At 45.2% G+C, this 143,598-nt stretch overlaps 2 protein-coding genes and 1 non-coding gene across 4 annotated transcripts; all 3 read left to right on the top strand.

Moving 5' to 3' along the window:
• The first annotated feature begins 22,899 nt into the window (after positions 1-22,899).
• HTR1D (5-hydroxytryptamine receptor 1D) lies at positions 22,900-24,658 on the top strand. Its single transcript, XM_021683538.1, has one exon. It carries the CDS (start codon positions 23,335-23,337, stop codon positions 24,532-24,534), a length of 1,200 nt encoding a protein of 399 aa, XP_021539213.1. The 5' UTR covers positions 22,900-23,334; the 3' UTR covers positions 24,535-24,658.
• Positions 24,659-46,817: 22,159 nt separating this feature from the next.
• On the top strand, positions 46,818-142,740 carry LUZP1 (leucine zipper protein 1). 2 transcript variants are annotated; one of them, XM_044914418.1, is made up of 5 exons: positions 46,818-46,894; positions 110,092-110,197; positions 130,637-130,718; positions 135,954-139,141; positions 140,706-142,740. In XM_044914418.1, exons 4-5 carry the CDS (start codon positions 136,073-136,075, stop codon positions 140,859-140,861), a joined length of 3,225 nt encoding a protein of 1,074 aa, XP_044770353.1. In that variant the 5' UTR covers positions 46,818-46,894; positions 110,092-110,197; positions 130,637-130,718; positions 135,954-136,072; the 3' UTR covers positions 140,862-142,740. The 2 variants fall into 2 exon arrangements, with proteins under 2 accessions (XP_044770353.1, XP_021539785.1); XM_021684110.2 differs by lacking the exon at positions 130,637-130,718.
• Positions 102,012-102,084, top strand: TRNAK-CUU. Its single transcript has one exon. It is a non-coding gene; the product is annotated as a tRNA-Lys (tRNA).
• Positions 142,741-143,598: the final 858 nt, after the last annotated feature.

Raw genomic sequence — 143,598 nt, 5'->3', positions numbered from 1 at the left:
ATTGAGCCACCCAGGCGCCTCGAATATTGCTTTTTTTTTTTTAAGTTTGTTTATTTATTTTTAAGATTTTATTTATTTATTTGACAGAGAGAGACACAGCGAGAGCAGGAACACGAGCAGGGGCAGTGGGAGAGGGAGAAGCAGCCTGCCTGCTGAGCAGAGAGCCCAAAGTGGGGCTCGATCCCAGGACCCTGGGATTATGACCTGAGCCGAAGGCAGACGCTTAACGACTGAGCCACTCAGGTGCCCTAAAGTTTATTTATTTTTAAGTAAGCTCTGCATCCAACATGGGGCTCAAACTCACCACCCCATGATCAAGAGTTGCACGCTCTACCGATTGAGCCAGGCAGGTGCCCCCCCACCTCCTTTTTTTTTTTTTTTAAAGATTTTATTTATTCATTTGAGACACAGAGATACAGAGAGAGAGAGAGAAAGCATGAGCAGGGAGAGAGGCAGAGGGAGAGAGAGACGCAGGCTCCTCTCTGGGCCAGGAGCCCGATGTGAGGCTTGATCCCAGGACCCTGGGATCATGACCTGAGCTGAAGGCAGACGCTTAACCATCTGAGCCACCCAGGTGCCCCTCCTTTTTTTTTTTTTTTTAAACAGAACTGATGAGTGGATTTTGTGAGGGTGACTCATCTGGTGCCAGCCCCAGTCTAGGTCGGCCTGCGGAGTAAAGTGTGTCCTCCTCTTCACAAATGACTAACTCTCCTGCCCCACCCCTCCATGTCTCAGAGAGCAGAGGGGTAGGAATTTATGCCAGAGCACAGACAATCCCTCCTCAGAAGCTCCTTCCCCCCGTGAAAGATCCCAGGAATCTGGTGGTGACAGAGGGGGTGAGGGCTGTTCACATTCAGTGAACACAGTGCAAGGCATTTCCATCTCTTGAGTCATTCCATCCTCATCATGATGCAGTCTGGACACTAACATCCCCATTTTACAGACAGGAAGACTGTGGCTCAGAGAACAGCCCCACCTGCCCAGGTTCGCCGGCCAGGGAGCAGCAGAGCTAGAATGTTCTCCTAGGCCTAACCCCAAGCCCATGCCCTTTTCTCCCTAACACATTGTCTCCCTTCTATTTTCCACACCCGGTCTCTTTTATTCCTGCCCTCGACTCTGCAAGAAAGATATTCTTCTCATTTTATAGGTGGACAGTGTGAAGGAGTTAGTGGAGTTGTCCCTATTCTACAGATGAGGATTCTGAGGCTCAGGGAAGTAAAGTGTCAGAATTTGAACCCAGGCCCACGGGCTTGCTCCTAATCCCCAGCAGGGCCAGGAAGAACAGTGGGAGTGGTTACAAGTGGGAGCCTTCCAGAATATCACACTTTGCCTATTTCCTTGGCTGGTTTAAACTTCTGTCCATTTGTGCCGCAGAATCTACAATTTCTCCAGTGCCGAGAGGGAAAGATTCTTGCCTTGGGGTCAGACCAGAAGTCCCCTGTGAGCTGAACTTCTCTGCTGCAGCTTAAACCCTTCACAGAGCTGAGTCAAGGGAGGTGCCTCTCTTCCTTCCTGGTGGCCACCAGCCTCAGCCCTGCTGTCCCCTTGGATTTCTATTCCCTGGGTGAAGCCATCGAGTTCTTAATTAAATTCTCTGGTTAGAAGTCAAGCCCGAGGAAAATAAACAGAGAAACCTCTCCTGTGGGACCTGTCTTCTCCCTGTTCGGAGGTTTGATGTTGGAGATGGTATCAGGGCTGCCCTTGGGACATCCATTCCTCACTGCTCCGGGGAATTTCCTGTTGGCTGCTTCCAGAGGAAATTGCAATGGGAGGTACGGGGATGTTATCAGGAGTCTCAGTGCTGTGTTCCAGTTAGGAGTAAGGGGCGACGGTGGGGGTGGGAAGGCAGCAAAGACAGGGAGGAAGAGTGGTGGGAGGCACTGAGATACGGGCTCAGGGACATCTGGACACTTGTCGCCAAGGACAGCAGACACCTGATCACATGTATCCCCCTTCCTAGGTAACTCCCATTCTCCCCTAACCACACTCTAATGGACACAAGGAAGCACGGGGAGCTGGAAAGAGCAGTGAACTGTGAGTCAGGAAGTGCAAGGTCTAGTCCAGATCTGTTGCTAACTCATTGTGTGACGAGTTAATCATAATCAGAGCAAAATGTGTTGTGGGGTTACGTGTTAAGTGTTATGCTAAACCCCACTCAAGAATGATCTTACTTATTTTTGCAATTTTACCCCCCTTTCTCAAAGAAACTGAAGCACAGAGAGGTTAAGTGACCGACCCAAAGTCACACAGCTGGTGTGAGCTGAGATTCAAACCAAGTGGCCTGCCTCCAGAGCCCAAAGCTCCTGACCATACTCTCCAGTTAGTTCCTCCTTGTTGGTCTCATCTGTAAATTGACAGGATCAATATACTTGAACTTCAAAGGCCCTTCCAGCTCTGACAATCCATGCTGTAGTCAACATTCACTACATTGCCAGGCACTGAGCCGGGAATACAAAGACAGCTTGTGGAGGGCGGCAGGGAATGAGAGTAGAAATCACAACTGAATTATCCTTGCTGTCCCCGAACCACTTACCACAGTACTGTGCAAAGAGCAGGTGCTCAAAATATTCGTTCACTAGACTCATGATTCATGGTGAGAAGCCTGGGCTTGCGGAGTTGGATATAACTGAAGTCCCACCCTGTCACTACGCTTGCAAGAGAAAGTCACTTAACTTCTGTATGTGTTTCTTCATCAGGTGGCAAGACAGTAGTTCTTTCCTCCCAGGATTATGGAGAGGACAATGCATGTTAAGCATTCAGCATAGTGATTGGCACGTAAAAATTACTCAGTAAATATTGGTTCCTTTCCTTGGTGGATTCGCCATCCTTCCCTTTGCCCTGTCACTACCTGGTGAAGGGCCCTCTCTGTTGTCCCCAGGTCAAAACTGTCAACTAATTTCCACTGCTGAGAGCAGGCAGCAAACTAGCTCAGCAAACTTGGGAGCAGAGAGGAAGGAAGAAAGGAGGGAGAAGGCTGGGCTTCCGGTTCCCTGAAAAGCCCTCGCCTGGATTCTGATTCCCATGCAGTCCCTGGTGCAGATGTCCCCTCTGTCTAGACAGATCTCTCCTGAAGAAATTACAAACCACAGACTGATGACAAAGCTTGCCCTGGACATCAGTCCCCTGACACAGGATTCATTCAACCCTGTTCAGAAAAGGACAAGCCTGGCTGCCACCTCTTAAGCAGAGGAGACTCAATGGGAGCTGGTTGGCTTCTTTCATGAATTTGTCCGTCCATCCATCCATCCATCCATCCATCCATCAATCCATCCGTCTTTGGTTGAAAGCCACAGTGTGCCGGACCTGGTGCTAGGCACGGGGCATACTGAGGTGAATAACCCCTCCCCTTCCAAAACTCAATGTTGGGGGAGATGGACACAAAGTAATTCTGAAAGGTACGGCATCCCAACTACAATTATAGTGACAGGAAACACTCGTGGAGGGCTTATTATGTGCCAGGCACTACACTATGTACTTTAGGGGCTTGGTTTTAACGGTCATCATCATAACCCCATGAAGTGAGTACTATTATTGTGATCATTTTCCACATGAGCCAACTGAGGCTTCTGGAATTGAGGTAACTTGTCCAGGGTTGCCCGACCACTGAGCAGTGAAATCAGGAGATAAAACTCAGTCTGATCACTGAGTCGACCCTTTTAACCCCCACTCTACCATCAGACCTGCAAGGAGGGAACCACCACTTCCGTTCAGGAGGAATGGGACGGGCCCTGCAGAGAAGTGGATCTCAGAGCGGGGCCTTGAGGGGATGAGTCATGGTAAGTCAAGGAGTTATGAAAGATTCTGGAAACGAGAGGGATTCACGGAAATGGGGATGAGAACTTTGCAAATGGAAGGAAAAGCATGAGCCAGGTTATAGAAGGCAGAACATACAGAGTGGGACATGACGGGGAAGAGTTTGGAATGCCAGGGCGGGGAGCTGGGACCTCTTCAGGAGCGGTGGCAGGTGCTGGAGATGTCCGGGCCAGGAATCCGTGTGTTTCAGGAAGCCTGTTCTAGGGAAGCATGGAGGATGGTTTGGAGGGGTTGGGAAGCTCTTAGGGAATTGCCGCAGGTTTTCTCAGCATGGGAGCAGTGATGGGGACTATGATAGAGTTGTCGATGATGCCCATGTGGGTATCAGGGTTCAGGGTACAGAGACTGCCCACCTACCACTGTCCAATCATGCCATTTTCTTAGTTGGAGCCCTTCCCTGGCTCCCGTGGCTCTCAGGATAAAACCTGGGGTCCTTCACCTGCCATTCAAGGCTCTTCATGAGCTGGCTCCTTCCCGCCCCTCCAGCCACATCCTGACCTCTTCTCCCTACTCTAGCAGTATATGCAATATATGCAATTCCCCTAACTAAATTCCTTTTTAAAAAAATTTTTTTAAAGGTTTTATTTATTCATCTGAGACAGAGAGATACAGAGAGAGAGAGAGAGCACGTGCATGAACAGGGAGAGAGGCAAAGGGAGAGGGAGAAGCAGGCCCCCCGCTGAGCGGGGAGCCCAACATGGGGCTTGATCCCAGAACCCGGAGACCATGACCTGAGCGGAAGGCAGCCGCTTAACCATCTGGGCCACCCAGGCGCACCCACCCCCCCAACCAAGTTCTTTTCTTAGTGTCTATGCTTTTGCACATGCTGTTCTTTCTACTGGGAAACACCTTTGCTCTCCTTCCCCCTTTGCTCAGATGCCTGCTACTCACCCTTCCGGGCTCAAAGCAGGGTGACCTTCCCCATCAAGCGGGGTGACCTTCCCCATCGAACCTCTCTCCTTTCCCCCACACCACGCAGTGCTTAACTGCATGTGGGTTTTTTCTCCTGGACTGTAAGCTTTCTGCGAGTGGAGAATGTGCTTACTTAACACAGAGGGTGAGGGCTGAGAGGCTGAAGTGACCTTCTCCAGTAGATCCAGCCTTTTCCTTAGACCAGCTGTTGTTAAATGCTGTCACTTGGTTAGAGAACGCTGAGATGTCACACAAGGTTTGCCCCTCTCTCTTCCCTGTTTCTCATCCCTGGTCAGGACAGCTTCTGGGGCTGTCCGGGTCTTTTCACTGAGGACACCCTCCAGGTGTATTTACTCCGTGTGGGTTTCCCGACTCTAGGACCTCAGGCCGGGACCCTGGTGGTAGTGCAATTGCTTCTGCTGTCTAGACATGTTCCCTTCCTCCTCCAGGACTGTTCTACTTGGGGCAGGCACAGCAGCAGCACCTATTTTGGGAAATGCCTACATATGGCATTGTTCCATCTTCCTATTTCCTATTCGGGAAAAGAGCCCAGGACCTGAGTAGAGTGAAGGAGGCTGAGGTGTGGCTGCCCATAACTCCTGTCTATTTGCCAGTGATTTACTTGCCTGGGGTTTGCACTAAGACAAAAAGAACTTTTGCATTATTGATGATCATTGATCACAGCCTTCCAAAAAAGAGAGAGAGATTGAGAGAGATGGAGGTCCCTGGCCAATGATCCAACGGTAAACCAGGAGGGTGAGGTGTGGAGAAAGGAGGGGAGGGCCAGGTGGGTAGGGAATTTGTGGAGACAAAAGGACACAGAAGGACACTAACAAGAAAGTCTGGAGGAGGTGTTGAGGGTTGGTGGGCCAGCTTTCAAACAGTCGTGTGGGCCGTAAATAAACCAGCCACCCGAGTGCTGGCCTCTCCCTACACCCAGCTAAAGGAGACTTCACAACAAAAACGGTTGCCTGGGACAGAGTCACTTCATAAGGATAAAAGGGTCAATTCATCAAGAAGACATAGCCATCCTAATGCTGGATGGACCTAATAACAAGGCTTCAAAATGCATGAAGAGCAAGTAGACAAAAAGCCCATAGGGATATGGAAGGCCAGCTCCACCTGACCCATGTGAAGCCTGGACACAGGACGCGCCCAGCGCTGTGCCTCGTCAATGGGCGGTTCTCGATGTTTGCTTTGTGCTCAAGTCTTCTCAGCCCTGGTTCTCTGGGACGGGGCAGATTCATGACAGCACAGGAGGCGGGAAGTGCCTCTCTGACCTCAACTCCTGCTATTCACTTAGCCCCCAACCGACCGGCAGCCTGGGGGGTGGGGGTGGGGGCCCTCACTGGGAATACCGGTTCCCCACGCTTCTGCAGGGCCCACTCCCCACCTCCTGCCTCCGCTCAGGCGCCACTTTCCCAGTGAGGCCACCTCATCTCTCTTTCCTTTTCCCTACTTTATTTTCTTCCATACCATTTACCTCTACAAACATTTTATATGTTTTACTTCTCACATTCATGTAAGCTCCCTTGGGTCCACATCTGTTTAGTGCACCATGTCCCCAGTGTCTAGAACATGCCTGACACACAGATCAACAGTTATTTGTTAAACGAAGAAAAAAAAAATCCAACTAGGGATGAACACACGAGACGGGCACCGAAGGACAGATGCGGGAGGCTAGGCTTTCACCCCGGGGCTCTGGGCGTGGCCGCCCCCCCAACTGCGGACCCAGCCCACCGGCTCTCCTACAGGTGCGGCGCGTGGAGCCCGGGGCTGGGCTGGGGCGGCGGCGGGGGCTCCGAGCTCCCCGCGCGGCCGGGACCGGAGAGGGCCGAGCCTGCGGGCCGCGGGCGGGGGGCCGAGAGGGGAGAGAGCCTCGCGGGGGAGGAGCTGGGGGAGGGGAGCGAGGAGGAGCGGCGGGCGCGGGAAGGGGAGCGCCGAGCGGGAGCCGCAGGGCGCCGGCCCCGGAGGAGGGAGGTGGGGGTCGCGAGGGCGCGGGCCGGGCAGAGCCCCCGGGACGGCGGGGCGGGCGGCGCCCGGAGCTCGGCGGGGGTCGCGGCGAGATGCGGTGGCCGCCGGCGGAGAGACGCGGCGCTGCGCGAGGAAGCAGGACCCGGACCGGCGAGCCCGGGGTCCGCACCTGCGTGGCGGGGAGCGGGTAAGCTCTCGGAGCCGAGTGCCGCCCAGGGAGGGCGCGCCGGGGCCCTCGGGGCTGGGAGTCCGGCCGTGACGGCCGTCCCGAGGGCGCTGGGGCGGGGAAGGGGCGCCGCGGCTTGGGGCCTCGGTGACCCGGCGCGATCCCCTTCTCGGCGCCTTCGGACGCGAGGTGCGCGCGCGCGGGACAGAAGGTCCCGGAGGACCAGTCCAACCCGCGGGGAGCGTCCGGGGGACGCCGTCCGGAGCCCCGGGACGGAGTGGGGGCCGACGCAGCGCCGGGAGACGGGTACGGGGTCCCAGGCGCGCCTTCGGGGCGCCCCGCGCCGCGGCGACATCTGGCCGGGCGGGGGCCGCGCGCCTGGGTCGGGGGCTGTGACGCCCCCACGTGGCGCCGGGAGGCGGAGGGAAGCGGGGCGCTGCCCCCTGCCGGCCAGGTCGGGGTGCGGCGCAGGGCGGGGCCGGCCCTTTCCGGAGGGGAGTTGAAGGAGCGTCTAGTGTGGAGCCTCTGTTTCCAGACCCGAAGCCCAGCGGGCCCGGACTTGCTTTGTGACCTTGGGCAGGTCACTGCATCTCTTCGAACTTCAGTTTGCTCATCTGTCAAATGGAGGGGATACTTCTCCGACCCTGCAAGATCCGTGGGAATAAATGAGATGCTGTAAGGATGCCTTTTTCTAAATTTTTTTTTTTTAAGATTTTATTTATTTGTTTGACAGAGACACAGCGAGAGAGGGAACACAAGCAGGCGGAGAGTGAGAGGGAGAAGCAGGCTTCCCACAGAGCAGGGAGCCCGATGTGGGGCTCGATCCCAGGACCCTGGGATCATGACCCGAGCTGAAGGCAGACGCTTAAGGACTGAGCCACCCAGGCGCCCCAGGATGCCTTTTTCTAAACTGTAAAGTTCTGTACAAATCCTAGCTAATCACATAACGTCAGAACTGGAAGGGCACTAAGAAATCTGCTTTGCTGCAGGTGGGGAGAGTGGAGACTAAATCTTGCCCAAGGTCGCATTGCTTGTAAGAGGATCTAAGACTTAGCCCCCTGCCTCACCAGCTCTGGGGAAGTTCAAAAAATTAAGAGCTGGTGCTCTCCATCAGATTGTCTGCATTAGCAAACCGGGCTTGGCTATTTACTAGCTGCATGACCTTGTGAAAGCCCTTAACCTCTCTGCGCTGTGGTTTTCTCCCATGTGAAATGGGTTAAGAATGCTGCCTTACAAGCTTGCCGTGCACATCAAATGTGGTCATTGCTCGGCACAGCACCTGGCCACACAACAGCTCAGTCATTAGTGGAAATCATTGCTCTGGTTAGTGGGAATCACCTCTCAATCTCTTCCTTGGAATTGGCCTCAAGTGTTTTCTGATTGAGCACACGTCTCAGGTCTGTGCTCTCCTCTGGACTGCACAGCCACTGGTCAGGGTCTTAGCCTTCCTCACAGGGACAAGGAGGGACTCTTTACCGACAGCAGTGAGCAAGGCTGCTTGGACAGCTGGGCCTTCTGCAGGCTTTGGTCCTGTCCAACGAGTGGGGAAAAATGGGTGGTCTTTATTGTGGAGGCATCCTGGAAGCCAGGACGTAGAGGGTGGCCTAGGAGGAAGGGGCCGGCCAGCTGGATGTGACTGGTAGGGCCTAGGGCCTCCTCCTCCCCACGGTGCCTAGTACAGGCCCAGAAATACAAAGGTGCTTTCTCAGAATTGGTCAGTTGCATGACAGATAATGAGGGTGAACGGACAGGGTCATCCTTACTCTCCTAGGCCGCAGATGGATGACAGTTCTTGGCAAAGTGATGTGACTATGAGCAGAAATACATTCTTAGAGCTGGGAGTTCCAGGGACCTGAGAGGTCCCTCTCATTGCAGATGGTGCAGGGTCTGGAGTCAGGCAGAGGAACAGGGATCTGCCAAGGTTACCAGTGTTCTCCAGCAAGCTGAATTCCACGGACATCATTCAGTCTTGAACTTCCTCTCTCAGCAGCAGATGACACGGCTGACCACTCCTTTCCTCAGGATGCACTCTCTTCTGGCTCCTACAATGTAACACTGTCGTGTTTTCCCTTCTTCATCTCTTGTTTTTGCAAGTTTATCCTTCTTTCTACAGCCATTACCGGCTCTGTTCCCCCAGGCCCTCCGCTCCGCTCGTACTAGACATTCTCTCTGGGTGAGCTCATCCACCCTGTTGGCTTTAGTAACCACCTCTGTGCATGTGACTCATAAAGGTTTGTCTCCAGCTCAGATCTCTTCTCAGGCTGTAGACCCACCTAGGTATTGCCAGCCCCGCATTATTCTAGACGCTGGGGATATAGCGATGGGCTCGACAGAAGGTGAGTTTTAGGAGGGGGTGGGGTGAGACAAGCAAAGATGAGCAGAAAACATCAGATAGGGTTAAGTGTTAAAATGAGCATTGAGCAGGGTGATAGGATAGAGAATGAGGGCTACTTTATTATATTGGCTAGTCAAAGCTGTGCCCAAGAGGTGATATTTAAGGGTGGGGTCGGCAGCTGGTAAGAGATGAAGTCAAGGAGGTGTCTTGGGCATCAGACAGCGTAGGGCCTTGTGGCCGTGGTGAGGATTTCGGATTTTGTTCTGATATGGGAGCGGTTGGAGAGTTTCAGACCGGAGGGAGCAAATGCTATTATTTCTCCAGGGCTCACTGGAGCCTTACAAAGGAGTTCTTCTGTACTGATTGCCAGCCTACCGTGCCGCGGTCACTGGAGTGCGGAGGGAATAGGGAGCTCTTCAAAGAGCTTCCAGGCACAGGCAGTGAGAGGCACCAACAGACCCAGAGTCAGGAGAGGGCTTAAAGGAGCAAGGTTTTGCCACCAGAAAAGGCTTCCTGGAGGAAGCGGCTTTTGAGAAGGGCTTCAGAGAACAGAGAGCAGATGACATCAGGTATGCATGAAGGGGAGTGGGAAAGATCGTTCTTCCAGGCAGAGGGGAGTCAGCCTGAACCAGCATGTGAATTCCCCAAATGTGTGTGAAGTCAGGGGAGAGGAGACAGGACTTGTAGGGAATTAGAGGTCAGGCTAGGGAGGAAGTCTGAGCCGTTCAGAGCAAGACCCTGGGTCTGGCCACGTATGCGCTGTCTGACCTTGAGCAGATTGCATGACCTTTCTGAGCCTCAACCTGCTCATACATAAAAGGGAAGTAACTGGTTAATTGCCAGGGAGAATAAGGGAGGGGGAGGATGCCAAATGCTAGGGACAGGTGAATGGGAACAGGATCGTGCCTGCCAAGGAGGAAACAGGAGGGGCTGGTGTGGGTGAGGAAGATGGTGGCTGTACTGAGTTTGGAGTGGACAAGTTTCAGCAAAGAGGCGACAGTTGAATTTGATCCTGGGAGTGAAGTTGCAGTTGGATGAGTAGATGAAGGCTACCCACACAGAGGTCTCTGGACTTCATGGCACAGGTATACCACTCCCCCCTTCCAGAAATCAAGTCCAACAGGGAGACAGGCAGTAAGCAAGTAAGCCCGGTGGAGTGGGGAGGAGGGAGTAATCAGTTCCATCTCTTGGGTCCAGAGAAACCTCCAGAGAAGGTGGATCCAGAGATGAGAGGAGGGGTATTTTGGGTAGAGGGAATACCCTGTGCAAAGGCTCAGAGGAGTGAGAGAACCATGGTGTTTTTGCAGAAGGAGGCCTCAGCCATGCTGGAGGTGGGGTCTTCTGCGAGTGCAGGTGAAGGGGAGAGGAAAGGGCTGGACTGTGCAGCCTCTGGATAGGTAAGCCACAGGAAGTGAAGAGAAAGGATTCAGGGCACATGAAGGGAGAAGTTCTCCAAGGATTCTTCAGTCTGTGGAATAGGTGTTCTCGGCCCCAACTCCTCTCCCCTGGCTGACTGCATTTGTTCTCCAGCGCTCCGCTTCAGGGCTACTTTCAGAAGGGGTCTCGGGGTCACAGCAGGTTATCTGTCTCTCCTACATTCCCACGGCTCCCTTCATGCTCCGATGTCATCCTCAGTCATGTCTGTGGACCCAGGTTCCGGGAGCGTATCCCCGGGGCCGCCAGAAGTCTTCCCAGGAACAGGGTCCACATGTGTGTTGCTTACGGCAACACGGGGTAAGGCTTTAAGCGAATAGCTATCGAATGGCTGAGGAAATAGGCTCAGAGAAGTCGAGAAACTTGCCCAAAGTCACAGAGCTAGTAAGTGGCATAGCGGGAAAGCAAATTCAGTCTACCTGACTCTAAAGCTTGTGCTTGTAACACAGCTGGATTATGCCTCCCAGCAGGGCGAGCAGATGGTGAATAGTAGGTTTGGATCCCGTAAGCCCTAACAAATTCAGTGTTCCATTTCTAGGAAATGAATTCCTGTTGTTCGTACCTTGTTTATCCAGTCTGGAGAAGACAGCCTCTCGCTTGCCCTAAAAGTGGTTTCACTCCATCATCTCAAGTGCTCTCTGGGGACCCAGATGTGCAGCACGGGGAGGGGGGCGCAGCAGAGTGAGCTCCAGGACCTGGGGATGCAGCCCTGGAGGCTTCTGGCCGAGTGTGGTCTGCCCTGCCAGTCTGTTCTGAGAATTACTCCCCTAGTATGGAAACTCCGACAGAGATGACTGGGAGATTTGAAAATGCCAAAAATGTATGGTGTGAAATGGGCACAAGAGCCGGTGGATACTGCTGTCCTTAGTCTCAAGTTCCTGCTGCTGCAAACGGGAGGCAGGGGAAGGAGCAATGATGGGAGTCTGAAGACTTGGTCTCCGCCTATAACTCACTGTGTGCCCGTGGGCAAGTGTCCTGCCCTCTCTGGGCCTCTTTCCCCGTCAGCACCATGAGGGAGTTGGACCACACTATTCCTGAGTCCTTCCCGCTCTGACACTCACATCCTTCTGAAGCCTTAGCCCTGACATTGTGATTATCCCTGGCACCATTCATTGCTGCGCATGGAGCAGCCCCATCACCTGGGAGCTGGTCAGCAATGCCGAATCTCAGGTCCTGCTCTCCTCCCACGGAATCAGCACCTGCCCGTTTCCTAAGACCCCTGGGTAGCCCGTGGGCTCATTCCAGTGTGAGATGGGCTGCGGTGAGCGGCTGTTTCTACCCTCGCTCTGGGCTGTTCGGAGAAGGCGAGCGGAGGATCGCGTGCTGCCGGCTGAAGGAACAGCTCCTGCGTGCTCCCCGGGGCCGGGGCCCGCTAGGGTGGGAGTGACGGAGCTTGGCATAGAACAGGTCCCCAGGTCCCCAGCGAAGAGTCTGGGAGTGTGTGCAGGCTTGTGTGGGCTATTCGTGCAGCGGAGGAGGGAGTGGAGCTGACTCACTCACCTTGCCTGAGCGGTGGAGCAGGGAGGCGAGCAAGCCGGGCTCCTAGCCTGGATCTGCAGGGCCTCCGACAAGCCATTTCCCTGAGTGGCAGTTCTCTGCCCTGGGCAATGGGAATAATACCAATGGGACTGACTTCAGACAGTGGGAGGATCCGCCTTAACTGAGTTGATAAAGGAGAAGCGCTGAAAACATTGCCTGGCACCTAGTAAGCTCTTAAGAGCGCGTCGGGTTACTTTGCTGCTACTGGGCTTCCAGCCCCTGCGCGCGCAGCACCCCGGGCCGTCCCAACCCCGCCCCTGGATTGCGGGAGTTCCCTGAGGACAGAGTCCCAAAATGACCCCTAGGGGGCGATATCACCCCCGTTGAGAACCACTGGTTCTAGAGCACAGCTATGCAATTAAAAACAGAAAGCAAGCCACGGAGGTAATTTTAGATTTAGAAAATTTAGAGGTAGCTGTGTTAAAAAAAAAAAAAGAAAGAAAAAACCACTTATGTTTTATTTACTCAATATGACCAAAATATGATCAACTGATAAAAAATTATTCGTGAGATATTTTACATTCTTTTTGAAACTCAGCGCGTTTTACACTCCAACACATCTCAGTGGCCACGTTTCAAGCCCTCAATGACCACGTGTGGCCAGCAGTGGCTATTCTGGAGTTTTTCAGCGCTGGCTCTCAATCCTGTGTCACATATTACCTGTGTGGCCTTGGGCTAGTCATTTAACCTCTCTGGACCTCAGTTTTGTCATCTGTAAGGTGGGGGTACTAACTCTGCTTCCAAGCGGTAGTATTAGAGGCAGATGGTGAGTTTAAAACCCCTTTGCCCACTTTCCCACAAGCATGGGAGGAAATCCAGTGAGTGGTCAGCCATAAAGCCTTTGGGCAACACATTTAGTCGTTCAAGGTGGTCCCTTCCCTACTGAAGGCTGGTAATAACTCAGTGCAAAGCTGTAAGGAAAAAGGGGTTGCATTCTCTGACTTCCCTAGCTGTTGCAAAGGTCTGGAAAACAGGTTTCACCTGTCTTGGATTTCTTGTTTTTATTTTTTCTTCCCAGCTGACCAGGGACCCCCACTTGGGGCTCAATCCCAGGATCCCAGGATCATGACTGGAGCCGAAGGCAGACACTTAACCAACTGAGCCAGCCAGGTGCCCCAAACCCTTGCATTTTCAAGATGAAGAAACTGAGGCCCAGAACAGGAACTGACTTATCTGAGGCCACAGAGAGGTTATGGCAGAACCAAGCAAAAGATCAGGGCTCCCCCCTCTCAGGCCAAGCTCTGTTCTCAGAGCCTATTCCTCACCAGTTCAGGGAGACTATCATAAACAGGTACTGAGCTCTTGCTTTGGGCCAGGTGTCAGGGCTCTAGGGGTTAAGTAAGACATGGTCCCTGCACTCAAAGTCCAGTGATGGAGACAGTCCAGCATGGTAAGAGCTATGGTGTTAGGCATCCAGAGTGGGGTATCTAACCCAAGCTGGGCTGGGGGGAGGTTAGGGAAGGCTTCCTGGGGAGATGCCAGAGCTTAGTCCTGAAGGGTGACTAGGATTAGGCAACCAGAGGGCTGAGCAGGGGATACTTTCCAGGCAGAGGACACAATGGGGACAGAGGTTCCGAACTGAAAGCAGTGCTGGGGCTCATGGCAGCGGGGTGCTGGCAGGAAGACTAGCAGATCTGTGTCACTGGAGTGCAAACGTCACAGCCAGCTGATTCAGGAGATGATGCTGGAAATGTAAATAAAGACCAGTTCATGAAGGGTCTCTTAGACCAAGTTGGGACTGAATCCCAGGGGCCTTGGGAGCCACTGGAGGATTATAAAGGACTGACATGGTCAGACTTTTAGTTAAAAGGAAGATTCTGGGACACCTGGGTGGCTCAGTCAGTTAAGCATCTGCCTTGGGCTAAGGTCATGATCCCAGCGTCCCGGGATCAAGTCCTACGTCGGGCTCCCTGCTCAGTGGGGAGTCTGCTTCTCCCTCCCCATTTGCCCCTCCCCACCATTCATGCGCTCTCACTCTCTTTCTCTCTCTCTCTCTCAAATAAATAAATAAAATCTGTAAACAATTAAAAAATTAAGGAAAATTCTGGGTGTGATGTGGTAAGAGAATGAAGAGGGGGCAGGAGTGGCAGCAGAGAGAAACAGGAGAGTGATAGCAAGGGCTAGATGGGAGGAAAGAGCCAAGGCAGAGTTAGGTTTATGCAGTAGAATTGACAGAATTTAGTAATTCGGCAAACGAGGAGACTATATCAGTCAGCTATTGCTGTGTAACAAACCACCCCCAAACTCAGTGGATTAAGATGACATTTATTACTATGAGTCCCGCATCTAGAGACTGGCTGATTTAATCAGAGATTGGCTGGGCATTTCTGCTGGTTTAGCTGGGCTCACACATGCATCTGTTGGTCAGCTGAGGAGCTCTGTTCTAGGCTGGCTTTGGCTGGGGGCAGTTGACTGGCGTGGCTGTGCTCCATGCGTCTTCACCTCCTCTAGGGACCAGTGGGCTCGCCCACACGTGTGCTCGTGGCAGAGTGCAAACAGAAATGTGCACAGCCTCTTGAGGACTAAATTTGGAACTGGCTCCCTGTGGCTTCTGCTTCATTCTGTTGACCACAGCTAGTCCATGCTTAACCCAGACTTGAGGGACAAGGGAGTAGAAGCACAGAGCTGAGCTGAGAAGGGTGTGAAACTTCGCTGTGTGGTCTTAGACAAGACACCTGCCTCTCTGGGCATCAGCAGTCTCAGCTGATTAGATTGGATTGCATCATTTAAGGTATTCCTTCGAAATCAGGTTTGCCAGGGAGGGGCTGTTAATTATAACTAATTGATGGAGTGTTTACTATATGGCTGGGCTTTCTGTTCAGCTCACTCAAACATAACAGCAATTTGAGGTTGGTGTTGTTATTGTCCGTGTTTTCTTTCTTTCTTACTTTAAGATTTTATTTTACTTTATTTTTTAAAAAATTTATTTATTTGAGAGCAGGGGGAGGGGCAGAGGGACAAGCAGACTCCTGGCTGAGCAGGGAGCCCAACAGGAGGCTTGATCCCAGGACCCTGAGATCAGGACCTGAGCTGAAATCAGATGCTTAACCAACTGAGCCACCAAGGTGCCCCAGATTTTATTTTTAAGTAATCTCTACACCCAATGTGGGGCTTGAACTCACAACCCTGAGATTAAGAGTTGCACATTCCACCGACTGACCCAGCCGGGCATCCCTCATCCCCGTTTTCCATATGGAAGAAACAGCTCGAAGAGGTTAAGTGGACAAGCCCAGGGTCTCCCTTTGACCCTAGCCTGACTTCCATTAGTGTAGGTCAGTTTTGCCTGTTCTTGAACTTTATGACGTTTGAATCACACGTGGTGTGTCATAATGTTCAGCTTCTTGGGCTCAACATTATTTCTGCTTTTTCCTTGTGGTGGTGTGTAGCGGGGAGCTGGTGTTCCTTCTCACTGATGTATAATATTCCACTGCGTGACTTTGCTCATTTCTCCATCCTACTGTTGATGTCTGTTGGGATAGCTTTCAGTTTGTGGTTGTTAAACCGTGCCTGTATGAACAATTCTTGCACAAGTGGTTTGGCGGACATAAATGCAGGTTTTTGTTGGTTATATAGCTGGGAGTAGAAGGTTTTGGCCAGAGGTTTGGCATTTTTTATTTTCTACATTTTCCAGATTTTTATAATTAGAGAAACAGGTGAAAGATGGACTTGCTTGAGATACTAATTAGAAGTCAAGCCCTGTGCTCAGATATAGACAGACAGACACACACCCATGTTAACACTTCTCTAGTTTTCTGAACATATATTATTTCATGCTCACAACACCCTCAGGAGATAAACTTGATGCCCTGATTTTACAGAGCAGGAAACTGAGGCTGAGGGAGATCCTGTGCCCTACAGAGAAGGAGATGGTCACAGCTGTGGATGCACTTTGTAAAATATAAAGCACTCTTCAGATTTGTGGAGAATGATTTCCCCATCCAGGGCTCACTCAGCCGTACCACACAGCTTCCAGAGAAAGAACAGACAGGAATTTCTCTGGGGGGTATTTATCCTACGGCAACAAATCTTCATCACAGAGCCCTGGGTTTTTTTCTTCCAAAAGGATGAGACTGGTTTCTGAGGATACATTAAACCCATAAATTCTCTTGTTTTCTGACAAGGTTTTATGACTGTTAAAATAAAGATCTTTCAGAAAGGGGAGGTGACTGATCTTTCTGCAAACTGAATGAGTCCTGGGTAGGAAGCCCTTGTTAAGAGGGCTACAAAGAGCCCCTGCTGTGGACCAGGCATGCATCCTTCCCACTGAATCCCCGGAGCAGTTCTGGGAGAAAGGTGCTATTACCCCAATTTACAGATGAAGAAGAAAAGCCCAGGAGGTGAAATGACTTGCCTCCACTGCACAGTAGGGATTGTTTGGGGGAAAGGAACTGGAAATCCTCTGTCTTATTACCGCTTCTCAGGGCCTGTTGGACTGTTTCTCCGTTCATTTGAACTGGCTCAACTGGGAAAAGTAGGAGCTGGTTAACAATGAGGTTTCCTGGATACAGAGGTCGCTCATGGACATCCAAGAATAGGAAAGAGTGCCATTGGATCTGGAAGGTTCCTTCCTCTTCCTCTCTTGGGGCAGGTGGTTCTCCTGTTTCTCTGCTCTCTTCTCTGTCCTCTCCCTTCTCCTGCCTCTCTCTGCAGACCTCTTTCCTTATTTACCTGTGGCTTTTCTGCTGCCCCTAAACTTGCCCTGGCCTTGGTCTCCGGGGGTGGCCAGACTTCAGCCTCAGGGTCCTTGGCTTGCAGGTTGCTCCTCCTCCATTGTCAATCCACCCAGCTGTTCACAGTCTCCTTGCTAAATTCCCAGGAGAGAATCTGGTTGGCTCATTTGGGGTCACGTGTCCACTGGTCCAATCGGCTATGCTCAGAAGTGGTCTGTGGAACAAGTTGAGATTGAGACTCTGCTTTTGCCCCTCCATCCCGCCGCAGAGATGCTAGAGCTGGGAGTGTATGGAGTGGCTGGGGTCTATGTGGTCTGGACTCTGGGGGAGACACTGCTGGGCTAAGGGGAGTCCTTGCTGCTGCCGCAGCGGTTCCCGGGGGTGCGGTGGGCGAGGGAGAAGCTCCCTGGTATGGCTGGTAGTTCTGACAGTGGCAGGCATCACTCACTAAAATGGACAGGGATGGCTTGTTGGACAGTAGACGGAAGAGGCCTCATTGCCTGCAGACCTGAATTTGGTTGGACACATCATAGAGAAGCCAGAGAAGTCGTCATTCGCTATGTCGGGCATTTGGATCCATGATTTTACCAGTTCTCCCCAAGCTCCTGTGAGGTCTGGGTTATCGGCTCCATCACGGAAGCTGTGCAGGCGCAGAGAACTTACATGACTTGCCCAGTGGCCATAGCAAGAAAGTGGAGCAACAGGAATTGGACCCTGATCCTACCTGACTTAAAATGTATGCTTTTAAGGGGCACTTGGCTGGTTCAATCGGTTAAGTGTCTGGCTCTTGATTTTGGCTCAGGTCATGATCTCAGGGTCCTGGCATTGGGCTCCATGCTCAGTGGGGAGTATGCTTGAGTATTCTATCTCCCTCTTCCTCTGCCCCTCCCCCCTCATGCTTTCTCTCTCTCTCTTTCTCAAATAAATATGTATATTTTTAAATGTATGCTTTTAGCCACTGCCTGCCATCTTTGTACCCTCATTACATTTGTCCAAGTTTCTATAGTTAGTGCACATCACACACATCTTTTTTTTGAAGATTTTATTTATTTATTTGTGAGAGAGAGAGAGCGAGCACAAGCAGGGGGAGCGGCAGAGGGAGAGGGAGAAGCAGGCTCCCCGCTGAGCAGGGAGCCCAATGCGGGACTCAACCCCAGGACCCTGGGATCATGACCTGAGCTGAAGGAAGTCACTTAACTGACTGAGCCACCCAGCCGCCTCACATACATGATCTTATTGGAAGTACTAAACATCCTTTGGAGCAGCATAGCCATGCTTATATTCCCATTTTACCCAGGAAGAAACTGGAGGTTCAAGAGAAGTCATGACTTATCCTTGGTTACCTGCTGGCCCGTGGCAGAGCTGGGACCAGAACCCACATCTTCCGGATTCAAATGTATCAGCAGGTATTACTGTATCAAGCTGTATCCGTGTCATTGCTGGTAGGATGGCTGCCTTTTTTTCTCAAATGTACAAAATTGATTGTCTAAGAGAAATAATTATAAATATATCATTCCCTACAAAAGAGTACATATTATAATATACATACAGTTCAAAGAATAATCATCAACATCCAAGTACCTACCACCACCTTAAAAAACACATCATCAGGGGTGCCTGGGTGGCTCAGTCGTTAAGCGTCTGCCTTCAGCTCAGGTCATGATCCCAGGGTCCTGGGATCGAGCCCCATATCAGGCTCCCTGCTCTGCGGGAAGCCTGCTTCTCCCTCTCCCACTCTCCCTGCTTGTATTCCCTCTCTTGCTGTGTCTCTCTCTGTCAAATAAATAAATAAAATCTTTAAAAAAACCCCAAACACGTCATCACTGATACTTTTAAAACCCCTACACAATCTCATTCCTGCATTCTTTCCTCTCCAGGGGTGACCACAATCCTGGATTTTATATTTAACGTTTCCTTGCTTTATGGCTTTGCCAACATATATTTATATCTCTAAACACTTTGTTTCTTTGTGCGTGTTTTTGACTTCGGCACTAAGTGTTGTTTGTGAGAAGCACCCATAGGATGCAGCTTTGGTTTACTCAGGTTTGCTTCTCCATGATGCTCTGGCATAGGAATACACCACATTCTACCACTCTGCTGTGGATGGACGTTTGGGTGGTTTCTAGTTGTTTGTTTCTAGCCCATGCCACCGTGACCATTCTTGTTCCTCTCTGCTGATGAACACAGAGAAGAGTTTCCCTGCGATGTATACCTGGGAGCAAAATTACTGGGCCATGAGGTAATCATTGCACCTTTAGCTTTATGAGATAATATCAGATTGTTTGCTAACGAGGTTCCTCGTCTTTCCACTCTGCTAGTGGTAGGTGACAATTCCTGTTGGTCCACGCCTTTACGGATGATGTGGCATGATCAGACTTAAAATGTTGTACTTGTCTGCCGGGTGAATATGCTATCTCACTGTTGTTTTAATTTGTATTTTTTGTTTTATTATTTGAAGTGTGATAGGAGAGGCAGTTGCTTATGGAGCTACAGTCTTTATCTCCAAAGGCAGCTGGATTATGGGAAATTCCCCCAACTTTGTTGAGGGTGGGGAAGGACAGCAGGCGGGAGAGGAGGGAGATAGCTTCAGAAGCACTTGGCTTCCCTCAAAATTCCAGCTCAGCATTCCTGACCAAGGCAAGCCACGCTGTCCTTCCCAAGATGTCACCCACCAGCCTCCCAGGCCTTTCTGAGCCCACGCCTTTCACTGAGTGAGGTCACTGGAATGCCTGGAACCCAAAGGGCGGCCACATGGGTTTGTGGGGCAGGCATACAGCCCTCCATGAGAAATGACTGCACCTAGTCTGTCTGGAAGGAAGAACATTCCAAACAGTCCAACCCAACTTCACATTTTCCATGTGAACCAAAGTGGGAGGAAAACTTCAGCCAGAGGCTTTTGAGGTGGAGCACGGGGTGAGAGGGTCAGGAGAGGGCATCGTTTTCACCTATCACCGTGAGGCCCCAAACCAGTTTCACTGCTGGAAGCACATGCGCCTTAAGGCTTTTCTTCCTGATCCAGGCAGTGTGGAGAAGAATGGAAATCTCAAGAGCTGCTCTGGGCCCAGTTTTTCCACTTTTAGCTGGGTGACCTTTGGCAGGTGACGTCACCTCTCTGCTCACTTGTAAGGTGGGGGCCATATTGCCCACGTCACAGTGGGTGACTCTTGGCCCCAGGGCTAGCTCAGTGCCTGGAACATAGCAAGAGCTGTATGAAAGACATAATAATAATAGTATCTTTTAAACTTTAGGAATGTTCTTGAGCAGGTTAGGATTAAGTTTGGTTTTCTTAGGGCACCTGGGTGGCTCAGTCAGCTAGGCATCTGACTCTTTTTTTCTTTTTTTTAGAGATTTTATTTATTTATTTGGCAGAGAGAGACACAGCGAGAGAGGGAACACAAGCAGGGGGAGTGGGAGAGGGAGAAGCAGGCTTCCCGCAGAGCAGGGAGCCCGATATGGGGCTCGATCCCAGGACCCAAGATCATGACCTGAGCCGAAGGCAGACGCCCAACAACTGAGCCACCCAGGCACCCCAAGCATCTGACTCTTGATCTCAGCTCAGGTCTCAGTCTCAGGGTTGTGAGCTCAAGCCCTGTGTTGGGCTCCACGCTGGAGTGGAGCTTACATTAAAGTAAACCAACAGATTTGTTTTCTTAAATTGAGGATGTTTCCCCTCTTCTAGGAAGATACATATTTTTAAAGATTTTATTTATTTATTTGAGAGAGAGAGCACAAGCAGGGGAAGGGCAGAGGGAGAAGCAGGCTCCTCACTGAGCAGGGAATCGACGCAGGGACTCTGGGATCGTGACCTGAGCCGAAGGCAGATGCCTGACCGACTGAGTCACCCAGGTGCCCAGAAGATATTTTTTTCAAAGATAAAGTCCCCACAGTTTGAGGAGTGCAAGAGAAACTATTGCATTGCAGTAGTCTAGGTTCTTAATGGTTTAAAAACCAGTCAATCAACAGACACAGACTGAAACTTCCCAACAAATCCCAGAGCCAAGCTGTAGGGACCGGCAGTCAGACTGGCAATGAGTCTTGACTTTGCTCAGTGTTTACTGGGTTTCAGAGGCTGGCCTTGCCAGGAGCAATGGAAGATCCACCACAGCCCAGGGAGGCAGGTAGGGTGGCCACTTTTTTGAAGACGAAATCTGAGACTCAGAAAGGGGTAAGGGACTTGCTCAAGGTCATACAGGAGGGTGGGGAGAGAAGAGGGATTGGTGTCCAGACTGTCCCACCCAAGCCAAGCTCTCCCCTGCACCCAGCTGCCTCCCACCTCTGGCGCCAGCCCCCTCCTGAGCCTTCTCTGCTACTGCACCCCTGCTCTCTCTGCTCCAGCCAGTTGGGCTCTTTGCCAGGCCTTGCATTTGCTGACCTCTGGCCCTTTGCTCTTGCCTTTCCAGCCACCAGGAATGCCATCCCTCCTGATCTTGACTATTGAAACCTTCTTCTTAATGTAGCCATCCATTGGAGCAATATACGGCCCTTAAGCATGATGTTATGGGAATGACTGATGGAACAGAGTTCAAAACACATTAAGGTGAAAAACATACAAACTATGAAACAAATTCATACATAATAATAATACTTTTTTTTTTAAAAGATTTTATTTATTTGTTTGACAGAGAGAGACACAGCGAGAGAGGGAATACAAGCAGGGGGAGTGGGAGAGGGAGAAGCAGGCTTCCCGCCGAGCAGGGAGCCCGATGCGGGGCTCGATCCCAGGATCCTGGGATCATGACCTGAGCCGAAGGCAGACGCTTAACGACTGAGCCACCCAGGTGCCCCCATAATAATAATTCTTAAAAGTGTGTATATATAAATCTGCCTGGCCAGCTCCGTCCCAGGGTCCTTGAAGCTATATGTCTACACCCCGTGCCAGGCTTTGAACACTCTTAGGATGGGACCTGGAAGAAATCAAATGAATCATAGGGATTCCTGGTGGAGTTTTAGCATTCCATATAAGGCAGGGGAAGAGGTAGTAGGGGTGTGGATGGGGCTAAGGGGTCTTGGTACTCTTCTTGTCAACCCCATACATCAGGGGCTACCTGCAGGCCCCACAGACTTTAGCTGGGGTCATGCAAGAGATGGGCCTTACACAGAGTGCCCTGTGCTTTACCTTACCCCAATCATCTATATCAGGGGCCCCAAGCTCCAAGAACCCCTTGGCTTGCCCATGTCCCAAATACTGGAACCCAGATTCAAGGCCAGAGGCACACAGAGGAGAAAATGAGTCTTCGAGGGTTTTTTTGTGATGACATTCCCAGTTTCCATTTAGAAAGCTGAATATATTTTCTGGAGCTGAACTTTCACCATGAAAAATGCTCAGGGTTTTAATTTTTGCAATTAATTTTCTCTGCTAACCAAAAGGTGTTTCTGTTTTTGCTTTTGTGTTTGTTTTAAGAATCATGCGTGCTCACTCTAGGAAATTGGAAAATTTTTTAGGAATAAAAGAAAGGTCACCTCCCCCTCCCCAATTCCTAGAGAAATACATTGTAAAAATTTGGTATCTTTCCTGTTGACCTTTTTTTTTTTTTTTTTTTCCTGTGCACGAGTTATTTTGTTTAGTTTTCATTGTTGCTGAGCAAATAGAATGATGGTTTCTGATTCATAATTTACAAAGCTGATTTCATGTATTTATAACAAGCCTGTGATGCTTCCAGCGGCTCTGCCCCCTCTGGGAATTGTGGGGGTGGGACCCATTGCCCTCCCCTGTGTTCTGCTGGCACTTTTGACAAGCTAGGTTCACCGTGCCACCGCCAACATTAACCAGTATGCTTTTAAACTTATAGTTAGTCTCGAGTGTCTCAATGTCCTTCTAGAACCTAACTCTTGCCTTCTTTTCTTTTTTAAGCCCCAGAGCTCTGGACATGTGCCCTTCTCGATGAACCCACAGTGATCGGTTTGTTTTGCCTTCTCCCAGCTCATGCATACTTCAGGTCTTGGTAACCAGAATGTTTTGTCTGTTCAGGCTCAAAGTGATCAGTGGGACAGGAACCCCCAAGTTCAGTGCCTCATGATGTGTCAAGATGAACTTAGGAAAACGGTGAGCTGTTGACTGGACTGCTTCTCAGAATCTGCTGGTACTTCTGTTTGTCTCTGGTTTTAAAAGCCCCCCAGAGGCAACCTGAAACCCAGACTCTTCTCAGAATAGGGTGGGGGAAATTCCGAAGTTCTTATTAAACACATTTATCCCTCAAGCTTTGGAAGGAGCCAAAATGCCAAAAGCAAGAATCCCAAAGTACTGCCCACACTGGTGTGATATCCTGATAAATGTCTAACAAATCCAACATGTGTCCCCTGGGCTTGAATATTTGCTGGGCAAAGTTCCAGAATAGTGAGACATCTTGGGATTCATCCGGGTTAGGAAAGACCTTTAACTACCAGCTGTCACCTCACTGTTCTTCAAATAGTCAAGTCTTGAGGTCTTTTCACTGTGCGCTGTTCTGATGGAGGGCCCCCACCAGCATGAAGCAGAAGGATGACCTTGTCCCATGGGCAGGACAACTGTGAAGGGAGCTGTGTGTGTCCAAGTCTGTGGGAAGAGAGAGCCACCTAGAATGTCCCCGCCAAACCAGTCACTGGAAGGCCTTCTCCAGGAGGCCTCCAACAGATCCCTGAATGCTACAGAAACCCCAGAGGCTTGGGGTCCAGGGACACTCCAGGCCCTCAAAATCTCTCTTGCTCTGCTCCTTTCCATCATCACAATGGCCACAGCCCTCTCCAACGCCTTTGTGCTCACCACCATCTTCCTCACCAGGAAGCTCCACACCCCAGCAAACTATCTCATCGGCTCCCTGGCCATGACTGACCTCTTAGTCTCCATCTTGGTCATGCCCATCAGCATTGTCTATACCACCACCCACACCTGGAGCTTTGGCCAAATCCTGTGTGACATCTGGCTGTCTTCTGACATCACATGCTGCACAGCCTCCATCCTGCATCTCTGTGTCATTGCTCTGGACAGGTACTGGGCCATCACAGACGCCCTGGAGTATAGTAAACGCCGCACAGCGGGCCGGGCGGCTGCCATGATTGCCACTGTCTGGGTCATCTCGATCTGCATCTCCATCCCGCCACTCTTCTGGCGGCAGGCCAAAGCTCACGAAGAGATGTCGGACTGCCTGGTGAACACGTCTCAGATCTCCTACACCATCTACTCCACCTGCGGGGCCTTCTACATCCCCTCTGTGCTGCTCATCATCCTCTATGGCCGCATCTACATGGCTGCCCGGAATCGCATCCTGAATCCGCCTTCGCTCTACGGGAAGCGCTTCACCACGGCCCACCTCATCACGGGCTCTGCGGGGTCCTCGCTCTGCTCGCTCAGCCCCAGCCTCCATGAGGGGCACTCCCATACTGCCGGCTCCGCTCTCTTTTTCAGCCACGTGAAAATCAAGCTGGCCGATAGTGTCCTGGAGCGCAAGAGGATTTCCGCGGCTCGAGAAAGGAAAGCCACGAAAACGCTGGGGATCATCCTAGGGGCCTTTATCATCTGCTGGTTGCCCTTCTTTGTCGCCTCTCTGGTCCTCCCCATCTGCCGGGACTCCTGCTGGCTCCACCCAGCCCTCTTTGACTTCTTCACCTGGCTTGGCTATCTCAACTCCCTCATCAATCCAATAATATATACTGTGTTTAACGAAGAGTTTCGACAAGCGTTTCAGAAAGTTGTCCATTTTCGGAAAGCCTCCTAGTCTTATTTGCTGATGACTCTTGTTATCTGTTGTGTCCTGTAACCCAACTGGAATTGTCTTGTTTATTTTTCCTGAGATTTGGGTCAATCCTGATATGTTGGGTTTTGGTTCGACGAATAGAATTGTTCAGCGTTCTTCTTCCTGTTGTCTTCTTGACTTTTGTGCCACCCAAAGTGGGGCAGCTTTGTGAAGGGTGACAAGACCGAAGATTCCACTTAGCATATTTTCACGGCTCATCCATGTTGGGAGAAATGTGATCCACAGGATTCCCTGTTGATTCGGTTCAGATGGGAAGCTGTCCAACTCTACAGAGAGACCCTAGGTTCAAATGGGAGGCTTTCTGGTCTACGTAAGTTTTGTATGGAGCTCAGAGGAGGAGGGTACGTGAGGTTAATGACCTGAGCTGAAAGAGAATTGGAGTCAGGTTGGAAGCTCTCCATTCCATGTGGCACCTTGATTAGAAAATAACACGCAGATCAACTACCCGCTACCCTTCCTCCTTCCCCGGTATCTCTGCCTCACCTTAATATTCTGAAGTTAAAACCCACAATTACCCTCAATGACAGATTGACAGGCTTTGGACCCACCAAGCTTTGAGTGGGACACCATTCTGAATTTTGTTTCATGAACTATTTTTTTTATATCCTGTTCTCATCAGAGATCTTAAGATGTTGAGTCTTGTCAAATAAAAAGCATGAGACGTCATGGTCAGTGAGGTCTTCGGGTAATGTCCCCCCACTCCCTGGATGAACCTTTCAATCCACTTCAGTCTCCAGCATTTACTGAGCACCCACCACAGGCCCGGTGCTGTACCGGAGCCCTGGCATCTCGTCTCTCACTGGAGCCTTATGAAAGCCAGTCTTGTGATGGTTAAAGCTGAGCAATGATGCCTCAGTTCAAATTCAAGTACTACCAACTTCTAGCTGGGTGGTCTGGGGCAAGTTTTTGAAGCCTTCTTTGCCTCACTCTCTTCAACTGTAAAATGGGGATAATGATAGGTATGTTATTGTATAAAAACAATAGCCACTGTTTATGGGGTGCCTACAATGTTCCTTGTGCACATTTTCTTGTTTGCTCTTCATCCCCATTTTATCGATGCTGTAGAGCAATGTTCCTATTGTTAGGGAAGATTTCATAAAGAGGGGACAGACTCCCAAAAGCTGAACCTTTGTGGGATGGGAGACTAAGGAAGGGGAGAGGGGATGAGGCCTCTTGGGGGAGATGGAGCGAAGCAAAGGAAGGTCATACCAGGTGGAACAAAGAGCAGGAACAAAGACTGGGAGGTCTGTAATGCTCATTGGGGTCTCTGGGCACAGAGAGAAGAATGATAGCCAGGAATCTGGGATATCAGGAAGGGAAGGAAAAGAGGGATGCCAAAATGGGGGGTGGGCAGGGGCAGACAGAGAAGTCTTGTGTTGACCTTGAAGCTCCTGCTGGACATTTCACACTGTGCTCCCTGGGCCATCTGCATTAGATCCAGGGAGCTTGTTAACATTAGATTCCTGGTCCCCAACTCAGACCCATCAAATCAGACCTCTGGCAGTGAGGCCTGGGAGTCTGCATTTTAAATAAGCCTCTCTCTGACTTCTTGCAGTAGATGATTTCTATCTCTCTAAAGTTTGGGAACCTCTATGTTAGTGTCTTGCCCCCCCTGGGAGATCCCTCCCTGAGCCCGGAGACACCTCTCAGCATGCTCATTGCTCTCCCTTGCACCTGGCATGCCCTTTCCTAACTTCCTTTAAGGCTGTGCTCTCTTTCCCATCTCCTCTGTCTTAATTTTTTTTTAAAGATTTTATTTATTGGGGCGCCTGGGTGGCTCAGTTGGTTGGGCGACTGCCTTCAGCTCAGGTCATGATCCTGGAGTCCCAGGATCGAGTCCCGCATCGGGCTCCCTGCTCAGCGGGGAGTCTGCTTCTCCCTCTGACCCTCCCCCCTCTCATGTGCTCTCTCTCTATTTCATTCTCTCTCTCAAATAAATAAAGTCTTTAAAAAATTTTTATTCATTTATTTGACAGAGAGAGACACAGCGAGAAAGGGAACACAAGCAGGGGAGTGGGAGAGGGAGAAGCAGGCTTCCTCCCGAGCAGGGAGCCTGATGCGGGGCTCGATCCCAGGACCCTGGGATCATGACTTGAGCCGAAGGCAGATGCTTAATGACTGAGCCACCCAGGCGCCCCTCCTCCATCTTAATTTGGGCCATCTTCCTGATCTGGGAAACATTAGGAATTCAGAGACTGGACAGGGAAGTGTAGCTCAGTGGTTAACTCAGCGGACATAGGCTTTGAAGTCAGAAACAGCTAGAATTGAATTCTAGTTCTGCCATTTATCAGCTGTGTGACCTAGGGCAAGTCACCTATCCTCTTTGTGCTCCAATTTCTTCATCTGTTAAATGGGATTGTCAGTATCTAAGCCATAGGATTTTTGTGGGGATTCAATGAGGTGGTAATTATAAAACGCTTTGCACGTGTCTGGCACATAAGTGCTCAGTAAAATGTCATGTTACTGTTTGAGAGCTTTGAGCCAATTACAAAGGAAGCTCAAAAGTCACCTCCTCAGAGGCCTTCCTTGACCATCTAAAACAAAAGTCGATAAACCTTCTAAAAGATGGCTTTACAGGGACGCCAGGGTGGCTCCCTTCAGCTCAGGTCATGATCCCAGGGTCCTGGGATCGAGTCCCACATTGGGCTCCTTGCTCAGTGGGAGCCTGCTTCTCCCTCTACCTACTGCTCCCCCTGCTTGTGCTCTCTCTCTGACAAATAAATAAATAAAATCTTTAAAAAAAAAACAAACATGGCTTTATTGAGACATAAGTCATATACCAAATAATTCACCCACTGAAAGTATACAATTCAAAACCTTTTAGTATATTCACAGAGTTGTGTAACCTTCACCACAATCAATTCATCACCCCAAAATGAAATCCTGCACCCTTAGCCAACACTCCCCAGCCTCCCTGGCCCTAGGCATCACTAATCTATTGTCTGTCTCTATAGATTGCCTATTCTGTACATGTCACATGAATGGAATCATATAATCTGCTCTTTTGTGGCTGCCTTCTTTCATTTAGCCTAGTGTTTTCACAGCTCATCCATGTTATTTATTTTAGATTTTATTTATTTGAGAGAGAGAGAGCACAAACCAGGGGGGGCGGCAGGCAGAGGGAGAAGCAGACTCCCCACTGAGCAAGGAGCCCAGTGCGGGGCTCAATCCCAAGACTCTGGGATCATGACCTGAGCCGAAGGCAGATGCTTAACTATCTGAGCCACTCAGGCGCCCATCCACTTTTTTCCATTATAAATAATGCTGCTATGAACATTCTTGTACAAATTTTTGTGTGGACACATGTTTTTATTTCTCTTGGGCACACACCCGCGGATGGGATTTCTGGGTCATATGGTAACTCTATGTTTACCCTCTGAGGAACTGCCAGACTATTCTCCAAAATGGCTGCTCCATTTTACGTTCCGATTAGCAGTGCATGAGGGCTCCAATGTGTCCACATCCTCACTGGTATTTGTTTTTTGATGATAACCATTCTAGTGGGTGTGAAATGGTATCTCATTGGGAAGGCAAACTTTTTTTTAAGGGCCAGATAGTAGGTATTTTCATCTTTGTAGATTCTATCATTTCTGTTCCGATTACTCATCTCTGCCCTTGTGGCATGAACGCAACCATAGATAATATGTAAGTAAACGAGCTTTGCTGTATTCCAATAAAATTTTATTTACTAATATAGGTGCCAGCTCACAGGCGTGTAGTTGTAGACCCCTGATCTAAAAAAAAAAAAAAAAAGCAAGCACCTCTCCCCGCATCTACCTAGTCATTCTCTATCCCCTTCTCTGGCTTTATTTTTTTATTGTACTTATTACTAATGATGGTGTGTACGTGTTAGTTTTGCTTCTTGTCTGCTTCCAGAGTGTCAGCTTCTTCAGGGTGGAGGTCTTACTTGTCATGTTCACTGTTTGATACCCCATACACCAGAGTGCCTGGCACATAGTACATACTCAATAAATATTTGTTTGAATGAATGAATTAATTAATGGAACACCATTTCCAGGTTTACAAATGACTTCTTCTCAATGTCTTCATCTTTAAAATTTTAAGAGAAGGTGACAGGCCCTGGAGCTGGAACCTCACAAATCATGAGATCTGATGTCAGGTAGACCTAGGTCAGACTCAACAGTTCTGTTCTGAGTGTAGCTGATGCAAGAAGTGAGTGAGGGGGATGGGTGACCCCAGTGTCTCCATGGAGCCAGGGCTGGGCTGACCTCTTAGCCTGCACTCAGCCCAGCCCTTCTGTCCTTTTGTTCAGATGACCCCCTCCTCCCTAGTCTCTACAAACTGACAGTCAAAGGATAGACCAGCTTAGGAGAGAGACCAGATGTTTTCTGATCTTTGTTATTATTGCCTGAAAGCTGCCCTTTGGGGTATCATGCCTGGAGAACTGCACACTAATTAGGCCACATGAAGGTCAAATTAAAAATAAACTTGTTTCCCATGACCACAGAAGAAGCCTGTATTTGAGGCCTTTCTCCTCCACGCCCCCCTCCCCCAACATCCTTGTCATGCTCTTAATTCTTTCACACTTAGTCACAAACACACAGCGTGATAGTGGTGATGCTGGGGGAGAGCAGAGCCTTGGCTGGGAGGGGATTCAGCTCATTTCTGATTGAAGCAAGTGTAGTGGACACGGCAGGGTGCCCACCTAACAGCCAATCCTGCTTCCTTGCCCACAGAACCCCAGACCAGTTCCAATGGCAACGCGCCCAGCCCCCCAGGAGGTGAATCCTCATTGGTTTAAACCAGTTGGTGGTATTTCCACGCCCTTTGCTAGGGATTGGTCAAGGGATAGACATGTGAGCCAGCCCTGGCCTGTGGGATGCAAGTAGGGAGACCAACCAGACAGATATTTGCCCACGACTAAGGGGGTTCCCATGACCTGCAAAGTTCAGTATAAGCCAGAAAAGTACCAGGCAAACCAGAACAAGTTGGTCATGTGGAATATAAGGGGAAGCCGGCAGGGGGCTTTGGGAAAGATACTTCTTGCAGGAAAAGAGCAACAGGAAAGGAAAAAAAAGTTCTTCCTGCTTGGGAGAAGTCCCATGAGGAGGGGAAGCTTGGGCAGCCTTGCCGTGATTCTGTAGGAAAACATCACGGACGCCCTGAGGATGGCGGAGGGCAAAGAACAAGCCCCAGTTCCTTGACCACATCACTGAGGCACTGAAGCACCCGGGAGCTACCTGTCTCCGATTTCTTGTTAACTGAGCAGTAATAATCCTTATGGTTGAAACCCAGTTAGCTGGATTTTTCTGTTACTTGCTACTGAACACATCCCGACAGATAGGGCAGGGTCTTCCTTTCTCTTGCTACCTTGCCCTTCCGTAGGCTGGATGGCAGCAAGCCTGCGCGCCATGAGGCACTCTCGGGTTGGCACAGGCTTGACGCCTTGGGCAGGGAAGTAGAGACAGCCAGAGGATGTTCAGGGTGAGCCAGCAAGTGCGATAAACAGCTTATGTGCGTTGGCTGCTTTGAGAGGTGACCCAGGGACCCAGGGATTTCCAGTGTGGTGCAAGCGCTCCATGGGGCCCATGGGACCATGTGGCAGCAGAGGAAATGAAGGCTCAGAGAGGGTGATTCATCTAAGGCCACACCAGTTAGTTTGAATCTCTGTCTGTCCCATCCAAAGTGCATGCTCTTTCTCTTCACAGCACTGTCTTGGTTACAACACCAAGAAGGGATACTTACTGGAACATTCCTGGTGATGCGGAGATCAGTTTCCATGAGACACCCAGCCCATCACTGGTCAGCACTGACTGTTCTTCCCAATGGGGCCAAATCTGATTTGTTTAAAGATTTATTTATTTTAGAGAGGGGGGCAGGCAGAGGGAGAGAGAGAATCTCAAGCAGACTCCCTGCTGAGCACAGAGCCCAACACGGGGCTCGATCTCATGACCCTGAAATCATGACCTGAGCCAAAATCAAGAGTCCCACACTTAACTGACTGAGCCACCCGGGTGCCCCCCAAATCTTATTTCTAGTAACTTCTACATACATGGCTTGATTCTGCTCTTCTGAAACCTGGAGGCCAGGACTGTTCCTCCCCAGGCTGATCAGCCTCATCTCAGCCTTTCTTCTTCTCATAACTGAGGAAGGAATTGGCCCATATTGCACTTGCAGTCAAACTAAGAGCACTAAATCTTTTCTTTTTTCCAAGTAGGCTCCATGCCCAATTTGGGGCTTGAACCCATGACCCTGAGATCAAGAATCGCATGCTCTACCGACTGAGCCAGCCAGGCACCCCTAAAAGCATAAATCTTGTACCCACCTAGTGCTTTTTTTTTTTTTCAAAGATTTTATTTATTTATTTGAGACAGAGAGAATGAGAGAGAGAGAGAGCACATGAGAGGGGGGAGGGTCAGAGGGAGAAGCAGACTCCCTGCTGAGCAGGGAGCCCGATGCGGGACTCGATCCCGGGACTCCAGGATCATGACCTGAGCCGAAAGCAGTAGCTTAACCAACTGAGCCACCCAGGCGCCCCCCACCTAGTGCTTTTAAGATGGCTGCACTCTTCCGCCCCTGGCCCCTGATTCAACACCTGTGTAATTGAACCCAAGGGCAGGATTTCTCGGTGATCCACACTACATTTCTCCTTGTAGATTCCTACATATTACTCAGTAGATTAAGCAGTTTAAAAAAAAAGATTTTATTTATATTTTTATTCGACAGAGAGGGAGCAAGAGAGAAAGCGAGTGAGTGAGAGGAGGGGCAGAGGGAGAAGCAGACTCCCTGGTGAGCAGGGCCCCCCCCCCCGCCGACGCGGTGCTCAATCTTGGGACCCCGAGATCATGACCTGAGTTGAAGGCAGACGCTTAACTGACTGAGCTACCTGGGTGCCCCAGATTAAGCAGTTTTTGAATCCTGATTCTGTCAGCCTCGCTATGTGTTGTCTCTCCCAGTTTTGTGGGATCCTCATAGGAAATGCATCCCAATCATTAAAGAACTGTTACATCCACTGGGAACAGGGGCAGAGCCCTTGGACCACTTCCTCCAACCTAGCATCGCCAAACATGATAAGGATGCCTGCTCTAGGGGCGCCTGGGTGGCTCAGCTGGTTAAGCGACTGCCTTCGGCTCAGGTCATGATCCTGGAGTCCCGGGATCGAGTCCCGCATCGGGCTCCCTGCTCGGCGGGGAGTCTGCTTCTCCCTCTGACCCTCCCCCGTCTCATGCTCTCTCTCTCTCTCATTCTCTCTCTCAAATAAATAAATAAATAAAATCCTAAAAAAAAAAAAAAAGATGCCTGCTCTATTCAACTAAGGATGCCCCCCAACCTTGTATTAGAATTCTTCAGAGCAACAGAACGAATATGATATGCATTTGTACAGAAAGAGATTTATTTCAAGAAATTGGCTCACACAATTTAAGACGCTTAATGAAGCTGATAGGCAGGAGATTCAGAAAATAAGTTGCCCTTTGAGTCCAAAGGCAGGCTGCTATAGAACCAGAAAGAGCCAATGTTGCAGATGAAGTCCAAAGGCCATCTTCTGGAGAATTCCCTTTTGCTGAGAGGAGGTCAGCCTTTTGTTCTAGTCAAGCTTTCAACTGATTGGATGAGGCCCACCCACATTATGGAGGGCAATCTGCTCTATTCAAAGTCCATTGACTTAAATATACATTCATCCAAAAACACCCTCGCAGAAACATCCAGAATCATGTTTGACCAAATATCTGGGCATTGTGGCCCAGACAAGCTGACACATACAATTAACCATCACCCCCATTCTTGCTCTCACAGCCAGGCTCCTTAGAGCACGTGTCACTCTGACCTGTGACCTCTCATCAGACTATGAGCTCCACAGGGACTCTCCATGATCTCTGTACTCTTAGTACTTGGCACACAGCCAGTGTTCAATTAATAATAATAGCTAACATTTTTTGAGTTCCTACTGTGTACCCAGGTACTGCCCTAAGCATTTTATGAACATTAACTCATTTAACCTACATAAAGTTGGTCCTCTTATTATCCTCCACATAAAGAACTGGAAGTCCCAAGAAATTAAATAATGTGCCCAATGTCATGCTTCTAATAAGCAGCAGAGCCAAAATTCAAGCCATATATTTATACCCTAGAATCCACCATCTTAACCCTAGTGGATGAGGCCAGGGTCAAAACAGCATGTGGCTGTGAGGGACAGCATAAAGCAGTGAAAAAAACACAGGTTTAGGAATCAGACAGACGGGGCTACCCATCTCAGCTCTTCCATTTACTCACTTTCTGTCTCTGTGCCTCACCATGCTCTTCTCTACAATGTGGGTAACAGTAAAGTCAGCCTCTGAGGGTGGTTGTGGCTTGGCACTGTGCCAACACTGTAGCATCCAAAACCAGGGGATATTCTTGAGTGAGACCCAGCCACAGTTTACTTAGGAGGAATTTTGCTGAGCACTGACTACATTCTAGGTACTTTACAGACATTTTCTTTAATTTAATCTTCAGATCAGCCCTGGGAGGAGTCCGAGTCCTGATCCCCCTTTTACAGATAAGCAAAGGAAGTTTGGAGCACTAATGAGTCACATAACCAGGCTGGGACAACCCATCGTCCCGACACATCGCAAAGCTGGTGCTCTTGACTCTATCCCAGGAATCATAAGCTCAGGGGGCTGTGGGGGCCGTTCATAAGTGAATAAAGCAGACCGGCTGTGACACAAGAGGGAGACGTGGGGACTCTGGTGACCTGGAGCTCACAAGCCCTATATTAAGGCGGCAGCCGCTTCTCATCTCCAACTGACTCATGTTATTCAGAAATGTGCTAGTGCTGTTGATTTTTAACAGAGTGAGGAATCTGGATTTTCTGTGCAGTCCCCTTATTTTGATTGTTGACAACTAATTAAAAAACAAACAAACCACCATGCTACCATGCCAACCACAAAACAAACCTGTGAGCCAGATTTGGCCCCCAGGGCACCAGCTGGCAACCCGTGATCCTCCCCCACACTCTTGGCTCATTTCTAGGCCCTGTATGGCAGTTGGTTCCCTCACAGAGCTCACAGTTTGGAGACCAAAGTGCACGAGCAGATTAGAAAGCCAGACAGCCTGTCCTGTGGCCCTGTCCTATGCCCTGCCCCCACAGCTGCTTCCTCAGGTGCCATTCCAGTCACCTCCCTGTCACAGGGAGGGCTGGCTTGTGGGGGAGGGGAAGGGACAGTGCCCGCAAGTAGTCACCTGCATAGGGGAGTCTTAGAACAGTGGATTTACCTGCTTCACCAGGGCTCCCCAGGGATTCCAGTCCTGGAGGCTATCAGATGGAAGAGGACCTTCAAGGTCATCCAGGACAACCCCAATCAGATCACTAATGTCAGAGCTGTAGCTCACACATTTTGATTGCTTTACTTCTTTGATCCCCCAACAACTAGGTTAAATGGGAGCCACTATTACTCCCATTTTTCAGATGGGAAGACTGAGGCTTGGAAGGGTTAAGTAATTGTCCCAGGGTATCACAGCAAATAAATAGCAAATCCAAGATTCACATCTAGTAGGTGTGACCGACCCAAGAGCCAGTACCGCTAGCTATCAGCCCACACTGCCATCCTGAGCCACACTCCACCGGTTGCTTGATTCCTCGCCACTCCTACCAAGTATCCTCAAGCCTCTGCTCACGTGTCCAGTGACAGGGGGCTCACTACCTTTCTATTTTAATAATTTTTTTTTTTTTTAAAGATTTTATTTATTTATTTGACAGAGAAAGACACAGCGAGAGAGGGAACACAAACGGGGAGTGGGAGAGGGAGAAGCAGACTCCCTGCGGAGCAGGGAGCCCGATGCGGGACTCGATCCCGGGACTCCAGGATCATGACCTGAGCCGAAGGCAGTCGCTTAACCAACTGAGCCACCCAGGCGCCCCACTACCTTTCTATTTTATTAATCATAGCTACACTCACCCAGCACTAACAAGGTGCTAGGTCTTGCACTAGGCATTTTTTATGATTTTTTTAGACTTATTTATTTGTGAGAGAGAGAGAGAGAGCGCGTGTGCGAGCGAGTGGGGGAGAGGCAGAGGGAGAGGAAGAGAATCTGAAGCAGACTCCCCGCTGAGCGCAGAGCCTGACAATGACTCAGGGCTTGGTCTCACGACCCCGAGATCATGACCTGAGCCGAAACCAAGAGTTGGACACTTAACCAACTGAGCCACCCAGGCGCCCCCGCACTAGACATTTAAAAAATGTTTTATAGGGCGCCTGGGTGGCTCAGTTGGTTAAGCGACTGCCTTCGGCTCAGGTCATGATCCTGGAGTCCCAGGATCGAGTCCCGCATCGGGCTTCCTGCTCGGCAGGGAGCCTGCTTCTCCCTCTGACCCTCCCCCCTCTCATGTGCTCTCTGTCTCTCTCATTCTCTCTGTCTCAAATAAATAAATAAAATCTTTAAAAATAAATAAATAAATAAAAATAAAAATAAAATAAAAAATGTTTTATATCATTCCATCCTCCTGGGTCCTATATGCTCCACATTATACCCATTTTACATAGGAGAAAACCAAGCTTTAATATGATGAAGGAACTTGTCCAAGGTTACAAAATTAGTTCGGGACAGGTTGAGATTCAAATGCAGCTCTGTTCTTTATCTTAGACTGAAAGCCTCTCGTGGTTTTGGGGGGAGAAAATTCTGTTCCTTGAAGTAGTAGCCCCTAATTCCTAGTTCTCCCAGCCTTCTTCCCCAGATGCCCTCTTCAGATGTTTGAGGGCAGACACTTGTACCCTTTGAGTCTTTTTTTTTATAACAGAGTCAGTATTCTGGCTCCTTCCACTGTTCCCCATAAAATGTGGTTTTGTGGTCGTCCCTCAGCCATTATTTTGTTCTTTCTCCTATGGAAAAGTTACAATTTCCCCATGTCCCATTCAAAGTTCTAATCCCAGGGGCGCCTCAGTGCCTCAGTTGTTAAGCATCTGCCTTCGGCTCAGGCCATGATCCCAGGTCCCAGGATCGAGCCCCACATTGGGCTCCCTGCTTTGCTCCTTGCATTGACACTTACCTGTCCTGTGGACAGGTCAGCAGAAAGAAGCCTGCTTCTCCCTCTCCTGCTCCTCCTGCTTGTGTTCCCTCTCTTGCTCTCTGTCAAATAAATAAATAAAATCTAAACCAAAAACCAAAAAAAAAAAAAAAACCCAAACAAAGTTCTAATCCCAAATGGAACGCAGGACTTCCGACATGGGCATAAGGAATATCACCTCCCTCACTGAACATATAGTGCTTCTATTAATGCAGCTCCCCAGGGATTCACCAGGGCTCAGTGAAGCATCTTCTATGTATAAAGCACTTGGTATAGAGAGTGAACAAGTCAGCAACTTCCCAGCCCTCTGGGAATTTACATCTGCCCACCGAGCTAAGGAAGGAGGCAAAGTCACGGGTCACTTGATGAACTTTATAAAGATTTTATTTATTTATTTTAGAGAGTGGGGAGGGGCAGAGGGGGAGGGAGAGGAACAAGCAGATTCAATGCTGAATGTGTAGCCTGATGCGGGGCTCGATCTCACGACCCTGAGATCAAGACCTGAGCGGAAACCAAGAGTCAGATGCTGAACCAACTGAGCCACCCAGGTGGCCCAACTTGGTGAACTTTAGACATAGATCCTAAATTATCAGAGCTGGTAGGGTCCAACCCCCTCCTGCCCTTATTTTACTGATGAGGAAACAGCCCAGAGAGGGGCAGTGGACAGACGCAAGATTCCACAGTGAGACAGAATCAACTTCTGCCTTTCTCAGAACCTCAGGCACAGTTGAGCCCTGGGGAGAGGGATGTAGACTGGGATGAAAACACCACCCTTTGGTGTTGCTGTTGAGTGGAGGGGCAGTAGGCCTCCTTCCTCCGAGCTTTGGTCAGAAATCCTGGTCTATTCCAGGTATGACCACCAGGTGGCGGAGGGGCATCAGAGAGAGGCGCAGAAATCAAAGGTGGCTGGGTACCTTCCTCATTCAGAGCAATTTTCCTTTGCTTTTGGGAATGGTGAGGTGGGAAAAGCCTGTGCTTGCTCTGGGCGGGCACTCCAGCAGCTGTATACATTATAAACATATACTGAGGTGAATTCGGCCTCAAGCTTAGGGCAGTTGTTAAAAGCTTGGTCATCTCTATCCCACAGACTTGTAGGAAATCTAGCTCCTCTTTGCTGCTTTATCATGTCACCTCTCTGACACCTGGCTCTGACACATACAGAGGGTGCAAGATAAGGTCCTCATTTCCCAGGGCTCTACACAGAGCTGGAGTTGCTGGTGATCTGAATGTTTGGGGCCATGGGGGAGCCAAGGATGCCTGAGAGGAAAGAGAGGGTTAGAGGAATAGGCTGGGCCTTGGGAGCTAAACCAAGCTATTGACTTTGAACTTTAAACTGGGAACAACAGGAACTATTGAAGATTATTCATCAGGGGAATGACTTGGGTAGATAAGTGTAGAGAGCAATCACTCTGGCTGTGTGTGAAGAGAGGAATGGAGGTGGGGAGCCTGGAGGCAGAGAGACCAACAACGAGGCTGAGCAAGTAAGTTGCAGGCTGAACTCAGGTGACGGTGATGGTCGCTGATTTTCCATCCACTTGGAGCTTCTGATCAGCTTGAGGCACCCCAGGGAAACTTGTCTGTCTTGCCCAGGAGCTAGTTCCCCCAGGGTAAGGGGCTGCCCCGAGGCCAGGCAGGAGGAATAGGGGGTCCCAGAAGAGTTGTTTCCTAGATCCTTGATGAAAACATCCTGGCAAGAGAGAGGTTGGCTAAAAAGAGAGACAAGATCCTGGGTCTGGCTGGAGGGGAGAGGCAGTAGAGACTAATGGTTAGGAACACATGATGAAGTCAGACACATCTCTTTTATGTTCCAGCTCTGCCACTTCTTAACTGTGTGACCACAGACAGGTCATTTTGCTTCTCTGATCCTCAGTTTCCTTATCTGTAAAGTGTGATTCTGAATAGGGCTCCCCCCGTGAAGCTGTTGGGGGGGCTGGACAAGGTAGTGTGTGTAAAGCTCAGCACAGTGCTTGCTACCCATCATGTGGAAGCCTAAAGGGGGAACTTCAGGTCCTCAATCCTGCTCAAAAACAGAGCCTGTTGCTGTGACATGGTGGTCTTTCTGGCTCTGTGGCACCTTTCCAGGCCAGGGTGGCTCCAAAAATGGGCCAGCCTGGGCTGCACACCACACTGAATTGAGCCAAGGGAATTCCAGCGAGAAGCAGAGATATGATGATTTGATCAGCCTGGGGCTACATTCTGAGGGAAATGTACCATTTCTCTTCTACTTTTTGAAGCACTGAAAGTTATTTTCCTTACTCCAGGGGTCTCAGACAACATTCCTTGTTTTATTTTCTTGGGTTCTTCCTTATTTTGTGGGTGCTCATGCACTACAGTCTTCCTACGGTACCAGCTATTATGGCAAGTGCTTTGTAGAATTCTTTCACGTAATCTTTATGGCAACTCTCTTAGGTAGGTCCTGTTTGCTATTGTGTCCACTGTGCAAATGAAGAAACTGGCTTAAAGAGGTTAACATATGTACCTGGGTCTGTTTAACACCAACCCCTTTGCTCCTTGCATTGACACTTACCTGTCCTGTGGACAGGTCAGCAGAAAGAAACCAGGTTACCCTCAAGCAAACTGCCCCCAGAGTTCCTCAGTGAGTAGGATGCCAAAGCTTGTCTGGTCCAAAAGCCAATAAGAGAAATAACCATGTGACCCACAGCCCAGCAGATGTCATAAAACAGCCCACCTTATTTGTTGGGGGAAGGGTGTCTCTTGTACAATACATAATAGCTAATTCCTACACAGAATTTACTACACGACAGGTCTGTTATAAGAACTGAATATGCTTTAACTCATTTAATCCTCCCAATGACCCAAAGAGAGGGGTTATTCTATTATCCCCATTTTTCAGATGAAGAAACAGAAGCACAGAGAAGTTAAATAACTGCCTAAGGTCATGTGACCAGTATGTGGTAGACTTGGACTTCAAAACAACAGTCTGGCCCCAGGTTTTGTGTGCTTGACTACATGTTTGCTATTTCCCATATAACTTGTAACTCATATTGTTTCCCTTTTTGCTTTGACTGCCAGGAAACTCAGCCATGGTTTTTGTTGGGTTTTTTTTTAAGATTTTATTTATTTATTTGTGTGAGAGAGAGAGCACAAGCAGGGGGAGTGGCAGGCAGAGGGAGAAGCAGGCTCCCTGCTCAGCAGGGAGCCTGATGTGGGGCTCGATCCCAGGACCTTGGGATCATTACCTGAGCCCAAGGCAGACACTTAACCGACTGAACCACCCAGGTGTCCCTGTTTTGGTTTTTGTTTTGCTCTACCACAGCGCTATCCTTAGGAAACTTAGCCTAGTATTTCTGCTATAATTAGTCAATTTTTTATCTTTCTTCCCTCCTTCCCCACTGGCCTTTGGTCCAGGCCTTCATTACTCGTTGATTTTTGCTCTTCGATTATCCATCAAATAGGCTTGAAGCTGCAATGGAAACTACCTCAAAACGCTTTGGGGAACAGGCAGGACAGAATGCATCAATTACATGAACAGAGACAATTTCTGATCAGCTAAGCCAACTGGACACAGTCGGTGCTAGATGGTTATCTTTTGAGCATCTTCCGTGTGACCAACACCATGCTTCATGATGTGGAGTATATAACAATGAATCCAAGTTAGTCCCAGTATGAAATTATACTAACTGCTGTAATAGAGAAATCCTGAAATTTCAATGCCTAAATACAGTGGAAGTTAGTTCACTGAGTGCCCCATTCAGTCAAGTGACTGGGTGAGACCCAGGCTGACCAAGGCTCTGCCACATTCGGTATGTGTCTTCCGAGGTCACCCTAGTGTTGGCATCCAGTTGGCAGGTGATAGAGAAAAGGTAGAGCTCTGAGAAAGCATACATACTTCTTAACTTGGATTTGGCCTGGATATGGCACACTTTGTCTCTGCCCACATCCCATTGGTGAAAACTAGTCACATACTTAATTACAAGGGGTGCTGGAAAATGTAGTGTGGGCTGCTTTTCTCTGAAACAACTCTACCCATGGAAGGTGAACATCTTGGGTGAACAGCTGACATTATTCCAGTTCACAAGGAACTGAACATTTTTGAGCCATTGGTCCTTATAAAATGGCTAAGAATACCATGCAATATATATTGAAGCCACGAGGAGGGAAATGGTCTTCCTTCATTTATAGGGAGCCAGGAGCAAAATGCAGTATTTACATTTTGGACCAAACATATTTGTCCAACAGGAGAATGTGCTATTATGGAAGAGAGAATTCATCACGATAGAAGTATTCAAACAGAGGCTGAATCTTCACTTAGCTAAAGGTTCTTAGAAGGAGTCAAGCTAGATGCCTCCTACCAGTCCTTCCAACTTTGAGCTTCCGTGCTGGGCTCCACAGTCATCTCTGAGCGCCTATTTTGTGCTAAACTCTAGGTGGAGTTTTGGGGACCCAAAAACAAATGAGACGAGGTTCTGGCCGTCAGGTTACTCAGCTGTAATGTGTTGAAGTAGGATATCTGGGAAGCAGGCTAAAGGAATGGTCTGAGCTCTGGAAATGGGAGACTGGGTTTTAATTTCTTTCTTTTTCCTTTCCTTTTTTTTTTTTTAAGATTTTATTTATTCACTTGAGAGAGGGAGAGAGAGATAGTGAGAGAGAGCACGAGCAGGGAGGAGAGAGAGAAGCAGGATCCCCGCTGAGCAGGGAGCCCAACATCGGACTCAATCCCGGGACCTTGGGATCATGACCTGAGCTGAAGGCAGACGGTTAACCGACTGAGCCACCCAGGTGCCCCTGGAGTTTATTTCTAACTCTGTTGATTTTAGCTGTGTGACATTGGAGAAGCCACTTGGCCTCTCTGGTTCTCAGTTTTCTCATTTCTAAAATAGGGACAATGTTATCTTCATAGCTTCTGAGGACTTAAATGGCACAATTACATTCAGAGCATTTGTAACACAGTGAAATGTAGTAAGCACTTTATTCTAGTCCAAGTAATACGTTAATAATGACCTTGGGTAGGTCATTTCAATTTTGTAAGCCCCCAGCTTTCTCATCCGTAGGATGGAGTTAATGCACTCACACCACGGGGTGGGGGGCTGGAATCTTGCTGTGTTGCGGGGGTCTGCGGTCTGCCGTTTCATTTCTCGGCGTCCTCCCGGGGTAAGTGGGTCACATCACACCCAGTTCGTAAGGACTGAAAGCTTGGGGATGGCAGTCAGCACCTTCCGGCGGAGAGGAGGAACCTGAGTTAACGAGGACGCGATTTCCTGGCTGCGCTCCCCGGGAAGGAGGTTTGTGCTGGGTCCCATCCCCCGGCGGTCCTGCTCAGGAAACGTGGAGAGAAAGCCAGGAACCAGGCCTGCCAGGCGCCGGGCCCCTCAGCGCCTTCCCTCCTCCCCGGCCCTCGACTGCAGGAAGCCGGCTGGCGGGCACGCCCTGCCCGGTGGGTGGGAAAGGCCGCGAGCGCGCCCCGCACTGCCGGCTTCCCAGGCCCGCGGTGGCGCGGAGCTGTCCTGACCTGCGGCAGCCGCGCCGCCTCCCCCAACGCCCGCACTCCCCGCGCAGCGTGCCCGCACATTCCAATTCACCGAGGCTGAGTCCCCCAGGCGCCGCCGCTCGGCCCGGCTCGGAGCCCACGCCGCTGGGGCTGGGCTGGGGAGGGAGAGGTCGCTGAGGCCTGAGGGTTTGTAGGTGAGTGGTCCAAGGTCACGGCTAGCACACAGCGAGGCCGGAATTCGACCCTCCGTCTGCTGCACTCTGAAGTGTGCGCCTTCAGTCTGCGGTCCTGGTCCAGGTTCTTGAGGGGCTCAGGGGGTTCAGGTTCTAGTGGAAGCTCATGAACAAGAGGTCTGAATCCGGGGGCTCCCAGAGGTCTGTGAACCTCTTGATTTTGTGTGTAACATGTGTATTGCCTTTTTGCTCAGAGTTTTAAAGGTGTCAGTGACCCCAAAAGGGTTAAGAACCGTAGCTTTCCAAGGTCACGGGTTCCTCAGTGGGGACTCCAGCTTTACTCCTCAACAGCCTATCTGCACCTTGAAGAATATCTCTGCAGGGCCCTGCTGCTACTCTGGTGGGACTTGGGTTCTCTACAGGATCCCAGGATCTTCCTTCTGGATCTTGAGAATCTTTCCATAGAGTTTCAGGGGTCTGTTTGGGGATTTGCGATTCCTATGGAATCTTGGAGTCTCTTTTCAGAGGTTCTAGAATCTCACTCTAAGGTCCTATGGTCCTCCATGGTGTGAGTTCTAAACCTGGGCCTTAGGATGCCCTGAAATTGTAGGCAAGGTATTGTGGGTGTGTCATATACATGTAATTCCTGGGAGAGGTTTCATAGATGTCACCAGATTCTCAAAAGGGTATCTGATCCCCAAAGCTGGGAAAAACATTGCTTTAGAGCATCCAGTGTTAAACGGACCTTACTCCTCTTTCACCAATAAGAGTGAGGGAAGAATAAGATGGAGGAGATAGAAGGCAATATTCTCTAGAAGGTGCAGCATGGGCCTTGGAGTCAGGTGTTCCTAGGTTAAAAATCCCAACTTTTGTGCTTAGCAGCTGTGTGACCTTAAGCAAATTTCTTAGTCTCTCTGAACCTCAAAGCCACCTCCTCCAGGAAGCCTTCCCTGTGTCCTGGATTCAGTTAGGTTCCCACTCCACATCCCCCAAACCTGATGCTCTGTGGTGCTTAATGCAATTGTGTTTAAGTAACGAGTTGTATTTAATGTTATTTTGTCTCTCCACCCCATCAGCCATGCTCCAAGAAGGCAAGGCCCTTTGCTGTCTTATAGTCTTGTGCAGTGCCTGGCCCATGTTAGGCCCTCAGCCATTTATTATGAAATAAATAAAAGACGGAGGGAATGGAGGCCTTCATGCCAGATGCTGCACTGGGGGCAGAAAGGGATCAAAAATGACTAAGTGTCGTTTCTGTCCTGGAGGAGGTCCCAGGCTGGTGGGGGTAATGATAGAGTTCCTGTAAGGAACCCTAAATGTGCTAACGGGGCTTGCGCCAAGAGATCTAAAGATGGGTGAGACTCAGTCCCTCAAGAGTTCATGGAACCACTTCCTTTTGTATTATGTGTTATGACTTAAAAAGCACATACCTTACATAAAATATCTGGGTAAACCCTTATTTTGCAGAGATGGGGATGCAGCTTCTGAGAAGAGTTCAGTGACTTGGCCAAGGCCACCCACGCAATAATGGCTGCCCAAGGACATAAGTCATTCGCTTTGGAAGTCAGCCCACATCCTTTAGGAAATGGGCTTTGATGTTGTGAAGGTCTTGGTTTAGATCCCACTAGATGTGAGACTTTGGGCATGTTACTTTACCTCCCTTGAGCCTTGTTTTCCTAATCTGCAAGGTGGAAATAATGACCTCCATTACCTATATGAGATAGTATCTGTAAAGTGCCCAGTAGGATGCTTCGTTTACAGTAAAGGATCCATAAGTATTTGTTGAATGAATGAATGAAATACACATCTTGGTGGGTGGCCTGCAATGTGAAGGACTGGAAATCATGCCACTGGGGGGACAGTAGGAGAAACGGAGGGCGATTTTATCCCTTCCCACTCTCACTTTCTATGATTCCTATGGAACTTAGCACTGGCCTCAACCACATTGTTGTAATTTATTGTTTGCAACCAACAAAAGTGGACCAACACCAGCTTGCTTAGCTTTCCTTTTATACCTATCTTTACTGCATTTTTTCTGATGACCACATAATGTATGCTCCTTGTAAAAAATTTAAATTGCAGAAAAGATATGAGGAAAAACAAAAGTGCAAGTTTAGGCACAGTAGACAAAAGATGCTGACATATTGTTATTCTTTGGGAGGGGCACAGGACAGGCAGCAAAAAAATTCTTCCTACTTTAAAGTCTTTCCTACTGGCCTTGCCATGGCTTCTGGAAGTTTTATTAGGAGTCTTGCCTTTGGTTGTAGCATTGAAAGTTCAAGTGTAGCTAAGGGCTGGAGAGTGGGGAGAAGGAGAATTGTCTGGGCAGGGGCTTTCCCTGGAATGAGATGGACACTGTGGAACTTTCTATGGCAGTATGCACAATTGGTTCAGATGCCCACTGCTGATTGCCTTGTAGCTGTGTTTTCATTCCCTCTCCTCTTTCTTAGAATTTAGTAGAGTCTTTTTTTGAAAGTTCCTGCTATACACACACACACCACACAGAAAAGCAAATCAGAAAGAAAAAAGGTGTATTTTCCACCTTTATGTTTGTACTGAGCATAAAAGTTATAACCATGAGATCCCACTACACCTATAATTCCATACCTTACTCTTATTCTTTTTCTTTTTTTCTTTTTTTAAAGTTTATCTATTTAAGTAATCTCTATCCCCAATGTGGGGCTTAAACTCAAGAGTCACATGCTCCTCCTACTGAGCCAGCCAGGTGCCCCAGACTTTTTCTTTTTTCACTAAAATTTCTTCCTTCCTTAAGAGAGGTATCAGTCTCCAAACACTAGGATGCATATTTGTAACTGAGCTTTCTGTTGCACTGTGGAAGCCTTCTACACTGTTGTCTGGTTTTGGCATATTGTCACATGTCCCTTGATCGCCGTTCCAAAGCTCTCTGGGAAATGTGGGTTCAAAACTCTGCCCCTGTACAGACCATTATGAGGGCTACGATTTACATAATATAAAAATAGGAATCCTGAGTCAATGGAGAAATGAAACCAAACTATCTACCAGTTTGATGAAACCAAACTATCAAACCAAACTGTCAACCAGTTATTTTGATCTTTTATGGAAAAATTGCCTGAGGGCCAATGGGTTATGTGGTGAAAATGTTTGCAGCAGAATTGCTTTGCAGGAAAAGTCCCTAGAACCAAAAATCTACCCCATTCCTTTTACTGACTGAGATGCGTGAGGTCAGGACTCCCTGTTCACCCTACTTTCAGCCCAGAGGCCAGCACAGGACAGGCCTTACTGGGAAGATGTGTTGAAATAGTAATAGCAGCAAAACCATATTGGGGCATGAACGAGGTGCTAGGCTCTAAACTAAGCTCTTCCATGTGTTATTTCATTTAATCCTCACAGCCACTGTATGAGATAGGTACTATTATTATTCCCACTTTTCAGATGAGAGGCTGAGGTGCAGATACTTGAAAGCCTGAGGTCACACAACTGGTAAGTGACAGAGCCGAGATTTGCATCCTGAGCTTTTCTGTGCCAAAGCCTTTGCTGTGAATGAACAAATACGTGATTGATGGGCTTGTGGGTCTTGGAGGGAAAGTTCTACCTTCAGAACCTCCCCTGTATGTCCTAGGTTCTCTCTGCCGATGGTTTGCAATGCTTGGAATCAGCATCCCCACACAGGAGGAACTCAGTAAAGGCCTTTTCTTTGCCTGCAGCAATCCTGTGGCCATGCCTATTTTTCATGGGAAGTAGCATTTTTTAATCTCCTCTTCTAAAAATAAGCTGCAATTTGTTAGGGGCCCTTGAGAACCAGCCCAGGCATTTCAGGACAGCCATTTGCCTGTCTGCAGCTCAGGAAATTAATCAGAATCCCAAAGCCCTTTCCCTCTTCCCACAGGCCAGCACTCTGGAAACGCCCAGTGCGTTGCTGCAGTTCTCCTCGAGGACTGCAGAGATGCCAAGGGCAGTTGAACACAGATCTATCTCTTTGTCAGGGAAGTGAGAGCAGAAAGGCATGAGGGAGAAGTGGGTCAGCTCTGCTGCAAATAACTTGCAGAGAGAACTTGAAGCTGTCCCCCACTTGGATGGGTGCTGAGTGACAGACACCCTGGGGCGTCAGATGTGACTCTGCAGAATCCCCGCTGCGGTCTAGAAACTGGAGTGTTGGTTTCTGTTCTAATGACAATGTTCTGCAGGCGACTTTTAGTGAGCCTCTTCCTCTCTTGGGACCTCCGAGTCTAACCCTGTGAAATGACTGGGAGGATTATCACTAGGTGTGCTATGTGCTGTTAGGAGCTGGAAATAATATTGATGATAATGATGAAAATAAGAATGACAACTACATCATTTCTGGAACACTGTGCCTGGTGCTTTCCACACAGTGTTTTATGTGATTTCAGAACAAACTCTGCAAGGGCTATATCAATATCCCCATTTTACACATGAGAAGAATGAGGCTCAAAGAGAGCTAGCATGGGCCAGAACACGGGTGTATAATTCCAGGGTTTTCTGGCACCACGAAACATGCGTGGTTTCTGACCTCAAGGAAGTGAGGACGTGGTAAGAAACAAACAGGAGGTCAGTTTGACACAAGTTAAAATGGGTTAATGCCCACATGAGTGTCAAACACAATGCACAGGTATTCGGGGATTGAGAGCAGGGAGAGTGGGCTCCTGGTTGGGGGAAACTAGGAGGAGCTGTAAGTTGAGATGAGACAGCAGGGGAAGAGCATGAGCCATGGGGCAGATGTGGGAAAGCAGTGGGAGTGCGAGTGGAAGTTTGGATAAACTTTACAGTGTGTGTGTGTGTGTGTGTGTGTGTGTGTGTATAAAGGTAGGAAGAGACCAGACCAGGCCAGGGTTTTGGCCCTTATTCCACAGGCAATAAGGAGCTTACACAAGAGATGTCTTAAGAGACTAGCTATGCTGCTGCAGTCAGAGAGGTAGCAACCCTCCGCGCATCTGTGTCCCGGCTTGTGAATGCAGCTCTGTGCCAGCATGTGGGAGGGCATCTATGGGGAGAGTGCATCTGTGGCTGTGGCTGGGTTTGGGCTCCCTTCAAAGGCCCCTTCCCCCCACTTCTCTGGGCCCTAGGTACCTTGCACATAGTAGCTCCACCGGAAATGTGTCATAGAATTATTGGAGGGACTTTTGAGATCATCTGGCCATCACTCCTTCCCATCTTAAAGAAGGTAAAAGTGAGGGACATAGATGGAAGAAGACTTGTCTAGGGTCACACAATGAATTAATAGCAGAGCTGGGGACTGGAACCCATGCCTCTATTCTGAGCGCCTTTTCCACATTTGCTGAGTAATAGAAATAGTATTCGTTGAGTGATTACTCCATACCAGGCCCTGGGCTAAACACCTTTACATGGATTATCTCATTTAATCCTCACAACCCTCCTGGGAGTGCCCCTCTTGAAAGCAGGACATCTTTCTTGTCTGCCATTTCGATTTCGCACCGCGCCTAGCACAAGCCCCGGGCACCTAGCTAGGCAAGCAATAAAAACTTGGCAAAGTCCAAGTCCTGGGAAGGGGGTTAAGGAACGGAGGGGGCGGGACTGTCGGTCAGCCCCGCCCCTCACAGCAGGCCCCGCCTTCCAGGGCACTGACGTCACAACTGGCCCCGCCCCTCATTGTCAGTCCCGGGGAGCCGGAGGAGGCGCCGGCCGCCGGGAGCCGAGCGCTGGACCCCTCGGCGGGCGGGAGCGCGGGCCGGAGTCGCCGAGGTGAGGGGTTCGCGGGGAGGCGGCGGGCGCGCGGCGCGGGAGGCTGGGGCGGGCGGGCGGGGGCGGAGGAGCGCGGCCGAAGGGGGCGGCCTGCCCGGGCAAGGGGTCGGGGCACCCAGGGGCGACAGGACAGAATCCGTGGGCGCACCGGGGAAGGGCTGGGGGGGGGGGTATGGGGTGGGGGCGGGGGGCAGTTGGAGCGGAATTTTGGATAAAGTGCTCACAAGGGGAGATTTTTTGGGGCGAGACCTTGAGAAATTTCTTGGAGTTGGAAATTTTTCTGTTGGAGGGGGAGGGAAGGTTCTGAGAGACTTTTGGTGGGAGCGAGAATCTGAGGAGAAATGTTTGGGGCAGAGAGCCGAGGGGACATTTTCGGGGGGCGGAGGAGAGTTTCGGGTCGAGTTTGGGCTTCAGGGGGAGGGAGCGCGGTGGGGCGGGGAGCGGCGGGCCGGGCGGGGGGCCGGGACCGCCGGGGAGGGGGCTGCGCGGGGCCCGCGGGCACCCGGGAGGAAGGAAGTGATCTTACAGGAAGAGCCCGGGAGCTCCCGAGGAGGAGGAGGACGAGGACGAGGAGGAGGAGGGACGTTTGGGAGCGCTCGGGCCGGGCTGCGGGACCGGGCTGCGGGGGCGCGGGCCGGCTGGGGAGGGGTCCCGCCGCCGCCGCAGCTGTCGGCCCGCCGCGCCGGCCCGTGTCCCGGCCGATGCTGGTCTCGCAGCCAGACCGCTGGGCCGGGAAGGAATTCGAGGCATTCGCTTTGTTTAAGTTGCCAGTAGACAGTCCTTAGGACTAATTAATGGTGGAATCTGCAGGGGGACGCGGGCGAGCCGGGCCCGGGCCGCCCGCCGCCCGCCGCCGCCGCTGCCGCTGCCGCCGCCGCCGCCGCGGTGAACTTTCCGCAGCGCGCGCGGCCCGCCTCCCTGCGCACCCCCGCCCCTGGCCGGGCGGGGAAGGAGCCATGGCTTCCCGAAGCGCAGGAATGAAGTGCGGTTTCTGGGGCTCGTGGCCTCTGGCTGCGGAGGCTGCCTGCGGGGAAGCCGGCGTCCCGGAGCGGCCGGGCTAGGGGTTCGCAGCCCGCGTGAGAGCTCTCAGAGGGGCCTGCGGTTTCTCTTAATAACGTTGGAGAAGGCTCTGCGAGCCGAGAAAGACCATCTTGCTTTGCAGCATCTGTTTCTTCGTCGCGTCAGCCCCTTTCCTAACACAGCAGAGCTTGTTGTGGCTTGTTTCGGAAATGCCGAGACCAGTGCTCACACTTAAGGGTGGGAGAAGGGAAGAGACTAGGCGCCCCCTCCCCCCCCCATAACCCTGCAGTGTAATCTCCAGAAAGCTAGAAATTGCTTGCAGATTCTCCCGTCACACCTTCACTGACTTGAATGACCTTGGGAAAGGAATTGTGCTTCTCAGCTCCTGGTGCCTTATCTGTTGATTGAGGAGAAAATACCCTCTGGACCTCCCTGCCTTATGGGGATATTTTGAGAGGTGGGGTTAGTTCAGGGCATTTTACGGACTGCTGCAGTTCTGGCCTAAGGAGCTGGATTAGAGTCAGTTAGGGGAATTCAGATCCCCTAGTAAGATTTTATTAGCTCAGATTAGGTAGGGAAGGACAGGTTTGGATTTTAGGAGGATATTTCCCTTTGGAGAATCTGTACAGCATGTTCCAGATTGTATTCTGTCACTTTGTGTGCAGCTTTGGTGGCATTCGTGTGGTTAAATTAAGTAACTCCCATAGAAAACTCTTCTGTCAGAAATAATTATTTTGCTCAGGATTCCCCTTGGGGCAGATTAAGGTTTTGCTTAATTTACTCAGAAGAATTTTCCAGGTTTCTAAAATTAAATCACTTTTCTAAACATAGTAACTAAAGTTTGAAAAACTGGAAATAGTGGGATGGGGAGGGAGTTGATTAGAGTATGAACAAAGCAGCAAATACAGGTTCATTGTTGTTCTGTGATTACTAACAGGGATTATGAATTAGCCTTGATTAATAGGTATTTTCTTACTCCTAAATAGTTTAAGACCAAGAAAGGGAGCTTACTTTGTTGAGTTGCCTACTGTGTGCCCAGGATTTGTGCTAGGTGGTATATATCTCCTATAATTTTCACAACAATGCTGTGAGGTGGTAGTTGGCATCCCTGCTTCACAGATGGGCAAACTGAAGGTCAGAAGGTAAAATGACTTCCCCAAGTTTACACATACAGCTGGTAAGAAGTGGAGCTGGAATTCAAACCCAAGCCTGTTTCTGAGGTCCATGGTTATCTCCATTGTGCACACTGCATTAGTTTCTAGGCCTTTGCCTCAGCCACTGGGTCACATTGGACTGTAGAGTAAGTCAATTAAGTCTATTCCCCAGTAGCGTTGCCTTCTTTTTCTTCCAGCAATGTTGTCAGTATGCTTTTGAGATGTTCTTGGTTTTTGGTAGAAAAACAAACATACAAGGTTGTGCTAGTGGTGTGTCCTATGTACAGTAGGTGCTTAATAAATATATATATATATATAGCTGTATTTTTTACGATGGAAGCATTTGTATTGAAATGCAGATACCTGGGTGATCACAGATTTCATTTATATAATGGAGAATGATGGTGGTCCTATTATAGAGGCCATCATTAAGGTGACATTCATGATCAGAAGCAAGAACCATTTTTCATGTAATACGGCTTTTTGGGACAGTGTCAGCTTCTGAGTAAGGCACATTACTTACAGGTAGGACCCAGATAGTCAAGCTGAGAGATTTGGTATAAACTTGGAAGCACATAATAGATGCTCAGTAAATATTTGCTGAAGAAATACATGCATTCTTTTTAAAAAAATCAACTTTATTGAGGTGTAATTTACATACAATAAAATTCATCAGTTTTAAGTGTGCAGTTTGATGAGCTTTGACAAATGTATGCATTTGTGTAATCCCCACGACTGCCATCATTTGTTTAAACTGTGTGTTGTGTTTAAGGTATTGGTTAGCAAAGTGATCCCTGGGAATGTTGTGAAGTTTCTGTGTTCCTGATTCAAACCGGTGAGATCAGAGTGAGTACTAGAGAGTCAGTATGCCGACTTTGTAGGAAACAGGGAAACCTTTGGTATTTATTGGTGAGGTGCATGAGAAGAATAAGAGAGGTAGAGATAGGGATACTTGGCAGATCAGGGGAAAGAAATTCATGAGGGACCAGGTTTCCATTTTAGGACGAGGATATACGTGGGGGGGGGGGGGAATTACCCAAAGATTTATTAAGGAGTTGAACTTGTATTTTTGTTTCCTTTTTGAAATGGTACCTTCTGAAATATAAAACTTCAGCATCTTCGGCTATACTTAAGTGCTTTACACCTTATAGTTCAAATAATTTTTAAGGGTGGGGATGCTATAAAATAATAGAAGGCCTTGCCCTTCCACCTATGGCAGAATATCCTTAGTGTTTAACTTATTTTAGTTAATATTCCACAAAGGGAATACATCAGTTAGAAATTGTGTCTTTCTTGGAAGACATAAGATTATTTTTTCCTTGTCATAATTTTTAAAGATTTATTTATTTATTTGAGACAGAGACGGGGTCGGGGGGAGGAGTAGAGGGGAGAGGAAGAGGGAGAGAAGCAGACTCTGTGCTGAGCAGGACATGGTACTTGATCTCACCACCCCAAGATCATGGACCTTAGCCGAAATCAAGAGTCAGATGCTTAACCGACTGAGCTACCTAGGCACTCCTCCTTCTCATAATTTCTTAGGTCATTGAACCTGTCCCAATCTGCTGCTATAGCTCAAGTCTGTCTTAGAAAAAGTTTGAAGCCCCTGTTGCCCAGCTTCTAGAAGCAACCCCATTTAAAAAAAAAAAAAGATTTTTATATATTCAGAGAATGAGCATGCGCGAGTGGGGATGGAAGGGGAAGGGAGAGAGAGGGAGAGAGAGTCTCAGGCAGACTCTCTGCTGGTTGAGGGGCTTGATATCAGGACCCTGAGGTCATGACCTGAGCCGAAATCAAGAGTCTGATGCTTAACCTACTGAGCCATCCAGGTGCCCCTAGAAGCAGTCCCATTTTTATATCTTACTCCTCGTATCTCTTTATCCATTCTGTTCCTACATGTTGACTTTTATAACCCTTCTCTCCCACCTGTCAGTCTTGAGAATGGAACCTCATCAGCCGTGGGCCCTCCGTATATCATTAGGAAATAATAATTAAATTAAAATACCAGTCTACCAACTCAATATTTTGGGTGATGATAGGGAGAAAATAATAACTGTGCGGTAGTCATTATCCTCTTTATACGTGAGTAAGCTGAGCTCAGAGCAGTTACTGCCAGAGCTAGTGAGGGGCAGAGACCATTGATTTGAACTCAGAGTGATTGGTACTCAAGTTTGGGATCAGTTTCGTTACATTCTCTGTGTATTCGGGTTGGGGGAGCAAGGGAAGAGCTTGGAAATACCATATTAAAATATAAGCCAAAACATAAACAAGCATTGCAAATCTTTTAGGCTTTGCTATGTGTTTTTTTTTTTTTTTTTAAGATTTTATTCCTTTATTTGAGAAACAGAGCACAAACAGGGAGGAGGGTCAGAGGGAGAGGGAGAAGCAGATGCAGACTCTCCGAGGAGCAGGGAGCTGGACACGGGGCTCCAGCCCAGGACCCTGAGATCACGACCTGAGCTGAAGGCAGACGCCCAACCCACCGAGCCACGAAGGCGCCCTCCCCCCCATTTTTTTTTTTTTAATAAAGATTTTATTGGGATGCCTGGATGCCTCAGTCCATTAAGCGTCTGCCTCCGGCTCAGGTCATGATCCCAGGGTCCTGGAATCAAGTCCCACATCAGGCTTCTTGCTCAGCAGGGAGCCTGCTTCTCCCTTTGCCTGCTGCTCCCCCTGCTTGTGTGCTCTTTCTCTCTGACAAATAAATAAAATCTTTAAACAACAACAGAAAGATTTTATTTTTTTGAGAGTGTGTGCATGCGCATGAATATATATCAAGAGTACAATTTGATTTTTTTTTTTTTAGAAACTGAATATATCCGTGGAACCAGCACCTAGATCAAAACAGTATTACTCGTACCCAGAAGCCCCCACCAAGTTCCTTTCCAGTTCCTGTCTCCCTTCCATCTCCCAGCATGACTTTTTTTTTTTTTTTTAAAGATTTTATTTATTTATTTGACAGACAGACACAGTGAGAGAGGGAACACAAGCAGGGGGAGTGGGAGAGGGAGAAGCAGGCTTCCCGCTGAGCAGGGAGCCCGATGCGGGGCTCGATCCCAGGACCCTGGGATCATGACCTGAGTTGAAGGCAGACGCTTAACGACTGAGCCACCCAGGTGCCCCTCCCAGCATGACTTCTAACAGCATATATTAATTTTGCCTGTTTTGTACTTTCGCAAAAATGGAATGCATACAGCAGATACTCTTTTGGGTCTGGTTCCTTTTATTCAACAGTATGTTTATGAGTATGAAAAAACTTTTAAGGGTTTTCTTTAGGGCTTGGGATAAAATCCAAATCCTCTTTATTTTGGCTTATGATGTCTTACATAACCTGGTCCTGCCTACCTTTCCAGCTTCACCTTATACCAATCTTGTTGCCCATTATGCTTCAATCACACCAGCTTCTTATTTATCCTTAACAAGCTCTTTCCTACCACAGGGCCTTTGTACGTGTGGCTCTCTTCCTTGAACACCCTTTTCCCTGCTCTTTGCCTGGCTGCCTCTTTCAAGCCTCAGCATATGGAGCAGAGATTCTCCCTCATTATTTTATCTTGCTAGTCCTTTTCCGTTATTCCCTGTTACTGGAGTCTGTTGCCTCCCTTCATAGCACCTATTAGTTTATAATGATACATCTGCTTGCATGATCATTATCTGCCTTCCCCATAGACTTCACAAGAGCAGGGAACTCATCTGTTTTGTTCATCAGTGTATACCCAGTACCTGACACAGTGAATGACATGTAGTAGGTATTTAATAAATATTTAATGACCACATTCCCAATTCAGCATCTTTGTTCCCATTATCTTTTGTCCTTTTCTTATGCTGTTTAACTATTTAAACTTTTCCATCCTTCAAGGCTCAGCTCAGTTCCTTTCTATGAAGTCTGTGCTGACTTTGCAGTAGTAAATCTTTCTTCTCTAAAATTTTGACATTTATTGCTGATAGCCCTCATGTTCTTGGTAAGTCACACTAGCATGTATCTTATCTACCTAATTGGATCCAAAGCTCCCCCCCACCCGCCAAATCTTGCAGCTTGTAATGCCAGTACCCCTTATATTCTTGGTCAGTTTTACTAGTTTGTATCTTTACCTAATTTGATCAGAAGCTTCTTCATTAGAAGCTAAGTTGTTTTAGCTGGAAACTCCGCTTTGCGCATAGTAGGCCCTTGGTAGAATTTTTTTTTTTTTAAGATTTTATTTAGGTTTTTTTTTTAAGATTTATTTATTAGAGAGAGAGAGCATGAGAGGGGGGAAGGTCAGAGGGAGAAGCAGACTCCCTGCCGAGCAGGGAGCCCGATGTGGGACTAGATCCCGGGACTCCAGGATCATGACCTGAGCCGAAGGCAGTCGCCTAACCAACTGAGCCACCCAGGCGCCCTAAGATTTTATTTATTTATTTGACAGAGAGAGACACAGCGAGAGGGAACACGAGCAGGGGGAGTGGGAGAGGGAGAAGCAGGCTTCCCGTGGAGCAGGGAGCCCGATGTGGGGCTCGATCCCAATCAGGACCTGAACCGAAGGCAGACGCTTAATGACTGAGCCACCCAGGCACCCCCCTCAGAATTTTTGATGATTGATCATAATGATGCTTATGTATAGGTAGCGGTTTTAATTTCTTAGGCTTATTAACATGGACTCTTTTGCTTCTCCCTCTCCTCCCCCTGCTTGTGCTCTCTGTCAAATAAATAAATAAAATCTTTAAAAAAATGGACTCTTTATTAGAATTCTTAGTGTTTTCTCTAATCCAGAGGTTGGGAGTGCTCCAACTGCTTCAGGTTGGTATGGCAATTATCAGGGTGTGAAAGTACAGGAGTCCAGTCCTGGTACCACAAAGCAGATACTCCTTTGGAATCTGTCACTGGCAAAGAACTAACTATGTGCAGTTCTTTCTTAGAAAGATGCTTAATCGGGGCGCCTGGGTGGCTCAGTCGTTAAGCGTCTGCCTTTGGCTCAGGTCATGATCTCAGGGTCCTGGGATCGAGCCCCGCATCGGGCTCCCTGCTCTGCGGGAAGCCTGCTTCTCCCTCTCCCCCTCCCCCTGCTTGTGTTCCTTCTCTCGCTGTCTCTCTCTGTCAAATAAATAAATAAAATCTTTAAAAAAAAAAAAAAAAAGATGCTTAATCAGTGCTTGTCTAATGCTCTCAGATTGGAGTTATTAACTGAAATGAGAGACTAGGTAATACCTCACTTGAACTATTTTGTTGAATAACATTTTAATGTCAAGGATGACTCCAAGCCAGTTACCTTCTCTACCAGCTATCTTCTCTGACTTGCCAGTGAGCTCTCTAAGTAGTAATTCTTCCTCTTTTATTAAAAGCAGAAGAATGTAAGTACTAATATTATACATACTTACTTTAAGCCAATTCCTTGTAACTGGGATGATTTAACTTAATATATATGGCACAATTGGGTGATACATGTAAAACTTTTTTTTAAGAGGTGCCTAATACGTATTTTAAAGCAATGATAATTTTGACTTTTTAAATTGTTTTTTTAAAGATTTTATTTATTTATTTGACAGAGAGAGACACAGCGAGAGAGGGAACACAAGCAGGGGGAGTGGGAGAGGGAGAAGCAGGCTTCCTGCCGAGCAGGGAGCCCGATGCGGAGCTCGATCCCAAGACCCTAGGATCATGACCTGAGCCGAAGGCAGACGCTTAACGACTGAGCCACCCAGGCGCCCCTTGACTTTTTTTTTAATTTAATTAAAAATTTTTAAGTAAGCTCTACACTCAACATGGGGCTCAAACTCATGACCTGCGGATCAAGAGTTGCATGCTCTCGTGACTGAGCCAGCCAGGTGCCCCATTTTGACTTTTCTCATGGAATTATATCAGAAGATTGTGGAGTGATTTAGTAATTATTTTTATGGAAACATGGGAGCAGAGGTACTTAAGGACGTTTCTGAGAGATGATGTTGGAGTAATTTTGTTCACAATCATTCCTAATCTCTCACTGTTTTTCTTTTAACAACTTAGAAATATTTTATGAAACCAGCCTCTTTACTTTTTACACCAACTAGGTCAAAAAGTATAAGTAGAATGCATTTATATTTATCCATACTTCAGACTACCGCTGGACTTCAATAAACTTTTCTTTTGAAATGTGAGGAGACAAATGATAAACTATGGGAATTCATTATAAAAAGCAACTTTCAGAGACACCTAGGTGGCTCAGTTGGTTAAGCATCTGCCTTTTGGCTCAGGTCATGATCCCAGGGTTCTGGGATCGAGTTCCGCATCAGGCTCCTTGCTCAGTGGGGAGCCTGCTTCTCTCTCTGACTTCTGATCCCCCTTCTTGTGTTCTCTCTCTTTCTCTCTGACCAGTAAATAAGTAAATAAGTAAAATCTTTTAAAAAGTGACTTTCAGAATGGATTACAAAGTTAGTATATACTCAACCCAGTCTTTTGCACTTCTCATATTCACAGTTGTTCATAACATTGGCTTCTAGGCATCGGAGATCTTGGAGTATGTTTCTGAATCATTTAGTTTTATTCAAGTAAGCTTTTATTAAATGTGATTTATTGTATTCTGATTCTTTGACAATTGGTTATCTATTTGTGTCTTATTCTCATTCTTTGACCATTTTGATTAAATGGCATTTTAACCTCATAAGGTTATGTAAAACTATACAGTTTAAATTGTCTGCTGATCCCCCTGCTTGTGCTCTCTTGCTGTAGCCTCAGAAAGCCTCAATTTGTCCATCTTTACGATGGGAGGAGTGGTTGTGAGGATTAAATAATTTAATGTACAGAAGCATTTAGGTCATAATACCTCGTACATAGTAAATATTGGCCATTATTTCAGTTTTACATTTTTGTTTACCCAAAGAATAGAAGAAAAATTTCCTGTTCTTAATAAGATTTAGTCTAAAGTCAGTTAATATCTTTGTATACTGGGCAGACTAGAAGAAACACAAGAATATTTATTTATTTATTTATTTATGAAAGACTTGATTTATTTATTTGACAGAGAGAGAGCACAAGTAGGCAGAGAGGCAGGCAGAGGGAGAGGGAGAAGTAGGCTCCCCGCTGAGCAGAGAGCCAGTGTCGCTCAATCCAAGGACCCCTGCCTGGATCATGACACGAGCCAAAGGCAGACGCTGAACCAACTGAGCCACCCAGGTGCCCCAAGAATTTTTAAAAGCTTAATTTTAACTTTACTAATTTCTGATGAAGTTAGGGACTTTCTCAGTGACTAGTTTAATTTCCTTTATTAATCTGTTTTTCTTGAATGACTCATCCTTAGCCTAAGTGTTGGCTGTGTGGTTGTAATTGGTACAAATGAGAGATAATTTCGGGATGTTCTAGCCAGCCCTTCATCACTTAAAGAGAGACTCTGCAACTGGAAATTGAGACTATTGGTAAGATAATATGTGAGACTATTTCAGACCATTGTAATTTTTGAAAATTATTTATTTGAAAATCATTAAAAAATATTAAGTCTGGTTATAGAATCTTGGGATAGTGGTATTAATATTGTTAGCCATTTACTTTTTTTTTTAGCCATTTATTTTTGCTTATTCTAGGTAAAGATTTCAAGTGATTTTACAACGTTAGTTATATTTGTCAGGTACTGTCTTAAGCATTTTATGTGCATTATTTCATTTACTTGTTCATTTAACAAATATTTGAGTGCCTGCCATGTGCCAGGCACATAAGCTCATTTAATCCTCACCACACCCATGAAATAGATATAGTGTTTATTAGTTTAGCCCCATTTCATAGATTAGGAACTGGGGCACAGAGAAGCTGTGTATCTTGTCCAGTGTCACAAAGCTGTCGAGGGTCAAATTTGGGATTTTAAAAAAATTTTGAGTGACAGTTGCTGAAATATTGGCATAAATTAATTCTAGCCAGATTTTTTTTTTTTAGATTTTATTTATTTATTTGACAGAGAGAGAGCGAGAGCAGGAACACAGGCAGGGGGAGGAGGAGAGGGAGAAGCAGGCTCCCCGCCGAGCAGGGAGCCCGATGTGGGACTTGATCCCAGGACCCTGGGATCATGACCTGAGCCGAAGGCAGATGCTTAACGACTGAGCCACCCAGGCGCCCCAATTTTTTTTCTTTCTTTCTTTCTTTTTTTTTTTTTTTTTAAAGATTTTATTTATTTATTTGACAGAGACAGCTAGAGAGGGAACACAAGCGGGGGAGTGGGAGAGGGAGAAGCAGGCTCCCTGCCGAGCAGGGAGCCCGATGTGGGACTCAATCCCAGGACCCTGGGACCATGACCTGAGCTGAAAGCAGACGCTTAACGACCGAGCCATCCAGGCGCCCCCAATTTTTTTTTTCTTTAGGAGAAGGATATTAATCAAATTTTGAAGTGTGTGCTAAATAGGTTACAGTCCAGGTACTTGGAACAGGATGTGTTAGGTTTAGGTGAGCTAAACTGGGATAATTTCCTCTTTTACTCCAAATCCATCTCTTTAAACGACCAACAAAAGAACAAAAGACAAGTTTGTTTTTTTGTTTGTTTTTCCAAAAGACAACTTGGAAGTTCCTTCTTTTGGAGAATTCCAGTTTACCCAAACCAGTGTGAACCAAATGTAAATTTTCAAGAAGGATGGATATAAATAACCGTATTAAACACTGTTCTTCAGAGGCACTCTGGGAGCCAATGTTACAGAAGCACGATAGTTTGATTGTTTAAATTAAACAACTTCAGTTGTTATCCATAGTATCTTTTTGCTGCTTTTGCATAGATCTGTTAACGATATTTCAGACTTCCACTTTTGTTAATTGTGGTTTTATGGTCATCTCGGGGGTATTTATAGGGTAATATGACTGCTTTTTATTTTTATTTTTTAAAGATTTTATTTATTTGACAGAGACACAGAGAGGGAACACAAGTTGGGGAGTGGGAGAGGGAGAAGCAAGGCCCACTGAGCAGGGCCCTGATGTGGGGCTCGATCCCAGGACCCTGGGACCATGACCTGAGCCGAAGGCAGACACATGACTGAGCCACCCAGGCGCCCCTATGACTGCTTTTTTTTTTTTTTTTTTTTTTTAAGATTTTATATTTTGACAGAGAGAGAGACAGCGAGAGAGGGAACACAAGCAGGGGGAGTGGGAGAGGGAGAAGCAGGCTTCCCGCGGAACAGAGAGCCCAATGTGGGGCTCGATCCCAGGACTCTGGGATCATGACCTGAGCCAAAGGCGGACTCTTAATGACTGAGCCACCCAGGCGCCCCCTATGACTGCTTTTTATTTATTTATTTGGGTTTTTTTTAGATTTTATTTATTTGAGAGAGAGCGAATGAGAGAGAGAGCACGAGAGGGAAGAGGGTCAGAGGGAGAAGCAGACTCCCTGCTCGGCAGGGAGCCTGATGTGGGACTCGATCCCGGGACTCCAGGATCATGACCTGAGCCGAAGGCAGTCGCTCAACCAACTGAGCCACCCAGGCGCCCTATGACTGCTTTTTAAAAACAAATACCAGACGTTTCCAAAATGGGAAATAATTATATATTTATTTCAGTGAGATTTCCAAGCTGTGCTATACTTCTTTTGAATTTGCCTTTAGAGCATATTGCACATTTTTAATCCTGATAAGTCTTCATTTTGGTGGAATTATATTTAACTTTTGAAGATAAGCAAGTCTGGTGAATGAAGTGAGTAATCAGTATGGTTTTTGGTCATAAATGAGATGTAATTCTAAGAGGTGGGGACACAAGGGATTTTGTGTGTGAGGTTTCATCTTTGAGAATCTGCAAATAGAATTTCAAAAAGGTTTTGAGCCTTGGTGGCATTGCTGGAAGAGAGTCTTGCTTCCCAAGATGACTTGAATAACAGCACTTATTTTGAACCTGTAAATAAAAATCATTCCTTGAATACAACTTATTTAACTTGTATTCTTGATTGAATTAAAATTGTCTATAATGAAAACATTATCTTGTATTAATATCAGTATCTTATTTGTAGCTTTTAAAAGTTAGTCTCTTTTTCTGTCTAAAAGACAGTTTTTTAAAAAGGAAAAGAACACGGGGGCGCCTGTGTGGCCCAGTTGTTAAACGTCTGCCTTCGGCTCAGGTCATGATCGCAGGGTCCTAGGATCGAGCCCCACATCGGGCTCCCTGCTTGGCGGGAAGCCTGCTTCTCTCTCTTCCACTCCCCCTGCTTGTGTTCCTGCTCTCGCTATCTCTCTCTCTGTCAAATAAATAAATAAAATCTTAAAAAAAAAATAAAAGGGAAAAGAACATTTTTAGTCTGCTGAGAGGCAAGTACATATAGGAACAGATTTGAACTCCTTATAATTAAAAGGTGAAATGTATTTTCCTGACCCACTTACCCAGGCATTATGTGTGTGGCCTCTCTGTGGAGGCTGAAGAGTTCAGATAGAAAAATGGTATCATTCATCTGGGTCTGACAGCATATCCTATTTCTAAAATTAAAGAAATCTCTGGTTTTATCCAGTTTCAGGTTTACTGGATAAGTTAAATGCTGAGCAAGATAAATGTAGTTAATTTTTGGCTCTTTAAAACCCTGGAACAGCTTTATCATAATGTATGTCCTCCTAATTACCTGGGGGTGTTTCTTATTTAGGCCATGTTGGTGATTTGTATCTAGTATCAGTGAATAAGCAGAATTAGAATTGAAAATTTTCTGTGGATTCTTAGTCATTGAGGAGTAATAATAATACCTAACATTATTGACTATGTGCCAGCCGCTGTATTTAAGCGCTTTTTATATCTTTATTTAATTTTCTCAACAATCCCTTGGGGTAGATACTATTGTTATCCCCATTTAATAGATAACAATTCCTTAATGTAGGAGATCAGTACGCCTAAAGTCAACACAGCTGATGAATGCCAAGCTAGGATTTGACTCCTGAGCTTGCAATTGAACATTACAATGAGCACATGATTTTATGAACTATGTGCATTTAAGATCATTCTTCCCTAAGTAAATGAGGCCAACGTTGGCTTATGTTCCCTAGGAGAGGAAGAATATCATTTTTAGATCCTGATAAACTTAAAGATGTATTAAATGTCTTTAAAATGGAAGACTGTTCCTGAGTATACAAAAGCTGATTGAATATGTAAGATAACTACCGAGATAGTTTAGGCTGTTTGTGTAACAAAGTAATGATTGCCGGTAGGTTTACATCGGGGATACCAGTTGTTTTTTAAAGATTTATTTATTTGGGGGAGAGAGAGAGAGAGAGAGAGAGACAGAGAAGGGGGGAGGGAGGGAATCTTCAAGCAGACTCCTTGTGGAGTGCACAGAACCTGAGGTGGGGCTCGATCCCGCGACCCATGAGACCTTGACCTGAGCCAAAACCAAGAGTTGCGCCCTCAACCAGTGACTGAGCCACCCAGGCGCCCCAGGAATACCAGTTTTTATGCTTTCTGCCACGGCTGTACTGGAGTACGATCTAAGATACTCTTTTTTTTTTTTAGATTTTATTTATTTGACAGAGAGAGACACAGTGAGAAGGGGAACACAAGCAGGGGGAGTGGGAGAGGGAGAGGCAGGCTTCTTGCAGAGCAGGGAGCCTGACACGGGGCTTGATCCCAGGACCCTGGGATCATGACCCGAGCTGAAGGCAGACGCTTAACGACTGGGCCACCCAGGCGCCCCATGATATGAGATATTCTTTTTTTTTCTTTTTTTTAAAAGATTTTATTTATTTATTAGAGAGAGAATGAGAGAGAGCAAGCACATGAAAGGGGGGAGGGTCAGAGGGAGAAGCAGACTCCCCGCCCAGCAGGGAGCCCGATGCGGGACTCGATCCAGGGATTCCAGGATCATGACCTGAGCCGAAGGCAGTCGCTTAACCAACTGAGCCACCCAGGCGCCCCGATATGAGATATTCTTAATATAATTTGATAAAATTAGATACTTTCCAGCATATGCTAATTTTTTTTTTTTTTGTAGGAATTTGAGGACTGTTGATTATGTTAGACTTTTTTAATAGTGGATCCCACCATGACTTGAAAGAGACTGTCAGGATCATAAAGAAGTATGATGAAAAAATAGATGGCTTAGTAGTGAGGCAGTTAATGGAGTAGGGAGGAATAATAAGGTAACGGTGGGGGGGGATAAAATTTCTGATCATAAAAGGCAAGAGGAGTGGGATTAGGGCAAAAATAGGCTGTTCATTAAGTGGGTACAGTCGAGAAGAGTGCAGAGAATCTTTAGGGAAGAGAGGTAGAGAGGAGACAAGGAACACTGGCTTCATTTACATATTTGGTCAGTTTCACATCTTATTTATTTATAATTTTTATTTATTTGACAGAGAGACAGCGAGAGAGGGAACACAAGCAGGGGGAGTGGGAGAGGGAGAAGCAGGCTTCCTGCGGAGCAGGGAGCCTGATGCGGGGCTCGATCCCAGGACCTTGGGATCATGATCTGAGCTGAAGGCAGACGCTTAACCCACTGAGCCACCCGGGCGCCCCCACATCATATTTAAAAGCCAGTAATTTAGTCAATTCTGTTCAGTTCATAGTACCTGTTATATATTTAACCCAGGGCTAATTAATGTGGACAAAACAAAAAGACAAGTATGTAGCCCTTGTTCTAAGGAATTTAACATTTAATTGGGGAGACAGTACCTGGTTTTTGAAATGGTTCCATGACAATATTGGATCATATGTTAATGCCAAAAGGGGTGATACTGACTGGTGATTCTGGAGCTTTCATTTGATAAACCATTCATATTTCAAAAGAACTTTTTGCTTTCCAAGTAAGGACACAAAAATGAAAAACAACCTTCTTAATACCACTGTTTCAGAAAAGATGGAACGAATTTTAAAAGAGAAATGAAAGGGCATCATCTCAGATGAAAGTCTTTATATTGAATAATTTAGCCTTATGGAAAATTTAGTATTCTTTGGTGAAAATGTCCCTGAATCTATGGTACAGTGGTACCTACTCTAGGAGGTCTGTTACGCTACTAACATGTCAGAATGACAGGTAAGAGTTTACTGAGCTTAGTCTGGGCTGAGTGACCTGTGAGGTCTTCATGGAGGCCGTTAGAGTGGAGTTTTACAATGATGGATAGATAGAACGTGAATAGACAGAAAGAAGGGAATGGTTTTCCAGGCCAGGGCAACAAAAGAACAAAGATGTTGAGATTGGGATAAACTTGTATTATTGATTGGACCTAAGAATACTTGTATGCTCCACCCTTGAGGATCATTGTTGGGGCTTCCACGAGCTGGCAGCTTTGTTTCTTTGTTTTCCTGCCTCAGACATCTGGAGTTGCTGGGAGCCCCCACTTGGTCTCTACCAGGCATGCCGACCCCACAGCCAGGCTAGGATCTGAAGTGGTAGCACCGGGCTTGGGGCCTCTGGCACTCCTTGGATAGTGCCAGGCTCTCATGAGCTGATCCTGGCCTGTGTTGCCCCAAAAGTAGCTTGGGCCCCTGCTTGCCCCATAGGCAACACCTAACAAGTAAACACACCTAAACAGGTAGTCCTCTACCACAAAGATGCCTGGGAGGGAGTGGGGCCTCTCACCTCCTGCTCTCCTACTAAACAACTGCTTTGGCCCCAGGCGATATCACTGGGGGAGGAGAGGGTGTCCAAAAGTGGGGACATCTGTTGTGGAAGGGGTGTCTGAGGCCACTTGAGGAGGATCACCATTTTTCCCTCCCTGGATTAGCTTGGGTGCCAGCCAGGCTGCTCCATCTATCCACTGAGAGCTGTGTCTCCTGCATAAGGTCCCATACAGGATTGTGAGGCACGGAGTGGTAAGAAGCCATGAGTGGGTGGTGAAGAAGGAGCGCCACAGGCCTCAGGGCCGGGAGGTCAGACGTGACACTCAGTACACCGGCCGCAAGCGCAAACCCCGCTTCTAAGCCCTTAGCTGGATCTAATCGGGCAGCTCGAGCTCCACACGCTTGCAGGTGGGAAGTTTTCTCTGTTGAAGTGCCTACTTCATCAGTTGCCAAAATAATGTTTTAGAAAAGTTTTCAACCTTTCTGTTCTAAAAATTCTAACGGTTTTTCACTAACAAGAGTTCTGAAAGCATCTTATTTTGTTCTAAAAACAATAAACCACTTTCTCTGGAACTGTGGGGAAAAAAAAGAATACTTGTCTGCTCCAATAATAGAGTTTAGATTATGGACAAGGAGGAGATAAGATTAGGGAGGTAATGCTTGAATTATGAACAGTCTTGAACATTATACTGGGGCATTTGGACTTGATCTTGCTACCATTTAGGAACCACTGAAGGTTTATAGAGGTAAGGCATTGATAAATATAGAATTGTAGACTGATTAATCAGGAGGTGTTATATAGATTATTGGAAAAGAAGCCACTTAAGGATTTTTGTAGTAATTCAGATGTGCATACTATGAGGACCTGAATTTAGGGACTTAGAAAAGGAGTATATTAGAAGTTTTAAAGAGGGAAGAGATAGGAGTTAATGATGATGTGGAAAAAGAAAGGTAAATGTAAGATTATGAGATTGGTAAAACTGGGGGGCATTTGTGACAACTAGTTAACTGAAGTTGGAGAAGGGGACAAACGAGATAGCCTTTTTGCCTCAAATTCTCTGCTAAATATTACTCTATATCCACATGCTTTTATGATACCATTTATTTATTTATTTAAGATTTTGAGGGCCAGAATCTCAAGCAGACTCCGCGCTGAGCGCTGAGGCAGACATGGGGCTCGATCTCATGACCCTGAGATTGTGACCTGAGCCAAAACCAAGAATCGCGCTTAACCAATTGAGCCACCCAGGTACCCCACGACACCATTTATTTGAGATATGTTGAGAGTCTCTAAAATTGCCTTGGGAAGGTGCCTCCTTAGTGCAGTAGGCAGCGCGTCAGTCTCATAAAATTGCCTTGGGATTGAAGCGGAAGTTAAAAGGTTTCCTTTATTTTGGAAACACTCTTTTGGAAAAAAATATATAGTACATTTCAAACCGTTAAACATTGTATAAATTATTAGTTATAGAAATTGTATCCTAATAAATAATATCATTGTTAGTTAGATGACCTATCAAGTTTGGAGGAATTTTTGGAATGCGTTGGTGACTTTAGAATTTTTTCATTTGTCCTGTATACATTGACAACACAGTGTGGCAATACACTGGTTCACCTTGGATGGTTTAATTTATCATGATATAGTTAAAATAGTCTTCCGGTTTTTGTTACTGCAGCATGTGATGGTAGAATATATTATCTATCATTTCATTAGCATCTACTGTGTAGCAGGTACCTGATGTCTGCTAACTCTTCAGTGTTTCATGAAATGGGTACTGTTACTCCTACTTTGCAGATGAGGAAACTAAAGCTTAAAAGGGGTTTAAGAAATGTCCCTCGGGGAGCAGTCATAAGAATAGGAATAAGGAAGGGGGAGGAGATAATTGATTAGGCAGTAATTCAAATCAATGAAGTGCTACCCACATTATTAACTGGTGTTATCTAGCCTTTTCTATCCTGTGTGTGCAGGAATGGGCGGGGAGGGCTTCAAAGACCAAATATGATCTAGCCCTAGTTCTTGTCAAGGATAGTCACTTTTGGATAATGTCTCATATCTTTTTTTAGAGCCTTCAACAAATCCTTCATAAAAATAAATGTCCGAGGGGCGGCTGGTGGCTCAGTCGTTACGCGTCTGCCTTTGGCTCAAGTCATGTTCCCAGGGTCCTGGGATCGAGCCCCGCATCGAGCTCCCTGCTCAGCAGGGAGTCTGCTTCTCCCTCTCCCATTTCCCCTGCTTGTGTTCCCTCTCTTGCTGTGTCTCTCTGTCAAATAAATAAATAAAATCTTAAAAAAAAATAAATGTCCGATTCAGAAAACAAACACACTCTTGACACAATTCGGCAAATTGCTAGTCTGGCAAATGACATCTAAGGAAGTTTCAGGGTCCGTCTTCTGGGAAAGTGGGATTTGAAGGTCATTCTGCTTGAAAGTGTAGTTAGTGCTGGAGACTAGCTGTCATTGATATCTAGCACTTTTTTGGGGGTCTCTGCCTTTCTTAATTCTCCCCATTATCCACAGCCATAAAAGTTTTTAGCTTTTCTTCATGTGTGCTGTTGATAATTTCTTCAGTGTTCTCTCTTCTCAGTATTATAAAGCTCAACCCCACCCCTCTCCACCTCATTCCTGCTGTTCCTTTACCAGCTGCTTGTATTGAGTCTGGTATAACCTTTGCACAAATGTGAGCAAAGTCCTAGGTTCTTAATCTTTTCTCCCAGCATTTCCTCCATCTCCTAACACACAACTGAAAAGTTTTTTTCTCTAATGAATGTTGTTATTCGTATTTTTGCTGGTTGAATTTTTTGTCATTCCTTGGACAGGGGGAGCAATTAATATATTTCTGGTCCTTCACTGTTGCTTCTAGACCATTTTTTGCTATTTTTGCACAGCTTCTGATTTTTCTTTTCTTTTTTTTTTTATAAAGATTTTATTTATTCATTTGAGAGACAATGAGATAGAGAGCATGAGGGGGGGAAGGTCAGAGGGAGAAGCAGACTCCCTGCCGAGCAGGGAGCCTGATGCGGGACTCGAGGCTCATGACCTGAGCCAAAGGCAGTCGCTTAACCAACTGAGCCACCCAGGCGCCCAGCTTCTGATTTTTCAAAGTCCCTACCATTTGCTCTCCTCTGTTCTCATTGCGTTTGGTGACTTTCAGGATCCACATGGATCATTCTTCTTCACCATCCCGTTCCCTAGTATGCACTTTGTGGAGGACCTCACTCTTAACCTATTCCTGTGTGTCTTGCATCTGTTGATTACATCCCTTGCACTCTTTATTGAGTCCTTCCTTTGAAATTAGGAGTACACTGATGTCTTTTCTATCCTAAATAAATAAAATCCCCCTGCCTTTCTTTCTTTTTTTTTTTTTTTTAAAGATTTTATTTATTTGACAGAGACACAGCGAGAGAGGGAACACAAGCAGGGGGAGTGGGAGAGAGAGAAGCAGGCTTCCCGCAGAGCAGGGAGCCCAATGTGGGGCTCGATCCCAGGACCCTGGGATCATGACCTGAGCTGAAGGCAGACGCTTAACGACTGAGCCACCCAGGTGCCCTCCCCCTGCCTTTCTGTCTCTTAGAGTTACTGCCATATTTTTTTTTCTTTTACTCTCAAACATCTAAAAACAGAGCATTCCCTATGCAGCCTTTTCTTTCGTACTCCTCATTCTTTAACACCCTTCCTGTCTTGTTTCTGTGTCCAACACTTTACTGTAAATGCCCTTTCAAAAGACCCAGTGTCCATATATTCAGTCATTTTCATAGCCTTTGTCTTCCTTAATCTCTTGTCAATATTTAAGCTATTGATCATCTTCTTCCTTGAACCTCTGTTCTTTGACTTGGAGTTAAAAATATGTGTGTTTGGCCCCACTGAGCCTGGTAAGGCCATTTTACCTGGAACTTGGCTGGTTGTTGGACTCTGGTGTTCATCTTGGGGCCTGTACTGACTAGCTGAGAAGGGGTGGAGCAGGTTGGCACTGTGCATCTCATAGTGCTCTGTACCCTGTGGACTTTTAAGTAAATAATTGATTTGACTTGCTAGTCTTCCTGTTCTCTCTCTCCCTGTCTCCCCAATCCTGCTATGGCTTGTTTGTCAAATGGGTTGCCCACTTCTGCTCTTGACTCTGCTTAAATATTATAGTACATGAAGGCAACATTTCTTTTTTTAGAGCAGACTTTTGGAAAGAGTGTTACGAATTAAGTTCTTTAAACTCATGTGAGATTTGAAATGCTCCAGAAAATTTGGGAAAGTTTAATGAATATCAGTTAAGTGGCCTTAATGAGAAAACTTTTATGTCTTCTCTCTTATGTTAGTATTTTTATGGAAGGCTATTTCTGGGAAAAAAAAAAAAACCCACATCAGATTCTATCACAGCAAAAATAATTACACTGAGAATCTCAGTATAATAGAATTTCTAAGCCCCATTTATTTTCAGGAGTATTTGCTGTAATAACACGGTACTGTGACAGTTCCCTGGAGTTTGTTATTAGGATTTTGACCTGAATTTGCCAAGACAGTTTCAGAAAGTTGCAGAGATAGCTGGGAAGTAGCAGCATGAGCAGATGCGGGTTAGCCTAATACACATGTAGGAGAGCAAAGTTTTGAGATGACATGATTTTTTGAGAAGGAAACAGTATTGAGTAATGCCACTTTTTGTTGCTGTTTTGCTGTGTTAAATGATCATGGAAGCCTTGTATCCCGAAATTTTTTTTGTCCTTAGAGATTTGAGTCATTCTCTGTTCTCAGATGTTTATCACCTTCTTGTACAGGAAATGGAATTATTCAGCCCAGAGAGATGATAAAGAGCTTTGGACTAAGTGAGTCTGGAGGTTCTGGTTCAGTTTTTGTCATTATTTAGCTACGTAGACTTGAGCAAGTTACTTTACTCTTTGGGCTTCAGATTTGTCAAATGAGGTGAAGTAAATAATATCTGAAAAGATACTGCTATTTTAATTTGAGGTGTTTTGATAAAAAGCCATTCACAGTGAGTCTCAAAGTCAGTTTACCAATTAGTCAGAAATGTGGTAATTTGTATTGAGATTAGTCTGTGACAATTTGTATTAAGAGATAAGAGTTTGCAGTATGTCTTTTGACATGTAAGAAACACTGCAGCTGTATCTTCAAAATGGTAGAATAGATGCCTACATCAGCAGCAGTGTTCCATGGATTATAAAGGTACTAGAAACTATTACTGAACTATGGAGATACAGAAATGTGAGATCCAGTACATATGCCTATTTCAAAATGATGTGACAGCTTTGAAACACATTTTTTTTTAAGTGTTTGTTTATATGGAAAATAGGTAAAATGGCAGAGTGAAATAATATTAACAATAGTAGCTAATGACGTTTGGTTTGCACTTCCTATAAGGCCAGCTACTATCCTGAGATGAATTTATAATGCATTTAGTCCTTCCTTAAATAATTCTACATGGTAGCTATTATCCCTGTTTTACACGTGAGGACACTGAAACATAGTTAAGTAACTTGCCCTTGCTATTAAGTGACATATTGTCACATATATGACTAGGTCTGTGTGACTCCAGAGCCTGTGTTCCACATACATGTATCTGTTACGTGCTGAGTTCAGAGTGCATACAGATGAAGTATATGGTGGTGAGAACAAAGTAAAATTCAGATATTGAATGTTTGACTAGGTTACTGTGTTTGCTTCCTTAAGCCATGTGCTATCATATGGCTTATGCATTAGGCATTACAATTATGTTAGTTTAGTAATATCACTCACATTTACTGACCAACATGGCCTGGGTTTGAATTCCAGCCCTACCATGTGATTTTTGTGTAAACTCAGGAAAGGAACTGTACCTCTTTGTGCCTCAGTTTACTCATCTGAAAAATGGGGTTAATAGTATCTGCCTCCTAGTGTTGTGAGAAATAAATGAGTTGATGCAAAGGGCTTAGAATGACACGAAGTAAACATACAATAAATGTTGGCTATTGTTATGTTATGCTTTTAACTTTTCCAAGTACCTTAAATACCATTTCCTTCAAATAACATTCGTATGTGAGAGGTAGGGTCTAGAATCAAGCATATTTAGTCCCATTTTACAAATGAGAAATCCATGAAGCAACTTGTCTTAAGGACACGAGAACAAAATTAAATGGAATTAAATTTAAAAGGTTAATCCTGGTCTGAAAGAGAAAAAAATTGGTTTGGGATGAGTGTCATGTAATAGTCACCTCTCTTGTAGAAGTAGGACAAGCCTGTGGTGTTTGGAATGGGAAGGAAGATCATTCCCAGCTACTCATTTCTTTTTCTAGTCCCTGATTCCCTTCCTGCTGTTAGAGGGGGATGTTGCTGCGTCATTCCTATGTCCTGGTTTAGCCATCTAGCAAGCTGAAAACATTTGAAGGGTATCGGATTCTCTGGGAACTGAGAAAACAGCTTACCTTTTCTATGTGGAAAAAAGGTAAACCAAGTGGGAGGTGTGAGCTACCAGTATGAGCTGTGCTGTCATGTGAGTTGTTTTATGGATTTAACTCTTGAGCTGCTTTAACTGAATCCCACTCTTGTCGTGTGTCAGTTTCCTGCAGTTGTTTAGAGGCATTTTTAGGATTTAAGTGCTTCTAGTTGTTTTTTTTTTTAAACAGCTTCATGCGGCTTGATCTAGCTCAGCTGTCAGCACTTGATTTTGCTGCAGTATGTACTGCATGATCTCTGCATTGCTGTAACCAGATCCTGGTAAGACTTGCCTTTCCATCTCTTTGATGAAAAGATTTCTTTGCATCTCTCCCTCGGGCTAGTCTGGCTGTAGCATTGGAGGCTCTTCCCTACTCTTTGGAAAAACCTAAAAAGAGTTTTTGAGAAGTGACCTTGTGTTGGGTTTCTCTTGGCTAGGATTTCTCCAGCTAACAGCTGTTAGCTTTCCCTTAGCTCTAACACATAGGAACAATGTCTTCAGCAAATGTATATTGTACCTGCCATGCAAGAGCTACTACTACTACTAGTCACTGGAAATGCAGAATATAAAAATTGAAGCATATTGAATTAGACTGGATAATGATTAAGGAGAGATAAAATGATACATCAAGGAGAAGAGATCATGGAGACCTGGATTTAATTCCAAGTTCGCGTTTTATTCCCAGTGTGACTCTGGGCAAATTTGTGAAACTTTCCTGAATCTCAGTTTTCTCACCTATAGACTAGAAGTACTAATAATACCTAGTTCTTAGGGTTGTTTTTTTTTGTTTTTTTGTTTTTTTGTTTTTAAAGATTTTATTTATTTATTTGAGAGAGAGAGAATGAGAGAGAGCACATGAGAGGGGGGAGGGTCAGAGGGAGAAGCAGACTCCCTGCCAAGCAGGGAGCCCGATGCGGGACTCGATCCCGGGACTCCAGGATCATGACCTGAGCTGAAGGCAGTCGCTTAACCAACTGAGCCACCCAGGCGCCCTCTTAGGGTTGTTTTAAGGATTGATTGAGAGAATAAATTGATGACACTGAACAGAATGCGTGAAACAGTACTGTGAAATGTTACTAACCTTCCTGCGGTTGATTGAGTTTCTTGTTAAAATTAGGGTATTAGTACTAGCTCAGGTTTGTTGTAAAGATGAAATGAGAATTGAGATAGCTAGCTAGCTGGCACATAGATGTTACATGTGCAAAAAAGAACTGGAGCAACTGAAATGCTGGAGGCAGTATTTCTTTGGAAGAGACAAAATAGTACCCAGGTCGTACCAACACCAGCAACCAGTCAGTGTTATTTCAGCAGTCTGTGTTACTTCTGTTGTGCTGAGCTAAATATGTGCATTTCCAGTTGTATTTTGCCTGTGATGCAGTCCCTTCTTTTTTACACATAATCATGTTCTACTCATTCTCAAAGATTAGCTTAAATTTTACCATGAAGCTCTTGTAGATCACTTCAGAGAAATGATTTGTCCCACCTCTAAATGCCATTATGACGCTTAGCATGGACTGACATATAGTGTTTTTACTCTCATGATCTGCCTGGAGAGAAGTTCTAGTCTATTCCTTCTTAAAATCTCACTTAGATCTCTTCTATGAAACCTTTCCTAACTCATTATCAATCCGCTCCTTCTGTACTTCTGTTTTTGTTGTAGTATATATTCTGAAACACTTGTTGCTCTTACCACGTTGTTCTAATTATTTGCTTACTTTTTTTTTGCTTGTAATGAACTATGAATATCATAAGAACAGAGTATTTTCTCTGTGTTCCCATTTTATAGCACATGCCTGGTTCAGTAAGTAATGAATTGAGACTTCAGTGCATTAATCTTGTGTTGGTATTTTCTTATTCCAATCCAAAAGGGCATGAGTGAGAAGTTCACTTTGGTGTCTCTGTGTGTGTTTTAAAATAAAACCAACAGGGGTGCCTGGGTGGCTCAGTTCATTAAGCGACTGACTCTTGATTTCAGCTCAGGTCATGATATCAGGGTTGTGAGATAAAGCACTGTGTGGGGCTCTGTGCTCAGCGGGAGTCTGCTTGAGATTCTCTCACTCTCCCTCTGCCCCTCCCCTGCCCCGGCTTGTGCTCACTCTCTCTCTAATAAATAAATCACTCTCCTGGTATCCTTGTGCTCTCTCTCTCTCTAATAAATAAATAAAATAAAATCTTAAAAATTTTTTTTTATTAAAAAAAGATTTTATTTATCCATTTGACAGAGAGAGAGAGCAGAAGCAGGGGGAGTGGGAGAGGGAGAAGAAGGCTCCCTGCTGAGCGGGGAGCCTGATGCGGGGCTTGATCCCAGGACCTTGGGATCATGACTGAGCTGAAGGCTGACGCTTAACCCACTGAGCCACCCAGGTGCCCCAATAAATAAATCTTTAAAACCAACAAAAATGTATATTGATGTAATCACATACCATAAAATTCACAACCATCACCACTATTTAATTTCAGACCCATTTTCATCACCCCAAAAGAAACCCCATACCATTAGCAGTCACTCTCCATTCTCTCCCACCTCCAGAACCTGGCAACCATAAGCATTTTCTGTCTCTCTGTGGATTTGCCTATTCTGGACATTTTATATAAATGGAAATCATACAATATGTAGACTGTTGTGTCTGGCTTCTTTCACTTACCACAGTGTTTTCAAGTTTTATCCATGTTATATCAGTACTTCATTTTTAGGGCTGAATAATACCCCATTGTATGAATGTACCACATTTTGTTTATTCATCGGTTGAAAGACACTTGGGTTGTTTCCAGTTTGCGCTATTCTGAATAAAGATTGCTGTACAAGTTTATGTGTTGGCACAGCTTTTCATTTCTCTCAGATATATACCTAGAATGGAATTGCTGGGTCATGTGGTAACTTTTAACTTTTTCAGGAGCTATGAGATTTTTTTCACGCCATTTGTCTGCACCATTTTTGCATTCCTACCAGCAATGTATGTGGATTCTAATTTGTCCACATCCTCACAACCCTTGTTATTCTTTTTTTTTTTTTAAAGATTGATTTATTTATTTGAGAGAGAGGGAGAGTGAGATGGAGAAGCAGACTCCCTGCTGAGTAGAGAGCCTGATGCGGGACTCGATCCCAGGACCCTGGGATCATGACCCGAGCTGAAGGCAGACGCTTAACCACCTGAGCCACCCAGGCGCCCTATCCTTTTTGATTATAGCCATGCTAGTAGGTGTGACATGGTATTGTGTGGTGGTTTTGATTTGTATTTCCCTAATGACTAATGATGATGGAGCATCTTTTCATGTGCTTATTGGCCATTGGTATATATTTCTTTGGAGAAATGTCTATGCAGATCCTTTACCATTTTTAAAATTGTTTATTTGCCTTTTTATTGTTGATTTATAAAAGTTCTTTGTATAGGGCGCCTGGGTGGCTCAGTTGGTTAAGCGACTGCCTTCGGCTCAGGTCATGATCCCGGAGTCCCTGGATCGAGTCCCGCATCGGGCTTCCTGCTCGGCAGGGAGTCTGCTTCTCCCTCTGACCCTCCCCCCTCTCATGTGCTCTCTCCCTCATTCTCTCTCTCTCAAATAAATAAATAAAAAATCTTAAAAAAAAAAAAAAAAAAAAAAGTTCTTTGTATACTTTGGATACTAGTCTCTCATCAGATAAGTGATTTGCAGATATTTTCTCTGAGTTTTTGGATTTTTTTAATAAATCCTTTTTTTTTTTTTTAAGATTATTTATTTGACAGAGAGAGCACAAGTAGACAGAGCGGCAGGCAGAGGGAGAGAGGGAGTAGCAGAGAGCCCGATTCCGATTCTGGGCTTGATCCCAGAACTCTGGGATCATGACATGAGCTGAAGGCAGACGCTTAACCGACTGAGCCACCCAGGCGCCCCTGAGTTTTTGGATCTACCTGCCTAGAATTCATTGCCCACCTCGTATGTCTACATGATATAGTAGAATTAGAGGTCCTAAAAGAGCATATGTTGATTGAAGGAATTGCCATGCTACAGGTAGCACTGAAGTTATGCAGTTCTAGAGGCCTTGGGTTACAAGAAAGATCGCATTTGACTGGGAGCTAGGGAAGTTTGGGTTTTACTTAGTGTTGCCATAGCCAGATAGTATGACCTTGGGCATATAATGTAATTCTCCGTTTTCTCACCTGTAAAGTGAACGATTTGGACTAGGTAGTCTTTAAGGTCACCACTAAAGTTTTTTGAGTTGATAAGGTCCTTGGGGACACGTGTTACAGGTCAGATTATACTCTCTCGTTTGTTCTTAATACAGCAGTCTTGTGCATGCTGTTACTTTGCTAGAAAACTTACTTTTTTCTCTTCAGTCAAGAACCCTGTCTTTCTTTAAAACTTAAAGTAAATTCTGACCAGCTCCAGTCACATGAATAAACCTGGATTTTTATTAAAGAATTTGTAGCTAAAAGAGACTTTAAAATTCTTTTAATCCAGTGTTCTCTATTACAAGTGATGAATTAGAGGCATAAAAAAGTTAGGGTCATTGATTTAATAATCACATTTGCTGGATGTCTGCTCTGTTCCTGGCTCAGGCTGTAGAACTAGTTGGTGGCAGAATTGAGATGAGCACTGAGATCTCCTGGACTCTCAGTTCACTATTTCTAGTATGCCACTTTGCCATGGATTACTAAATTAGAATCTGGTTAAGAAGCAGTATCAGGAATTTGCCAGTGTTTCAGCTAAGGGTTACAATAATTTGCCTCCAAATTCTGATCTTTGAATAAGTGGGATTGACATATATTCGTTACATATTTTAGGTATAAGTTGATCGATAGTTTTAATTTTTAATTATCTTTCTCTTGTTCAAGGACCTATTTTCAGCCTTAGAGAATTATATGTAGCTCTAAGGTCCCCAGTTGGCTGCCTGTGATTTTATTTTAACAATTCCAGTCCAACACCATTGGTGCTATACTGTCCTAGCCCATGGTCTCTCTGGTCACTGACTCCTGATGAAAATGATTTATTTTGGCACTGTGCCTATTCCTAACCACCTGTTCCTGTTAATGTGGGTTTTCCAATTCTTCAATGGAATATGCAGCTTCATTGGAATCACAAATACAGTTCTCTTGAAAATCTCTTCTCTACCTAACCTTGCCCCATGAATAGGTACTAGGGCGGGCTGATGGAATTATTTGAGTAGGAGCATAGCGTATTCCCAAGGAGTCTGCAGTTATTTATGTGCAGTGTCAAAACCCAAAAAGCACTTAAATGAAAAACATGACTCACTTCATAGCAAAATCTGACCTGAACTAAAGTGAGGCTATTTATGAGGTTTATTTATCCTACTTAGTATTAGTATTCATATATATATGTGTGTGTGTGTGTGTGTATATACACAATATATAATATATATATATTTTAAAAGATTTTATTTATTTGACAGAGAGAGAGAGACAGCGAGAGAGGGAACACAAGCAGGGGGAGTAGGAGAGGGAGAAGCAGGCTTCCCGCCGAGCAGGGAGCCCGATGTGGGGCTCGATCCCAGGACCCTGGGATCATGACCTGAGCCGAAGGCAGACGCTTAACGACTGAGCCACCCAGGTGCCCCTATATATATATGCTTTTTAAATAAACTCTACCCCCAGTGTGGGGTCTCAAACTCACAACCCCGAGATCAAGAGTGGCATGCTCTACTGACTGAGCCATCCAGGTACCCCATGATTATTCATATATTTAAACTGTGGAAATATCGATGTGTTTGCCTACTGCATATTGCCCTAGTCCCTATTATATTATCTTTCCAAAAATCTAAAAAATTCTGAATTCCATAATATATTTAGCCCAAACAAGAGTCTGTGGATCTGGGGCGCCTGGGTGGCTCAGTTGGTTAAGCGACTGCCTTCAGCTCAGGTCATGATCTCAGGGTCCTGGGATCGAGCCCCGCATCGGGCTCCCTGCTCGATGGGAAGCCTGCTTCTCTCTTTCCCACTCCCCCTGCTTGTGTTCCTTCTCTCGCTGTGTCTCTCTCTGTCAAATAAATAAATACAATCTTAAAAAAAAAAAAAAAAAAAAAAAAAAGTCTGTGGATCTGTATTTGTTTTGTTGTTGGTATAGTTCCTTGTTATGTGGATTATTCTTGAAATAAACCCCAGGGGGTTGAATTTTTGTACTGGGCCTTCATTGGACAGCTAATTTCCACTACTGTTCTTTGTTTTTCAAAAGAACATTGCTGTGCCACCTATTCATTAACATTGCTGAAGGAGTTTTCTCTTGTTCTTTAAAAGAGTTGAGAATTCTTTATGGTTTTTTTTTTTACTCTTCAATTATTTTTTTGGAAAATTTCTAAACCTATTAAACAATTGAGTGAATAGTATTATGAGCACTCATATACCTTTCACCTATATCAGTGGTTCTCAAAGGGTTATTTACAGATCCCTGGGGGCCCCAAGACCCCTTAAGGGGATCTGCAAGGTCAGAACTATTTTCATAATAATACTAAGATGTCATTTGTCTTTTTCACTGTGGTGATATTTGTCCTGATGATGCAAAAGCAATCAATGGTGGATAAAGCTGTTGGTGCCTTAGCACAAATCAAGGTAGTGGTATCAAATTGTATTAGTAATAATGATGTTTGTGACACACTTGCAGTAAAACAACAAATGTCAGTTTCATTTAAGAATGTTCTTGGGGAGCCTGAGTGGCTCAGTAGGTTAAGTGTCTGCCTTCGGCTCAGGTCATGATCCCAGGTCCTGGGATGGAGCCCCACATCGGGCTCCCTGCTCAGCGGAGAGTCTGCTTCCCCCTCTGCCCTCCCCCGCTGTTTGTGCTCTCTCTCTCTGTCAAATAAATACAAGCTTTAAAAAAATGTTCTTGATGAAGCAGTAAAAATTACTAATTTTATTAAAATTTGATTTTTGAATACACATCTTTTTAATATTCCTTGTGTTGAAATGGGGTGAAATACTTCTACATATCAGGGTATAGTGTTTATTTGAAGAGTTGGTTGTTTGAGTTGCAAGCTAATAAACCTCTTTTTTCATGAAACATCATTTTTACTTGAAAGAATTAGTGACAAAGGGGGTTACTCAGGTTTGGGTATTTGGAAGACTTTTTTGGGAAATGAGTGAAATGAAGTTTGTCCTTCAAGGAAAACAACTGAAAGTACCTATTGCCAATGATAAAATTCAGATTTCAAGCAAAAATTAGAATTTTGTAACTTATATCTGTCACTATGAGCTTGTCAGCTTCCCAACACTTAGTCTTTTTTGACAGGATTGGTGATATATTAACCATAGTGATTTTTTTGGGCGCCTGGGTGGCTCAGTTGGTTAAGCGTCTGCCTTCGGCTCAGGTCATGATCCCAGAGTCCTGGGATCGAGCCCTGCATCGGGCTCCCTCCTCAGCGGGGAGTCAGCTTCTCCCTCTCCCTCTGCCTGCCGCTCTGCCTACTTGTGCTCTCTATCTCTCTGTCAAATAAATCTTTAAAAAACAAAACAAAAAAAAATAGTGATTTTTTGATACTGTACAATGAAATGTGTCAGCATTTAAGATCTGCATCTCTTATCAACTTAGTGAGCCAGTATTTACCAGATGATCAGGGCATGATTTTATAAAATCATGGTTGGTAAAAGATCCATTCAAAGTGCAAGATAGACCAATGGATTTTAATGTAACAGCGTATGAAAAGTTCCTATGGATATGGCTTCAGATTCCATATTACAGCTAACCTGTGAGAAACTACTACTTGTCAAGTTAGGTGTAGTATCATAGAAGAATATCTCTCATCATCTTAAAAGGCTATCAAGGCACTCTTTTTTCAAGTGCATAGTGTGTGAAGTTGTTATTTTCTTCTCATACAACAAAATGCCATATTGTAAGCATGACGCAGAAACAGGTATGATATTTCAACAACAGACGTTAAAGAGAGTTGCAAAAGTGCAAAACCAGTGCCACTCTTCTTACTAAATTTTTTGAATTTGGAAAATTACTTTTCATAAAAATGTTACGGTAATATATAATGAGCTTATTATAATTTGAAAATTAATATGTTTAAAAATTTTCACAGTTTTAATTTTTTATATGGCAAATCTAGATTCATATAAACAAAAGCCCTCTGGGGTCTTCAGTAATTTTTAAGAGTGCAAAGGAGTCCTGAGATCAAAAAGTTTGAGAACGACTGATCTAAATTCACGATTGTTAATCTTTAGTCATAATTGCTTTTTTCTGTTTGTCTAATTTTTTTTCTGAAACATTTGAAAGCAAGTTGCATTCATCATAACCTGTAACCACTAAATAATTCTGCATTCAACATTGATACGACATTGTCCAATATTAGTTCATTTTCAGATATCCCAGTTGTTCCATAAATGTTCTTTATTGCTTTCCCTCCCCTTTAGAATCCACTTCAAGGATTTCTTGTTACATTTGGTCCTCATGCCCCTTTTAGTCTAGAGCAGGGATTGGCAAACTTTCTATGAAGGACCAGATAGTAAATATTTTTGGCTTTGCGGGCCATACTATCTTCTTGAAGAGAAAAGCACCCAGAGACAATATGTAAATGAATGGGCATGGCTATATTCTGGTAAAACTTTAGTTTGAAGACCCCTGATCTAGAAAATCTCCACTCTTAACTTCTGTGTGTGTCTAATAACACTTCCTCTTTTGAAGAGTCTGGGCCAGTTATAATGTCCCGTAAGCTGGATTTGTCTGATTGTTTTCTCATGCTGAGATGCAGGGTAAACATTTTTGGTAAGAAATGCCACATAGATGATGCTGTGAGGTTTCCTTTGTATCTTATTGGGAGGCACATAATGTTAGTCTGCTCCATTATTGTTGATGGTAAATTTGACTTCTTCATTAAAAGGTACTTACTCCCCTTTATAAGTAATCTGTGGGGTGACTTTGAGACATTGTGAATATCTTACTCTCCTACCAAATGGTTTTAACTTTCACTGATGATCCTTTTCTGAATCAGTTATTACATTGGTGGTTGTGATTATAGTTCTTAACATCTGCTTAAGTGACAACAGCAATAAAAAATAAATTGTATTTTCAGAAAAGTACTCATGAGCAAATTTATTTAGAAAGCCCTATAATATATATTGTTACTGTGAGTCTGTGGCTTAGTTTCCCATCATAGACTGTCTCCCTGGGAGGGTGAGGCTGAAAGATTGGGTCTGCATGTGTTGTACTGAACAGCTGCTTTCTAGAAGCAGGGCTCTAAAATACGGTGTCTTCTTCTGAGCCCAAGGCTGCTTATTAAGGACCGGGCCTAGTCTGGATTGGAAGTTGTCTTTGCCATGGCTGGTTTTTCCTCTTCCTTACCTCTTTTGTCAATATTTCACGTGTTTTAGTGGTTTAGTTTGTGGATCCTATAGTACTGTCTCGATCAGTTTTTGTCTAATTATGCGTTGAAGCTTGTGCTCAAAACCAAGTAGTTACAACTTAGAAATAAAATTTTTAAGAGGAACATTTTTCCCCACTATCTTCTTACGAAAAATTTTGAACTTACAGAAAAAGTTAATAATCTAATAAATACTTAAACCTTTTAGCTGGATTCACTAATTATCAACTGTTTGCCTTATTGTACTTACGTAGTATATATGTATATTTGTATATATGTATCCATTTTTTTTTTAAAGATTTTATTTATTTATTTGAGAGAGCGAGAATGAGAGAGAGTACATGAGAGGGGGGAGGGTCAGAGGGAGAAGCAGACTCCCTGCCGAGCAGGGAGCCTGATGTGGGACTCGATCCCGGGACTCCAGGATCATGACCTGAGCCGAAGGCAGTCGCTTAACCAACTGAGCCACCCAGGCGCCCTATATGTATCCATTTTTTTCTTAACTATTTGATACCCTGCAGATGTGTAACCCCCAGAGTAAGGATACTCTACTACATAACCACCATACCGTTATCACACCTGACAAGTCTGTTTCTAATATATAATATCAGTTCATATTGTCTTTCATAGTTGTTTTTTGAGAAATATTCTCTTGAAGAACAGTAATTGATGAGAGATTGACATACAATTAAGCAATGAAGTGCTCTGTGTAGTCTCTGACAGGAGTAACTACAAGTTCGTGTTGTGCCCTGCAGGTAGCTGCAATTAGTTGCATTTCATTGATCAATAAAATGAGGTCATCTGATTGCAGGGGAGGAGGTTCAGGGCTTCTTTAGCTTATTATGGTCAAGTGTTGGACCTTTCAGCATGTCAATGAACATGATAAATTGAAAACAAATGAGAATGATGTCTAGGCTAGTGCCTGGCTCATAGTAGATACTTAATGAGTATTTGTTGACTTAATTAAAGATGTAATTGGAAGCACGTGCCAGGAGACTAATTGCGCATTTATTTCAGTGCATTTAGTGTCTGTTAGGTGTTTGTAGGAGATAAAGAAGTAGAAAAATGGTATTCATGCTCTTGTGGAGAGCTCTGCAGTATTAAGTGAGAGGAAATACTCTTTTTCCTTAAACCGATCTTTATTGAATAACTATTTATAACATTGTACTGGTGGGAGTATAAAGGAATGACAAGTCTCTACTAACCTTAAGGACTTTTGCATAATAGTTGGAGTAATGTGGTATAAACACACAAAAAGGGGCGCCTGGGTGGCTCAGTTGGTTAAGCGTCTGCTTTCAGCTCAGGTCATGATCCCAGGGTCCTGGGATCGAGCCCCACATGGGGCTCACAGCTCAGCGGGGAGTCTGCTTCTCTGTCTCCCTCTGCCCTTCCCCTCACTCATGCTCTCTTTCTCTCTCTCTCTCAAACAGATAAATAAAATCTTTAAACACAAACACACACACACAAATGAGTGTACTGTTTGAGAGAATAATACCTCTATCGTGGTAGTATATGCTTATATGCTAGATGGCAGGAGGTGCTCAAGAAGGGAAGAATTAATGAGTAGTGGGTATGGAAGAGTTCCACTGAAGGGCATGGCATTGAATTGTTTCTTGAACCGATTTGATGAGGTGGAGGAGGAGATGACAGCCATTCCGGGCAGGGGAGATGTCCGGGCAAAGGTATAACATGAAGGAATTTGTCCTCAGGAAATATTGAATAGATCAGTCTGTCCAGGGCAAGGAAAAGATAATAATGACTAGCATGCCAGGGCCTCGAGTGACAGACTGAGGAATTTAGACTTCAGTTTCCAGTTGTAATGGGTGCCCCTCATAAATCTTATGTGTGCATTAGTGCCTTGTATTCTGAATCTGTTAATCAACTAATACTGCTATGTTCTTTGTATTTTTTGAAATTCTAACAGCCTTGATCACTTGCAGATGTAAAATTGTGATTCTGGCACATGGTTTGTATGTAGATATAGAAACAGATGCAGAAAAGAATGAACCAGGGAAAAAAATTCTTTTAAGTGGTCTTACTTCCTTGGGAAAGTTTGATGGGGTGGGATTTGTATCACTAGTAGGTGCTGAGTAGTTGGGAGGATTTTGTTGTTGAGAGATGGATTGGGGGAAATGTTGAAACTGTTAAGAAAGGCTATGCTGATGTTAAAATGTGTTGCAAGATTCCAAATCTCATTGTCATCTTTATAATCTAGATTTTGATAAGGCAGTGGTCACTTATGTTTGAGGGCCAAAAATAAGAGAATGTGAGCCTAATGGTGAGATTTTATCTTGATCATTATTTAAAATACAACCACCGGAGGGCGCCTGGCGGGCGCAGTTGATTAAGCTTCGGACTTGGTTTTGGCTCAGGTCCTGATCTCAGGGTCGTGATATCCAGCCCTGCTTTGGACTCTGCGTCTGCTTGAGACTCTCCCTCTCCCTCTGCCTCTCCACCACCTCTAAAATAAATAAATCTTAAAAAAAATACAACCACCTACACATACAATCCCGATAGCTCCTTAACTAATTAACTCACTGTCTCTCACCTAACCAAACCCCACTGGTTTAAGAAGGATTTTATCATTTCTTACCAATCTCAGCCATGTCATTGATAAATGCACTTTAGGACATTCACTAGGACTAATGCTATATAGTCTTTTATTTAAAATTAATGTATTTAAGATTATTGAGAATTTTTTCTGTATTCTGCTTATTTTTTCTTTAGCTAATGGAGGACTAAGCCAGTATGTAGACTTATGCTGTGATAGTGTTTATTGGCTGTCCCTAAGAGTGAGCTTTTATAAACTGGAAGAAATCATCTGGACTCTTGTTTTAATCATCCTGGTTTATAGATCTGATTTATCTGAATGGGTAAGTGCCTTAGCATGAAAGGAAGGAATTATCAGGATATAGAGGAACCCAGGCTCCCCTTTCCTCTCCCCTCTGTACATTGTGGTGAGGTCATTCATAGTCCTTCTCAAAACAACAAAACTATATTGATGTTTATATCCCAGTTCTCTGCCGTTGAGAGACTTAATGGTGCAGTTGGAGAAATAGGACTTAAGACATAAAAAGGGTAAGGCACATCATTTCCTTTTTTTTTTTTTCCTTTTTGACTATATTCCCTTTGTTGTACTTTTTATCCCCATGATTTATTTATTTTATAACTGGAAATTTTTTTTTAAAGATTTTATTTGAGAGAGAGAGCAAGCAAGAGAGCAAGAGAGCATGAACCAGGGGAGGGGTAGAGGCAGAGGGAGAAACAGACTCCCTGGGGGAGCCCGATGTGGGACTCGATCCCAGGACCCTGAGATCATGACCTGAGCTGAAGGCAGACGCTTAACCAACTGAGCCACCGAGGCGCCCCTATAACTGGAAATTTACTTATTTTATAACTTCACCTATTTCTCCACCTCTGTCCCCTCTGGCAATCACTAGTTTATCGTCCGTATTTATGAGTCTGTTTCTCTTTTTGTTGTTTGTTCGTTTGATTTTTAGATTCCATATATAAGTGAAATCACATGGTATTTGTCTTTGACTTCTTTTTTTTTTTTAAGATTTTATTTATTTATTTGACAGAGAGAGACACAGCGAGAGAGGAAACACAAGCAGGGGGAGTGGGAGAGGGAGAAGCAGGCTCTCTGCAGAGCAGGGAGCCCGATGTGGGGCTCGATCCCAGGACCCTGGGATCATGACCTGAGCCGAAGGCAGATGCTTAATGACTGAGCCACCCAGGCGCCCCTGTCTGACATACTTCACTTAAGATAGTACTCTCTTGGTCACATCCTTCCTTCCTTTGGGAAAGTTTAGGACTAGTTGGGAGTTTAGGACATTTACCTCTTACATTGCTTCCACATGTAGTGGAACTTTAAATAATGCTGGCCTTACAGGTTGAGACTTACATCAGATTCTTATTCTGCTGTCAAGGTTCAGATCACACTAATAATTATCTCTGTATAACGCTTTACAGTTTGTGAAGTGTTTTTATAAGAATTATCACATTTAAATCTTAGGACACTACTGTTGGGTGGGGAGGCAAGAGCATTTATCACTATTTTATAGCTGAAACACCAGAAACTTGAACTCAGATTTTACTTCATGTCTGCCTCCTAATGTGCTAAACAACACTGCTTTTATGATTTCATTTGCTTTATATCCAGATTTCCATAATAAGAATTATGTTTTGATAGGTTCCATTTTGGAATAACTGAAAAAGCTGTGTTTTCCATTACTTATTCAAAGGGAGTTAAATGAACATGATTTTTTTTTTTTAAGCTAAAGTTGGACTGAAGAATTTGATCTTAGGCAGATTCTTGAGTTTGAGTTAAAATGTCCTATTTAACTCTCATGAATTCAGCAAACATTTATCAAACGTGTTCTATGTGCCAGGCTTAGTGCAGGGGATGGGAGATGGGGGGAGCCTTGGGAATGAAAAGTGTTAAAATGAAAAAAGCAAGAATTTGAAGTCAAGTAGACTTGAATTCAGAACCTAGTCTGCTACTATTTTATTTATTTTAAAGATTCTATTTATTTGAGGTGGGGGAGAGAGAGAGTGGGGATGGGAGGCAGAGGGAGAGGGAGAAGCAGACACCCCACTGAGCAGGGAGCCTGACACAGGGCTTGATTCCCAGGACCCTGGGATCATGACCTGAGCCAAAGACAGACGCTTAACTGACTGAGCCACCCAGGCACTCCTTGCTAACTTATTTATTAGTTGTAAGTTATTTAACTCCTTGGAGCTTCAAATTCCTAATCTATAAAATGGGGATAATAGTACCTATTTTGTAGGATTGTTTTGAAGATTAGGGTGATGTATATGAAGCACTTGGTATAGTGTGTCTTTTATAAGTCATTATCGCCCCTAAGCGAATGAATAGGCAAATGTGTGTGGTGAGAGTTAGCTGTGTCTTGACAGAAAGTGTTTGGCTGACCCAGTACAGAATCGAGTGAAGTATGTTTGGCTGCCAACATACTATGTTCTGCTTTTGTTAAAACTTGCAGCTCTCACACTGGTGTTTGCCAACATTGCATTTGACTTCTCACATAGTAGAAGCCAAGTCATTCCTATGGAATATAAGTCATTTGGAAACATCTGTAGGCTGGACCTTTAAACCTCTATTGCAGTTCAGTTGGGGGGGGAAAAAATCTCACATTACCATAGGGCAGTGAAAGTCATGTGACAGAGGGCCTTTTGGGCAGGCACCCAGATTCAGCTTCCTGAGCCATTTGCCATCTGAAGGATGACACTGGTGACAGTGCATATGGAAGGCAAACTGAATGGGATGAAAGACCAAGAACTTACTTTGTTTTCTGAAATGGTGTTTCATTCATTTGTAAACATTTATTGAGCATCCACGGTATGTCGGGTACCATTCTGGGTGCTAGGAATACAGTGGTGGTGGTGGGAAAGCCCTTTTTCTAGTAGAGCTTATGACCTAGTAAGGGAGAGTGTAAATAAATATAAAATATAATGAATCTCTGGTAATGCTAAGTACCATGAAGAGAAATAAAACAGAAAAAGCAAGGTCCAAGTTAGAGAAGGGGTGCTTATTTTTAGAGAGGATTTCACTTTAGATAGGATGGAATGGAAGACTTTTCTGAGAAGTAACACACAGCCCAGAATGAAGCCAGTGAGTCACCATCAAAGAAAAGGAGCCCGAATGGTGTGTTTCAGTAACCCTTTAGAAGGGTCTTTGGTATGAGGAGTGGAGGTGACACTGACTTTGGAAGTGGCTTTAGGAGGTGGGAGTGGGGATTACCTTATTAAAGTGCTTAAAATCAGCCCATATTGATTCTCAATATGGGAGAGAGTGGGTCTGGTACTGTTGAAAATCAGTCGGGCATCCTCAGAACACATAGTGTAGGTTACACCTCCCAGAAAACGTACATTTAAGTGTCCAGGAGAGCTAACAATGTGCTTTTTCCTCACAGTATTTTAAAAAGCATAGTCTTTGGACCTTCTGTATCAGAATACAAATGCAAATATATGGGCTCCACGACAGATCCAATTAATGAGACTATTCGAGGATGGTCCCTGGGAATCTACAGTTTTATCAAGTAATTCCATAGCTATACTGAGGTTTGAAAATTAGTGTTTGTAATCTTGTTGATAGAAATCATCTTTTCCCCAGCCTTAATGCGTGGGCAGGCAAGTCCTTGCTTATTTAAGATTCATTACTTTTCATAATTTACATCGGAGCTTGTATTTCCTTTTGCATTGATTCAGTTGTTGGCTTTAGTCTCAGATATACGGTAGCCTCTATGTTAAGATGTTTTGTTGATGAGCCAGCAGGAAACCAAACTGGTCCTCTTTGCTTACATTATTTGGTGTTTTCACCATCAGCCACATCCCTGGGAAGGAGCAGACTCTGAAAGGAGAATGCTGCATTGGCTGTGTGACTTAGATGCTGTAGAAAAAAGCTTGCTTACGCTCAGTGGTTTTGTCTTGTTTTGTTTTCTGTTAATTGAAATTTCTAGTTATTTACTTGTGATTAGGTTTTTACATTTTTTTCACAGGTCTTTAACATTTAAAATGCTAAATCAAAGGGAAAACGAGAATGAGGATATTGGGAAAGTATTTAATATATTTAGTGGTAGACACCCAATAAATACTCAGTTTGATTTCAGTGGAGGGGCTGGAAACAATCAGCAGTGGCAAATTTAAACCATCTGTAGATGGTCAAACCAGATCCTTAAAGGCGTCACAGCCAACATTCTAGTGGGCACACCGTTGAAGAAAGTATGCACTGTTTCCCCCATACTGAATTTTAGTGGTACCCTTGATATTCACGGTCAGGTTGTGGGAAGGCTAGCTTCGAAGCCTGTCTGCGAGGGCCCATCTCCAGACTGGTGGCCCAGCTTAAGACTTTTGTACCTTGCCTCTTGGGTACTGTTGTGGTTACGGTCTTCCTTTGGCCTCTTGGAAAGAGGTGGAGCCTTTTATTTATTTTTTATTTAATTTTAATTTTATTTTATTATGTTGTTAGTCACCATACTATTTATTCTTTTTTTTTTTTTTTAAAGATTTTATTTATTTATTCATGAGAGACAGAGAGACAGAGGCAGATGGAGAAGCAGGCTCTCCGCAGAGCAGGGAGCCCGATGCGGGACTTGATCCCAGGACCCCAGGATCATGACCCGAGCCGAAGGCAGACGCTTAACCGACTGAGCCACCCAGGCGTCCCACCATACTATTTATTCTTTTAAAAGATTTATTTATTTATTTATTTGGCAGAAAGAGACACAGCAAGAGAGGGAACACAAGCAGGGGGAATAGGAGAGGGAGAAGCAGGCTTCCTGCTGAGCAGGGAGCCCAATGAGGGGCTCGATCCCAGGACCCTGGGATCATGACCTGAGCTGAAGGCAGATGCTTAACAACTAAGCCACCCAGGTGCCCCGAGGTGGAGCCTTTTAAAACTTGAAAGGGCCTTCAAATGAATGAAAGTCTTCATTTTTTATCTTACTGTTAAAGAAACCAAGATTCAGAGAATCAAAATTTTCTCCAAGGCCTAGATACTGGATACTAGAATATGAAGCTGGTGATATAGTTTCCTTCAATAGGGTCATCCAGTTGAGTCATCTTTTTAAAATTTGCCCCTTCCACCAAGGGCTGTTCTGGTTCTGCTTCAGGGTTCTTGTAGCCCTTCCATTGTAGCACTTGGTTGTTTTTGACTTTGCCTGGCCAGTGATTGGGAGGCCCAGGTAGGGTGTGGGTTGGAATTTATATCTTGCTTCTTAGTAAAAATTATGTAATGTTTAATAGAAAAGCTCTTGCAATTAGAGCATATGGAGGAGCAGAAACTGGCCCTGAGTCACGCCACAAAGCCCAGAGGAGGAGGAGAGTTCACGGAGTTGGTCTCTTTGCTTGGAACCATATATTTACTTTCTTTTCCCTCCCTTTCCTTAGCCACTTGACTCCCATAAACTCAGTCTTATGAAGAGGTATGGTGTGGCTTAAAGGGTTTGGGTTGGGATTCTGGACACCTAGCTTTTAGGTCTAATTTTGCTCCCAGCCTCCATTTCCCTCTCTTTGGATCTTATTTTCCCCATCTTTAAAATGAATGGCTGGATAATTGATCCTCAAAGATCTTTTAAGCTCTGATATTCTTTGATATCATGGATCCTGGAAGGTTCTGATGCTGTTTGATGAAGGGCCACAACTCGAAGTTTGCTCCGACACACAGCATAGATTCTGTATGGGAACTTGACCACAATAAACCCCGGGAGGGGGCCTCAGTCTAATTCCCGCCCCCCCCCCCAGGAATGTTTCTAAGACTGTGGCTTTTCTAGATAAGCCAGTTTTGTTTTTGTTTTTTTTTTTTTGTTTTTTTTTTAAAGATTTTATTTATTTATTTGAGAGAGAAAGAATGAGAGAGAGCGAGTACATGAGGGGGGGAGGGTCAGAGGGAGAAGCAGACTCCCTGCCGAGCAGGGAGCCCGATGCGGGACTCGATCCAGGGACTCCAGGATCATGACCTGAGCCGAAGGCAGTCGCTTAACCAACTGAGCCACCCAGGCGCCCTTGTTTTTGTTTTTAAAGAGAATGTAAAAGGTTAAAAATAAGTGAGAGAAGACTTCAGAGTTGGATCTGTGGGGAGTATATTAATGTGTATCCCAAGTAACTGTTCTAGAATAGCAAATGCTTTGTTCAGTCTATGTAGGGTGGCATAGTATTGTGGCACTCTTCTGATGCTATTGCAAAGAACAAGGGGCCATAAGGAAGTTCAAAGTCCACAGTCAGTTTCCACCTTTGGAAAAGGTGTGCCAGCTTACCTCAGGGCCCATCGGGAGGGAGAGCTACTGAGGACAGGATTTCCAGCTTCGTCTGAGCTCCCACTTCCTAGTAGAATGATTTGAGCCGCTCTCAGCTCTGTATGACTAGAAAATCTGCAGTTTAAGCTTAGCTTGTTTGGCTTAAATTATGGGAATTTGTTCCCCCTAAAAATGTCACTTCAACCCGAGGACAGCTTAATGATTCTTTTTTTTTTTTTTTTTTTTAGATTTTTTATTTATTTATTTGAGACAGAGAGAATGAGAGAGACATAGAGCACATGAGGCGGGGAGGGTCAGAGGGAGAAGCAGGCTCCCTGCCGAGCAGGGAGCCCGATGCGGGACTCGATCCCGGGACTCCAGGATCACGACCTGAGCCGAAGGCAGTCGCCTAACCAACTGAGCCACCCAGGTGCCCAGCTTAATGATTCTTGTAGGGTACTCAGAGCTCTTTGGGGATGAGTCTGTCCCCAGAGCAGGCTTGATAGCTGTGTTGTAAGGACCTAAATCCAGAGAGAGTCTGGCTCTATACTGGAAACCATTCACCTCATGCTTTCTTCTTCCCAGTGGGTGGGGTTCCCTCCAGTCCTGCCTGAATGAAAAGCATTTAGCTGACTTCCTGATCATGCCCTGTCTTGTCCTTCATTTTTTCTTTGCTTTTCATTATTTGCTGCAGCTCAGCCCATCTAGTTGTGGCTTTACACAAGGCAGTAGCCTCCAATCTTTGTACATGTTTGTAACTGGAAAAAAAACTTTAAAAGCTTGAGTTAGGGCAAAGGAGTTTAGGTCTCTTGCTCTGTTCAGGGGATTAGGGTGAGGAGTGGGGAAGATAGAGAGGTGGGGAGACTGGGATCCAAGAAAACACTGTAGGTGAGGGATTTGAGGAAATGGAGCTTTGGGTTGCTGATAGGGAAGAAAAAACTTGAGGAATGCTCCCGTTTGATAAATAAGCTATTTCTAGTTTGCAGAGTAAGAGTAGTTTCACCAGCTTAGTGGAATCTTCAGTCATGTTTGTAACTTAAATTAATCAGTTCAGGCTGTGCCAGAAAAGTGTCAGGTGGCATGCTAATTTCCTCCAACTTTTATTTCTGTCTGGCTTAGCTCCTGTAGTCCTGTGGCTGGGCCTCAGGGCATGTGAATGGGGAGTAATTGGGGCAGGGGGAGGGGGAGAGCTGCTGCTGATGGAGATGCTCCTCCAGGAGAGAGAACTGGTATGCTAGGCCCCCGCCCTAATGCATGCACTGGTACTATAGGTCTCTGCACAGATGTAATGTGGTGTTTAAATTCAGAGTGATCCATGGGGCACCTGGGTGGCTCAGTCGTTAAGCGTCTGCCTTCGGCTCAGGTCATGATCCCAGAGTCCTGGAATCGAGCCCCGCATCGGGCTCTCTGCTCGGCAGGAAGCCTGCTGCTCCCTCTCCCACTCCCCCTGCTTGTGTTCCCTCTCTCGCTGTGTCTGTCTCTACCAAATAAATAAAATCTTTAAAAAAATAAAAAAATAAAATAAATAAATTCAGAATGATCCCTTGTGGGACCCCAAGGACGACCTTGGGTGGAACTGCCTTAGAATCTGATTTGCTGTTTTTCCAGTTAACTTGGCACTCTGTGCCCATCTTTCTTGGTCCTTATTTTACTCTGCCTTAAGTGATTTTTTTTTTTTTAAAGATTTTTATTTACTTAAAGTATTTTAATTTTTAATTTTGGGAAAGGCAGTTTATGTTTATGTCAATTATTGGGACACAAAAACATGTTTAGTGGTCTGATTTTGGGTACTATATGCTCATTTAGAGGAGCTGGACCTTCCTAACTGGAAGATGTGACCTTTGCTCTTGTAAGAATTCACAGTAGTGTGGAGAAAACAGTAACCTTACAAGTTAGTGAGAAAATACTGGAGCAAGTACAGACTGAATCAGCTGTGCATGGCTGACAAATACCCCGAGTGCTGCAGGGCTCTCTGGTTGGCAGGGTTTAGAGCTTCCCGTTGGAGCAAATTTTGCTCTTAACTTCTTCAGCTTTTTATACACAGGGAGGTTAGCTAGTAGCTTTTGAGTGTGGCTGTGGGCTGGCCTTATTTTTTTTTGCTTAAAGCATAGTAAAAGTAATCTGGACACCTGGGTGACTCGGTCAGTGAAGTGTCAGACTCTTGATTTCTACTCAGGTCATGATCTCAGGGTTGTGAGATCAAACTCCGTGTGGGGTCTGTACTGGGTGTGGAGCCTGCTTAAGATTCTCTCTCTCCAGGTGCCTGGGTGGCTCAGTTGGTTAAGTGACTACCCCAAACAAAAGAAGAAGAGGAAGGCCCTTCAAAAATCTTGTCCAGCCTGTCATGGCAGGTGCCGTGAGAGCCCAGTTCTTAGGCCTATTTTATAGATGAGGAAACTGAGGCCCAGAATGGGGGAGTCACTAGACTGCAGCCCACATAGCTAGACAGCAAGAACAGCAGGATCCACACTCGATCCCCGCCCTCTTTGTAAGATGATGCTGGGCTCTGGGGTCCTAGGTCTTAATGTCTACCCTAGGGGACAGACAGTCTCCCAGAGCAATACACACCTAACCCTTCTGGCAACCTCCCTGCTCATTTGGAAGGTTAAGGTGGGTTCTGTCTTGAGCTACAAGCTACATAGCTAAGCAGGGGGGCCCGCTGCCCTGACCCTCCCCCCTCTCATGTGCTCTCTCTCTCTCTCATTCTCTCTCTCAAATAAATAAAATCTTTAAAAAAAAAAAAAAAGATTCTCTCTCTCCCTCTCCCTCTGCCCCTCCCTCTCTCTAAAAAAATAAAAGTAATCTGTATAACTGATTCTCATGGGGATAAGGAAAACTTAAGAGGTAGTTAGCTTAATAAAGCAAAGCAACTAGTGGACTTACCGATCCATCTTATTTGGGGAGACTGGGGGATTGGAAATTATGACGTTCCTGTTTCTTTTTCTGGGCACTGACAACAGGGGCTGCCTGTGAAAGCCTTCCTTTAGAAGCTTTCAGCTTGCCTTGGGTTAGCAAATTATTTCAAATATGAGCCTCTGTTTCCTCACGTATAAAATGGGTTTGATAATACCTCCTCATAGAGTTGTGAGAATTAATTGAGTGTATGGGAGTGAAAGCGCTTTGAACTATGAAATAATGTATAAGCATTAGGTATTATTAGCAGGCATATTATTTAGGGAGGAAGAGGCATGGACTTTTGAGGCCTCTGGCAGGACATCTCTGGGGAGCCTTTCTGATGATTCTGGGCATCCTAGAATCTGGACTTCCTTTAGTTGGTGTTAATAAAGAAAATAATGTTCAGTGTTATTACTCAGTGTTACATGTGGGAGATGAATTGTTCTTTCTTATATAAGTACACCTATGCTTGTAAGAACGTAAATATAGGCACTCCTCATAGTGTCCAGCTATTTAGCCATTGAACATTTACTGAACTATTACTATATGCCAAGTTCTATGCATGTGCTTGGATTCGGAGATGAAATACTATAATCTTGGCCTTCTAAGAGCTCACAGTTTGGTGGGGGGAGATAAACAAGTTGACAATTACAATACAGGATGGTATAAATACAGGATGGTAAGTGCCATCTATGTTAGAAGCAATCCTAAGGTCTTTCAGAGGGGCCTTTTCTTACTTGATTCCTCTCACCTTCCTCTCCAGACTTTGTTTAAAAGCTGTGCGAGATCATAGGGAGGCCTGGAGAGATGAAGCAGTTTGCCTAAAGTCATACCCATAGCTAGTTGGTAGTGAAGCTAGAACTAAAATATGAGTTGTGATATTCAGTCTCTTACAACTTTGTTCTTAGTTCCATTAGCACTGACCTAAGTTTTTCCTCCCTTGCCCTAGATTCATGCTCTTCTCAAAGAGGTTACTCTCTCCGTCCTCTCTGCCTTAAGTGATTTTTTTTTTTTTAAAGATTTTATTTATTTATTTGACGGAGAGAGACACAGCGAGAGAGGGAACACAAGCAGGGGGAGTAGGAGAGGGAGAAGCAGACTCCCGCTGAGCAGGGAGCCCGACGTAGGGCTTGAGCCCAGGACCCTGGGACCATGACCTGAGCTGAAGGCAGACACTTAACGACTGAGCCACCCAGGTACCCCGAGATAACTTATTTTTTTTTTTTTTTTAAAGATTTTTTTATTTATTTATTTGAGAGAGAGAGAATGAGAGAGAGCACATGAGAGGGGGGAGGGCCAGAGGGAGAAGCAGACTCCCCGCCGAGCAGGGAGCCCGATGCGGGACTCGATCCAGGGACTCCAGGATCATGACCTGAGCCGAAGGCAGTCGCTTAACCAACTGAGCCACCCAGGCGCCCCCGAGATAACTTATTTTAGCTTAATATTCCACAAAAGGAATACATCAGTTAGAAATTGTCTCTTTCTCAGAAGACATAGATTATTTTTTCTTTCTCATAATTTCTCAGGTCACTGCACTTGTCCCAATCTGCAGTAGCTCAAGTCTGTCTTAGAAAAAGTTTGAAACCTCTGTTGCCAAGCTTCTAGAAGCAGACCCATTAAAAAAATTTTTTAAAGATTTTATTTATTTAGAGAGAGTGTGCATGAGCGGGGGGGGGGGGGAGAGGGAGAGAGAGAATCTTAAGCAGGCTCCACACCCAGCAGCTCTGTCTAAAGACCTTGAGATCATGACCTAAGCCGGAATCAAGAGTTGGATGCTTAACTGACTGAACCACCCAGGTGCCCCAATACTCAATGAATTTTTATGTATTATACTTCATGTAAAGACTGCTCACATCAGGATATTCATCAAGTCAAGATAGAGAATATTTCCAGAACTCCAGAAGGCTCCCTTGTGCTTCTTCCTCATCAGTACTGGCTGCCCAAGTAACCACTTATTGTGACTTCTATCTCCATTGATTAGTTTTGTGAATTCTTGAGTTTCGTGTAATAGAGTATAAATAGAATCAGTATGCACTGTTTTGGGTCTGGCTGCTTTTGCTCAACATTGTGTCTGGATATTGGGTATTCCGTCTATGTTGTATGTAGGAGTATGTAATGTTTTATTGTTTGGATGTACCACAATTATTTATTTATTCTGCTGATGGACATTTGGGATCTTTTTTTTTAAATATTTTATTTGAGATAGAGTGAGAGCAAGTGAGAGAGCATGAGTGGCGGGGAGGGGCAGAGGGAGAGGGAGAAGCAGGCTCCCTGCTGAGCAAGGAGCCCAACGTGGGGCTCGATCCCAGAACCCTGGGATCACATCTGAGCCAAAGGCAGACACTTAACTGACTGAGCCATCCAGGCACCCGGACATTTGGGATCTTAACAGTTTGGGCTTTTTGACAGAGCTGCCATGGATACTCAGAAGTCTTGTGTAAGTATGTCTTTTGGTGGACGTATGCACTCATTTCTCTTGGGTGTATACCCAGGAATAAGATTCTGGGTCATATATCAGCTCTGATAGATACTGCTAAAGAGTTTGGTTGTACTAGGTGTTAGCATTCAGTTTTTTTTTTTTTTTTTAAGTAGGCTCCATGCCCAGCGTGGAGCCCAGTGTAGGACTTGAACTCATGACCCTGAGATCAAGCCCCTAGCCAAGATCAAGACCTGAGCTGAGATCAAGAGTCAAATGCTTAACCGACTGAGCCATCCAGGTGCCCCTCAAGTTTTGTTTTTGTTTTTGTTTTTTTTAAAGATTTTATTTATTTATTATTTGACAGAGACAGTACGAGGGAGGGAACACAAGCAGGGGGAGTGGGAGAGGGAGAAGCAGGCTTCCCGCAGAGCCGGGAGCCCGATGGTGGGGCTTGATCCCAGGACCCTGGGATCATGACCTGAGCCAAAGGCAGATGCTTAACGACTGAGCCATCCAGGCACCCCTCAAGTTTTGTTTTTTTTATTATGAAAAATTTCAAACATTCACAGAAGGAGGGAGGCTAATATACTGAACCTATGTTCATGTATATGTATATCTATATTCAGTAATTTTCAAGATGTTGCTACATTTGCTTCATTTGTTTTTAATGTGTTGAGGAATTTTAAAGCAAATCCCAGAAATCATGTCATTTTACCCCTACACACTTGTTTAAAAAAAGATTTTATTTTATTTGAGAGAGAACGCATGTGTGGGGAGGGGTGGGAGGGGGAGGGAGAGGGACAAGCAGACTCTGTGGGGAGCCGGACACGGGGCTCGATCTCACAACTCTGATATCATGACTTGAGCCAAAGTCAAGAGTTGGACACTTAACCACCTAAGCCACCCTGGTGCCTTATCCCTACACACTTTTATATGCATATTTAAATATGGACATTTTCTTACATAACCATAATGCCATTATCAAATTTAATAAAATTAACAGATCCTTAATAGTATCTAGATAAGATCATAATCAGATTTCCTTGATTGTCTTGAAAATGTCTTTGCAGTTAGTTAGGATAAGGATCTGACCAGCCACATGATACATTAAGTTGTTATGTTTCCTAAGTTTCTTTGTATGTAGAGTCCTTCTTCCTCTGCTTCCCCTTTTTCATATGACTGACTCATTGTGGAAATTGAGTCAGTTGCCAGACAGTAAGGATATTTTTGAAAGCTCCTAGCTAATTAGCTAAGGTTGAAAACCCCTCGGAGTATAAATCTCAGGACTGTTCTTTTTAAAGAGAGGTGAAGGCTAGAGGCTAGAATATAGTCATGAAGTTCTCATTTGTCTGTCCCGATTTTACTTTGTGGTGTGAATCTTCTTGTTTAGTACGAACTTCGAAGGTTGATTCTCTAACCTAAGAATCAGAGACTTTGACATGAAAAAGAAATGATTTCTTCCCTGTTGAAGTTCTTTTCTTGTAGAACTCTTGATCATGAGGGTTTTCTTTTTCTTTTTTAATTAGTTGAACACAATTGGAAATTGGAAAATAGGTCATTCACGGCAGTTGAAAGAAAACTTTAAGGGATTAAGAAATTAAGTCTATACACAGCACAGGGAGGAAGTGTTAAAACATCCATGTAGGTGGGAGGCTGGAGTGTCCCCAGGCAGGTCACAATAAAGTGCAACAGGAGTTGGTTTTCCAAACCAGGAAGACCTAGGGTGATTCCTTCTAGTTTGTGTCAAGCATCTTCTAACAATTATCCACCATATCACTCCATCCTCTTTATCTATATGGGCCAAATTGTGCAAGTAATCTTCTTTTTCTTTCTTTTTTCTTTTTTAAATTTTATTTATGATATTGGACACCTTCTTGTACTTTTATTTATTTTTTTTAAAGATTTTATTTATTTGTTTGACAGAGAGAATGAGAGAGAGAGCACATGAGAGGGGGGAGGGTCAGAGGGAGAAGCAGACTCCCTGCCGAGCAGGGAGCCCGATGCGGGACTCGATCCAGAGACTCCAGGATCATGACCTGAGCCGAAGGCAGTCGCTTAACCAACTGAGCCACCCAGGCGCCCAGTAATCTTATTTTTCTTAATTTCTTATTTTCTTAATCTTAATTCATCAAATCTAAGTGCTCAACAGAGTTTTTTTGTGGGAAAGTTGGTAATGTTGGTCACTGGCATGGACTGAAATGGTATATCCACTGTAGGAAACCTGCGGAAGGTCAGAGTGGCTGTAGCATAGACTTTGAGGTACTATGGGATTATTACCTAATCCTAGGTTGTCAGAACTAGAAGAGCCCTTGGGCTCTTGGATTCTACCCACCCCCTCCCCTTTCTTAGGTTTTTTTGTTAGAGAAAATTTCAAATTTATACAAAAGGAAACTTGATAAAAATGGGACTCCCATGTACCCAACCACTGTTTCAACAGTCAGGAACTCATGGCCAATCTTATTTCATCTATACCCTTATCCACTTAACCCCATTCTGTATTATTTTGAAGCAAATTCCAGACATTATATCATTTCATCTGTAAACATTTCATTATGTATCTTTAAAAGTTAAGGGCTTCTTGGGGCGCCTGGGTGGCTCAGTAAGTTAAGCGGCTGCCTTTGGCTCAGGTCATGATCCCAGGGTCCTGGGATCGAGCCCCACGTTGGGCTCACTGCTCGGCAGGGAGGCTGCTTCTCCTTTTCCCTCTGTCTGCCTCTCTGCCTACTTGTGCTCTCTATCTCTCTGTCAAATAAATAAATAAAATCTTAAAAAAAAAAAGTTAAGGGCTTCTTAAAAAACCTACAATTTTAATAATCACATAAAAACTTAAGAATTCTTTAATACCATCAAATATCCAGTCATTCAAATTTTCATTTTCTCGTCAATGATTCTGTTTTGTTTTTTACAGTTAGTCTGAATCCGGAGCCAGTTAAGATCCATACATTGTGATTGGTTGATATGTTTGTTTTTTTTTTTTTTTAAAGATTTTGTTTATTTATTTGACAGAGAGAGACACAGCGAGAGAGGGAACACAAGCAGGGGGAGTGGGAGAGGGAGAAGCAGGCTTCCCGTGGAGCAGGGAGCCCGATGCGGGGCTCGATCCCAGGACCCTGGGATCATGACCTGAGCCGAAGGCAGATGCTTAACCGACTGAGCCACCCAGGCGCCCCGATATGTTTTTTTTTTTTTTTTTTTTAAAGATTTTATTTATTTATTTGAGACAGAGAGAATGAGAGAGAGAGAGAGCACATGAGAGGGGGGAGGGTCAGAGGGAGAAGCAGACTCCCCGCTGAGCAGGGAGCCCGATGCGGGACTCGATCCCGGGACTCCGGGATCATGACCTGAGCTGAAGGCAGTCGCTCAACCAACTGAGCCACCCAGGCGCCCCGATATGTTTTTTTTTAAGAATCTTTTAATCCATAGGTTCTCTCTCCACATCCCCTCCCTGTATTTAAAAAAAAATTTTTTTTTAAAGATTTTAGTTCTTTATTTTAGAGAGAGTGTGAGCTGGAGGAGGGGCAGAGAGAGAGGGAAAGAATCTCAAGCATATTCCACGCTCAGCGCAGAGCCTGACGCAGGGCTCGATCCTGCAACCCTGAGACCTATGACCTGAGCCGAAACTAAGAGTTGGACGCTCAACCGACTGAGCCACCCAGGTGCCCCCCTCCCTTTTTTAAATATACAGGGTATATATGTTGCAGCATAAAACAATACTCATTTATTATATCAGTTTCTGTGGGTTAGGAAGCTGGGCATGGCTTTAGTGGGTCCCCTGCTTCAGGGTCTCACACAGGCTATAATCAAGATATCAACCATCAAGGTGGGACTGAGGAAGGACCAGCTTCAAGTTCACTCAGAGGTGGTTGGCAGGATTCAGGTCCTTGTGGGCAGTTGGATTGAGGGCCTCAGTTTCTTGCTGTTTGGTAGACAGAGGCCACCTTCAGTTCCTTGCCATATGGGCCTCTCCAGCACAGCAGCTAGCTTCATCACAGCGAGAGATGGCAAAAGAGAGAAAGTGCCAGCAAGAAAGAATTCAGTCTTTTTTTTTTTTTTTTTTTTTTTTTAATTTTATTTATTTGACAGAGACACAGCGAGAGAGGGAACACAAGCAGGGGGAGTAGGAGAGGGAGAAGCAGGCTTCCCGCGGAGCAGGGAGCCCGATGCGGGACTCGATCCCAGGACCCTGGGATCATGACCTGAGCCGAAGGCAGACGCTTAACGACTGAGCCACCCAGGCGCCCCAAGAATTCAGTCTTTTATAACCTAATCTCAGAAATGACATCTCCTGATTCTTGCCATATTCTTGTTGTTAGAAGAAGGTCATGAGGCCCAGACCAAACTCAAGGGGAGGAGCCCACACAGAACATGGACACTAGCAGGTGGAGATCATTGGGAGCCATTTTAGGAGAGTGCCCATCTTCTAGAGATAAACTCTGGAGTCCAGATCTGCTGACTATCAATATATTTGCCTTTTTACCATATTTTTGATGCCACTAGCAAGAAAAAGGCCCCTCAACCTGTGCATTTCATTTGCCTCTATCTGTGTAATAACTCTGTTATGCAGTTTCCTTCTGTTACAGTCTGATAAATGCCATGTTTGTATTTGTCAGTAACCAGAGCAGTTGTTAAAAATCATAGGTAGGATAGGTTGATAGGGCTTTTTCACCTTGACCAAGAAATAAACCAGTCACCAGTCTTTTAAAAAGATATTGACAATGTGTTTCACACTCTGCCAGACCTGTAAGGGTACAAAAAAGCATAAAAGAATAAGAGGGTAGTCTATAATTATTGTGTGGTATGGACAATAAGTGCAAAAAAAATAGAAATTAGCATTGAGTCAATCAGCCAATATTTTTGGAGCACAAAGCTCTGTGTACAAAGTTCCATGTTAAGTGCTATGGGGAACATAAAACTCAGACAACCTTCTGCTCTCTCCTTAGGAGATGATATAAAATAAAGCTGTAATGCAAAGTAGACTGGAAATTGTGCAAGTAGAGATACGGACAAAGTACTTTGGGTGCAAAGGATGGATAGGCTTAGAATGTTAGAGCCACAAAGGGCCCTTATAGAGCATCAGGGCCAGTGGTCTTTACCATTCTGGGGACATGGAGCCATTTAGTCAGAGAAGTTGAAGAATCCTTGCCAAGAAAAGAGAATCATGTGTAATCAGAAAGAATATAAATTTTTCAGCTGCCAGGGATGGGAGGACTTGAGATAAAAACAGGTAGCCATAGATCATAGAACAGACTACTCCAGGACTGAGGACTTTCTTAATAGCACCCCAAACTGGCCAAAGGTAGACTCTGCAGCTGCCTTGTGTACCTATAATATAACAATAACCATGTTTTATAGTGGCCAAAGTACTTTCACATATATTATTTCATTTCATCCTTACAATCTTATAGTCCAGATATATTGGTCATTTCTGTTATACAAACGAGGAAACTTCTACTCAGAGAATTATAATAATCCACAAGGGTCACAGAACCAGTAAACTGGAGAGACAGGACTGGGTCTGAGGATTTCATTGCCCAGCATACTGCCCAGTATGTGTGTGCTCTTTGTTCTGTGTGTTTGTAATACTGAAGACACTGACTTGACACTTGCTAGCAAGCAGGACTTACGAAGGGGGCGAGGTAAAGAGACACATGCAAGGCTACAAGAAGGGAACTTGGACGAGGAGTGGTGGGGAGACGCTGAGAACCGGGCGTGGAGCCCGCTGAGGTCTTCTGACTAGGGCGTCCTCCCGGCCCTTTCTGATGCTGCCCGGTGACACCTCTGGTCCCGCCCACCTCTTTTAGTACTACTTTAAAATTATTTCTGCTGGAACTGGGCCAGTGAATTTCCCAAGGTTCTTTTCCCAAGGGCTTCGTGGTACACTTAGAGGGAAAGAGAAACTGAGTAAAAATGTGCAGGGGGTGTAATGCTTTATCCGAATGGTGATGAGGAGAAAATTGGATTAACATTTATAGGATACACTTTATGCCAGGCCTTATGTGTGTACACTTAATGTGTATTTTCCTATAATCCCGACATCAGCCCTGTGAAGTTTAGAGAGAATCTCTGTGTACACTTGAAGAACCTGAGATTGGGAAGTGGTATCACTTGAACTGCTGTGTGACTGAATTGTAGGGGAACCGAGATTGCCTGGCTTCTGAGACTGTGTGGATTCCTTCCTTCATAGTATGTTGCCTGGGCAGCAGGCAGGGTGCAGGAGGAGTGTGCAACAGAGACAAAGGGAAGCTCTCTAGAGGCTATAAAATGGAAAGAAAATTCTTGCTGGGGTAGAAATAATGACTCCTCCAAAATGTGCCTTGAAATTAAAATGGCAGAGCAGACCTTCTAAACCCAAGCCCTCCAGGATAAACAGCCACGTCTTCTGTTCCTGACACACCAAGGGGAAGTGTATGGAAGGGCATTTTTATCTTCCGTTGTAGTGAGGAAGATGAGATGTATGTATAAAAAAAGACTTCCAGATTGATACTCTGGACATTTGGGAATCAGTCCAAGGAGAGTAGAATTCTAAGCTGAGGAAGAAGGCTCAAGCCTTTGGGTGACTCGCCGCTCGTACAGGAGGCGGTGCTAGGATAGGGCCTCCTTTAAACAGAAACAGATGAAACCGAGTGTCCTCAACCCTGCGTCCTCTTGGATCCATCACCTTCACTTCGGAATAGCCAAACGTCTCTAAACAGCTGTCTGTATTCACTGCCTCCCTCCACTTAGCCTGTCCCAGGCTGGTTTCTGTCATTTCACTGTACACCTCTCGATAAGGTCACTTGGGTCTTCCGTGAAGCCGAATTCAACAGATTTTTTTTGGTCATTTTCTCAGGGAAGTTGGCGCTGTTGACCACTCGTTCCTTCCAGAAACACTCTCTTGTCTTGGCTCCAGTGATGAAACACTGTCCTGTTCTTCCTCCTCCTTCTCCTCCATTCTACAGCTATGAAATGCTCTACTGTCCCAGGCCCTCCTCTCTACTCATAGTAGATACTCTCCCTCGGTGATCTCATCCACCCAATTGGCTTTAAGTAACCACACCTCTGTGGACGTGACTCATAAATTTATGTATCCAGCCTGGATTGCTCCCCTGTGCTACAGACCCATCTATTTATTGTCAGCCAGGCCCCGTTTTAAGATGTGGAATACCCCAGGGATATAGTGATAAGGTAGACAGAAGGTGGGGGTAGGGGTGGGGGGAAGAGACAAACAATAAACAAGTAAACAAGATGCCAGATAGGGTCAAATGCTAAGGTGCACATAAACCAGAGTGATATGTTAGAGGTTGAGAGATACCTTATATTGTCTGGTCAAGTCTTTACAGGGGTGGTAGAATTTAAGCTGACCCTTCAGTGACCAAAAAGAGCCAGCTACAGAGGGAAGAGGAAACAGCTAGTGCAAAGGCCCCAAGGCTGAACACTGTGTGCAAGAATCAGGGAGTGGGGAGGGGACCTGTAGGAGATGAGGTCATAGAGATAAGAACGGACCAGATCACACAGGGCCTAGTAGACTTTGGTGAGGACTTTAGATTCTTCTAAGTGAAAGGGAAAGCTGTGAGGTGTTTTGTTATGTTGTGTTTTTTTGTTTTGTTTTTTTTTAAAGATTTTATTTATTTATTTGAGAGAGAGAGAATGAGAGAGAGCACATGAGGGGGGGGAGGGTCAGAGGGAGAAGCAGACTCCCTGCCGAGCAGGGAGCCCGATGCGGGACTCCATCCAGGGACTCGATCCAGGGACTCCAGGATCATGACCTGAGCCGAAGGCAGTCGCTTAACCAACTGAGCCACCCAGGCGCCCTGTTATGTTGTTTTTAAGCAGAAATAGAGTCTTGATCTGATTAAATGTTAATAAATTTAATTTGCCGCTATCTAGAGAGTGGTGTATATAGGGGGGAGAGTTGGTAGCAGAGAGACTTAAGGAGGCTCTGTAGTAGGTAGCGTGAAAGTCCAGTAGTTTGGACTAGTGTGCTTTAAAGGGGATGGAGAGCAGAGGGATAGGTTCAAGAAAATTTGGAAGTGGAGTTGATAGGAGCTGCTGATGGATTTGCAGGTGGGGTGTGAGGGAAAGAGACACCTGGCACGACTGGGTGTTCAGCCTGGGCAGTTGGGTGAATGGTGGTATTGTGAATTGGGGGAAGATGTAAAGAGGAATGAGTTTGGGGAAAGAAGGGTGGGAGGTAAAATACCATCAAGAATCTGAGAATATATGGGTATGTGGTATCAGTTACACATCCAGGTAGAGAAGTCATGTAGGCTGTTGGATATGCTTCTGGAATTCAGGGAGGTCATTGCTGGAGATAAAAATTTGGAGGTCATCGATATTAAAAGTCATGGGACTGGAGGAGATTGCCCAAAGAAGGGAGGGTACAAGTAAAGAGGAGAGGCCCCAGGACTGTCTCTGGTCAAGTAGAAGAGAAGGCAGAGCAGACTGAGGATGACCCGTTTAGTAGGAAGATCAGAAAAAGTGTGATATCCTGGAACCAAGGAAGAAAGGGTTTCAGTAGAGGAAGAGTCATTATTTATGTTAAATGCCATTTGGAGGATAAGGAAGAGACCACATAGAATTTGGCAGTGTTGAGGCCTTTGGCTCTTATGAACAGTTTTCGTGGAGCATTGAGGATAGAAGACTGATTGGCGTGACTTGAGAATGAGGGGTACGGAAGTGAAGAGTAGAGACCACTCTCAGTTTTGCTGTGAGGAGAAGCAGAGACATTGGGGCTGGACCAGCTGGAAGGAGGTGTGAGATCAAGGGAGAGTTTATTGTTTCTGGTTTTTGTTTTTTATTTTTATTTATTTATTTTTAAAAGATTTTATTTATTTATTTGACAGACACAGCAAGAGAGGGAACACAAGCAGGGGAGCGGGGGAGGGAGAAGCCGGCTTCCCGCCGAGCAGGGAGCTGGATGTGGGACTCGATCCCAGGACCCTGGGATCATGACCTGAGCCGAAGGCAGACGCTTAACGACTGAGCCACCCAGGCGCCCTGGTTTTTGTTTTTTAAGATGAGAAATTCTAGAATCTTGCTTTCCAAATGTGGCCTCTGGATCAATCTGGGAACCTGTTAGAAATAGGGAAACTTAGGCCCCACCCCAGACCTACGGAGTCAGTGCCTGCCCTTCAGGGCGATTCCCAGCTGATTCGGGTGCACTTTCAGGTTTGAGAAGCACTGTTCTAGAGTGTGGCTTCTCAAGCTATCGGTGATGCAGGACCAATTAGTTTTTTCTAATCTGTCTAGGAACATGTGGGACTGCTATGTGCATTTTGTCTGTAACTCACTCCACATGTGACTCACTGTGTGAGTTGATCAGCACCCTCACTGATCTAGAACCCTATCTGAGAAGTCCTCCTCGGATCCTGTGGTTGGAGGTTGTAGCCAGGTCAGCTTGCTTCCCAAATGTCCAAGTGCCTCTTCTCAGTTCCTGTACTCGAGCAGAGGTCATTGCTTCTGAAGAGGGAATCGGATCCATCGTAGACATGAAAATTTGTACTTCATGTATCAGCAGAGCCTCTTCATTGTAACAACAGGGGAAGCAGAATGCTGACTTGGAGTTAGGAGATGATGGTCTGAGTGTTGCTTCTTGGGGACAAAGTCATTTAGCTGATGAGGGCTGGAGGTTTATTGAGAAAGAAAAAGATGTGCAAGAGTCATTTTGGGGAGTCACAAAGTGAACCTAGCAAGGGAAATGTCGTGGGATTGCTGGCAGCATCGAGGAATGTGTTTGAGATTTGTGGTGATAAATTTAAAATGTGGGTGCCTAGCTGGCTCAGTTGGTAGAGCATGTGACTCTTGATCTTGGGGTTGTGGGTTCAAGCCCCACGCTGGGCATGGATCCTACTTAAAAATTTTTTAAAAAACGATGCCAGTCAGTAGTTGGCATTTTCTCTAGAGACAGAGCTTAGTCGGTAACTTAGCTGCTTTGGTGCGGGCCTGGAGAGGTTGTTAGTATGGTTTAGTGTGGTCTGAAGTTTTACTAGTTGAATACGACAGGCAGGGGGGCAAGTGAATGAAAGATGTTTGCAAGGGACTGATTATGAGGGAAGTGAGCACATGAAGGGGGCATGTAATACCATTAAATTACTTAACTTCTCTTTTATAAGATGGGGATAATAGTATGTTTCATAGAGTTGTTGTAAGGATTCAGTTAATTCCTACAAAGTGCCCAGAAAGGGGCCTGGGGCATGGTAGGTGCTGTGTATCCCCCCAGTGTGGTTAGCTCTTACTGCCCTCATGCCTCCTGGCCCACGGATCTGGCCTCCCTCCACATCTTTTGGCACCATTCTTCTCTCCTTCCATCTGTGGTCCATACTGAAGCTGAAGTGATCTTTTTGAAATGTACACACCTTACCCCTACTTAACACTTATAAATGACTTTCTGTAGCTCTTTGGATAAGGACACAAATCCATAATTCGGTCTCCAAGTGCCTTTGTGGTGTGGCTCTCTCCATACCTGTCCATCCTTGTCTCCGGTCATGCGTCTGCTTGTTCCGCCTTTTTTTTTTTTTTTTTTTAAAGATTTTATTTATTCATTCATGAGAGACAGAGAGACAGAGAGGCAGAGGGAGAAGCAGGCTCCCAAGGAGCAGGGAGCCCGATGCGGGACCCGATCCCAGGACCCCGAGACCATGACCTGAGCCGAAGGCAGACGCCCAACCATCTGAGCCACCCAGGCGCCCCTTGTTCCGCCTTTTTGTCATCCACTTTAGCTCGAGTTCATTGTGCTCCCACTTCTACTTAGAAACGTCCTGACCACTAGTGGTAGCCTCTTAGACCTCTCTGTGAGTAGGTCAGCTTCTATTAACTTACTAGTGTGATTTTTTTAATCAGTGTTTTCCTGTTGCACTATATAGTAAATGGCATGAAGACAGTTCTGTTTCTACTCCCAGTTTTATCCCCAGTGCTTACCTCAGAGCTTGATGCATGGTAACCACTCAGTATTTGCATGAATACATGATTGAATGAAAGAATGCACAAACTACCCATCAACCTCTTGTTGGTTTGTGATATTTGGGATGTGGATCAGGACTGGCTTTCTTTTTTTTCTTTTTTTTTTTTAAGATTTTATTTATTTGAGAGAGAGAGAGAATGAGAGACAGAGAGCATGAGAGGGAGGAGGGTCAGAGGGAGAAGCAGACTCCCTGCCAAACAGGGAGCCCGGTGCGGGACTCGATCCCAGGACTCCAGGATCATGACCTGAGCCGAAGGCAGTCGCTTAACCAACTGAGCCACCCAGGCGCCCAGGACTGGCTTTCTTGAAGGTCAGAGCTCAGAGAATTCCTTGGAGAGGTGGTATAATACAGAGGAGAAAGCAAATTGTGGGTCAGAAATACCTAGGTGAGAATCCACTTATCAGGTATGTGACTTTGACTCTTTATTTCTTCCTCAATTATAAAATAATCATGATGGTATTTACCTGAGGGGGTTACTGTGAAGATTAAATTAGGTAATAAAAGCACTTTTGGTTTCTTTCTCCTTGGGCTGCTTGTTGTGACTTGCTGTTTACATTTGCCATTACCTGCCCTAATCCTTGTGGCCCCTTGATATCCTAATTAAAGACTCCTAGGGGTGAAAGGGAGGCAGCGTGTTCTTCTGATTCAGCCAACTTTCTAAAGCAGGTCTAAAACCAACAATTTTAGACATGTGGTTCTATTGCTAAACCCCACAAACATGGGCTAATTGCAAGGAAGCCTAGTCTCAATTATAGCCTACTTGTTAGAAAAGGAAACAGCGGACAGGTGGCGGTCCTTGAGGGCCTGCTTCTAAATAGATGCCCTAATCAGAAGCTAGTATTATCAATTGTTTATTAATAAGTGGTTCCAAAGTGTTTGAAAGTTCTTAAATCCTTTCTTTCTAATTTTAATCTCATTTATACTCTTGGTTCTTTGTTAGGTAAAGTTCTTTGGTAAGCTTTCTTTGGTTTCTTTGGTGAAGTTCAGAAATGGGATTATTGGATTTAGTCCTGTCTCTGTTATGAGCTTCCTGAAAGAGTCACAGGTCTTAATCTGTTTGCTCATCTGTCATGTGGGGGATAAGAGTATCTGCCTTCACATCCCAGGAGTTACATGGATAAAAGAGTTATCCTAGGAGAATCAGACATTGTTGTTATTATTTTAAAGATTTATTTATTTGAGAGAGAGCATGTGAGTGGTGGAGAGGGGCAGAAGGAGATGGAGAGAGAAACTCAAGCAGTCCCCGTGCTGAGCATGGAGCCTGACACAGGGCTTGGTATCATGACTCTGAGATCACAGACCTGAGCTGAAACCAAGAGTCAGACGCTTAACTGACTTCACCACCCAGGTACCCCAAATTGGACATTATTTTAGCAGCCCTCTATCATAGATAGGTATTGAAATCTGTTATTAACATAAACTTTAGGAATTAATAACAAGATTATTAATTTATTCTTTAAAAATCTGAATAATTGTATAACCCTGAGGTATTCTAATAAATCACGTGAGTTGGGATGTTGCCACTTTTGCCTTTTGGGACCTATTATTTATGGTTTCTTCAAGGGCACATGGACACAGCATGTTAAGGGTTCATACATGTTGTTATTGGAAAGGCCCTTAAATATCATTTTGTCTTGAGTGTTTTGTTTGGCTAATAAAACAGAGACCCAGAGTATAAAAGACCTGTGTGAGGTTGACAGTGGGTCAGGTGGCTGTGAACTCCTGTTCCAGGTTCCTCACCCTAAGAGGGTACCTCTTTTCCCCAGTTTTCCACTTGCTCTGGGTTCTCCGCCCTTGTGGGCAGGTGGGATGGGGCAGAGAGGGGTGAGAAAAAGTCAGGGCTTTCAGACATGTCTTCTGCAGCCTGTGTTTTTCCCCCTACTTTTACCTGGAGTGTCTTTTTTTTTTTTTTTTTAAGATTTTATTTATTTATTTAACAGAGAGAGACACAGTGAGAGAGGGAACACAAACAGGAGGAGTGGGGAGAGGAAGAAGCAGGCTTCCTACGGAGCAAGGAGCCCAATGCGGGGCTCAATTCCAGGACCCTGGGATCATGACCTGAGCCGAAGGTAGACGCCTAACAACTGAGCCACCCAGGCGCCCCTACCTGGAGTGTCTTGAACTCCTGCATGAAGTGACTTGAGTGTGGGAAGCTGGTCAGGGATGGCATTCAGCTTACCTGCTTTTATCAGCCTAGGTGGCACTAGGTTGGCTCTCCCCAAGCTGCTGCCACTCTTAAGCCCCAGACCCAGTGACTGGTCCCACTCCATCCTGCCATCAACCTGTTTACAGGTTGGCTTTTTGGTGAAGAGATTGCATAGGGCAGAAAAAACAAAATCTCTCCTCACTTTTTCCCTGAACACTCCTGAGAATGCTCCCTTAGCAATTCTAGGGGAAAAATGATTGTCTCCTTGCTTCTTGCTTCTCATTAGACACAGTGGGGCACCAGATTTGACTCCTAGGACTTTGGATATTATGGTTATCTCAGGTTTAAATTTTTATCCCGCCCTCTCATTTTCCACCGTCAGTTTGGTTCTTTGCTTACGTCTGGAAGAACTCAAAAAGTTAATTAGTAGATATGAGGGGTGGCCTGCTCCAGCAGAATTGCAGGGTCCTGGTATCTCCGTGATCCTTAGTTATTCTGGTTCTCTCTGGTAACAGAAAATCAAGGTATCACTGTGTACACTCAGGTGAAGGACTGAGGGTGGTTCTTCTAGAGACTGTGGATGACCCAGAGTTTTTGATTTTGGATAATTTCTCTTGATCTGCAGATGTCATGGACTCTTTTCTCTGTCATCTCCATTCTGTTCTTAAGCCCTTTCAGAGGATTTTTGTGGTTGTTGTTTCAGGTATTACATTTCTGTTCTGAAATTTCCACTTTTCTTTTCTTTTTTTCTTTTTTTAAAATTATTTATTCATGAGAGACAGAGAGAGAGGCAGAGAGAGAGGCAGAGAGAGAAGCAGGCTTCCCGCGGAGCAGGGAGCCCGATGCGGGACTCGATCCCAGGACCCTGGGATCATGACCTGAGCCGAAGGCAGACGCTTAACCATCTGAGCCACTGAGGCGCCCCTGAAATTTCCACTTTTCTTTTTTTTTTTAAAGATTTTATTTATTCATTTGAGAGAGAGAGAGCTCATGAGAGGGGGGAGGGTCAGAGGGAGAAGCAGACTCCCTGTTGAGCAGGAAGCCCGATGTGGGACTCGATCCCGGGACTCCAGGATCATGACCTGAGCCGAAGGCAGTCGCTTAACCAACTGAGCCACCCAGGCGCCCAAATTTCCACTTTTCAATTAAAATTTTTTTCACTTCCTCTGCTTAGCTATAATTGCTGCTTTAATATCCTTGTCTGATAATTCCAGTATTTGGGTCATCTTGGAGTTGCCTTCTGCTCATTGTCTTTTCCCTTGCAAATTGGGTGTAGTTTTTCTAGTTCTTCGTGTAATCTGGGATTGTAGTCTGAACATGAATGTGTGTGGATGTTAATGCTATGGAGACCCTGATTTTTGGTGATGTTTTTATTTTAGCAGGCAATTACCTAAGATTCAAAACTGCAGAGTCTGTCTCCCCTGTGGGGAGGGGGGTATGCAGTTCAAACCTTAGTCCAGTTCTTTGGTCCTTGGCTGAGGTGCTTGGGTTCTGCCCTGTGTGTGCACGGTTCAGGGCTCAGCTAGAGGTTTGGATGGAGTTCATACACAGCACCTGGGACTTTGCTTCTCTGGCCCTCTTCTTTCTTATTTCCCATTACCTGTGGCTGCTCTGGACTCTGTCTGTGGTTCCTCCAGAGAGAAAGCCTGGTTTTTTGTTTGTTTGTTTGTTTGTTTTAAAGATTTTATTTATTTATCTGACAGAGAGACAGCAAGAGAGGGAACACAAGCAGGGGGAGTGGGAGAGGGAGAAGCAGGCTTCCCGTGGAGCAGGGAGCCCGATGCGGGGCTCGATCCCAAGACCCTGGGATCATGACCTGAGCCGAAGGCAGACGCTTAACGACTGAGCCACCCAGGCGCCCCTGGGGTTTGTTTTTCGATTGGCACTGCATCTGGTCAGCCTTCTGGTGAAAGCTCCCAAACTGGGGAATTCATCCCATCCCAGCCCCTTCTCCCAGTTTTTGACTTCTCTCCAAAATCTGCCGGCCTTTGTTCACTTCAGATAGTTTTTTACATTTTATCCAGAGTTTATTGCGGTTATCTGTTGGAGGATGATACTGGAACCAGAATTACCTGATAGCATTTTTATCTGTTATCAAAGTGTTTTGGGAACAAAAGTGATACATATTTAGAGAGCTTCAGTCTTCAGCAATCATATAAGGATGATTGGATGCATTTTTTTCAGTGTAGCTTATTATCTCAGGTGGACAAAACTGTGTTCATTTTAACTTGCTTTGCAACCTTGGGTAAGTCTCTTCTCGTGGGACTCACTTTCTCCTCTGGCACATGAGGCAGTTGGACTCTCCGTGATCTGTAAGGGTCCTTTCATCTCTGCTTCTAGACAGACAGACAGACAGACACTACCCACACATACACACTGCCACCACTATCTCCGGCAAAGTTAACGGTGTGGGCCGATCTCCCAGGGTGGAAAGCTCTCTGAAGGGGCAGCACTAAAGAGTATGAGGATCTTTACAGTCATCCTCTTGTTCTGGGGACAGAAGGCCAGTGTGCCAAGGATGCACGAAGTAAATGACATTCAGAAGCAAAGGAAAGAAATCATTTGCTGCTTGCTTCCATCCCTTAGAAATAAGGAGAGAATGTAGACAGTTGAAAATAAATCTGGATCATCAGGAGTTCCTGTTTGTTTGATTCTGGCAGTGTATTCTCTCCTGTTTTGAAAGGAATAGCCCCCTGGGCCTTAATGATACGCTGGGAAATGTGGCAGGAGGCTGTGGGGGCGGGCAGTAGCTCTCAGCGGTGCTGCTGTCATTGGTGGGCCGAGGGGAGACAGAGCAGATTGAAATGGCAATTATACATGGTCTACTTCGACTGACTTTTAAAAAAATGTGTGTGGCGGGGGAGGGTTTGTGGGGGAAGCTAAAACTTCTCCCACATCCACTCAGGCCATCCCTTGGGTGCTGACCCTGGTATAGCTCTTTTTTCCTACTTTTCTATTTTTATTGCTTGTCATTAATTCTTTTCTGTTCTGGTCTTACTGGCTTGAGGCTTCAGGCCCTCATATTTCTTTTAAAGATTTGTTTATTTATTTGAGAGTGAGCATGTGCAAGAGGAGGTGGGGGAGGGACGGGGGGGGGGGGTAGAGAGGGTAAGTGAGGAGCCTGACTCCGGGCTGGATCTCATGACCCTGAGATCATGACCTGAGCCAAAACGAAGAGTTGGATGCTCAACCAAATGAGCCACCCAGCCAGCCCCCTCATCTTTCTTTTAAAGCCATTTGAAAAAACTATCATTCAGTTATCTCTCTATTTTAATTTTAAGCCGTCTCACTCTAGGAGCATAGAGGCAGGGATGGACTCTACTGTGTGTGTGTTATGGGGTTGGTAGTGGAGGTGGAAATTAGACTAAAGGGAACAACGGCCTCGGAAGGAGGTCACAAGGTAGTCTGTGGGATGTGTAAGGGAAGGATGGGCCATCATGATGAGAGAAGGGGGTTAGTTTGTGTTTAAGATCAAGCATAGAAGCTTTACTTCCAGCGTAGAAGGTATCTTAGCATTCTTTGGCAAGACGAGGATAGACAAAAGTTTGCCCCAGATCTTCCATCTCTAGTAATTCTTCTGAAACTTTAGGGGTAACATTCAATGGGTTAGTAGACCTTTCAGGTCTCCGGCATAATGCTTGTTATAAAACCAGAGGGTGGGCGCCTGGGTGGCTCAGTTGGTTAAGCGACTGCCTTCCGCTCAGGTCATGATCCTGGAGTCCCAGGATCGAGTCCCGCATCGGGCTCCCTGCTCGGCAGGGAGTCTGCTTCTCTCTCTGACCCTCCTCCCTCTCATGCTCTCTGTCTCTCATTCTCTCTCTCAAATAAATAAATAAAATCTTTAAAAAAAAAAAAAAAAAAAAAAACCAGAGGGTAATTTTCAGACAGAGAAGCCCTACTTAGTTTTAATTGATACTAGGTGGTTCAAGGCCCTTTTGAGGACCACATCTCGAAGGCAACCCAATAAGAGTCAGCCTGGTGAAGGGGCTTTTTTTGTCAGACAGGCATGGGTTTGAATCCTGATGACTGCCATTCATTCATTCATTCATTCATTTAAAGATTTTATTTATTTATTTGACAGAGAGAGACAGTGAGAGAGGGAACACAAGCAGGGGGAATGGGAGAGGGAGGAGCAGGCCTCCTGCTGAGCAGAGAGCCTGATGCGGGGCTGGATCCCAGGACCCTGGGATCATGACCTGAACCGAAGGCAGATGCTTAACAACTGAGCCACCCAGGAGCCCCCTGACTGCCATTTATTAACAAGCTGTAAGATCTTGGACAAATCACTTGACTTCTTGAAATTTAGATTCTTTATTAGGGGATGATATTATTGTATTAATGTCTTGTATGAAATATAAAACATATTGCCCAGGGTGTGGTAGGTACTCCACAGAAGTTTGGGGTTTTTTTCTTACCCATCTTCTAGAACATCGTATTTTTAGTAGAATCCTGGCTTTAGTCCTAAGCAGTTGTGTGACTCACCCTTTCCAAGTTTCAGTTTATTTCCTTAAATTGAGGGCATTTAACTAGTTGATTTCTGAGATCCCTCCCAAGCTGTAAGATGTCATGAGTTTTAGATTTTTGGGGACTGTGGAGTCATGTTAATTTAAGAAAGACAGCATAGTCTGCCTTGAGACCATATGATCTGAAAGGAAAAGGGAAGTCTCCTCTCCCTTCAGCCCAGTCTTGGTGCAATTCCCGCTTTACCTATGTCTTGCTTTCTGTTTATAATCTGTCCAGGTCAAGAGGCAGCTGCCATTGAAAGATAGTGAGCACCTGTTTCCAAGACAGCAAGCACCAGGGGGGCCACCAGGAGCATTAACGGAAAGCTTAAGTTACCTAAATGGTAAGTATGCTGTACAGCGAAAAAAGTATGCTGGCCACAGATAGAATTGCATGGTTTCTGAAGTCTCTGCAATTTTTGCATCACTGTGGGAGAGGGAGGAAAGTTAATATTTGTTGATGAACCAAACACTGTGTGTACTTAATTTTTTTTCTTTAAGATTTTATTTATTCATTTGAGAGAGAGAGAGAGACAAGCCAGTGGGGGGGGCGGTGGCAGAGGGAGAGGGACAAGCAGACTCCGTGCTGAGCAGAGAGTCCGATGCGGGGCTCGATCCCAGGACCCTGAGATCATGACCTGAGACGAAGGCAGACACTTAATCAACTAAGCCACCCAGGCGCCCCCTTCATGTGTTTTCTAATGTAATCAGCCAAACAGCCAACCTACCCAAGGTAAAAAATCCTCACGTTTAGTCAACAACTTTCAGAAACAGGCCTAAGCTAGCGTTTGCTGAATACTTACTGTGCACCAGGCACAGTCCTGTTTGACATGCATTATCTCCCTTAGTATTTACGCCGACGCTACAGGTAAGTGCTATTATTTTCACCCCAAGGAAATGAACCTGGAGACATTAAATAACTTCTCCAAGTTCACACAGGGAGTGAAGGGGAGGACTGGATTTCATCCTGGGTTATTTTCATTGTACTGTAATGTTTCTCTTTTGAGAAAGTTACTGTTTTTGGTTGAGACAGTGACTGACTTAATGTTTAAAAAACAAAGCAAAATAAACAAAAACCTGTCTTGGTTGACAGCTAGCTCCTTTTCCTAGCCCTTCTGGATTCTGCACTCTAGTTATTTTCTTGGTTGTTGCTGACCAAGGCGGAGCGCAGTGAGGAAATAGAAGGAGCTCACACTTGTGTAGCCAAAGGACCAAACTGAGTGGTTTTGGTCACCAGGGGTAGCTGGAGAATAGCTAGAGGAAGGTTCTCTGGAAAGGTAAAGCGATGGGGCGGCCGCTGACTGAGTCTGGGAACTGGTTCTAGGCATAGTAGTGACAGGACAGAATGTAGGAAAGGAATCTCAACAAGACCTCTCACTCTCAGGGTGACCCCTCCCAGGAAAGGGGGGCACATCACACATAGCTCGGGCTCTTCTTAAGGGGGTGGAAAACTTTGAGGCAAACCCTTGCCCTGTTACTTGGTTCAGGATTCTTGGCACGCCTGGGTGGCTCAGTCAGTTGAACATCTGCCTTTGGCTCAGGTCATGATCTCAAGATCCTGGGATCAAGTCCCGCATCAGGCTGCTTGCTCAGAGGGGAGCCTGCTTCTCCCTTTGCCTGCCGCTCCCCCTGCTGTGTTCTCTCTCAAATAAATAAATAAATGTTAAAAAAAAAAATTGGCTCAGGATTCTTGTTCTGTTCCTTTCCCTAGAGCATTTTTCCTACCTCAGGGAACTGGGTTAGGAAACTCGTTCTGTTTGGGTGGTGTGGCAGCCAGCATTTGTTGTTCATAGATCTTTCTGATGGTATTATAGTCCCTTTTTATTGGAGTACCAGTGTTTTGTGGTTTTGTTTGTGTGTTTTTATGTTTCAAGTTTTTATGTAAATTCTACTTAGTTAATATACAGTGTAATATTAGTTTCAGGAGTAGAATTTAGTGATTTATCACTTACATATAACACCCAGTGCTCATCACAAGTATCCTCCTTACTGCTCATCCCCCGCCCACCTTCTCTCCAGCAACATTTAGTTTGTTCTCTATAGTTAAGAAGCATCAATGTTTTTTAATATACTTGGTGAATTTGACAGGGCAGGTGATCATTTTCTTTAACAAAACTTACTACGCATACCTATTGTACATAGAGTATTTTGTTATATACTGGGGCTTATGTTCTGGTGATACAGATTGACCACTTACTACATGTTAGCACAATTCTTGGAGCTAAACAGCTCTAAACAAAACAACAATACAGCACGAAACAAAACAGGAAAAGTCCTTGCTCTCAAGGATTATATACTAAAGGGTAGAAACATAAAAAAAGAAAATGAATAACTAGATAGAAACAAGCAGGTAAGTAGATAAATAATATCCACTAGGTGATATGTGCTCAGAAGAACAAAAGCAGGGTCAGGTGGCCAAGTGATAAGGTGCCTGGGGGACTGCTCCTTTATGTAAGGAGATCAGGGAAGGTCTCTGATGAGGTGATAGTTCCAGCCAAGATATGAAAGAAGTGAGGGATCCAGCCAGGAATATCTGGGAGAAAAGCATCCCAGGCAGAAGGAACAGCAGGTGTAGGATCCCCAAGGTATGAGTGTAACTTGTCCTTGACAAGGAGGCCTGTGACTGGAGTGGATTGGGAGGGAAAGAGTAGTAGGAGGAAGAGCAGGGAAGCAGTGGGACCCAGATCAGGTATATGCTCAGAGCCAGGGTAAGACCTTTGGAGTGGATTTTATTCTAAGTGAGATGGGGGAGGCACTGGAGAGTCCGAGCAGAGGAGTGAATGAGCTGACTTCTGTTTTGAAAGGCTTCATCTGGTTGCTGTGGGAGAATAGACTGGAGGGGGGCGGAGGGGAGGGCAAGGCAGGCAGTGTGAAGTGAAACAGAGAGACCAGTGAGGAAACTCTTGCAGTGATCAGTACAGCCTAGGGGAGGGATGATGGCTGGGACTAGGGTCCCAGGGTGCATAGCCAGAAAGCAGTGGATTCTGGACATGTTTTGAAGGTAGGGTCAAATTCTAGTTCTCCCTGTAGAATTGTTTGATTTCTCTGGACTTAACCTTTTGGTCACATGGGTTTGAGGGTATCAGTGGACACTTGACAGTAATCCCTGGTGAAATTCTAAAATTGACCGAGCAAAGGATGAGAACACAGTGTCCCCTAGAAGCCACTTGTGTTCACTAAGTAAGTCATGCTAACTAATAACAGTTGTTTTCTTTAAGTTCTGCCTTGTTTTTTGTTTTTTAAAGATTTTATTTTTTTATTTGAGAGGGTGAGAGAGATTGAGAGAATGAGTTGGGGAGTGGCAGAGGGAGAAGCAGACTCCCCGCGGAGCAGGGAGGCCGATATGGGACTTGATCCCAGGACCCTGGGATCATGACCTGAGCCGAAGGCAGTCGCTTAATTGACTGAGCCACCCAAGTGCCCAGGCTCTCCCTTGTTTTTATTTAAACTATAGCATCAGTACAAGTTTATTATAGAAATCTAGAAAATAAAGATAAATAATGGGAAAAATCAAACCATCCATAGATGATTACTACATATAACATTTTGTTGTATGTCAGGACAATGCATTTTTGCAAAGATTCTAGGTTGGATGGTCTGGAATATGCTACAAAGATAATGTGGTGAGGGGCGCCTGGGTGGCTCAGTCGGTTAAGCGTCTGCTTTCAGCTCAGGTCATGGTCCCAGGGTCCTGGGATCGAGCCCCACATCAGGCTCCCTGCTCAGCGGGAGGCCTGCTTCTCCCTCTCCCACTCCCCCTGCTTGTGTTCCCTCTCTCGCTGTGTCTCTCTCTGTGAAATAAATAAATAAAATCTTAAAAAAAAAAAAGATAATGTGGTGTAAGTCCTACAGTTAGGTATTTAACATTTTCTCATGTGATCCCAAGACAAAATTTTGGGCTGGCTTACAAGCAGGTATTGTATAAGTATTAATAATGGATCAGTGTTTACCAGGAAGGGCTGTTTTTAGTGGCGTTCTGGATGGCTGTTGTTATATTTTAACAGTTTCAACATAAGCACCAATGAAGATATAGAAAAGATGTGTCTATCATATTTACAGTGAATATTTGCAAGCTGGAATGTGTAGAAGTATTTAGACAATTGAAACTGTTGACTGAAACTAACTTTCAAGTTGTTGAAATACAAAAAATGGTGAATAAGCTAAAACTTATATAGCACTTAAGATGGATGGGGTACTAGTCTAAGCACTTCATGTATTAACTCATTTGCATTACAGTAACCCTTACAGGTAGGTATTGAAGCACAGAGAAGTCAAGTAACTTATCTGAGATCACACAGCTAGTAAGTGGCAAAATCAGGGTTTGAACTTAGGCTGTCTAGCTCCAGTGTCTGTAATCTTTAATTCTTGTACCATACTGCCTACAAAAGATACAAGAACTAGTCCTATATTTAGGTTATTAAAATTAATTAGACTTAATAGCAGTTTATTTTAAAAAAAATCAGTATGAACCTACAGACTGGTAGTGTGGCTGCCAGATTAGCTCATGCAGTCTTAGGTTCATTATTAAAACTGGATTAACCAGGTCATCTTTCAAATCCTCCCCCACCCCTTTACTCCATTGCTACTGTCTTAGTTCAGGCCCTTATTCTCTCTCTTGCCTTGACTATTACAATAGCTGCCTAGTTTATCCTGTCAGACTGTTCTTTCATAAATGCAGCTTTTTTTTTTTTTTTTAAGATTTATTTATTTTAGAGAGAGAGAGAACGAGCACGCAGTATGGGGAGGGGCAGAGAGAGAGAGAAACTTAAGTGGACTCCATGCTGAGTACGGAGTCCAGTATGGGGCTCAATCTCAACCACTGTGAGATCACGACCTGAGCTGAAACCAAGAGTCGGATGCTTAAGGGACTTGCCCGCCAGGCGCCCCACAGATGCAGTTCTCATTGTGTGGCTCCCTTGCTGAAATCCTTTTGTCCAAAGCAGGTTGCACATTTGCTTCCCATGGCCACTTGTAGACATGTAGGATGTGTTGTGGACGGTCTGTACAGTGGTGGTCTTTTTATTTCCTTTTTGAATTAGTTGGCCACATTTAAGAGACACATATAAAAGTAGAGTTTGATCTCTTTTAGCCAGTGTCCTATCAGGCCCCTGTCACTCATTGACATTATTGGCCTGATCTCTTTGGCATTTGCATTTGCAGCCTCTGGCATAAAGGCTAAGTATCTTTCCTCGAATGTGTGGTACCCAGATCTGAAGACAATTCCTTAGATGTAGTTTGGTCAGTACAGGACACAGTCAGACTAATAGCTTCATTTATTTTCCAAAACATTTGTAAGGTTCCTTGCCTTGCTCCATCACAGTGTTCAGCACCCATGAAGGGAAAATAAAGATGACACAGTCCTGCTCTCGGAGCTGAGAGCCCAGGAGAGGAATACAAACATATGAGCAAGGAAGCACCATGGGTACAGCGATGGAAGTACCTACAAGGTTTAGGGTGGTGCACTGTGTTGTGGGAGGGGCTATCTGAAAAGGTGAGAGAGGACAGGTGCCTCCATGAAAGATGGTCTCATGGGAGTGAGGCGGAGGCGGTGCGAAGGAAGAAGGGAGGCTGAAAGCGCACTCTTAGACTTGTTCCTTGGACCCGGCCACCTCAGCCTCTGTGCCCACTGGCAGATTGCAGGGGTCTCTGTTGCGCCCCTCTCTGCCCTCCATCCTTACCAGTTACCTGCTCTGTTCTTCAACTCATGCCTCTCTGCTCAGTCCTGTGGAAGGAAGGTTGCCCAGATGCAGCGATGTTTTGTCCCTCTCTCCTTCTCTCCTCCTCCCTCCCTCCTTCTTTCTTTCCTTCCTATAAACAGTAATTTTATATCCTTTACGTACCAGAGACTGTTCAAAGTGTGAAGAGACAGCAGTAAAAAACAGCTACAAACACGAAAAACCCTGTTTCTGGAATCATGGATCTTACATTCTAGTAAAAAGAGTCAAGCAGTAATCAAGTGGTTAAGTGTGCTTTAAAAAAAAAGAAAAAAAAAAAAAAAAAGGAGCTGTCCAAAGGTGGAATGAGTTGCCTTGGGAAGAAAGAAGTGTCCTGCCTGTTGTTAGAAGTGTTTGAACAGGAGTGGAGTGGCTACTTGCAAGGTACCTTCTGCGAAGAGCGGGGAGTTGGATCACAGGGTCTCTAAATCCTTTCCCACCTGGAGAACCTTTCTGTGCTAGGTGGGCTACTAACTCTTGAGGTTTGCATATCTAAAACATGAATTTGTGCTTCTGGGGAAAATAATCAAAGCCCAGTCATGACATAGAAGCCCTCAGGAAGAAGTGGAGATGTGGGCAGCCTAAGGGTTTAAGACAGGTGACGAGAAATGGTTGGGAGGAACCTGCTTAAAAATAGTCTTCCCATTTTCCTTTTGACCAGGGGTTGGCAAACGGTGGTCCACAGGCGCACTGCCTGTTGTAAATAACGTTGGATGGAAGCACAACCGTGTCAGGTACTACACTGTAGTTGGGTATGGCCGCTTCTGCTAGAGTGGCAGAATGGAGTAGTGGGGACAGACCCCGACCTAGGTCTTACAAAGCCTAAACTACTTACTATTAAACTAAGTTGTATACTTCTGTGTATACTATCCTACTTCCCAAAATTGAAGTGTAATCAACATGCTGCGTTGTATTAGTTTCAGGTGTACTGCAGTCGATTCAGCCTTTCTTCTACTCTGTGCTTACCACGATGGATACTGTCAGACTCTGAAGACAAAGCTTGCCGACCCCTTACTTTAGGGATTGTTGGGAAGAGGAAGTGTGAATCATGGTAGCTGTGTTAGGGGGAAAGGGCAGGGTAGGTTTGATTATGTTCTATTTCAGACCTTCCTGGTCCAGGAGGACAGGAAGAAGAGCCAGCCTCCAAAATGCTGGATAGGGCCATTTGGAACTGGGTTCAAGAACTTTGGCAGAAAGGAGCCCTGAGTGAGTGAGAGAGAATTGGTGCTGGATCTTTCTAGTGTGGATTGGAACTGAGCTAGACGCCGGTGTGGGGGGCAAGTTTGCATTAAAGGGTGGGACCACCCTTCCCTCTCTTCACTTTCCTATGATTCCTGAGGTTTAATATCAGTCATTTCCTTCCCCGAATCCACCCTTGGGTACAATTAGTCACTTCTTCCGAGCTTCCAGTGCAGCCTCTATCAAGTGGTAAACTGTGCTAAGGGAAAAAAGCATGGTAGGAGGACAGGAAGTATAAGACTGTCAGGGAGGCTGCTTTATTATTGTTTTATAATTAGTTCTTTCTTGTGCCAGGGCCTGGCAAAGGTCAGGTCTTGATAATCTGTCTAGCACTTGGCAAAATACTAGGAACATCATAGATGTTCCATAGATGTCTACTTCAATAAATGAATTTTACCTGGATAAACATACTAGGGCATGTGGGAGGCACTGGGAAGAGAGGCATCTGCCCCTTCCTTTTGGATGGTCTTGGAGGTAGCAAAGCATTTCTTACTCTGGTTATGCTTAGGGCCAAAACATCAGAGAAAAGTGACACTTTGATCCCATTTTCTTGTTTTCCCTGGGCATGGAAGGGCTGATTTTAGTGAGAGGCTATTTCTAGGAGGATTTTGCTGGTGAAACTTACCTTAGGTCTGCATAGGAGTTTTCAGAGTTCTTTAGCTGACTGTTTTTTGTTTTGTTTTTGTTTTTGCTGTGAGGTAGGTCAGGTTGGTATTTTATTTGCTCAGAGGAAGGTGCTGGGGCATAGAGAAGATCATTGACTTGGCCAACAGGTTAACATTCTCAAAGAATACGGATTATAGAGGTAGACTTGGGTTCAACATCTGGCTGTCCTCCTTGCTAGCTGTGTGACCTTCAGAGGTCAAAGGTCCCAATCCCATAATGTTATTGTGAAGGCTGAATAGAATAGTAGTGATAGCTACTGTTGGTTGTGACTTAATGCGCAGGGTATTCTGCTAAGCCCTTTACATCCCCTGGGATTACCATACTTTATGGGAAGAGAAAGCCTCAGAGAGGTAATTTGTTTAAGAAAAAGTAAGTGGTAGATCTGGGATTCCTAGAGAAAGCATGTATTTAATATATTGTCTGTAATACAGTAGTGCTCCATTGGTGGTTGTCCTCTGCACCTTTTTGTTATTGGTCTGTGTATAATCAGAACTGCTCACTTTGTAAAAATGCTTAAGAGTTTCCAGGAAGGTGATTCTACACAATGGGAAGAATCCTGGATAGACAGTCAGGAGACTAAAGTCCTTACCTTTACTGAGTTGCTAGAGAAACCACAGTATTTATCTCTGAGTCTCAGTTCCTTCGTTTTTAAAATAAGGGGATTGGGCCAAATTGGTGGTTTTATTTTAAATAAAAGCAGTGGAACTCTTTACTGTCATATGGGGGAAACCCAATATGTTAAGAAGCTAATATGAGTTGCTTTGGCTGATGAAGTGAATGAAGGAGCCTGCAGCTCAGCCTGCTAAAACCTTCTTCCTTGTTCTCTTTCCCCTGGATGAACTCTGAGGGGATTTGCTGAGCCCGGTTTGAAAACCTGTGGACTGAATGATCTTTGAGCTACATTTTGGCTCTGAAATCCCATTCTAAGGAGTGGAAAAAGATCCAGGTTTTCTTTTTCCCCTTCTTTCCAACACGTGGTCCAATAACTAGAGCTAGACAGCCTGTGAATGATGTGGGTTTTTTGGTATTTATGCCCCATTTCCATGCAGAGACCTGAAAGCCCGAGGGGCAGAGTTCGAACAGGGAAAAGCACCGGGACTGAGATGCTGCAGGTAGCACTGGGCTTGGGATGAAGTCATTCAGAGCATCATCACAGGACCTGACATCTGTGCCGGCCATATCTGCTCTGGCCAGTTGTTTTTGCCTTTGTAATCCATGAGTAGCTTGTTGACATTTTTATTATTTTGTGTTAATGGTTAGTGCCAAAGGGCTGATAAAGTCATTTAATAATTGGGGGGCTCATTCAGCCATTCATTCATCAAATTTTAAGCATTAATTATGTGCTAGGCTTCCTGCTGGGTACTGAGAATACAGTGGTGAATAAGAAACAAATTGGAGAGACAAAAGGGGAAAATACCACTTGAATACAGCACGTTGTGTGCTGTGATGGGACCGGTCCAGCACACTCACTCTAAGAGCAAGGAGAGGCCCTGATCTGGCCTGCGATTTGGGGAGGGAGGTGCTCCAGGAGCTTCCAGGAGGAGGTACCGTGTAAGGTGGGATTTGGAGAAATGAGAAAGATTACCAATCAAGCTAGTGAAGGCCTGGAGGGGAGGGAATGCAAGGTTTGTGGGCTGCAAGAGTGCAGGTGGCGTTTGAGAGGTGGGCAGGGCCAGATCCTTTGGGGCTTTACATGCTTCCTTGGGGACTTTGGTCTTTCTCTTGAGAGCAGCAAGGACCTTGAAAGGATTTTGAGTAGTGGTGTGTAAGAGCTCCTTCTCTTCACATCGCCAGTAAGTGTTTGCTGGATAGTTATTGGGCTTAGCTATTTCAGTTCTTGTGCTGTGCTGGCTGGCTCATATCTGAGTTTTGAACAGAACATGTAAAATTGGCACTAAAAGCCAAATGAATAAACAAGCAATAGGATTCCTGGATTCTACTTATTCAGAATTAGAATTTGTAGATGAGCTATACTAAAGTTGAACATTTCTCTCTTCTGAAAAAGGAATTTGTTTATGAAAATTGTAGTATAAGTGAGTTGCTGAGGGAGATGTTTCAGTTTGGGGTAAGCTGTGTTTTTGTTTTTTTTTTAAACAGCTTTATTGAGATCTAATTTATATATCAAAGTTCATCTCTTTAAAGTGTACAATTTAATGGCTTTCTAGCATATTTATGAGGATAAGCTGATTCAAAGCACTTTGTAGGAACATCATGTATCATTTGTTTTCTAATAACTGTTATGCCAATACAGATCTTTTAAAATTGGTTTATGGCCCATATTTATTCAGCTCCCATTTCCTTCACCCTGTAGATAAACTGGTCAGGTGTTTTGTGTTTTTTACTGGACCACTAGGCAAAAGGCCAAAAACAAGTGGTACTCGAAGTAGGAAAAGTGGATGGGAAGAAGGGAAAAGGTTTTTTTCTTATATAAATGTATGTAGGGTTTTTCTTTCTCTTTTCGAGAATGAGGAAGCATATAAACTGGAAAGAGAAAGAAGGGAGACCAAAAGAAGCAAAGAGAAGACAGAGAGAGATGGACCCAGGAAGCAGAGTGGCAATGAGAGAGAACCAACCAGGGAGAGGGCAGGATCCCGGAGTCGGAGGGAGGGAGGGAGGCAGGGAGGCTCTGTAGTTCTAGCACCTCCTTGGCCTTGGCGGTTTTAGGGCTGCGCATGGGCTCCATCTGGCGGCTGACGGCATACAGTGCAGGCAGGGGAAGGGATCTTGGGGTTGGAGACAAGTGGCTTTTGGCATTTCCTCAAATCTTTCTCTTTTGCCCTGGGTTTTCTTGTGGGATCATTGTTGAGTCAGTTCTTCTCTTCCGAGTGGTGGCTATTTTTCTGTTATGGCTCAGATGGTGTTCCCTCACTCCTTCCACCTGGTTTTAAATCTAATCTCATCAGACTGTATCACCTCACACCCTTAGTGCTGCTCACCTTCTGACGCCTCAACCCCCCAGAGTGCCTCTGAGTTCTCAGTGACTTTAGCTTCTTATTTAATGTCACTCTTTCCAGCTCTGGTCCTGTTAGTTTCTGGTGCTTTCAAGGTACATACATTCTGTGGTCCTTGCAGTGTCTTTGCCTCTCGGTTATTTCTCTCTCCAGTGATCTTCCTAGCCCATCCCTCCTCCTAGCAGTCCCATGATCGTGGTCATCTGTGACCAAAAACTTCAGGATTTTTATTTTTGTGTTTTTATTAAGACTATCTTGGGTGGCGCCTGGGTGGCTTAGTCGGTTGCTTTTGGCTCAGGTCATGATCCCAGGGTGCTGGGATCGAGCCCCATGTTGGGTGCTTCTCCCTTTCCCTGTCCCCCCCCCCCCCCTTTTTGTCCCCCCTCTCTTTCCCCCAAAAAAAAAAAAAAAAAGACTATCTTGGGGGCGCCTCGCTGGCCCAGTTGGTGGAGCATGCAACTCTTGATCTTCAGGTTGCAAGTTGGAGCCCCATGTGGGTGTAGAGATTACTTAAAAAAAATAAAATATTTAAAAAAAGGAAAAAGACTATTTTAGAGTATTTTTTGGTTCACAGAAGAATTGAGGGGAAGAGATTTCCCATCCCTGCCCGCCTGCCTTCCCCATTACCAGCATCCCTCACCAGAGTGGTACATGTTACAACTGACAAACCTACATTCACATGCTATAATCACCCAGAGTCTGTAGTTGTTATGGCGCACTCTTTGTGGTGTACATTCAGTGGGTTTGGACAAATGTATAATGACGTGTATCCGCCATTACTGTATCATATGGAGTAGTTTCACTGCCCTAAAAATCCTGTGCTCCACCTATTCATACCTTAGTTTTTGACATTCTCCATTACTGCAACCCCTTGGTAATTTCAGTTCCTAGAGATAGATCCCCGCTCTGATGACCATCTCCTGTCTTTCAAGCTCACTGCTGCTAGTACCCTGACTCCAGTGATCCTTCAGCCTTTGTTGGTACCTTCAGTTCATTTGATCCTGTTACATTTTCACTGTTCTTCACATGTTCTCATCCCTCTTTACCAAACGAGCTTAAGTTCTCTTGCACATGCCTGTATGTGGCCTTGTCTTGCGTTGTTATATTTGTAGAGCTCCAGCGGGGTTCGGTCCAACTCTGTCTCCTCTGTGCCTTCATCTGGTTGGCTGAACAAGACTGGATATAGAGATACAACCTTGCTGATTGGATTCACTTTAAATCATAACCGTGAATTTTAAGTGGGCCCTTAATGTTGCCTAGCAGTCATTCACTATTTCCCACTCATCTAGCTGACCAGATCTGAAACCGGTAATACTTTATCCCCCATTGCCACTTTAAAATGATGACCTTGCTTTCTATTTCAGTGAAGACACAAAAACTACCTGAAGAGGACGTCACTGGACCTCCTACTGCCATACCTGCCTTCCCACCTGCCCATTAACACGTGCGCCGCGTCCTCCTGCCCGTCACCACGCATACACTGTTCTCCAGCGCTGCTGCTGAAACCTTATGCCGGAGCCCCATTTTCTCTCTTCTACCTAAGAACATTGCTCTAGAATGTTTCCACTGGTCTTTCATAACTTGTCAAATTTTCCCTTTTTTCCTGGATCGTACTCTATCAAATACGCCAACATACTTTTTCTTCCATCTTAAAAAAAAAAAAAACCTTGATGCCACTCTGTCAGTGGCCTCCCCACCTATTTGCTCTGCTATTTATTTATTCATTTTTTATTTTTATTTGCTCTGTTTTTTAACAGAATTCAAAAATCATCTAATATTTGTTCTCTCTAATTCATCACCTTATTTTCTCTCTTAACCTTATTCTAATAAAACTTTCACTTCCATCACTTTACAGTGCTGCTCTTGGCAGGGTGGACTTCCATGTTGGAAAATTTAATGGTCTGTTCCTAGCCTTCATTTTACTTGAGCCATCAGCTTCACTTGACAAAACTGAGCACCCTTCCTCCTTCAAAGGCTTTCTTTGCTGGGCTTCCATGATACTATATTCTCTTCCAGTTTTCCTTTACCTCACTACTTTGTTTTTGTGTCCTTTGCGGCTTACTGTACATTTCCACCAGTAAAAAATATTGGCCACCTTGGGGCTAAGACCTTTGACTTCTTGATTTCTCTGTATTCACTCAGTTCCTTGACAGTCTCATCCAGATCATGGCTTTCTAAGCCATCCATTCATTGTTGACTCACAGATTTATACATTCAGCCTGTTCTCTCCTGAAATCCAGCCTTCTATATTCAAACAGCCTCTTGAATGTCTCCATTTGGATGACTAATTGATATTTCATAAATAATATGTCCCAAACCAAGTTCCTGATCTTCCTTCTCAGACTGCTCCATCCAGTCATCCCTGTTGGAATTGGTAACAGTTCAGTCCTTTTACAAATTCAGTCCAAAACCCTTGGAGTTTCATTTTTTTTCTTTCTTTAAGAGCTTTTTATTTTCTTTTTAAGACTGATTGATTTATTTTAGAGCATGAGCGGGAGGGGCAGAGGGAGAGAGAATAGACTCTGTGCTGAGCGGGGAGCCTGACATGAGGCTTGATCTCATGACCCTGAGCTGAAACCCAGAGTTGGATGCTCAACTGACTGTGCCCCTAGCCGCACCCCCCTTGGAGTCACACCTCACATGCCATCCAAGAGCAAGTGCTGTGATTCTCCTTTCAAGTGGCCAGAGTTGGACCACTTCTTACCATGTGTGTGGCCGCTGTCCTGGGCCAGGCCACAACTGCCTTTTGTCTGGATTACTGCTCCCACCCTTAACCTCTGTGGTCTGTTTTGAGCACAGCAGTCATGTCGGTCTGTATCTTGTTTTACAGGTCATCTATCTCTATTTTTTGTTATTGAGGTAACATAGGGTGTACAAACATTAAGTTATATAGCTTGATGGCAGGAATCTGCCATCCATAGAACATTCCCCAGCAGCCTCCTCCTAGTCATGGTCTCCCCAGAAGTAGCCACGATCACCATGGATTAGTTTTTGCCTGTTTTTCAACTACATATAAGTGAAACGATACAGTCTAGATTGGTCCCTTTCATTCCAAGTCAGAATATGTTATTCCTCTGCTCAGAACCTTTGGATGGGTCTCCATTTCTTAGATGAGAAATCAGAGTCCTCCCTGGGGCCTACAAGATGCCCCCACATCCTCTTTGACTCCATCTCTCACTGCTCTCCTTTTGTTCCCTCATCTCCAGCCATACTGTCCCTATTCCTTGAATACATTAAGTATGCTTTTTAAATAGTCTGTTTTCAGTCTTCTCTCTGCCTAGAATGTTCTCCTCTAAATATTCTTCTTTGCTTCCTTCAAGTCGCTACCTAGGTGCCACCTTGAGGCCTACCCTAATTACCCTGTTAAAAATTGCAACCTCCTCTCAGCACCGCCCCCCAAGCTTGTTTGTCTATCTATTGAACTTAAATTTTTTTAAAAAAAGATTTATTTATTTGACAGAGAGAGACACAGTGAGAGAAGGAACACAAGCAAGGGGAGTGAGAGAGGGAGAAGCAGGCCTCCTGCTGAGCAGGTAGCCTGATGCGGGGCTCGATTCCAGGACCCCGGGATCATGACCTGAGCCAAAGGCAGATGCTTAACGACTGAGCCACCCAGGCACCCCTGAACTTAAATTTTTTTAAAGAGCACTTTTAGATTCACAGCAAAATTGAGCAGAAGGTAGAGATTTCCCATCTACCTCCTGCCTCCATATATGCACAGCTTCCTTCATTATCTCTATACCTGACTGGAGGGGAGCATTTGTTACAACTGATGAACCCACACTGTGACCCATCATTATCACCCAAAGTCCATAGTTTACATTATGATTCATTCTTGGTGTTATGCAATCTCTGAGTCTGGACAGATTTATAATGAGATGTATTCATTGGTATAGTAGTATGCAGAGTAGCTTTATGGCCCTACAAATTCACTCTCTTTATCCCTCCTTTCTAACCCCTGATCTTTTTATTGTCTTCATAGTTTACATAGTTTTGCCTTTTCCAGGATGTCATATAGTTGGGATCACATAGTATGTAGCCTTTTCTTACTGGCTTCTTTTACTTTTGAGCTTCCTCCATGTCTTTTCATGGCTTGATAGCTCATTTCTTTTTTAGCCAAATAATCCATTATCTGGATATACCACAGTTTATCCATTCACCTACTGAAGGGCATCTTGGTTGCTTCCAAGTGTTGGCAGTTATGAATAGAGCTCCTAGAAACCTCTGCATGCAGTTTTTACTCCTCTGGGTAAATACCAAGGAGTGCTATTGCTGCATCGTGTATGGCAAGAGTATGTTTAGTTGTAAGAAATCACCAAACTGTTTTCGAAAGTAGCTGTATCATTTTGTATTCCCACTAGCATTTGGTGTTGTCAGTGTTCCAGATTTTGGCCATTCTAATAGGTGTATAGTGGTATCTCCTTATTGTTTTGTGTTCCTCTAATGATATATGATGTGGAACATCGTTACATATGCTTATTGGCTACCCGTGTATATTCTGTGGTGAAATCTTTGTTATGAGGCCCATTTTTTAAATCAGGTTCTTATTGCTGAGTTTTAAGAGTTCTTTGCATTTTATGTTTACACTACTTTATCAAATGGTCTTTTGCAAATATTTTTTCCCAGTATGTAGCTTGTCTTTTCATTTTTTTGACATTGTCTTGCAGAGTAGAAGTTTTTAATTTTAGTGAAGTCCAGCTTACCAGTTATTTCTTTCATGGATCATACCTTTGGTGTTTTAGCTAAAAAGTCATCACCATACCATACCCAAGGTCATCTAAGTTTTCTCCTATGCTACCTTCTAGGCATTTTATAGTTTTATGTTTTACTTTTAGGTCTGTGATCCATTTTGAGTTAATATTTTTGAAGAGTGTAAGATCTGTGTCTAGATTCATTGATTGGCATGTGGATGTCCATTTGTTCCAGCACCATTTGGTGAAAAGACTATCTTTGCTTCATTGTATTGCCTTTGCTTCTTTGTCAAAGATCAACTGACTGTGCTAATGTGGATCTGTTTCTGGGCTCTGTTTTCTGTTCTATTGATTTATTTGTTCTTTTACCAATACCACACTCTCTTGAATACAACAGTTTTATACTAAGTCTTGAGGTCAGGTAGTGTCAGTCTTCCAACTTTGTTCTTTATTATGCTTTGGCTGTTTGGGTCTTTTGCCTCTGCATATAAACTTTAGAATCAGTTTGTCGATATCCACAAAATAATTTGCTGAGATTTTGATTGGGATTACATTGAATCTATAGGTCAAGTTGGGAAGAATTAACATTTGGATAATATTGAGTCTTCCCTATCCATGAACATGGAATATCTCTTTATTGACTTAGTTCTTTGATGCATCAGTTTTATAGTTTTCCTTATATAGATCTTGCACATATTTTGTTAGATTTATACTTTAATTCTTTTTTGGGGGGTGGGTGCTAATGTAAATGGTATTTTGTGTGTGTTTTCTAAAATGGTATTGTGTTTTTAACTTCAAATTCCACTTGTTCATTGCTGGTATATGGGAAAGCGACTGACTTTTGTATGTTAACTTTGTATTTTGCAGCCTTGCTATAGATTTTTTTTTTTTTAAATCAAGTTGAGGAAGTTCCCCTCTATTCCTAGTTTGCTGAGAGTTTTTATCATGAATGGGTATTGGATTTTGTCAAATGCTTTGTCTGTAATTTTTCTTCTTTAGTCTGTTGATATGCTGGGTTACATTAATTGATTTTTGAATGTTGAGCCAGTTTTGTATATTTGGGATAAATTTCACATGGCCATGGTCTAAAATTCTATTTATACATTGTTGGATTAGATCTCTTAACATTTTGTTGAAGATTTTTACATCTGTGTTCATGAGAGATCTTCATCTCTAGTTTTCTTTTTTTTTTTTTGTAATGTCTTTGTCTAATTTTGGTGTTAGGGTAATGCTGGCCTCATAGAATGATTTAGGGAGTATTTTCTCTGCTTCTAACTTCTGGAAGAGTTTGTAGAAAATTGTATAATTGGTATAATTACTTCTTAAATGTATTTTACAATTACCAGTGACCCATCTGGGCCTGGTGTGTTTCCTTTTTTTGAAGGCTATTAATTATTGATTCCATTTCTTAAATGTATATAGTCCTATTCCGATGATCTGTTTCCTTCTTGTGTGAATTCTGGCAGATTATATCTTTCAAGAGATCGGTCCATTTCATCTAGGTTATCAAATTTGTGGGTATAGAGTTCATAATCCTTTATTATCCTTTTTTAAATTAACATATAATGTATTATTTGTTTCAGGGGTACAGGTCTCTTTATTATCCTTTTAATGTCCTTGGGATCTGTAGTGCTATCCCCTCTTTAACTACTGGTATTAATAATTTGTCTTCATTAGCCTGGCTAGAGGCTTATTGATTTTGTCCATCTTTTCAAAGAACCAGTTGATTACTGCTTCAATTTTATTTCTTTTCTTCAGTTTATTTTGGTTTTAACTTGCTTTTCTTTTCTAATTGCTGAGGATGGAAGCTTAGCTTATTGCTTGTAGATCTTTTTTCTTTCTTGATGTATGCATTCAGTGCTATATATGCCTCTAAACATTGCTTTTGGTACACCCCACAAATCGTGATAAAATTGTATTTTAATTTTCATTCAGTTAAAAATACTTAAAAATTTCTCAAGATTTCTTCTTTGACCCATGTATTATTTAGAAGTGTGTTGTTTAATCTCCAAATATTTGGGTATTTTCCAGCTGTCTTTCTGGTATTGATTTCTAGTTTAATTCCATTGTGGTCTGAGAGTACACAGTATATGATTTCTGTTTTGTTAAGTTGTTAATTGTGTTTTATGGCCCAGAATGTGGTCTCTCTTGGTGAATGTTCCATGTGAACTTAAGAATGTGTATTCTGCGGGGCGCCTGGGTGGCTCAGTTGGTTAAGCGACTGCCTTCGGCTCAGGTCATGATCCTGGAGTCCCGGGATCGAGTCCCGCATCGGGCTCCCTGCTCGGCGGGGAGTTTGCTTCTCCCTCTGACCCTCCTCCCTCTCATGCTCTCTGTCTCTCATTCTGTCTCTCGCAAATAAATAAAATCTTTAAAAAAAAAAAAAAAGAATGTGTATTCTGCTATTGTTGGATGAAGTAGTCTATACATGTTTATTATATCCAGTTGCTTGATGGTGGTGTTGACTTCAACTATGTCCCTACTGATTTTCTGCCTGTGGGATCTGTCCATTTCTGACAGGGGAGTGCTGAAGTCTCCAACTATAGTAGTGGATTCATCTATTTCTCTTTGCAATTCTGTAAGTTTATGCCTCGCGTATTTTGATACTCCATTGTTAGGTGCATATACATTAAGGATTATTATGTCTTCTTGGAAAATTTAGACTCCTTTATCATTATATCTTTACCCTGGATAAATTCACTTGCTCTAAAATCTGTCTGGGGGCGCCTGGGTGGCTCAGGTGGTTAAGCGTCTGCCTTTAGTTCAGGTCATGATCCCAGCGTCCTGGGATCGAGCCCCGCATCCGGCTTCCTGCTCAGCTGGAAGCCTGCTTCTCCCTCTCCTACTCCCCCTGCTTGTGTTCCCTCTCTGTCTCTATCTCAAATAAACAATTAAAAAAAAAATCTGTCTGAAATTAATGTAGCTACTCCAGCTTCCTTTTGATTAGTTAGCATGGCAGATCTTTCTCCATCCCTTTACTTTTAATCATTACTTTAATCATTAATCAGTTGCAATCAATACTTTAATCATTATTTTTTTTTTTTTTTAAGACTTATTAGTTTATTTTAGAGAGGGGGCAGACAGAGGGAGAAGGAGAGAGAATCTCAAGCTGACTCCCTGCTGTGCATGGAGCCCGACATGGGGCTTGATCTCATGACCCTGAGATCATGACCTGAGCCGAAATCAAGAGTCAGATGCTTAACCTACTGAGCCACCCAGGCGCTCCTAGTCATTATGTATCTTTATTAAAATTTTTAAGTGGATTAGCACTGAGTAATGCATAATTGTTGAATCACTGTATTGTACACTTGAAACTAATATAATGCTGTACGTTAATTATACTGGAATTAAAAGAAATGAAAAGTTAGGGCACCTGGGTGGCTCAGTTGGTGGAGTGTGTGACTGTTGATCTTGCGGTTGTGAGTTAGAGCCTCACCTTAGGTGTTGAGATTGCTTAAAAATCTTTTTTTTTTTTTTTTTAAAGGTTTTATTTATTTATTTGACACAAACACAGCGAGAGAGGGAACACAAGCAGGGGGAGTGGGAGAGGGAGAAGCAGGCTTCCCACGGAGCAGGGAGCCCGATGCGGGGCTTGATCCCAGGACCCTGGGATCATGACCTGAGCCGAAGACAGATGCCTAACGACTGAGCCAACGAGGTGCCCAGATTACTTAAAAATCTTAAGAAAAATTTAAAATGGGTTTTGGAAATGTATAGTTGGGTCTTGATTTTTTTTCTACTCTGACCAATCTCCTTTAATTGGTATAGACTGTTGATGTTTAAAAAGTGATTATATGGTCTCGTTTTTTGTTCCTTTTTGTCTTTTTTTCTGCCTTTTGTGGCTTTAGTTGAGCATTTTTATGGATCCAGTTTCTGTCCTTAGCATATCAAATGTTTTTTTTAGTGTTTGACCTTGAGTTTGCAGTGTACATTTGTAAGTAGTACAAATACGTTATAATAAAGTATTTCTACTTCCTCTTGTCCCTTTCACTGCTGTCATTCATTTTATTTATACATAACCTATAACCACTGAATACATTGTTGCTATTATTTTTTTTTTAAAGATCTTATTTATTTATGAGAGAGAGAGAAAGAGAGCACACAAGCAGGGGGAGCAGCAGGCAGAGGGAGGAGAAGAAGCAGGCAACACACTGAGCCATCCAGGCGTCCCTCATTGTTGCTATTATTTTCCACAAATTGTTACCTGTTAGATCAATTAAGAGTAAGAAAAATTAGGGGCACCTGGGTGGCTCAGTCGGTTAAGCATCTGCTTTCGGCTCAGGTCATGATCCCAGGGTCCTGGGATTGAGCCCCGCATCAGGCTCCCTGCTCAGTGGGGAGCCTGCTTCTCCCTCTCTCACTCCCCCGCTTGTGTTCCTGCTCTCGCTATCTCTCTCTCTGTCAAATAAATAAAATCTTTTTTTTTTTTAAGATTTTATTTATTTATTTTGACAGAGAGAGACACAGCGAGAGAGGGAACACAAGCAGGGGGAGTGGGAGAGGGAGAAAGAAGCAGGCTTCCCGCGGAGCAGGGAGCCTGATGCGGGGCTCGATCCCAGGACCCTGGGATCATGACCTGAGCCGAAGGCAGACGCTTAACGACTGAGCCACCCAGGCGCCCCCAAATAAATAAAATCTTAAAAAAAAGTAAGAAAAATTAAAAATGCTATTTTACTTGCACTTTAATGCTCTCCCTTTATGTAATCTGAATTTTTAATTGATCTTTTTCTTCTCACTGAAGAACTCTTTAACATTTCTGGCAAGGCAGGTCTACTGGCAGCAGGTCTCAATTTTTATTTGTCTGAGGTCTTTATTTTTTCTTCATTTTTGAAGTGGTATAAAATATTCTTTTTTCATGTTTGCAGGGTACAGAATTGTAGATTGGTGGTGTTTTTTTCCCCCTGTCAACATTTTAAATATTTTACTCCACTCTCTTCTGGCTTGCATGACTTCTGAGAAGTCATATGTAATTCTGTCTAGTCTTTGTTCCTCTGTAAGTAAGGTGGTTTTTCCCTTGGCTTCTTTCTTTTTTTTTTTTTTTTTAAGATTTTATTTATTTATTTGACAGAGAGACAGACAGCGAGAGCAGGAACACAAGCAGGGGGAGTGGGAGAGGGAGAAGCAGGCTTCCTGCCGAGCAGGGAGCCCGATGCAGGACTCGATCCCAGGACCCTGGGATCACGACCTGAGCCGAAGGCAGACGCCCCAACGACTGAGCCACCCAGGCGCCCCCCTTGGCTTCTTTCAAGATTTTTTCTTTGTCTTTGATTTTATGCAGTGTGTATTTGATATGCCTAGGTGTTGGGTTTTTGTTTTTCTTTTGTCTTTTCTTTTTGGCATTTATCCTGCTTGGTGTCTGACACTAATTTTTGGAGATTCTCAGTTATTATTGCTTCAGATTTTTTCTTCTGTTATTCCGATTACATGTTATACATTTTGTAGTTCTCCTACACTTATTGGATGTCCTGTTTTCTTTCTTTCCTTTTTTTTTTTTTTTTGTAATTTTTCTCTTTACTTTTCAGGTTTGGAAGTTTCTGTTGACATACCCTCAGGCTCAGAGGTCCTTTACCCAGCTCTGTTAGTCTACTAATGAGATAATCAAAGGCATTCTTCATTTGTTACAGTGTTTTTGATTTCTAACATTTTTTTGATTCCTAGAATTTCCACTTCTTTTCTTATATGATGTCTACTTTTTCCACTTAGCATATTAATCATAGTTTTAAATTTTTGGTAATTCTAATATCTCTGCCATATCTGAGTCTGGTTCTGATGCTTGCTGTGTTCCTTCAAACCGTGTTTTTTGCCTTTTAGTATGCCTTGTAATTTTTTGATGCAAGCAGGACTTGATGTCCTGGATAAAAAGGACTGAGTTAAGTAGGCCTTTAATTGATGGCCTTCTCCCCTCAAACTCCTACGCCCCTTAGGTGGTACAGGATGGCTAGAGGGAGCTGCAGTTGGGTATTTCCCTTCCTGCAGGCTCTGGTTTCAGAATGCTTGCTTTAACCCTCCCCCTGCTGGATGCACAAGGGAGTTTTTTCTCATCTTCACTGTGAGAATCTTGTACAGCTCCTGGAGGTAAAGCTCATAAAATGTGCTGCATCCCCCCCCCAGATAAAGAGTCCCTCTTGTTCTTAAGGTGAGTTGTCCACACTGAGCCTCCAGCACTTTGTCAATTGCAGTTTAGGTTTTCCTACCCTGGTGCCCGGTGTTCCCAGGGATACTCATGAATTTCTCTTCTGTTAAATTAGTATTCCCTGCATCCACTTGTCTAATTTTTGGAGAAGTGGTTTTTGTGACCTCATTTCTCTCATGGATCTAAGAAGAGCTGTGAATTTTCAGTCTGTTCAGCTTTTTATATGTTAGGACACAGTGATGACTTCCTTACATGCTGGACTAGAAACTGGAAGTCTGCCCTACCCTTCTGTATGCTTTTTACTTCTTTCCTGCCTTAAGATTTTTTATTTTTTTATTATGGTAAAAATGCATAACATAAAATCTATCATATTCACCGTTTATAGTTCAGTAGTGTTAAGTATATATTCACATTGTTGTGCAGACCAATCTCTGGAACATTTTTTATCTTGTGTGACTGAAATTCCATACCCAGTAAACAACAGTTCCTCATGCCCCTCTCCCCCAGCCTGTGGCAATTACCATTCTGCTGTGTTTATATGAATTTGAATATTCTAGGTACCTCAAATGAGTGAAATCATATAGTATTTGTCTTTTGTGACTGGATTGTTTCACTTAGCACAGTGTCCTCAAGCTTCATCCAGGATGTACTAGGTGTCAGAATCTCCTTTTTTAAGACTAATAATTTCACTATAGCATATACTACATTTGGTGTCTCCATTCATCCATTGATGGGACACTTGGGTTGCTTCCACTTCTTGGCCATTGCAAATATTGCTGTCATGAACAAAGGCATGCAAATATCTCTTCAAGATCCTGTTTTGAAATTTTTTATACTTATACCCAGAAGTGAAATTGCTGGGTCATATGGTAATTTGATTTTTCAGTTTTTGAGGAGCTGCCACACTTTTCCATAGAAGCTTTACCATTTTATTTTCCCACCAACAGTACACAAGCGTTTGTTTTTCCATATTCTCACCAACACTTGTTTTTTTGATAGCAGCCATCCTGATGGGTATGAAGTGATCTCCCATTGTGATTTTGATTTGCATTTCCCTAATTTTAGTAATGTTGAGTATCTTTTCATATGTGCTTGTAGGCCACTTGGATATTATCTTTGGATCGATGTTTGTTCAAGTTCTTTGTCCATTTTAAAATCATGTTACTTGTTTTTTGTTGTAGGAGTTCTTTATATATATATTCTGCTTACTAATGCCTTATCAGATATATGATTAATAGTTACTCTTAACGGGGCACCTGGATGGCTCAGTCATTAAGCGTCTGCCTTTGGCTCGGGTCATGATCCCGGGGTCCTGGGATCCAGCCCCACGTAGGGCTCCCTGCTTGGCGGGGAGCCTGTTTCTCCCTTTCCCTCTGCTCCTCCCCCTGCTTGTGCTCTCTTGCATGCTCTCTCTCTCAAATAAATAAGCAAAATCTTAAAAAAAAAAAAAAAGCTACTCTTAACAAGTTCTAAACTTAGTTAAAATTACTCTGTCCTCCCCTCAAACTACAACTTTTTAAGAACACTTGAATTCTGATTTCTTTCTTCATGACTTACATGTTATTACCCAGCATTTTAGTTCACTTCTACTTTGGTTTTATCCTGCCCTACCTCCTCCTATCCCCAGTTAATTTTTGTTTATTGTTTAACTGAACCAGTGCTTGTTTGGGTTAATTTCTTTGCTTTCCTGGGGGTGTCTGGTGGCTCAGTCAGTTAAATTTCTGCCTTTGGCTCAGGTAATCTCAGGGTCCTGGGATCCAGCCCTGTGTTGGACTCCCTGCTCAGTGGGGAATCTGCTTCTCCCTCTCCCTCTGCCCCCCACCCATCCCGCTCACTCTCATGTGTTCTCTCTCAAATAAAATCTTTAAAAAAAAAAATCTCTTTGCTTTCCATTCCTTCTTGCATATCATGCCCGCCTTAAGTGATCAGTTTCTATATATATATTTTTTTAAGATTTATTTTTTTGAGAGAGCACGTCCACAAGCAGGGGGAGGGGCAGAGGGAGAGGGAGAAGCAGACTTCCCATTGAGCATGGTACCCAAAGTGGGGCTTGATCCCACGACCCTGAGAGCATGACCTGAGCCAAAATCAAGAGTCTGACACTTAACCGACTGAACCACCCAGGTGCCCCAGTTTCTATACTCTGAAGTACATCTATAAATAGCTTTTTCAGTGAGGGTCTTTTAATAATAAACACTTAGGTTTTTATTTTCCTTTTTTTTTTTGTTCTGAAAGGGCTTCTAATTATATCTTTTTTCATAGTTTCCCTGGGTATTTTCTTCTATGTTATGATTGTTTTCTCTTAGAAATTTAAAGATAGCACCATGTCTTCTGTCTTCTATTTGATACAGGGTTCTGCTGAGAAGCTAGTTCATTTGTTACTTCTTCATAGAATACATATATCTTTTCCTTCTTGTTGCTTCTCTTTGTGGTATTTTGCTGTATCCTTACTTACGTGTCTAGGTGCAGATTTAACTTTACCCTGCTTGGTTGGGACTTTGCTTCCTAAATATAAGGCTCCCTATCTTTCATCAACTCTTGAAAATACTAGTAGCTCTTCAAATATTACCTCTCCTTCATTCTCTCTGTTCCTTCCTTTTGGGTCACATGTTAAACTTCCTCATTTTTGGACCTCTTTGTTTTATTCCCCATCTATTAACCTTTCTTTCTTTTTATTCTTTTTCTTTCTTCCTTTTCTTTCTTTCTTTTTTTTTTTTTTAAAGTAGGCTTTTTGCGCAGCATGGAGACCAATGCCGGGCTCAAACTCATGAATCTGAGATCAAGGCCTGAGCTGAAATCAAGAGTCGGGTGCTTAACAGACTGAGCCACCCAGGCGCCCCATTAGCCTTTCTTTCACAAAATCTTTTTAAGTTTGTGCTACCCTTTGTAATCTCCTTATATTTCTTCCCAACCACTGGACTCTCTTCATTTGCATCTAATTTGCCATTTTTCTTTCCATTTCTAGTGATTCTTTTTGGTTAATTTTAAAATCTTCTGATCTTACTTGATACCATCTTTTTCTTATCTCAACTAAAATGCTGGGTAATAACATGTAAGTCATAAAGAAATCAGAATTCGGGCGCCTGGGTGGCTCAGTCGGTTAAGCGACTGCCTTTGGCTCAGGTCATGATCCTGGAGTCCCAGGATCGAGTCCCAAGTTGGGCTCCCTGCTCAGCAGGGAGTCAGCTTCTCTCTCTGCCCCCCGCCCTCATGCTCTCTATCTCATTCTCTCTCTCAAATAAATAAATAAAATTAAAAAAAAAAGAAATCAGAATTCAAGTGTTCTTAAAAAGTTGTAGTTTGAGGCAAGAGGACAGAGTAATTGTAACTAAGTTTAGAACTTGTTAAGAGTAACTTAATCATCTATCCTTCTTTTACGACTTTAAACATTGGAATGTGCTTAATTTACAGTCTCTATCTTATGAACTTTGGTTCTTATTTGTATAAGTATCCTTTGTTCAGTCATAGTAAAAGAGTGGTCCTTATTTTATTTTTTAAGATTTTGTTTATTTGAGAGAGAGAGAGCGTGAGTGGCAGGCAGACGGAGAGAGAGAAGCAGGCTCCCCGCTGAGCAGGGAGCCTGATGCGGGGCTTGATCCCAGGGGCCTGGGATCATGACCTGAGCCGAAGGCAGATGCTTAACTGACTGAGCCACCCAGGCGCCCCTCCTTATGTGTTTTGTAATTTAGAATTGTCAACCCCAAGGTTCAGCAGGACTTTATCTGTGGGACTCTTGTGTGACCTGGGTAGAGAGTGTATCTCTCCAGAGTATTTTTTGCTTACCTCTGGTAGGTTTCCCAGGGATTTTACCAGGCTGAGACCATTTTAGGTTAGATTCTCAGTGAGGACAGGTTGATACCAGACCACTCAAGGCAGTGTAAACTTGAACTCAGAACTCAAGTGAAGGCACGCCCAAAATTATAAATTCTCTAGGGGTATAACCCTTTCTTTCTCCCTTCATGGAGCCTAGGTCCTATTATCTCCCTAATGCCAGTGAGGTGATTTTCTTTTTCACTGATCTGTTTCTTTCCCTGAAGCTGTCATAGCTCTTAATAATCTTATGATTATTTACTGCTTTGTTACCAAGAGCTTCCTCTGCATTATCTCAGAACAGTAATGGGGAGAGATATGGTAGGGGTCATTATACCCATTTTACAACTCAGTAGAACTGAAGCTGTTTACTTAATGATTTGCAGAAACGTAAGGACACTCCTGAGATTATGTAGGTGGCACATGGTGAAGATGAGAAATGAGGCATTCCTCTGTGTATTTTTGCCATGTGGCCACTGTAGAATTCTTCATTAGGATGAAACTAGATAATCACCTCAGTATAAAGCACCAGTGTTTTCCTGCAGGATTATTAAAATTCATTTCATTCGGGTCGCCTGGGTGGCTCAGTCATTGGGCATCTGCCTTCAGCTCAGGTCATGATCCCAGGGTCCTGGGATCGAGCCCCGCATCGGGCTCCCTGCTCCGCGGGAAGCACTCCCACTCCCCCTGCTTGTGTTCCCTCTCTCGCTGTGTGTCTCTCTGTCAAATAAATAAATAAAATCTTTAAAAATAAATAAATAAATAAATAAAATTCATTTCATTCAACACATTTGAGCACCTGCTATATATTGTAGGCACAAGAATTAGAACAACTGGGAGCTGAAGTACAGATGTTAGATCTGCTGCCTGACATGCTTTCTGCTTTCCTTCTATAGACTGATAATGGTCTCCAGCTGCCAAAGAAGATTGTGGATGCCAAGAGAAAGGTAACCATTTCTCATCCCCTCGAGTGGAACTGGATGCGTCTAGGAGCCCACACCGGCTGGCAGTAGACATGGCTGAATTTACAAACTACAAGGATACCGCCTCCGGCCGCCACCTGCGGTTTAAGTTACAGAGTCTAAGCCGCCGTCTCGATGAGTTGGAGGAAGCCACAAAAAACCTCCAGAAAGCAGAGGATGAGCTCCTGGATCTCCAGGACAAGGTGATTCAGGCAGAAGGCAGCAACTCCAGCATGCTGGCGGAGATTGAAGTGCTGCGCCAGCGAGTGCTGAGAATCGAAGGCAAAGATGAGGAAATTAAGAGAGCGGAGGACCTGTGTCAGCTGATGAAGGAGAAGCTTGAAGAGGAAGAAAACCTCACCCGGGAGCTGAAATCAGAGATTGAGCGGCTTCAGAAACGAATGGCTGAACTGGAGAAGCTGGAGGAGGCCTTTGGCAGGAGTAAGAATGATTGTACCCAACTCTGTCTGAGTCTGAATGAGGAGAGAAACCTGACAAAGAAGATCTCCTCTGAGCTGGAAATGCTCAGGGTCAAAGTGAAAGAACTGGAATCTTCCGAGGACCGCCTGGATAAAACTGAGCAGAGTTTAGTGTCAGAGTTAGAAAAGCTGAAATCATTAACTCTGAGCTTTGTAAGTGAGAGAAAATACTTGAATGAAAAGGAGAAAGAAAATGAGAAACTGATAAAAGAGCTCACTCAGAAACTGGAGCAGAACAAAAAAATGAACCGAGATTATACAAGGAATGCTTCTAATCTTCTGGAAAGGAATGACCTACGGATTGAGGACGGGATCTCCAACACACTGCCATGCAAAGAATCAAGAAGGAAGGGCACTCTGGATTATCTAAAGCAGGTAGAGAACGAGACAAGAAACAAATCCGAAAATGAAAAGAACCGAAATCAGGAAGACAATAAAGTTAAAGACCTTAACCAAGAGATTGAGAAACTTAAGACACAAATCAAACATTTTGAATTTTTGGAAGAAGAACTTAAGAAAATGAGGGCCAAAAATAATGATCTTCAGGATAATTACCTAAGTGAACAAAATAAAAACAAACTCTTAGCCAGCCAACTGGAGGAGATAAAGCTACAAATCAAGAAACAGAAAGACTTAGAGAATGGGGAGGTGGCAGGGGACGAGGCCTTCCTGTCCAGCAAAGGCAGGCACGAGAGGACTAAGTTCAGAGGCCATGGGAGTGAGGCTCCTGTGTCCAAGCACACGCCCCGGGAACTGTCTCCTCAGCATAAGCGGGAGAGGCATCGAAACAGGGAGTTTGTGCTCAACAGTGAAAACTATTCTCTGGGCAACAGGCAGGTCTCCTCTCCCAGTTTCACTAATAGGAGGGCAGCCAAAGCTTCCAACGTAGGGGCGGCTGCAGACAGTGGGACTCAGGAGACCAGGAGAGCTGAAGATCGGTATGCATCAGGCTCTTCTCAGGGTGAAGGGAGGAGGCCCCGGGAGCAGCCTTCAGTGCTCAGCCGCTACCCACCAGCTGCTCAGGAGCACGGTAAAGCTTGGAAGGGTACTCCCAAGCCAGGTACCGAGAGTGGGTTGAAGGGAAAAGTGGAGAAGACAACACGAACATTTAGTGACAATACCACCCATGGATCTGTTCCCAGTGACATACTGGGTAGAGCTGACAAGGCTTCTGACACCTCCATGGAGGCCCTCTTTGGCAAGAGGGGGCAGGTACCCGGCAGTGGGAGTCCGTTAAATCAGGCTGCAGACTGTGGCAGTCCTAAGGGGATTGGGTCCCTGGCCTCATCTCGAAGATCTTCCTCAGAAGGGCTCTGCAAGGGCAAAAAGGCTGCCAGTGGCCAGGAGGCTGATACCGGTTCCCCAAATTCCAAGCCTCCACTTTTATCAAAGTATCCTTATAGCTCCAGAAGCCAAGAGAACATCCTTCAGGGCTTTTCAACCCCAAATAAAGAAGGCATCGATCAACCCGTAGCTGCTATGACGGAGGACAGCAGTCCGCACGAGGCCCTGAGGTGCCGAGTCATCAAATCCAGTGGCAGAGAGAAGCCAGACTCAGATGACGATGTGGACGTAACCTCTCTCGTGACTGCCAAGTTGGTAAACACAACCATCACTCCGGAGCCAGAGCCCAAACACCAACCCAACTCTAGGGAAAAAGCCAAATCCCGAGGGGGACTTAGAACCTCCCTGTTTGAGACTGATAAAGATGTTGGGACAGAAAATGAATCTGTGAAACCTGTCCGAGCCTCCGCCAATGCCGTGGAGTTCCCAGATGCCAACGGTGCTGGGGCGACAAGCCAGCGGCCCTTCAGCCCCAGAGAGGCCTTGCGGTCCAGGGCCATCATCAAACCTGTCATCATTGATAAGGATGTGAAAAAAATCATGGGAGGATCTGGAACCGAGGCCACCACGGAGAAGCAGAAATCCACCTCCAGACCAGGGCCAAACAAGGTGACAAGCAGCATAACCATCTACCCCTCCGACAGCCCCAGCCCTCGGTCCGCCCCAGGTGATGCCCCGCGGGAGAGGCACACGTCCACCAGCAACATCCAGCTTGGGCCAGCAGAGCTCCCATCAGGTAGCAACCACGTCAGCGCCCCCTTGGAGCTCTCCATTCACAAACATGACATCGCCCTGCAGCTCCCGGAAGCTGAAAGAACGGGAGATGGGCCCCTGAAGAACAGGCCAGAAACAGTGGTCTCTCGGAGCAGCATTATAATCAAGCCCTCAGAGCCCGTGGAGAGAAATAGCCACGCACCCCCAGCGGAGACAATCAGGTGGAAAAGCCATGGTGCCCCTTCAGAAGTGGGCTCTGCAGACGCCAGGCATGTTACCTTGCGGAACGCCTGGAAGAGTCGGCGAGACTTGAACTCTTTAGAAGACCCCCCAGCTCGAGGAGGCAGAAACGTGGAAGCTCCCAATGCCTACACCCAGAGGGCCGCCACAGACTGTTCAGACCTCGGACAGCCCAGGTTGTACCTTTGCGAGCAGGGCACTCAGAGGGCAGGAACTTCAGGGGACACCCCTGAGTTTGTCTCCAGAAGGAGCCACAGTAGCCTCACCGTGTCCGAGGTGCTCACTCGTCGGAATCGGGCAGGAGACGCAGCCACCGCGGCAGCCTGGAACCACTCGGCAGGCGCGGTGAGCCCCCTGCTCTCCCTCTCCCTCTCCCCCACCCCTGCCTCTCTCCCTCCCCTCCTTCCACTTGCCTTTACTCTGGCCAGTGTGACTCAGAATGATGGGGCTGGGAAATACTGGGTAGAACTGGGCTGCCCAGAGAACTGCTGAAAATCATGTGGGTTTGGCCTCGAAGAAGAATGAAGGATGTTGAAGAGAAGGTATTTTGGCAGAGGGCAGCATGACTTTCCAGAACCCTTTTCCTGGTTTTGTCTCTTCTGTATATGAAGGCCACACGAAAAGAAGAGAGATCTGGCCTCCATTCTCTGGGTTTGCCAGAGTGCCAAAGGAAGTCCCCTTAAAGCACCCCCCAGAGCAGCACCTAGAAGCACAAGAAGCCGTGCCCAGAGAGGAGAGCCCGGGAAAGGGTCCCCACAGCAGGGCTCAGCTGGCTGCTGGCATGTGGGGAATGAGAGCGAGGGCTTAGCCTGGGCCTCCCTGATACGCTTTGTGCCCACGTGTCACTCTTCTTTTGCCCCAGACAGCTGTCTGAGTCATTGCATCTTCTGTCTGAGGGCAGGGCTGGTACAGTAGGCTCATTACAGGATAGATAAATCCATAACCACCTCCTCATTTGAAGGTCAGAGCATCAGGGGCGTGAAGGGGAAGCCTCTGGGAGTGTCTTTTAGATACAGAGCCTACGAGGATGCAGGACATTTTGGACTTAGACATTGTTTCCTTCTTTTTAAAAGGCAGGTGACGGTGCATTAACTTGAAATGTCCTGTAAGTCCTCACAGGGTACTCAACATCTGACAAAGCACTTCCCTACCATCTCAGTCTCTCCAAGAGCCCTGCGGGCAGGTATTATCCCCATTTTTTAGATCTAGAAATGGAGGGTCAGCAACACAAAGTGCCTTACCTAAGGCCACCCAAGGGAATTACTGGAAGAGCTAAGATTTGAATCTAAGATTCCTCTTTCTGAATCCAGCGCTTTCTATCCTGCCAGCCTGACTTCCTCACTCATACTTGTGTTCTTTGATCTGCATTTGCTCGAAGGACCAGTGAGAACATGGAAAAGGCAGAATTCTGGTAGAAGAGTGAAGGGGGGGGGGTGTTTAGGTCCCTGAAGCTTTGGAGAGGAGAGAGAGGAAGTGGGATAGGTATAGGACCTGAAAGGGAAGGGACCTGGCTTTTTGGTAGTTTTTAAGTGGGAAGTAGGAAAAGCCTGGTCCGGCTTCCTTTTCAGGATACTTCCTTGCTCCCCAAGCAGGGAAATGGCTCACCCCAAGAAGCATGCAGCCTGCACATGCAGAATGCAAGGAGTGCTGGGCACCTGCTTATGGAGCCGGCCCCGTGCCCCCATTCCAGCGAGCCCCAGCAGCTTGGGGGTGTAGTCTATCCTAGTTTCTAAGGAACGTTTAAATTGGCCTGTCCTCAGACCAAAGCAAATCTCTGCCATTGTGCTCTGGTCTTGTCTACACTGTACCTCCCTCTGCCAGGCTGGAGAGGACCCCTGGGGTAGGGAGTGAGCGTGTCTTGTCCCTCGCTGTTGTCCTCCACAGCTCACTTCTGTCCTTTCTGGCACAGGAGGAAGGGGACGACTGTGCACTCGGTGTCCACAGGCGACCGCACAACTCCCTGGAGCGGTGTGAGCTGCCTGCGAAGCCGGGGCCGTCAGAGCCGGGGCGAGCCCGGGCCGAGGAGCGGTTACGGCCAGCCAGGCCCTGCGCCGAGGACAACTGAGCCTGCTGGGTGAGGTCTGCCGTCTCCTCTGCTCCCGCTTCTCTGCTCTCCTGTCTTCCTGCCCTATGAAGGATGCCGGGCCAGTTAACCAGGCTGGACGCCAGGCCTTGGCTGGGAGAGACGGCAGACCAGGCTGTGGCTCAGGTCATTTTGCCAGTTGGCCAGAGGGGATCAGAAACTACAAGCTGGACATAAGTCACCCAGGCCCAGCCTTCCCTGATGCATGAGTCCTCTCTCCTTGTCCCTGTCCCCAGGTCAGATGGCCCCTCTGGCCCCCAAATGGGGAAAGCTATAGAAACCCCTTGTATCCTCATCACACAACAGCAGCCGAAAGCCCTTCTCTGCTCCTTGGTGGGTCAGAGGGCGCCCCTTCAGCGCTTAGTTCCTTCCAGTTCACTCCTTGTTTGCTCTAGGGGCCTAAGTACCCGCTGAGACCCAGCAGCCGTCCGCGCCACCTGGGGGCGTCCCTCAGACTTGGGCAGCAGCAGGTCTGTGCTGCCTCTGGGGGACTGTGGGACCAACCTTTAGGCTGAAGCTTCTCTGACGTGGCCCCCTGGCTGATGATGGTTTCCTGGGGGCAGAGCACACGGGTACCCACCTACTGGACTGATGTCATTCCCGCCACCCCCCGGCTCCTGGCTCTCAGCTCACCTTCCAAAGGCACCTGGAAGTGCACAAGCCTCACGCATCTCCTTTCCTGGGCACCAAAAATGCTGCTGGGCCTGCCCGCTCCTCTCCCTCGGCTGGAGACTTCAGGCTGACTCCATTGTTTCCAGCCTTTGGAATTCTCCCGGACTAAACTGGGCCTGGCCCAGTGTGCTCTGCCTTCTAGCAAGTGCCCAGCAAGGGGGAAAATGGGCAGAAAGAAGCATTTCCCCAGTCACTGCACAGAGCAATACTTCCGTGAAAGGCATGGACTTTGTCCCTCTTCCCTCCCCCCACGGAGGAGGTATGGCACTTTACCAAGCTGGCGTGTTCCTCCAGAGGTAGGCCCTCGGTGTCTGCGAACTATCATGAGGAGGACTTCACTGGAGGGAAGGTAATAAATGCCTGCCGAGGCCCCAGGTTTGTACAAATGCAAAATGCAGCAAACCTTTCAGGAAGCCGCATAAATAAAAATTGATTAGTTTCCTTGTACCAGTCACGGGGGTGGGAGGGGGCGCGGTTACAAAGAACCATATATTCTTGGCACTGCTTTTTGTAGAACACTCAGTTCAAAGAAGGGATCCCTTTTCAGAGGCTTGTAATGGTGCAGACACTGTTCCTTCATAGTGAAAGAGAGCGTAACTAGGGGTCAGGAAAGCTGAATTTTCTTCATGGCTTTGCTGTGTGACTTTGGCCAAGTCACTGTCCTCTTGGGGCCTCAGTTCCCTTATCTATAAAATGAATTCTTTGAAATGGTCTCTAAGGGTCCCAAATCTGGCATTCTGCGAGGATTCTGGTTATACTGTCCTGTGGGGGGCTGATGCTTTTGGAAGGTAGCATCCAGATGGTTCGGGGAAGAGGTTACCCCCTGCCTTGTTTTTCTGGACCTTATTTTTTCCATGTTTTAACATCATGAGGATGAACCCCGCGAAGCTCGGTTGGCCTCGTTTTTCTAGTCTGTGAGAGGAGGGATTAGGTCAGCTGGCTTCTGTAGCCCTTCTGGCGCCTGCCTTGCCCACTTGGCACACAGCGTCCCCTGGCTTTCGGGACAACAGTTGGCCATCTTGTGTTGCTGTGCCTTGCGACTGGTCTTCCCTGTCTGCACTCAGTATGGGAACCAGCGCTCATGGTGCCCGTGTCTGCCATCAGACTTGGCGACCCTGGATCCTTTCGGCGACAGGAAAGTTTTGCGCCGACTTCCATCTTCTGGAGTGTTGCCAGTCTAAGGGCATTGCTGTCTCAGAGGGTCAGTTTAAGACGTTTTCAAAATCTCTTCCTGCTGCTTCCCCTGGGTCACTGCCCAGAAACTAGCTGGCCCAAGGCTGCAACCTCTCACCTGTAGCCTCCCTGCCCTTCTTCTTCACTGGTTGGCAACCTTGAGAGTCCAAAGGAAAACAGACCTCTGGTGGTCAACTGAGGTTACAGGAAACTAAGTCTGTGGCTCTTCTCTGCTGGTGGAAACAAAAGGGTGCCAAGCCATGCCTACAAAGATTTTGCCAATAATTCATGTCTTTGGGCGCTGGAGCCCTGGATTCTGGTGCTGTAGCTCCTGGTGCCAAAGTCTGGATCTTTCCACATTGCAGCAGCACCGACACCTGCCACTCCCCAAAAGGTCTGTGGAGGAGGGACAGTGGTGGTGCCCTCTTGCTGGGGGCTGCGATCTTAAACTCTGAGTGCAATAGGGTTTGATTGTAACCATTATTTCAGGATAAATACTGTGTTTCCTTAATTGGCATACTTTCTAGAACCACTGCAAAATAGATTTTATTTTTAAATGTCCTCAGCATTGCATAAGATACCATTTGTAATAGCAAATGAAGGCTGGTGGCTCAGTTCCTCTGGGTTTCAAATGGCTGGCAAGGCTGGCTCGCAAATTCCGAAGTTTGAAGGCACCTTTCTGAAAAGCAGCCTGTGTGTGTGACCATCTGGACCTCACCATTAGGGTCCTGGGGGAAACTTCCACAAAAAGGGGAGACCTGGTAACGAAACAGCTGTCCAGTCGACCAGCTACCCCCACCGCCCCAGTGGTGTTTTCTTTTACTTGGCAATGAAAGCACGTGGGCTGAAGGGACCTGCAGTGGGGCCCAGGACT

The sequence above is a fragment of the Neomonachus schauinslandi genome, chromosome 4 (genome assembly GCF_002201575.2).
Source record: "Neomonachus schauinslandi chromosome 4, ASM220157v2, whole genome shotgun sequence".
Classification (NCBI taxonomy): Eukaryota; Metazoa; Chordata; class Mammalia; order Carnivora; family Phocidae; genus Neomonachus; species Neomonachus schauinslandi.
Note: the sequence above shows the minus strand (reverse complement) of the source record. Positions and strands in the feature narration are given on the sequence as shown.

What these genes read in the sequence shown, in the direction of transcription:
- HTR1D (XM_021683538.1), top strand. Translation starts at nt 23,335, where the DNA reads ATGGGCAGGACAACTGTGAAGGGAGCTGTGTGTGTCCAAGTCTGTGGG.
- LUZP1 (XM_021684110.2), top strand. Translation starts at nt 136,073, where the DNA reads ATGGCTGAATTTACAAACTACAAGGATACCGCCTCCGGCCGCCACCTG. An exon ending in GGAACCACTCGGCAGGCGCG is followed by an intron (nt 139,142 to 140,705) that starts GTGAGCCCCCTG and finishes TTTCTGGCACAG; the next exon opens with GAGGAAGGGGACGACTGTGC.